Here is a 144,179-nt window from a genome sequence, read left to right as displayed (position 1 = left end):
TTGACTGCTGACGTCATGCTGACGTCAGCAGGCACTATTCTGGATAATGCTGAATTAAATAAATTAAATAAATTCTAAAATGATTTAAAACTTTAGAAAATCATATAAAATAAACCGTAGCTCACATGAAAATACTTTCTACATGAAAGTTGCTCAGAACGACGAGACGAATCCGAATACGCAGTCCGTTCGTCCGCCACGCGTCCCTAGCATAGTGAACCTGCAACATTTCACCTCCGGTTCATCTGTCCGAAAACGCGAAACATCGGGAATACTTCCCGGATGTTCCCCCCTTCGCCGGTACCACCTACGGTCGCGTTAGGACACACCTAGCACTGCTCATTGTCATGTCACGCATCGTCATGCTTATGTTTGCATTGTATTTACTGTTTTCTCCCCCCTCTTCTCTCTGGTAGACTACGAGACCGACGCTGCTGCTGACCAGTTCGACTACGGAGTTGACGACCCCTCCTTACTTGCCAGAGCAACCAGGCAAGCCCCCCCTTGATCACCAGATATCGCCTATTCTTCTCTATACTGCTTGCATTAGAGTAGTGTAGCATGTTACTGCTTTCCGATATCCTATCCTGATGCATAGCCTATCCTTGCTTCTACTGTTGTTACCTTTACCTGCAATCCTACATGCTTAGTATAGGATGCTAGTTTTCCATCAGTGGCCCTACATTCTTGTCCGTCTGCTGTGCTATACTATCGGACCGTGATCACCTGGGCGGTGATCACGGGTATATACTTATATACTATATACATGACACATGTGATGACTAAAGTCGGGTCGGCTCGTAGGAGTACCCGCAAGTGGATCTTTGTGGCGGAGCGACAGGGCAGGTTGAGACCACCTAGGCGAGAGGTGGGCCTGGCCCTGGACGGCGTCCGCGGTTACTTCGACATAACACGCTTAACGAGTTCTTGGTATTTGATCTGAGTCTGGCCATTTGGTCTATACGCACTAACCATCTACGCGGGAGTAGTTATGGGTATCCCGGCGTCGTGGTATCAGCCGAAGCCTTCGTGACGTCAGCGACTGAGTGGCGTGCGCCGGATTGGACTGGAACGCCACTAGGCTAGGTCTGCTTCCGGCCGCGTTTGCAACGTGCGGGTGTGCAATGGGCGATGGGCCCAGACCCCTGCGCGCATAGGATTTAGACCGGCGTGCTGACCTCTCTGTTGTGCTTAGGTGGGGCTGCGACGTGTTGATCTTCCGAGGCCGGGCATAACCCAGAAAAGTGTGTCCGGCCAAATGGGATCGAGCGTGTTGGGTTATGTGGTGCACCCCTGCAGGGAAGTTTATCTATTCAAATAGCCGTGTCCCTCGATAAAAGGACGACCCGGAGTTGTACCTTGACCTTATGACAACTAGAACTGGATACTTAATAAAACACACCCTTCCAAGTGCCAGATATAACTCGGTGATCGCTCTCTAACAGGGCGACGAGGAGGGGATCGCCGGGTAGGATTATGCTATACGATGCTACTTGGAGGACTTCAATCTACTCTCTTCTACATGCTGCAAGATGGAGGCTGACAGAAGCGTAGTCTTCGACAGGATTAGCTATCCCCCTCTTATTCTGGCATTCTGCAGTTCAGTCCACCGATATGACCCTTTACACATATACCCATGCATATGTAGTGTAGCTCCTTGCTTGCGAGTACTTTGGATGAGTACTCAAGGTTGCTTTTCTCCCTCTTTTCCCCTTTCTATACCTGATCGTCGCAACCAGATGCTGGAGTCCAGGAGCTAGAGATCCCGAGGATGATTCTACATGGAGTTCGGCTTCGAGGAGTAGTTAGGAGGTCCCAGGCAGGAGGCCTTGCCTTTTCGATCGTTGCTAATTTTGTGCTAGCCTTCTTAAGGCAAACCTGTTTAACTTATGTCTGTACTCAGATATTGTTGCTTCCGCTGACTCGTCTATGATCGAGCAATTGTATTCGAGCCCTCGAGGCCCCTGGCTTGTATTATGATGCTTGTATGACTTATTTATGCTGTAGAGTTGTGTTGTGATATCTTCCCGTGAGTCCCTGATCTTGATCGTACACATTTGCGTGCATGATTAGTGTACGGTCAAATCGGGGGCGTCACATAAAACTTTTAAAATATAGATTTGTAGTCATCCAACTTGCGTGTTCGTGCAAGTGCAAATATGGTCACTTCGCTCGTATTCAAATGTATCCTTCGCTTATGTGGCACGCCAGTGTGGCTATGGCCTACTGTCATTGACTGAAACAGCTGGTGCAACTCACTCTTTTTTTTTGCTTAAGCACAGCTAACTCTGTCTTTAATTAAAAATAGAGAAATGAGATTTTTTTTGAGACATAATAGAGAAATGAGAATAAAAAGGGGTCGTGCGGGATTCGAACTCCGGACCACATATACAGCAAGCGCACTAGCAAGCACTCCATCGACTAAGTCTTTTATAATGGAAGTAGGTCCTTTTTTTATTCTTTTTTCCCGGGTTTTGGAAAAATCTTAGCTTTTTTCACCAATTTTTTTCAAATGAATTCAAATGAAAAACAAGCTTTGAAATATATAATGCTTAACCCACAACGTACAAAACTTTTTCACAAGCGAGATCTTTTTTCTATTCCTTTTTTCGGATGGGGCTGGAAAAATCTGGGTTTCATAATATCTCAGAAATTCTAGTTTTTTTTGCCTAAAATTTCAAAATCAATTTTGAATTCAAATAATTTTAACGTGTAACAAAAAGTAAGTTATCAAAAATTTGGTCCAGGAGAAAAAAATCAATACGAGTAGTTGTCGTGGCCAAAATATAAAATTCAGTATTTCTCTTTATATGCACTAATAGGTACTTGATCGTAGTGGTTAGCTTCTGCGCTTCCACGTGAGGTCTACAGATTGATTTTGTCGCTCCCCTTTTATTCTGCAAAATTATCCATGCGCTCGGGTTACTAACTTCTGCTTGACCCACTGACAGATGGACCCCGCGTAATTTAGCTAATTACCTGGTTAGCCTAACACATTGTTAGTATCCTACTGACTAGTGGGCCCACCCTTAAATTACCCATGAGACAGTATGAGCCTCTTTATCTGATTGATGGACACAAACTTGACAGGCTGTTTCGGCTAATTAAATAAAGTTTAGGTGTGCATGTTTACTGTCCACCGGCGTTGGTCGGATGGACATGCGTCTTAGTGTTTTATTAACCCGTCCTAGGTTCAAACCTCATCCGCCTCATCTTTCTTAATTGTATTTGAGGCCTTTTGCAGGTAATAAAATAAATTGCAAGGGAGTTCTTTGAAAAAACGACATGCTAGGGTCACAAAGCTTGTGCACTCCTAGCCACTGACATGTGGGACTCCGGCAGGCTAGCGTGCCATGTGAGCAGGCCATATGGCTGGATACGAGAGGAAACACCGTATTTGCATGAGAACGCAAGTTGAATGACCACAAATCCGTATTTTTAAAGTTTTAGCACCAAACTGAATATCGAACGCAAGTTCTGTGACTCCCGGTGATATTACATCATTTTTAATGTTGGCATCTCAACGACCATGGTTCACTCAGCTATTCAATCAATCAAACCCACTCTGCATCGGAAGAGCCACCTAAGATCAATTCTAGAAGAATCGTGGTATGTCTACTTCTTATATAATAACACTAGTATAAAGATTAGACCAATAGAAATGTACTCTAGCAGATTTATCATCGCTTCCTATATCTCGATAATTTTGGAGGGAATTCTCGTCTCCAATTCAGGCAAAGAGGAGGTTTCTTGTCTGCTTGAGATCACGAAAAGGTTTGGTGTGGCCACGGGCATGAAGATAAACCCTACCAAGTATACTGTGGCACCTATCTAATGTCAGGATGTAGATTTGGACCAAATGTTGCCGGGTTTTGCTGGGCGGTGAGTGGGTTTCCTGATCATGTACCTTGTCTTACCAATTTCCCTGGGAAGACTAAGGAAACTCCACATCCAATTCATTTTTGACCAGAACAAGGCTAAACTTGCAGCTGGAAGGGTAAACTGATGAATAGTGCTGGATGACGTGCCCTAGTCCGACCGGTGCTCTCTGCAAAACCCATATCTTCCCTGATGGCTATTCTTGCTGCACCCGGAACTCTCAAGGACATTGACAAGATTTGTACAAAATTCCTATGGGCTCATGACGAAAACTTGACGGGAGGAAAGTGCAAAGTTAACTGGCGATATATTTGTTTGCTTGCGGACCTGGGAGGGCTCGACATCCATGGTACATAGAAATTTGCAAGGGCACTTCGGCTTCGATGACTTTGGCTTTCTTGGACTGACGCGGGTAGACCGTGTGATGTAGGGTGGAACCCTAATGGCCGATCTTTCACGATTTGGAGGGGAATTCCCGAAGAACACGATGAACACACAAGAGGAAAACACTCAAATCAACAAGATCTAATGACACATGTGCTAAATCCACATACACAAAGGGGGACACAAGATCCAAAGTCAACAAGGGAGGATACACGGTAGCTAGTTCATCCCAATCCGTGAGGAAAGAGGTCTTGAATCCACTTGTGGGATCTTCTCCGTGAGGAGGTCTTGAATCCACTTGGGGGATCTTCTCCTTGAGGAGGTCTTGAATCCACTTGGGGGATCTTCTCCTTGAGGAGGCCTCCATTTCCAAAGGAGTAGGGGATAAGTGGATGAGAAATGCTCTATCTCAAATGAGCTATCACATTGCTAACCCTAGATGGAGAGGGGAGAGGTATATTTATATTCTTAGTACAAGTTGGGGCGAATGGATGGGTACATGGGCCGGTGGCCCGTTACACTGCGCGTAGGGGGCGCCGAATGTCCGGGCGTCGGGCCGGATGTCTGGGCCTTCAGGACAGGCCGTATGTCCAGGCTGAGGAGGCCGCATGTCCGGGGCTGGCTTCGGATGGCGTCGGTTGCGCTCTGTGAAGGAGGGGCCGGATTTCCGAGCTGGCGCCGGATGTCCGGGCCCTGTAGCACTTCGTCTGCTAGGCTGTTGCTATTGTTGATATCTTAAGGGGCCGAGGCCAGATGTCCAAGGCCTGGGAGCTTTCTCTGGTTTCTTTCGTCGTGCTCCCTTGTCCATGTACTTGGAGACTTGTTCATCTTCATGAGCATCTCCGAGAGGGTCTTCTCCATACCTAATCACACATAGCATTCCGGCTTTAGGTAGTAGCCATGCCTCACGTGGGTCATACGGAATATCACAAAGGAGAGATGTCACCTCGGTTTCGAGAGCACTTGCACAGGATCGTGTTATTAGTCCACTAGGCACTTGGGGAGACGTAAGTAGGTTCATGGTGATGACCGTAGGATGCTCCGCATCATCTCCCCCCCTATTGGGAAAGATCCGACCTCGGATCGAAAACCTCACCACCATGGTAGGGAGAGAGATCCTTGATGCTGAAGATATCGCTCAGGTTGTACTTGTCGCGTGGTATGTCAATCTTGTATGCATTGTTGTTGTAGTGTGCGATCACCTTGAAGGGTCCGTCGGCTCGAGGTAGTAGCTTGGACTTGCGTTCGTTGGTGAAGCGGTCCTTGTGAAGGTGTAGCCACACAAGATCTCCAATGTTGAATATCATGGGTTGCTTGTTGATGTTGTGCTTGGTCACGAGGCGCTGTACTTGGTGCTTGATTGCTTGTCTTGTATCTTCACGCACCTTCTTGAGATAGCTAGCTCATGCACTCGCGTCCATGTTGATGCGCTCTTGTATGGGTACCAGTACAATGTCCAACGGGGACAATGGATTGAATCCATAGACGATTTCGAAGGGGGACTTGCCGGTAGTTCAATGTCTTGCTCGATTGTAGGCGTACTCGTGATGGGTAAACATTCCTCCCACTCCTTGATATTCTTTTTGATCAACACACGGAGGAGAGTTGATAGTGTCCGGTAGGTGACCTCCGTTTGGCCATCGGTTTGTGGATGGTATGCGAAAGAGAAGAGTAGCTTGATTCCGAGCTTGGTGCATAAGGTCTTCCAAAATTAGCTAAGGAACTTGACATCACGGTCCGACACAATAGTCTTGGGCACTCCATGTAGACGCAAGATTTCCCTACAAAGGAGATTTGCAACATGTGAATCATCGTCTATCTTGTTGCATGGAATAAAGTGTGCCATCTTAGAGAAATGGCCCACAACAACAAATATTGAATCATTTCCATTTTGAGTTCTAGGCAAACCAAGCACAAAGTCCATACTAATATCTTCCCATGGGTGATATGAAATAGGAAGTGGCATATAGATACCATGGGATTGAGCTTTAGACTTACCTTTGCAACAAGAGCATCGTTGGTAGCGGGAGACGTCACGAAACATCTTGGGCCAAAAGTAGTTCTTGGAGAGCGTAGCGAATGTCTTGTCGCGTCCAAAGCGACCCATAAGCCCTCCACCGTGAGCCTCTTGCAAAAGTAACAAATGAAGAGAAGACTCGGGGATGCAAGGCTTGTTAGCTCTCATTAGATAATCATCCTTGATATAATATCGCTCCCAAGTGTGATGCGTTAGACATGTTGCATAAGGAATGGAAAATGAAACATCATGCGCATACAAGTCTTTTATGTGCTCAAATCCTATGACTTTAATTCAAGTTGACTTACAAACATGCATTTGCGGGAAAGAGCGTTCACCACAACATTTTCCTTACCTTTGATATACTTGATAACATAAGGAAATGACTCAATGAACTCACTCCATTTGGCATGTAGCTTATTCAATTTTGTTTGACCTTTAAGGTATTTAAGTGTCTCATGATCCGTTTGGATGACAAATTTACGAGGACGAAGATAATGCTCGCACACATGCAAGACTCTCACTAAAGCATATCATTCTTTGTCATAAATGGGGTAATTAAGTTGCGCTTCTGAAAGTTTCTCGCAAAAGTATGCGATTGGGCGCTTCTCTTGAATCAGCACACCTCCCATGCCATTACCACTAGCGTTCCAATGCACCCCGAAAGTTTTATCAAAATTGGACAATGCAAGCAATGGAGCATGTGTAAGAAAATTCTTAAGCTCATGAAATGCGCTATCTTGGGATGGTACCCAAACAAATGATGCATTCTTCTTACTCAATGCATGCAATAGTGATGCAATAGTGCTAAAGTCCTTAACGAATCTACGCATGAAAGTGTTAGGTGCTTCGAATAAGCCCGTAGGCATGACTAACCACTCATATAAGCCAAACTTGGTTTTGAAAGCAGTTTTCCATTCATCATCCTATTGAATGCGAATTTGGTAATAGCCACTTTTAAGATCAATTTTTGAGAAAACTGTGGCTCCGCTAAGCTCATCTAGCATATCGTCAAGGCGTGGAATGAGATGCCTATAGCGAACGATGATAGCATTTATGGGACGACAATCGGAACATATGCAAAAAGTACCATCTCTCTTAGGCACAAGAACAATTGGAACGACACAAGGACTTAGGCTCTCACGTACATGCCCATTGTCAATGAGGTGTTAGATTTGCCTTTGTATTTCCTTGGTATCTTCGGGGTTGACGCGGTATGGTGCCTTGTTTGATAGAGGCGCGCCGAGATGAGGTCGATGTGGTGTTCAATGCCACGAAGGGGAGGTAGTCCAGGTGGTAGCTCATTGGGAAACACATCCACGAACTCATGCAATAGATTAGACAACACTAGAGGTAGATGGTGAGAGGTTTTAGTTCTTGCCGCTTCATCTTTGCACACTAGGACATAGTGTAGAACACTCGATGGGTGCTCGCACACATCTCTCATATCTCTTTTGGTGGCTAAAAGCACTAAGTTTTTCTTCTCGCTCATCGTGGAGGCACTCGATTTTGGCTTGCTTGTCGGCGATCACTTGAGTTGGCGACATGGGTCGTAGCACGTACTCCTTTCCCTTCATCTTGAAGCTATAATGATTGGTTCGCTCATTGTGGATGACACCGCGGTCAAATTGCCAAGGTCGTCCAAGTAGGAGGTGGCAAACGGACATGGGAACCACATCACACTCCAATGTGTCTTCGTATGCACCGGTCTTGAAAGAGACTTGAACGGTGTGCTCCACTTGAATGGTGCTGGTGTCACTAAGCCAACCTTGTATGGACGAGGATGCTTCATCTTAAAAAATTGTAGATTGGTACATAGCTCTTCACTTGCCAAATTGTAGCAACTTATTCCGCCGATGATGACCTTCACGGAACGACCATTGATGCCTGCTTTGGTGTGGAAGATATGGCAACGTTGGTCTTCGTCTTGTTGGTGTTGAAGCGTCAAGACCTTGGAGACAACAAGAGCGGGGCTTGAATCATTGTCACAAAAGACTTGGTCATCTTCGTCTTCATTCACTCGCCTGTGCATTGCCACGGTCTCAAGTGCTTCCATTTCTTCCTCACTCCCAGGTGTTGTCGTCGTTGGCGATCATGGTGCGCCGAGTGGGGCACTCAAATGTCTTGTGGCCTCAGCATTGACATGTGAAGCATTTGATGGAACTCATCTTGACAGTCTCATCCGTTGGAGTCGGTGAGGACGAAGCTCTCATCTTGAGGTTGCTTGTAGTAGGAGGATGAATTGAAGATATCGAAGTTTTCTTGTAACTTGACTTGTCGTCGTTGCTTGGTGTAACACCCCCAAGGTCATGCTATAATAACCTCACACTAATGATGCCATGTCACCATGATATCTAAGCTTAATTGCCCCTTGATTGAAAAATAATTCAAATCCAAAATTCAAATGCAAGTCAATTTATTAAAATTTCAAATAGTAAAATAAAAATGTAGGTTTGGTTGCAAATATTCACTAACTAATTGTCATGGAGGAACCAACATTTTATGACGTGGTTAAATGCCCTAAAACAATTAAAATAGGGCAAAACGGTAATTTAACATGCTTTTTTTTCTTTCTAAATTGTGAAAATACAAATTATTTTGAATAAATCCCTAACCTTTTGTGGCAGTGTCCAAAATTGCACTTCAGTTATTGGACTAAGTTCCATATTTTATGAAAGACATTAGCTTTGGAAATAAAAAAAGAAACAAAAAGAAAAAGGAAAATACCTAAACTACTGTGCACTTAGCCTCACCCCCAGCTACAGGCTGGCCCGGCCCAACCTGGCCGGCCTTCCCCTACCTCCCGATGCGCCAGTAGAAGTACGCGTGCTCCATGGCCACCGCGCCCGGCCTCCTCGCGCTGAAGTGCTACAGGAGGGGATAAGAGCAGCCCCTGCTCCCCCAGCACTCTCCCCTCTCCTCGCAGCGCCCCCTAGATCCCGTTTTCTCTGATCCTCTCCCTCTCTGCCATGTACCCGAGCGCTACTGCCGCCGCGCCGTCACCGTGCATGTGGCCACCGGCCACCATTCCTCGCTCCACTTTGTCCGGGAGCATTGCCGACGACGGCTACATCGACCACGCACATCGTGTCGGGTAGGAACGTCGCCGAGCAGCCATCTTCATCCATCTACTTCAACGTTGGCTGCCGCAACCCCCCATTCGATCTGCACCCTCCTAGAAACACACGGCTTCCCCGAGCGCCTCATCTGCCTCACTGCGAGATCCGCAGAAAAGCCTCTCCTTCCCGTGCATTTCGGCCGCCCTAGCTAGCTCTCCATCGCAGTCGAGCTCCTGTCGCCATCATTGAGCTCGACCTCATCGCCGTCGTCTATTCCAGAGACGACCTGATGTCTACTACACAACTTGTTCTTGTAGACTCGTGTTGGGCATCCAAGCGCAGAGTTTTGAAGGACAGTAGCAAATTTCCCTCAAGTGGATGACCTAAAGTTTATCAATCCGTGGGAGGGTAGGATAAAGATGGTGTCTATCAAACAACCCTGCAACCAAATAATAAAGAGTCTCTTGTGTCCCCAACACACCAAATACAATATGGTAAATTGTATAGGTGCACGGTTAACAATGCAATGGCAAGGGAGAGTATACGAAGGTGTCGTCGAGGTTACCACCCTTGCTTACAGTTGATGGTGTCATGAAGGTGAAGTGGTCGTTGTCGATGACGAATTCGAGGTGAAGATAAGTGGAGGTGATGTTGGTGTCTAACCTCCCCTAAGTAGCCGAAACAAGTTAGGAAACGGAAACCGCAACTCAAGTTCTCAAAACAAAGTGTGTGCAAATTGTTGGAGGTGCGAGCGGATAAGAGAATGGTGGTTGCGGAAAGCGGTGGTGGTATGCGGAAGTAATGGTGGAAACTCCAGTCAAAATTGGCGAATTCGGGGAAAAATGGTGGTGGTGGAGACGTATGCTGCTGCCAGGCACATGATATCCGGGCGTCGGCCCGGATGTCTAGGGGCCACGGGCTGGATGTCCGGGGTGCCAAATCCGTGGAAGAACTCGATGAACTAGGTGGGAAGAAGAAAATCTGGGGAAAAATTCATGGAATTTTGTGGATGGAAATTGGGGAAAAGTGGAGGGAATCTAGATCCACTAGTAACACAACAAATCCATGGATCAAATCCAACAAAACATCATCAAACCAACAAATCACAAAAAAAAATTGGGAGGGCTATTTTGTGGGGATTTTCGAAATTGGGACAAAACAAAGCAAAATTAGCCTAGAAAGCGGGGGTAGGGACTCCAAATTCGTGATCGACCATGGCTGATGATACCAAGATGATGTAGGTTGGAACCCTAATGGCCGATCTTTCACGATTTGGAGGGGAATTCCCAAAGAACACGATGAACACACAAGAGGAAAACACTCAAATCAATGAGATCCAATCACACATGTGCTAAATCCACATAGACAAAGGGGAACACAAGATCCATAGTCAACAAGGGAGGATACACGGTAGCTAGTTCATCCCAATCCATGAGAAAAGAGGTCTTGAATCCACTTGGGGGATCTTCTCCGTGAGGAGGTCTTGAATCCACTTGGGGGATCTTCTCCTTGAGGAGGCCTCGGTCTACAAAGGAGTAGGGGATAAGTGGATGAGAAAAGCTCTATCTCAAATGAGCTATCACATTGCTAACCCTAGATTGAGAGGGGAGAGGCCTATTTATGGTCTTAGTACAAGTTGGGGCGAATGGCTGGGTACATGGGCCGATGGCCCGTTACACTGTGCATAGGGGGCGCGAGATGTCCAGGCGTCGGGCTGGATGTCCTGGTCTTCAGGACAGGTTGGATGTCCAGGCTGAGGAGGCCAGATGTCCGGGGTTGGCTTCGGTTGCGTTCTGTTAAGGTGGGGCCGGATTTATGGGCTGGCGCCGGATGTCCAGGGCCGGGCCGGATGTCCGGGCCCTGTAGCACTTCGGCTACTGGGCTGCTGCTGTTCTTGACATCTTCAGGGGCCGAATGTGTGGGGCCTGGGAGCTTTCTCTATTTCCTTTTGTCATGCTCCCTCGTCCATTTACTTGGGGACTTGTCCATCTTCATGAGCGTCTCTGAGAGGGCCTTCTCCATACCTAATCATACATAGCATTCCGGCTTTAGGTAGTAACCATGTCTCGCGTGGGTCATAGGGAATATCACAAAGGAGAGATGTCACCTCGGGTTCGAGAGGTCTTGCACATGCTCATGTCATTGGTCCACCAGGCACTTGGGGAGACGTAGGTAGGTCCATGGGGATGACCGTAGGATGCTCCACATCACCATGGGTTGGCTCCTCTCTTCCTTGCGACGAGTGGGATCATGACCTGTGCTGCAACCAAGGTGAAAATTGGTGATGGTGCATCAAGCCTTTTCTGGGAATCCTCCTGGTTGGGTTCTGTGTCCTTGCGCATAGTTGCATCGTATCTGTTCTTGCGCTCTAGATTCAAGAACATATCGGTCAAGGAGGCCTTATAGGACAACAAGTGCAACCAGGACATTAGACGACCACCACTTTCGGACACTCGCATGCTGTATTCCTTTGCCTATGGAACATGTTAAGTGCAGGTGATCTCAAACTCAACCCAGACTTGCCAGACAGTATCATTTGGAAAACTTCGAGCGCAAGATGATATTGTGCTGCAACAGCCTACAAGATTCAATTTGCTGGAAGAACAAGCTCATATTTCACAAACCCTTTTTGGTGTGCAAAGTCTCCTCCATGCTGAAAGTTCTTTATCTTGTTACTGCTGCTAGCTAGGCTTTGGTGCGCCGACAGACTCAAGCGACGGGGGTGGCCGAACGACTATTTCTGCCCACTATGTGTTCGCAATGTCGTGACTTCAACACATGTTCTTTGGCAATGCCCTGAAGCACGAAAAGTTTGGAGCATGGCAGCTGCCTGGACTGGTTGTGCTTCCCTTGATCATCCGGCATGGCCTAACGGAAGCCGGTCCGAGGACTACTGGAATGCTATCGTGGGGACAACTCCAAACGGGAATTCAAAAGGGACCAAGTCTATCATGATCCTCATTGCTTGGGAGATCTGGTTAGAGAGGAACAACAAAGTGTTCGAGAAGAACATTGCCACACCGGCAGCTACAATGCCAGCCATCAGGTCATCCATCAAATCATGGAGATTGGCAGGTGCCAAGTGTATGCATCCTCCTTTTGGGGATCCAATGTGAAACATAGTGATTGGTAGTGACCCACATTTTCATTTTCTCTTAATTTCCTCCCTATAGTCACGACAACAGCTAAGTAATTAATGATACCTGCCTTTGATAATACACAAGCCAACACACGCTGGATTTTTCAAATAAATAATAATTTTGGAGGGTGCTTCGAACTATTAGTATTCCCTTCATATTTAGTGGTTGTAAAGGCCTATTTTAGAGCATCTCCAATAGATGCCCAACAACTTGGTGCCCTAAAATTGGTTTTAGGTGAGGAGAATGAAGGTTTTTGAGTACCATAAAAGCTTTTACTTTGAAAAATGCTCTAAAATTAATTTGAGACAAATAAAAAATAAATATTACTTAATTGTTACAAAGTTCATCAAACCACAACCTCAATTTAAACACAAATATTCATCAAAAAGAACACAAAAGGTCATCACACACGACATTCTAGTGGTCTTTTTGCCCATTCCACGGAGATCTCAATGAAGATATTCCTGAGTATCCGCTTCTAGAATTTAATGATGAACTCTGAGAAAGAGTCAGATGCAGTCTTCCCTTCTAATGGGATGCACCATACTTCCCATGAAATCGTAGTAGGAGTAATCCAAACGTTAGACATGCTCAAACTCAGTGATCACGTTGTGCAAGATCACGATGTCAATCATGAAGTACAAAGCATCTCTTGTTCCCAAAACCTAGCCGGTCTTCACACAATAGCAAATCGGCCTTGCAAAATTCTAGACACCCTCTCCACATCCTTATTAGTAGTAGCTTGAGCATTGTACAATTGAACTTGTTTCTCACGTTGGGGTCTTGGAATTGGCTTCAGAAAGGTTGCCCACTACGGATATATCCCATCCACTAGATAGCAACCCATGTTGTATGCACAACCATTTGCTAGAAACTCCATCGGTGGTGATTCCCCATTGGCTAACCGTGAAAGAGTGGTGACCAGTGGAGCACATTGATGTCATTGCAAGATCCAGACATTCCAAAATAGGCATGCCAAAACCTTGTTTCCTGATCTGCCATGGCTTCAAGAGTGATGGTGGCATCCTTCACATAACCTTTGTGTTGGGAAACATAGTAGAAAACAAAAAAATCCTATGATAAACCAGGAACACCATGAAGATGCAATAACAGTTTGGATCGGATCATTACCAACTCTGAGTTGAAGTGGAAGAAGACGAGTTGGTGTAGATCATACTTTAAGTCCCTCAAACGATCTATATATGAATGATCCCTTGAATGTAAGGCTGAAGTCACAACCTCTCCACAGATTGCAAGGGTACGCTCTTCACGATCTAGCAACGCTTCGCTATCCAGAGCTAATCGTCGCCGGAGAATTAGAGGGAGGAGATTAGAACCACACTAGGATTCTAATTATGAAGATTAGTTGATCTAGTTCTAGCTCTAATTGATTAATTAGGACCAACTAGAACTAGAACTAGAGAACTAGAGGAGGCTCCAAACTTGTGTGTTCAAAAGTGCCCAAAACCTCTAGTATATATGGGTTGGAGTAGGAGCAGGGGACGCCATAAGGGGGAAGTTTCCCCCCTTTGGCCAGCCAAGAGGAGGGGTCCCCCCCCCAATTCGTCCTCCCCTCTCTCCTTTCCATGGGGAGAGGGGCGCCACCTATATTGGGCCCTTGTGGCCCAATATGCTTTCCACCACTTGTCCTTTTAAGGCCCATTGATAATAAAAAAATATAAAAGCCTCCTAACTATTATTAGAGCCTTTTATTATATTAATTTAACATCACCAAAAGTATTTTCCACCTATATATTATTTATTGGAAATACCTAGTATTGCCCTATAAACTCTAAAACCCTTCTGGTGACCCTGAAACGCTTGCGGTTCCTCTTGAAACTATTTAGAATATTAGTAAAGCTATGTCACAAATATATTCTCATTATTCACATCCTACTAACACTCAGCAAATCATGATTACCTTAAACTTTTGATCCTACACCATGTTAAGCTAGTACTTGTCGTTGCACCAGGAGCTGTTACGCCAGGCACATAGGTTCGGTAAAACATAAACATGAACAGAACTCCTTTCTTTCAATGACCGGTAGTGGAACACTGGACGACCATACTGATCCCTATGAGTACATGAATGACATTCGACTGAACTTTTGGTTATCATGTGTTATTCCCTTTGCTTCACGGTACTTTACAAAGCTTGAGGTGCGATGTATCAGTATCCTCTTGAGTCATTCTCATTCTGACTATACATGTCTTCTTGTTACTGATTTTGTTCTTCTTTCTCGTTGATATGTTCCAGCATCCTCATGACCTAGTCACCTATGTCTGGCCAGATGATGATGAATACCATCACACCGAGAGGGCCCTAAGAATATATCTCCGTCGTTAGCGGAGCAAATTAATCTCTCGAGCTATCTAGTGCCTTGTCAAACTTTCTGATGAACTTATAAGTTGTCTTTATGATCATCGTGTTACAGATGACATTTGAGAAACCCCAAAGTTCATCGTACGGTAAGAAGTGACTATGATACTCTCATGGTCTAAGGAATTAAATCACATGTTAACACTTAGTGTTATAACAATTGACTTCGGATGATATTATCTCAAAGTATAACAAACAAGTTTGGGTCGATTCCATATGATCATTCTTCTAATGTCATACTCTTAACATTGTTTTAGGACTATCGTTACACGTAACGATATCAAAAGATCCGGAAAACATGATCACCAACAACACTTGAGCTAGTCTTAGAGGCGAGACTAGGAATCTTATTTTACCGTTTATCATTCCACACATGCATATGAGTTGTTCACTGAATCGCGTATTCCAGGATCATATAGCATAGAATATAAACTCTTAGTTATGAACATATAAATATAATAATACGATATTATTGCCTCGAGGGGATATTTCCAACAGACTCCCACTTGCTCTAGAGTCAATAATCTAGTTAACACCTTTTTCTTTTTTAGAACAATGGCAATCTGGTGTTTGTTCATGCTTTGCTTGTGCTATAGCCTTCGTCCTATCAGATCTTGACAACTTTAGATCTGCGTGTATCATGTGCATTTCTATGTATCTATAATGCTTTCACAATAATTCATAATTTATGTGAAACTGGCTTTGTATATATTGAACCACTGGTAGGACCTTTGATTCCATAGGCTGAACTATGGAACCACTATTTGAGAACAGTGTTCTATTGACGCAATCATCTAGAAACTATACCAAGCTCATAAATGAACTTTTGATTCACCACCCTCTATTGTTGCATCTAAAGCGACAATAAACTCAGCCTTTCTGTTATAGATTTAACCACAGTAACTTTCTTGGACCAATTCAAACTTACTGTGTCACCATAAATCTTTAATTGAAATCAAAATTCGCTACGAGCACTGATGACGATTTTTGTCGATGTACTACTTACAATGAGTATGTATTGATATAACTCCTTACAACAATCTCTTCTTTTTCTTCGTATGCAAGAAACATGTCGTTAGTACTTAATGACATTTCCACGGTTGTCCTATGATCAACAATTTGATCATTCTGGTAACTTTACTCACAACTTACTTGGAGTATTGGATATATTTGTTTGTTTACATACCATGTAATATAGTTAACACAAGTATAATTGAAATCATGTATTTCGCTCATCAATATTTCAGGATACGATTCTTGCTTAAAAATATTTCCATTTGACTTCGACAACAAACTCTTCTTGTTGTTTTTCATACAAAACTGTTTTAGTATCTTGTCAATACGTATGGCTAAGCCCAATTAGACACTATTATCTTCATAGATTATGCCTAATTCCAAGACTATATTGCCTAAGTACTTTACTGAAAAACTAGTTTCAATAAAGTCTTAATTTGTGTCAAAAAATTATATAATTTCCAATCAACAATGTGTCATGCACACATAGTGTTTCGAAATATTATCATGCTCGCACTTACTTTCTTGTAAATACAAGCATCTTTGCTTTGCTCAGTGAAATCAAATTATTTGACCATTTCATCATAACAAAGATTCCAACTCCATTATGCTTGCTTCAGTCCATTATAGGATCTCTTGAATTTTGCACACTTACTAGCATTCTCTAGATTGACAAAATTACCTTGGACCGTATCACATATACAACCTTGGTTCTATTTCCATCTCATGGAAATCATTTTAACATCCATCTATTACATCTCATAATTGAAATAATTAATAATTGCTAGTTTAACCCCAACCAACTTTAAGTATTGCTATGATAAGACAATCTCGTCATAGTTAATTCCTTAATCTTGTCATAAAATGTTTATAACGAGTCAAATATTATAAAAATATTTTTATCTTTGTAAGTTTATAGATCCATTATCATATTCTAGACTTTAAGTCTTCTAGAGGGTCCATCAAGTTCTAAACTTCAATTATGTGTATAGACTCTATATTGGATTGTTTTGGCACATAGCCAATTCCGGAGTTAGGGCCCATCAACGCTTCTCTATGTATTATAGGTTCATTATTTGTTCAACAACATCTCGTATGCACACGATGAAGGTTTGCACGAGTTTTCCCAACCTATATAGTTCAGTTGCAAGTTCGACCGAAGTCTCTACATCTTACTTAGAGGCTTCTGTATCAGTCACGGTAGGAAATTCTAGAACCAATTCTAGCATTTCTTTTCTTTGATATGATTACGAAGATCTGTAATCTCGTCGAGTTACACTGCCCTCCTACTCACTATTTGTAGAAAACATTTTCTTCAAAATTTACCGTACTTTGTGGCAAAACACTTTGCCTCAGCACAGTGATAGAGGAAGACTCAACTATTTGGGATGACCTAAAAAGTAGCAATTCATCTGACTTGGGACATAAACGCGTAAACACTTTTACTTATGTCTTATATTCCCAGTTAAGAAAAGACCAAATGGTTTGGCATATCTTATATGGCATCATTTCAACAGATTTGATGACACTCTTTTCAGTGTAAAATCCATAGTGTCGAAAGCATCACATTAAAAACATAATGGCGAATAGTTTTAGTGTCATCTTTGATCTCACCATGTCATACATAGTTTGATTACATCTACCCAACACATTCTACTCTTAGAGATTTTCTGCAAAGTGCAAGCTATAATTTTTTTCACAACTCATTAGATATTCGCTAAACTTGTAACTCAAATATTCCTTTCTGCAATCCAATTGTAGAAACATAATTTTCTTGTCAAAATAATTTCTACTTCATTCTGAAAAACCTTTCGAAACATTTCAAAGGATCCAAATTTATGTCTCAATAAGTAAATAGATATATCTACTTGAGTCATCTTTGAAGATAGATAAATCCACTGCTTGCAACAACACTTATTGGACTACACACATCAATATGCATATTTCCAATTATTTTGTTGCTCGTCTTTATGGCCCGTGAACAGTATTTTAGTTTACTTCACTATTTGGACGAACAATTTCAAGTGTCAGGTGATTCATAACGAGATGAGTTCAAAAATCCATCACTATGGAATTTCTCCATGCAGGTTTCTCCAATGTCACTAAATGCAGTGCCACACTTACATGGTATTCTTTTTGCCTAGCGACATTTAGCGTCAGTGTTATGGATGCTCAATTTTATCACCAACATTCATAGCTTACATCCTATTGACAATAGGAGTATGGCCTTTTGTTCATTACATCGAACAACTATTGTTTTCTCATGAACAACCTCCTTGAATTTGGAGTGAAGGGAGTGGCCATCTTTCCCCAAGAAGGAGTGACCACCTTCAATTTGGTAATGGTGGGCAGAAGCTTGGTGAAGAAGAGGGATCGACAAACTCAACACTGCCCTTCATTTCTGTATTTAACGAAGGAGGCGGGTGAATCTTAACCATGAGGACATCGACGCTCTAAGCATCGGCGTGGGCTGGCCCACTGATTCTTGGGCCACCCGTCGAGCGAAGCTGGGTCGTAACGACCCAAGGGCAATCTCGCCTTGGGAAAGGAGAAGGCAATCGTGCTACCATATGGAACAGAAGGGAGCTCGACCTACCGGAGACTAGGAAGGCCGGACATACAAGAAAAGGAGCCCGATGGAGGCCTCAGAGCCCGGACACCTGTGACCTCCGCTACGCTCGGGGGCTACTGACGGGGTCATGTTGTTGGGGAACGTAGTATTTCAAAAATTTCCTACGATCATGCAAGATCTATCTAGGATAAGCATAGCAACAAGCGAGGAGAGTGTGTCCACGTACCCTCGTAGACCGAAAGCGGAAGCGTTTAGTAACGCGGTTGATGTAGTCAAACGTCTTCGCGATCCAACCGATCCAAGCACCGAACGTACGGCACCTCCACGTTTAGCACACGTTCAGCTCGGTGACATCGCTCGAACTCTTGATCTAGTTGAAGCCGCGGGAGAGTTCCGTCAGCACGACGGCATGGTGACGATGATGATGAAGTTACCGGCGCAGGGCTTCGCCTAAGCACTTCGATGATATGACCGAGGTGTGTAACTGTGGAGGGGGGCACCGCACACGGCTAAGAGATTGTCTGTTCTGTGTCTATGGGGTGCCCCACTCCCCCGTATGTAAAGGAGGGGAGGAGGAGGAGGGCCAGCCACAAGTGGCGTGCCCAAGGGGGGATTCCTACTCCTAGTAGGAGTAGGTTTCTCCCTTTCCTAGTCCAAGTAGGAGAAGAAGGAAGGAGAGGAAGAAAAGAAGGAAAGGGGGCCCGGCCCCCCTAGCCCTAGTCCAATTCGGCTTGGTCTAGGGGGGCGCGTGCCACACCTTGGCCTGCCTCCTCTCTTCCACCACTAGGTCCATGAGGCCCAATAACTTCCTGGGGGGGGGGGTCCCGGTAACCCCCGGTAGTCTGAAACTTATCCGAAACGACCCGTACCATTCTGGTGTCCGAATGTAGCCTTCCAATATATGAATCTCTATGTCTCGACCATTTCGAGACTCCTCGTCATGTCCGTGATCTCATCTGGGACTCTGAACAACCTTCGGTACATCAAATCACATAGCTCATAATACAAATCGTCATCGAACGTTAAGCGTGTGGACCCTACGGGTTCGAGAACTATGTAGACATGACCGAGACACATCTCTGGTCAATAACCAATAGCGGAACCTGGATGCTCATATTGGCTCCTACATATTCTACGAAGATCTTTATCGGTCAAACCGGATAACAACATACGTTGTTCCCTTTGTCATTGGTATGTTACTTGCCCGAGATTCGATCGTCGGTATCATCATACCTAGTTCAATCTCGTTACCGGCAAGTCTCTTTACTCGTTCCGTAATGCAACATCCCACAACTAACTCATTAGTCACATTGCTTGCAAGACCTATAGTGATGTGCATTACCAAGAGGTCCCAGAGATACCTCTCCGACAACCAGGGTGACAAATCCTAATCTTGATCTATGCCAACTCAACAAACACCATCGGAGACACATATAGAGCATCTTTATAATCACCCAGCTACGTTGTGACATTTGATAGCACATTAAGTGTTCCTCCGGTATTCATGAGTTGCATAATCTCATAGTCATAGGAACATGTATAAGTCATGAAGAAAGCAATATCAATAAACTAAATGATCATAGTGCTAAGCTAACGGATGGGTCTAGTCCATCACATCATTCTCTAATGATTTGATCCCATTCATCAAATGACAACACATGTCAATGGCTAGGAAACTTAACCATCTTTGATAAACGAGCTAGTCTAGTAGAGGCATACTAGGGACACTCTGTTTGTCTATGTACTCACACATGTACTAAATTTCTGGTTAATACAATTCTAGCATGATTAATAAACATTTATCATGATATAAGGAAATATAAATAACAACTTTATTATTGCCTCTAGGGCATATTTCCTTCAGTCTCCCACTTGCACTAGAGTCAATAATCTAGTTCACATCGCCATGTGATTTAACACCAATAGTTCACATCACCATGTGATTAGTTCACATCTCCATGTGACTAATACCCAAAGGGTTTTACTAGAGTCAATAATCTAGTTCACATCGTAATGATTCTAACACACATGGAGTCTTGGTGCTGATCATGTTTTGCTCGTGAGAGAGGCTTAGTCAACGGGTCCGCAACATTTAGATCTGTATGTATCTTGCAAGTCTCTATGTCTACAATGCTCTGTATGGAGCTACTCTAGCTAATTGCTCCCACTTTCAATATGTATCCAGATTGAGACTCAGAGTCTTCCGGGTCGGTGTAAAAGCTTGCATCAGCGTAACTCTTTACGACGAATTCTTTATCATCTCCAAAACTGAGAAATATCTCCTTAGTCTTCTAAGGATAATTTTGACCGCTGTCAAGTGATCCACTCCTGGATCAATATCATACCCCCTTGCCAAACTCATGGCAAGGTACACAATAGGTATGGTACACAACATAGCATACTTTATAGAACCTATGGTTGAGGCATAGGGAATGACTTTCATTCTCTTTCTATTTTCTGCCGTGGTCAGGTTTTGAGTCTTTACTCAATTTTGCACCTTGCAACACAGGCAAGAACTCCTTCTTTGATTGTTCCATTTTTAACTACTTCAAAATCATGTCAAGGTATGTACTCATTGAAAAAACTTATCAAGCATTTTGATCTATCTCTATAGATCTTGATGCTCAATATGTAAGCAGGTTCACTGAGGTCTTTCTTTGAAAAACTCCTTTCAAACACTCCTTTATGCTTTCCAGAAAATTCTACATCATTTCCTATCAACAATATGTCTTTCACATAACTTATTAGAAAGGCTGTAGTGTTCCCACTCACTTTCTTGTAAATACAGGCTTCACCGCAAGTCTGTATAAAACTATATGCTTTGATCAACTCATCAAAACGTATATTCCAACTCCGAGATGCTTGCACCAGCCCATAGATAGATCGCTGGAGCTTGCACACTTTGTTAGCACCTTTAGGATTGACAAAACCGTCTTGTTGTATCATATACAACTCTTCTTTAAGAAATCCATTAAGGAATGCAGTTTTGACATCCATTTGCCAGATTTCATAAAATGTGGCAATTGCTAACATGATTCGGACAGACTTAAGCATTGCTACGAGTGAGAAAATCTCATCGTAGTCAACACCTTGAACTTGTCGAAAACTTTTTGCGACAATTCGAGCTTTGTAGATAGTAACACTACTATCAGCGTCTGTCTTCCTCTTGAAGATCCATTTATTCTCAATGGCTTGCCGATCATCGGGCAAGTCAACCAAAGTCCATACTTTGTTCTTATACATGGATCCCATCTCAGATTTCATGGCCTCAAGCCATTTTGCGGAATCTGGGCTCATCATCGCTTCCTCAGAGTTCGTAGGTTCGTCATGGTCTAGTAACATGTCTTCCAGAAAGGATTACTGTACCACTCTGGTGTGAACCATAATCTGGTTAACCTACGAGGTTCAGTAGTAACTTGATCTAAAGTTTCATGATCATCATCATTAGCTTCCTCACTGACTGGTGTAGGAATCACTGGAACTGATTTCTGTGATGTACTACTTTCCAATTCGGGAGAAGGTACAATTACCTCATCAAGTTCTACTTTCCTCCCATTAACTTCTTTCGAGAGAAGCTCCTTCTCTAGAAAGGATCCATTCTTAGCAACGAATATCTTGCCTTTGGATCTGTGATAGAAGGTGTACCCAACAGTCTCTTTTGGCTATCCTATGAAGACATATTTCTCCGATTTGGGTTCGAGCTTATCAGGTTGAAGCTTTTTCACATAAGCATCACAGCCCCAAACTTTAAGAAATGACAACTTAGGTTTCTTGCCAAACGGTGTCGTCTCAACGGATTTAGATGGTGCCCTATTTAACATGAATGCAGCTGTTTCTAATGCATAACCCCAAAACAATAGTGGTAAATCGGTAAGAGACATCATAGATCGCACCATATCTAATAAAGTACGGTTACGACGTTCGGACACACCATTACGCTGTGGTGTTCCAGGTGGCATGAGTTGCGAAACTATTCCACATTGTTTTAAATGAAGGCCAAACTCGTAACTCAAATATTCGCCTCTACGATCAGATCGTAGAAACTTTATTTTCTTGTTACGATGATTCTCAACTTCACTTTGAAATTCTTTGAACTTTTCAAATGTTTCAGACTTGTGTTTCATTAAGTAGATATACCCATATCTACTCAAATCATCTGTGAAGGTCAGAAAATAACGATACCCGTCGCGAGCCTCAACACTCATCGGACCGCATACATCGGTATGTATTATTTCCAATAAGTCAGTGGCTCACTCCATTGTTCCGGAGACCGGAGTCTTAGTCATCTTGCCCATGAGGTATGATTCGCAAGCATCAAGTGATTCCAAAAGCCCACCAGCATGGAGTTTCTTCATGCGCTTTACACCAATATGACCTAAACGGCAGTGCCACAAATAAGTTGCACTATCATTATTAAACTTATATCTTTTGGCATCAATATTATGTGTATCACTGTGATCGAGATTCAGTAAACCATTTACATTGGATGTAAGACCATAGAAGGTTTTATTCATGTAAACAGAACAACAATTATTCTCTGACTTAAATGAATAACCGTATCGCAATAAACATGATCCAATCATATTTATGCTCAACGCAAACACCAAATAACATTTATTTAGTTCCAATACTAATCCCGAAAGAAAAAGGGAGTGTGCGATGGTGATCTTATCAACCTTGGAATCACTTCCAACACACATCATCACCTTGCCCTTAACTAGTCTTTGTTTATTTTGCAACTCCCGTTTCTAGTTACTACTCTTAGCAACTGAACCAGTATCAAATACCGAGGGGCTGCTATAAACACTAGTAAAGTACACATCAATAACATGTATATCAAATATACCTTTGTTCACTTTGCCATCCTTCTTATCCACCAAGTATCTAGGGCAGTTCCACTTCCAGTGACCATTTCCTTTGCAGTAGAAGCACTCAGTTTCAGGCTTGGGTCTAGCTTTGGGCTTCTTCATGGGAGTGGCAACTTGCTTGACATTCTTCTTGAAGTTCCCTTTCTTTCCCTTGCCCTTTTACCTGAAACTAGTGGTCTTGTCAACCATCAACACTTGACGCTTTTCTTGATTTCTACGTTCGTCAATTTCAGCATCGCGAAGAGCTCAGGGAATCATTTTCGTCATCCCTTGCATATTATAGTTCATCACGAAGTTCCAGTGACTTGGTGATAGTGACTAGAGAACTCTGTCAATCACTATCTTATCTGGAAGATTAAGTCCCACTTGACTCAAGCGATTGTAGTACTCAGACATTCTGAGAACATGCTCACTGGTTGAGCTATTCTCCTCCATCTTGTAGGCAAAATACTTGTCAAAGGTCTCATACCTCTCGACTCGGGCATGAGTCTGAAATACCAATTTCAGTTCTTGGAACATCTTATATGCTCTGTGGCGTTCAAAACGTTTTTGAAGTCCCGATTCTAATCCGTAAAGCATGGCGCACTAAACTATCAAGTAGTTGTCATACAGAGCTTACCAAACGTTCATAACGTCTGTATCTGCTCCTGCAATAGGTTCGTCACCTAGCGGTGCATCAAGGACATAATTCTTCTGTGCAACAATGAGGATAATCCTCAGATCACGGACCTAGTCCGCATCATTGCTACTATCATATTTGAACATAGTTTTTCTCTAGGAACATATCAAAAATAAATGGGGAGCTACATCGCGAGCTATTGATCTACAACATAGTTATGCAAATACTATCAGGACTAAGTTCTTGATAAATTAAAGTGCAATTAATCATATTACTTAAGAACTCCCACTTATATAGACATCCCTCTAATCATCTAAGTGATCACGTGATCCATATCAACTAAACCATGTCCGATCATCACGTGAGATGGAGTAATTTTCAATGGTGAACATCACTATGTTGATCATATCTACTATATGATTCACGCTCGACCTTTCGGTCTTAGTGTTTCGAGGCCATATCTGCATATGCTAGGCTCGTCAAGTTTAACCCGAGTATTCTACATGTGCAAAACTGGCTTGCACCCGTTGTATGTGAATGTAGAGCTTATCACACCCGATCATCATGCGGTGTCTCGGCATGACGAACTGTCGCAACAGTGCATACTCAGGGAGAACACTTGTACCTTGAAATTTAGTGAGAGATCATCTTATAATGCTACCGCCGTACTAAGCAAAATAAGATGCATAAAGGATAAACATCACATGCAATCAATATAAGTGATATGATATGGCCATCATCATCTTGTGCCTTTGATCTCCATCTCCAAAGCACCGTTATGATCACCATCGTCACCGGCTTGACACCTTGATCTCCATCGAAGCATCGTTGTCGTCTCGCCAACTATTGCTTCTACGACTATCGCTACCGCTTAGTAATAAAGTAAAGCAATTACATGGAGATTGCATTTCATACAATAAAGCAACAACCATATGGCTCCTGCCAGTTGCCGATAACTGTTAAAAAACATGATCATCTCATACAACAATTTATATATCATCACGTCTTGACCATATCACATCACAGCAAGCCCTGCAAAAACAAGTTAGACGTCCTCTACTTTGTTGTTGCAAATTTTACGTGGCTGCTACGGTCTTAGCAAGAACCGTTCTTACCTACGCATCAAAAACCACAACGATTTTTCATCCAGTGTGCTGTTTTAACCTTCAACATGGACCGGGCATAGTCACACTCGATTCAACTAAAGCTGGAGAAACATACACCCACTAGCCACCTATGTGCGAAGCATGGTGGTAGAACCAGTCTCATGAACGCGGTCATGTAATGTCGGTCTGGGCCGCTTCATCCAACAATACCGCCGAATCAAAGTAAGACATGCTGGTAAGCAATATGACTATTATCGCCCAACTCATTGTGTTCTACTCATGCATATAACATCTACGCATAGACCTGGCTCGGATGCCACTGTTGGGGAATGTAGTATTTCAAAAATTTCCTACGATCACGCAAGATCTATCTAGGAGAAGCATAGCAACGAGCGGGGAGAGTGTGTCCACGTACCCTCGTAGACCAAAAGCGGAAGCGTTTAGCAACGCGGTTGATGTAGTCAAACGTCTTCGCGATCCAACCGATCCAAGCACCGAACGTACGGCACCTCCGCGTTCAGCACACGTTCAGATCAGTGACATCCCTCAAACTCTTGATCCAGTTGAGGCCGAGGGAGAGTTCGGTCAGCACGATGGCATGGTGACGGTGATGATGAAGTTACCGGTGCAAGGCTTTGCCTAAGCACTATGACGATATGACCGAGGTGTGTAACTGTGGAGGGGGGCACCGCACACGGCTAAGAGATTGTCTGTTGTGTGTCTATTGGGTGCCCCCTCCCCCGCATATAAAGGAGGGGAGGAGGAGGAGGAGGGCCGGCCAGAAGGGGCGCGCCCAAGGGGGATTCCTACTCCTAGTAGGAGTAGGTTTCCCCCTTTCCTAGTCCAAGTAGGAGAAGAAGGAAGGAGAGGAAGAAAAGAAGGAAAGGGGGCCCGGCCCCCCTAGCCCTAGTCCAATTCGGTTTGGGCTAGGGGGGCGCGCGCCACACCTTGGCATGTCTCCTCTCTTCCACCCCTAGGCCCATGAGGCCCTATAACTTCCCGGGGGGGGGGGGGGTTCCGGTAACCCCCGGTACTTCAAAACTTATCTGAAATGACCCGAACCATTCCGGTGTTCGAGTGTAGCCTTGCAATATATGAATCTTTATGTCTCGACCATTTCGAGACTCCTCGTCATGTCCGTGATCTCATCCGGGGCTCCGAACAACCTTCAGTACATCAAATCACACAAACTCATAATACAAATCGTCATCGAATGTTAAGCGTGCGAACCCTACGGTTCGAGAACTATGTAGACATAACCGAGACATATCTCTGGCCAATAACCAATAGCGGAACCTGGATGCTCATATTGGCTCCTACATATTCTACGAAGATCTTTATCGGTCAAACCGCATAACAACATACGTTGTTCCTTTGTCATCGGTATGTTACTTGCCCGAGATTCGATCGTCGGTATCATCATACCTAGTTCAATCTCGTTACCGGCAAGTCTCTTTACTCGTTCCGTAATGCAACATCCCGCAACTAACTCATTAGTCACATTGCTTGCAAGGCTTATAGTGATGTGCATTACCGAGAGGGCCCAGAGATACCTCTCCGACAATCGGAGTGACAAATCCTAATCTCGATCTATGCCAACTCAACAAACACCATCGGAGACACCTGTAGAGCATATTTATAATCACCCAGTTACGTTGTGACGTTTGATAGCACACTAGGCGTTCCTCCGGTATTCGCGAGTTGCATAATCTCATAGTCATAGGAACATGTATAAGTCATGAAGAAAGCAATAGCAATAAACTAAATGATCATAGTGCTAAGCTAACGGATGGATCTAGTCCATCACATCATTCTCTAATGATGTGATCCCGTTCATCAAATGACAACACATGTCAATGGCTAGGAAACTTAACAATCTTTGATAAACGAGCTAGTCTAGTAGAGGCATACTAGGGACACTGTGTTTGTCTATGTATTCACACATGTACTAAGTTTCCGGTTAGTACAATTCTAGCATGAATAATAAACATTCATCATGATATAAGGAAATATAAATAACAACTTTATTATTGCCTCTAGGGCATATTTCCTTCACCTGTAGCCGGGATACCTAATATAAGGGAGCCCAACCTCGCCAGGTACACGGGGCCCACTAGGCCCAAGACTAGAAGGAAGCCCTAAGGAGGAGGAGGTGATCTTCGTGCTCTCCAAGACTAAGGGCAGCGGCGTGGCCGATCTCATCTACCTCCCCCCCCCCCGAGTAAACCCTAGACCTTCACCTATCTATATAAAGGAAGGTCTAGTTCCTCATTATATCAACCAATCTTAGATCAAACTCTCGGTAGTAATCCCGTACACCATTGTAACCCTCTGTATGAGGTATCCCCTCACCATGAATAACAAGAAGAAGTAGGACGTAGGGTATTACTCTTCAGAGACCCGAACTTGGAAAAATTGTGTATGCAGATTCCGTCCTGGTACTTCCGATCTCGTCATGAACCCTACCGAGGGATTTGATGGTATTTCTTTCTGTCATCCACCACCTATTGGACAAGCACTAATACTCGGTATAGGTACAAAGGGTGTGTGGTCCGTGGTGGCGATACATAATCATCCAGTTAAATTGGTGTTAGGGCATGTCTCTCTCTAAGTAGTTTTGGTGATGATGACAATGCTTTTGCAGACTAATCGTGTGCATTGAGTATTTCAGAGATTCATTCATTGGCACGAGACGATTCTTTCCCCTCGGAGCTTTAAGTAAAGACAGTGTAGTCTCTTTCATTTCAGTTTTGGTGGACTTGAGTCATAGTAGACACCGTACTATCAAGAGGGGGTCCGCATTGGAAAGGCTAGGGTGGAATCAACACGTACACTTTATTTTTGCACCTCGAGCTCCTTTCCTCTCCTTGGAGTTTTCCGTTTCGACAGAAGTGGGGATTGTAGGTGCTAGTGGTAGTACCGCCACCCTAGCGGTAGTGCCGCATATGGTCCTCAAGCGGCAGTATCGCTGTCCAACAATGGTAGTTCCGCTCGGGTGCGTCGGCGGCAGTACCGTCCTTGTTCAGCACTGCTACTGCCTCGATTCGAGGGCGTCTCTGTCGTGTCGGGTTGTGCGGGAGTAGTAGCAACAGTAGCAGCGGTAGTACCGCTCGTGAGCGGTAGTACCACGTCTACCACTGCCACTAGTGCCGCCCCAGCCCTCTCTCCCTCTTCTGTTCCCCCTCGGTTGCCACTACTCCCAGTCTCCGCGGTAGTACCGCTGGGGTCGCGGTAGTACCACTGCCACCAGCAGTAGTACCGCTCCGTGCGGGTTGAAAGGGGGGGGGGTAACGGTTGGATAAGTTCCCCCCTATAAAAGGTCTTCTTTTCCAAAGAGACCTACCTCTTCCCTCCCCAAAAACTCCATTGTTGCTGAAAGCTCCATTTTCGTCCGATCTCTCTCCCTAGCCAATCAAACTTGTTGATTTTCTAGGGATTGGTTCAGAAGGCCCCGATCTATAGTTCCACCAAGAGAAATTTTATTCCCCCCCACTAATCCCTTGCGGATCTTGCTACTCTTGGGTGTTTGAGCACCCTATACGGTTGAGGTCACCGCAGAGCCATATTCCATTGTGGTGAAGCTTCATGGTGTCGTTGGGAGCCTCTGGTTAAGTTGTGGAGATAGCCCCAACCTTGTTTGTAAAGGTTCAGTTGCCGCCTCCAAGGGCACCAACAGTGGAATCACGACATCTCGCATTGTGTGAGGGCGTGAGGAGAATATGGTGGCCCTAGTCGCTTCTTGGGAAGCATTGTGCCTCCACACCGCTCCAACGGAGACGTACTTCCTCTCAAAGGGAAGGAACTTCGGTAACATATCCTCGTCTTCACTGGCTCCACTCTTGGTCATCTCTTACCTTTACTTGTGCAAGCTTATATTGTGTTGTATCCCTTGCTTGCTTGTGTGCTTGTTGTTGTTGCATCATATAGGTTGCTCACCTAGTTGCATATCTAGACAACCTACTTTGATGTTAAGTTTAATTTGGTAAAGAAAAGCTAAAAAAATTTAGTTGCCTATTCACCCCCCTCTAGTCAACCATATCAATCCTTTCAATTGGTATCAGAGCCTCGTCTCTTTATTAAGGACTTTGCCATCCGAAGAGTATGGTTGACATCACAGACGAGGTGGAGGAACACCCCGGTGTGAGTCCCACTTTGTTTGCGGCCGATGGGGGATCGTCGGTCTCTCGTGAGGAGTTTAATGTGGCCTTGGACACATTGAAAACCTCCATGAAGACCGAGGTCAAAGACATGCTTAAGAATTTTCTTGATGGTCTTAAATTGTCCACCGCGCTGTTGGAAGTGGTCGATCCCACTAACAAGGTGACAGATGCTAACTCCAACAAGGGGGAAGCTACTAGTGATCAAGTTCCTTTGACTAGTAGTAGAAGTGGGAATGGCATCTTTGCCCATGTTGAACCTCCAATTACTTATGGAAGACTGGTTCCCTCCACGCATATGAATCATGTTGGTCCTCCTCCTAAGCTTGTGAAAAATGAGGATTTTGCCTCTTGGGTCCATCGCTTTAAACGTCATTTAAATCATAGTTCTACTAATCTTTGGAGAACTATTGAGCAAGGTTTCTACCCGCACGACCCAAGCAACTTCACTCCTAGAGAAGCCGCGGATCATCAATTCAATGAGTTCGCTCTCTTCATTCTCCAAGAAGCAATTCCACCCGAAGATATTGCGCACCTCCGACCTTTCACCATGGCCAAGGAAGCATGTCAACATGTTGTTTCTGTTTACAAGGGAAGCACAAGCATTCAACACTCAAACTTTGAAGTGGTGCAAGATGAAGCCGATGAGTTTGCAATGATTGAAGATGAAGACCTCGAGAGCTTTACCGAAGATTAACCACTCTCGCGGCCTCACTTCGAGATCATGGGAGCAAGGATACGGATGACAATTGGATCAAGCGCAAGTTTCTCAAGGCCATGATGTCGTACCATCAGGCCATGTCCTCCGTCATCTGTCAAAGGCCGGACTTTCACGCCTTGTCCTCAAGTGAAGTGTTGGACGAGTTTGTTGCAATGAGGATCTTGGACAAGACTGCCGACAATGCGGTGTTGCATTCTCAACAAGCAAAGAAGCCCAACCTTGCTTTGAAGGCCAAGGCTAGTGTGGAAGAAGAGGGTGAAGAGGAAGAAGAGGAGTGTTTCCCCGAAGATACTAAATATGCTTACCATGAGCACATGGCTCTCGCTTCACGGCAATTTTGGAGCAAGAAGAACCCAAGGCCCAACTGCAACAAGAACAACTCAAGTGGCACCAAGGGCAAACAACGTGTGAGGACATGCTATAATTGTGGCAATGTGAGTCACTTTGTTGTGGATTGCCCGTACGAGAAGAGGGAAGACAATGGTGGCAAGCTTATCCAAAAAGACAAGGCCAAGTCCTTCCCCAACAAGAACAACTTCACCAATAAGACTCCTCCCAAGGGGTTGGTGGCACAAGAAGAGTACAATGAGGAGGATGATGATGATGAAGACGGTGAGACGGTTGCCATGGCCTCCGTTGCCATTGCAACAACTCCACGTGTATCCCTCTTTGATTCACCCAACGAGAACATCACCGCCAAGTGCCTCATGGCTAAAGCCACCAACAAGGTAACCCCCAACATCAAAACTACCATCACTACTAATCCTTCCTTGACAGATTGCATTGATGAAAGTGAGAGGACGAAGGAGGAAGAAAATGAATTTGAGTCTTTTATGAGTAAGCTCAAGGGTAAATCCAAGAAGCACTTTGTTGCTCTTTGGAACAACTTGGTGAAGCCAATGACATGATCGAGGCTCACGAAGAAACCATCTCTAAGATGGAATAGCATAGTCGTGACTATGTCGATGAGATATCGGATCTCTCTAATGCACTTGAGGAAGAGCGTGGTCATCGTTTGGCTCTTGAGGAGTCACACAACGATGATCATGCTAAATTAAAGAAAGATCTTGATCATGCTCTTGTTGTATCTCGTGTGCTCAACTCTGAGAAGGCCAAACTTGGGGTTGACCATGCTAGACTCAAGGAGGAGTTTGATATACTTGACAAGGCTCACAAGGCCTTGAAGGGTGCTCATGCTAGCCTCAAAGAGTCTCATGATCAACTCCAAGTGAAGCTAACCAAGGAGAAAGCCACATTTCCTCATATGGTTTTAATTGATAATGCAAATGCTACTAACCCATGTTGTGAGCATGTGCATCTTGTGGAGGAGAATGCCAAGTTGAAGGAGCAACTTGAGAAAGGCCTTGTGTCTTGCATACAAGGTGAGAAGAACCTTAACAACCTTTTGAGCAATCAAAAGAAAGTTGTGGGCAAGGAGGGAATTGGGTTTGCACCCAAGTCCAAGAATAAGAAGAAGAATGACAAGGCCAAACGACTCCTCCTCTCAAGCAAACTTTTGTGAAGGAGGGAGAGGGTGCTTCTAAGGAGAAGAAGAACAATGTGAAGGGTGGTGGTGTCAAGAAGGGCAATGCCACCCCTTCCAACAAAGCTGGCAACTTTAACCCTTCTTATGTGTTATGCCGTGCTAGTGATGGGCATGTTTATGCCAAATTTGTTGGTTCTTCTAATGAGTACATTGAATGGTCTATTTGGGTTCCCAAGACCCTTGTTACTAACATCAAAGGACCCATTACAAAATTGGTACCTAAAGCCAAGCATTGATCTCTTGTAGGTGTTTGCTTCTAGTGGGGGATCATGGTTGCTCGACAGTGGAGCCACAAATCATATGACCGGAAGCAAGGACTTGGTGGTAGACGTGCACAAAGTTTCATCTATGCCCACCAATGTTGAATGGGGTGATGCTTCATCTTCTAAGGTATTGAGTCTTGGCAAGGTTGTCATTTCTCATGATCTCATGATCGAGAAAGTCATGCTTGTTGAGTCCCTTGCATACAACTTACTTTCCGTTCGTCAACTTGCACTCATGGGCTTTGCCACTTTCTTTGATATTGATACCGTGGCCCTCTTGGGGACCATGTCCGTGGACTAAAAAATGTGAGTTTTGCCAAAGATTGTGCTTGCAGTGCTTGTATCAAAGGAAAGCTACATGAGAAGGCTCACCCTCCCACGACTATCATCTACTCGAAGAGGCCCTTGGAGCTCCTCCACTTTGATCCATTTTGGCCTCCATCGTTTGATAGTCTTGGGGGTAGAAAGTATTGATTGGTGATTGTGGATGATTATTCAAGATACACTTGGGTATATTTCTTCAAGAGGAAGAGTGAGACCCAACAAACCATCATCGACTTTGCAAATGAAGCTCAATGTCAACACAATGCAAAGATCTTGACAATAAGAAGTGACAATGGCACCGAGTTCAAGAACTACACCTTGGATGAGTTTCTTAGTGATGAGGGGATCAAGCATCAATATTCCGCACCTTACACCCCTCAACAAAATGGTGCAGCGGAGAGGAAGAATCGGACTTTGATGGAAGCGACAAGAACCATGATGGCGGAGTTCAAGCACTACAAAAAAATACACTTCCGTGATGATACGTGTTTGTCACAGTAGGTCACGTTTTCTGTCATGCATGTACATCCATGACGATTTTATGACAGAATCAAGATAGTCATACCTGTGCTGTCGTAGAAATGTTCCATGACATTACCAAAATTATCATCACGGAAGTGTCCACTTCCATGACGAAAAATCGCGCGTCACAGAAGTGCTTTCGTCAAGGGTGACAGACACGTGGCATCCAGCATAACGAAACGCCGTGTGACGCCCCCGGTTTGACCATACACTAATCATGCACGCAAATGTGTATGATCAAGATCAGGGACTCACGGGAAGATATCACAACACAACTCTAAAACATAAATAAGTCATACAAGCATCATAATACAAGCCAGGGGCCTCGAGGGCTCGAATACAAGTGCTCGATCACAGACGAGTCAGCAGAAGCAATAATATTTGAGTACAGACATAAGTTAAACAAGTTTGCCTTAAGAAGGCTAGCACAAACTGGGATACAGATCGAACGAGGCGCAGGCCTCCTGCCTGGGATCCTCCTAACTACTCCTGGTCGTCGTCAGCGGGCTGCACATAGTAGTAGGCTCCTCCAGTGCCATAGGAGTCGTCGTCGACGGTGGCGTCTGGCTCCTGGACTCCAACATCTGGTTGCGACAACCAGGTAGAAAGGAAAGGGGGAAAAGAGGGAGAGAAGCAACCGTGAGTACTCATCCAAAGTACTCGCAAGCAAGGAGCTACACTACATATGCATGGGTATATGTGTAAAGGGGCATATCAGTGGACTGAACTGCAGAATGCCAGAATAAGAGGGGGATAGCTAGTCCTGTCGAAGACTACGCTTCTGGCCATCTCCATCTTGCAGCATGTAGAAGAGAGTAGATTGAAGTCCTCCAAGTAGCATCGCATAATCCTACCCGGCGATCCCCTCCTCGTCGCCCTGTTAGAGAGCGATCACCGGGTTGCATCTGGCACTTGGAAGGGTGTATTTTATTAAGTATCCGGTTCTAGTTGTCATAAGGTCAAGGTACAACTCCGGGTCGTCCTTTTACCGAGGGACGCGGCTATTCAAATAGATAAACTTCCCTGCAGGGGTGCACCACATAACCCAACACGCTCGATCCCATTTGGTCGGACACACTTTTCTGGGTCATGCCCGGCCTCGGAAGATCAACACGTCGCAGCCCCACCTAGGCTCAACAGAGAGGTCAACACGCCGGTCTAAGTCCTATGCGCGCAGGGGTCTGGGCCCATCGCCCATTGCACACCTGCACGTTGCGAGGGCGGCTGGAAACGGACCTAGCCTAGTGGCGTTCCAGTCCAATCCGGCGCGCGCCGCTCCGTCGCTGATGTCAAAAAGAGCTTCGGCCGATACCACGACGTCGAGTGCCCATACCTGTTCCCGCGTAGCTGGTTAGTGCGTATAGACCAAATGGCCAGACTCAGATCAAATACCAAGAACTCGTTAAGCGTGTTATGTCGAAGTAACCGCGAACGCCGTCCAGGGCCAGGCCCACGTCTCGCCTAGGTGGTCTCAACCTGCCCTGTCGCTCCGCCACAGAGATCCACTTGCGGGTACTCCTACGAGCCGACCCGACTTTAGTCACCACAGGTTTCATGTATATAATATATAAGTATATACCCGTGATCACCGCCCAAGTGATCACGGCCCGATAGTATAGCACAGCAGACGGACAAGAATGTAGGGCCACTGATGGAAAACTAGCATCCTATACTAAGCATGTAGGATTGCAGGTAAAGGTAACAACAGTAGAAACAAGGACAGGCTATGCATCAGGATAGGATTAACGGAAAGCAGTAACATGCTACACTACTCTAATGCAAGCAGTATAGAGAAGAATAGGCGATATCTGGTGATCCAGGGGGGGGGCTTGCCTGGTTGCTCTGGCAAGTAGGAGGGGTCGTCAACTCCGTAGTCGAACTGGGCAGCAGCAGCGTCGGTCTCGTAGTCTACCGGAGAGAAGAGGGGGGAAGAAACAGTAAATACAATGCAAACATAAGCATGACGATGCGTGACATGACAATGAGCGGTGCTAGGTGTGCCCTAACGCGGCAGTAGGTGGTACCGGCGAAGGGGGGGAACATCCGGGAAAGTATTCCCGATGTTTCGTGTTTTCGGACAGATGAATTGGAGGGGGAAAGTTGCGAGTTCGATAGGTTAGGGATGTGTGGTGGACGAACGGGCTGCGTATCCGGATTCGTCTCGTCGTTCTGAGCAACTTTCATGTACAAAGTATTTCCATCCGAGTTAAGGATTAAAAGATATGATTTTCAAACGAATTTATTAATTTCTGGAATTTAATTAATTATTTAATTTAATTCAAAATTTGGATTTATGACATCAGCATGATGACTGCTGACGTCAGCAGTCATCTGACACATGGGTCCCACATGTCATAGACTGATTAGGGTAATTAGGGTTAACTAATTAATTAAACTAATTAATTAAATTAGATTAATCTAAAGAGGGTTAATTAACTAATTAATTAACTAATTAATTAATTATTTTTATTTTATTTTTCTTTCTTTATTTATTTATTTATATATTATTATTCTTTTTAATTCCTTTTTTTATTATGTTCTGGGCGCGGGGCCCACCTGTCTGTGGCCCATAGGGGGTTCGGGCCCAGGGGCAGTGGCTCAGGGGCGCGGGGCCCCACCTGGCAGTGGCCCAGTGGCCACAGGCGGGCGCGGGCGCGACGCGCGTGTGCGGCGCGGGCGCGGGCGTGGGCGACGGGCGCCCGTAGCCTGCCCGGGGCAGGGCGGGGCCGTGGCCATGGCGGGGGTTGCCGCAGCGGGGCAAGAGGGCCAGGCGGGCGGAGGCGGGGGGGGGGGGGGGGGGTGGCGCCGTTGCGGGCGCAGGACGCGGCCCGAGCGGGCGCACGCCTAGGTGCGGGCGGACCCGGCAAGGCGCCGGAGCAGGGGGCGGTGGCCACGGCGAGGCCATGGCCGGAGCGGGGCGCGCTGGCCGTGGTCGGTGGAGAGGCGCCCGCGGGGAGGAGCGCTGGGCAAGGGGCCGCAGCGGGCGGACGGGGCGTGTGGTCTGGCGGACCCGGCGACGAGCGCCGCGGGCGGGGTCAAGCCCGAGCGGCGACCAGCACGCGGGGGCGGCACGGCGGAGCGTGGGGCGGTGCAGGGGGCGAGGTGAGCGCAGGGAGGAGGGGCGCCCGTGCGTGCGGGTGGCCGCGGCGAGTGGAGCGGCAGAGCGAGGCGAGGCTCGGGCGCGCGCGCGGGGGCAGGGCGCGGGGTGCGACCCCGAGCGGCAAGCAGGGGAGGGGACGAGCACGGGGCGAGGGAGAGAGAGGAGGGGCGCGGCTCATGATGGCCGTAGGGTCAGGGGCAGCGGGGGTCGGGGTGGTGGTCGAGGACGATGGCGACGAGGAGAAGCAGGCCGGCGGGGAGGAGGAGGCAGGCCGGCGAGGGCGAGGCGGCGTCGGGTGGTCCGGTCGGCGGCGGACGAGGGCGGCGGCGTCGAGCCCGATCCGATCTGGATCGGGGGAGGGAGGGGGAGAGTGGGGGCGCGAGTGGGGGAGTGGGTTAGGGTTTGCGGGGGGGGGGGGGGGGAGTGGATAAGGGGAGAGTGGGGGTGGGCCGGCCGTCTGGGCCTTTGCCCAATTGGGCTGGCCAGCTGGGCCACAGTTGGCCCAGTGGGGTGGGGGCTTCTCTTTTCTTTTTTTTTTCTTTTTTCTGTTTTGCATTTCTTTTATTTATTTCTCTTTTCTGTTTTATTAGTTTACTATTATATTTTCTATATAATTTTGTTTTATAAAATATACAAATAGTACCTAAATTATTGTTCCAAAATACCCCAATGCCGCAAAAAGTTTGGTGAGTAAATAAAATAGTTTAGTAATTTATTAATTGTAAAAGGCATTTAATTAATTGTTTTTGCTACTGTTTTAATTATTTTAGGGCCTTTAAACATTATATAAAAGTGTGGCTCCTCCACCATAAATACCTATGCATTATTTGGCACAACCCAAACATTTTAGTTTTTATGTTTGAAAACATTTACTGTTTGCATATATTTTAAATTTGAATTTGAATCGTTTTGAACTAACAGTTGATTAGCAACAGTAATAGAGATGACATGGCATCATCAGGAGAGTTTTACTTTAGCCTAATTATCCGGGCGTTACACGCCGTTAAGCTATCGGGTCCGGTTTTGGATCCGATAACCCATTAACAGCCCGAACCAATGGCGATTTTCCACGTGTAAAATCATCATTGGCTGGAGGAAACACGTGTCAGCTCCCCGTTGGCACAGGTGTCACTCATCCAATGGGCGAGATGCACTTATGAAATGTTGACACGTGGACCGGCCCAAAAGTGGCCCATAAAGTTTAAATGGGCTGGCCCAACTAAAGGCCCACAAGATTTTGCGGTCCATAATGGGCCGGCCCAGCAAAAGGCCCACGAGATTTTGTGGACCATAATGGGCCGGCCCAGCTAAAGGCCCACAAGATTTTGCGGGCCATAATGGGCCGGCCCAGCTAAAGGCCCGCAAGATTTTGCGGACCATAATGGGCCGGCCCAGCTAAAGGCCCACAAGATTTTGCAGACCATAATGGGTCGGCCCAGCTAAAGGCCCACGAGATTTCGCCGACCATAATGGGCCGGCCCAGCTGAAGGCCCAAAAGATTTTGATGACACTAATAGGCCGACCCATTAACAGGCTGCCATGTTTTGGGCCAAATGCCGGCCCATATTTGATCCGGTCCATTAACAGTCTGCCACGTTCCGGGCCTAATAAAGGCCCATACGAGATCCGACCCGTTAAAAGCCTACCATGTTCCGGGCCAAATTACGGCCCAGATCAGGTCCGACCCTTTGAGAGGCTTTGGGCTAAATTATGGCCCATATCAGATTCGGCCCGTCAACAAGACGCTATGCTTTTGGGCCCACTTGATAAAGGCCCGTTTAGTAATTCGGCCTGATATTAGTTTCGGCCTGTTAAAGGCCCGTTTAACATTTTGGCCCTATATATATTTCGGCCTGTTAAAAGCCCGTCATATAGTTGGGCCTAACTACGGCCCCATTTGCATCCGGCCTACTCACAGACGATAATCTGATTGGGCCAAACATGGACCCAGACAATTTTGGCCTGTTATAAGCCCATGATTTGATTGGCACAATCATGGGCCGGGGTCTATTTCGGCCTGCTGCCGGCCCGTGAGCTGTTCGGCACGTTTCAGGCCCAACCTACTTTTCAGCCTCCTAAAAGCCCATTGAGTTTTCTTGGGAAAATAGGGCCGGCGGTTTACTCGGCCTATTAAAGGCCCGAATCTACTAGTGGGCCATTTTACATTTAGGCCTGTTAACGGACCAAGATGACGGGGCCCATGATGTGGATCATACATAGTGATTTGCATGACGGCTCGATTATGTACCGTAATTTTACGGTTTGGCCGGTTTACTGCGAAGACGGGATATATATACAGTAAAATAACTGCAACATCGTGAATAAGAAAAAACCTAGACTATACAATAAAGAAATTACGGCATTACATCCACTGGGCATCAAAGTTCGCCACTATGATAATAAAGCACAAGCACACAGCAGATTACATACACTGGGCATCAAAGATCGCCACCAGTGCAATTAAACACGCCGACAAAATAATATACAAAACCGACAGCACTTCAATAGAGTTCAAGAAAGGTTAGCCCTGCTCGGGAGCTGCAGCGCAAGAAGCTGAGCAAGCTGATGAGACTACACTTGTTTGACACTTATATCCTCCTCACTCTGACCAGACCTCAAATGGCCTGTGCTGCTGTGCACCAGTGTCATCCCTGGATCAGTAATGCTGACACGCACAGTACAAATGGAGGATTTATAACAGAGTAGCAATCACACACTTATTACATCGGATATCTCCATAGAGACTAAGTATAATAAACATGGCTTAAGGCCATCTAATAACGATAACAGCGGAAGACTTGGAAGATAAGTGAGTCCATCAACTCCAGCGGCATCACTGAGTATAAGACCACGACCTAAGGCACCTTACTCGTCGTCTGAAAAGTCTGCAACATGAAACGTTGCAGCCCGAAAACGGGTCAGCACATAGAATATGCTGGCAATGTAACACATAGAGAGCAATGAACAATAATAATGCTATACTACATGCATATGTGGCTGGTGGAAAGCTCTATGGTTACATTTTTGCGAAAAGCAAATTTTATCCTACTTCAAAGGAATAAATTTTATTTAACTATCATGATGGTTGTGAAACATTGAGATGGTTGACAGCATCTCAATCCCAATTAAAAAGTCATCAATAACCCAACAAAATTAATTAAAAGTAACATAGTGTTGAGATTCACATGATAATCCAAGTACTAGATACTCAAGTTGTCCATAACCGGGGACACGGCTAATCATGATCAGTTTGTACACTCTGCAGAGGTTTGTGCACTTTTCCCACAAGACTTGATCTCCTCCGTTGGATTACTCGCACTACATGGTGTTTGAGTAACGGATGACCAAGACACAGTCTTTCAGAAGTGTTTGCACCTTACGTATGGGTAGACCGTTACACCTACTTTCCCCTACATCTGCTAGTCTACCACTTTAAGAGTTCACACAACTTAATCAACTATGCTAGAGCCCATAATAGCTTGCGGCTGCACACGGAACTTTCTAGCATGAAAAATCTCATGATCCCTTTGAACCTGGGTGGCGGTCCAAAAGAAAAACAGGCAATCCTGGAATACCCAGGTACCTCAATCCACCCAGATGTGAGTTTAAGTTGCCACCTTAAGTAAACCATTAATTAACAATCTCACATCTGTCATGAATTTCACTCAAACCCAATCCACGTCTACGAGCATAGCATGGCAATAATAAAAGCAACGTAGAAGTAACTCCCAAGGGTTTGATAGAAAAACAGGTAATAGGTACTACCTCAACTACTTCCCAATACCCACAGTTTATTAGATCCTAATCATGCAATGTGTTTGAAGGAATAGATCTAATGCAATAAAACTGGGTATGAACGGGGTATGATCAAAGTGTTACTTGCCTTGCTGATGATCCGCAAAACCTAGCGATTCGAAGTAACAAGCGGCACACTCCGGGTACTCTATCGCAAACAAACAAGCATACAATTAGTACTCAACTAATGCACAGGTAAAACTCGAATGAAAGATCCAACCAGAAAGTTCAACTTAAGAACTCCGGTTTGCAAAAAGAATGAACTCGAAAGAAGCAACAAAAGTCAAACGGCGGAAGAAAGAAACTTCGTTTGCTAATCTGGATCTAGGTCAAATTTTACTGTAGCAAAAACTTTTTTGAGTAGGTTAAACGGAAAGAGAATTTCGAGACGAAACTCTAGGCGCTTGAATCACCTGATTCCGATAAACGAGCGAGAAGTTAAACAGAAACGAAGATTCGATCAGAAATCGAATCTGAGAAAATAACGAGAAAAATCCGCCGAAAAGGAAAAACGGACGAACGGTTAAAGAACGGACGTTTGTTAACAGAGAAAAACCGACGAACGCGTTCGTCGAAACGAACGGTTCGGTGAACGCTCGTAAAATAAGAAAACCGAAAAAAAACCGATCTAGGGTTTTTTTTAAAACGAAGGGTTTTTTTTTTAAAAACCGGTCAACGGGGCGAGGTCTACCTCGTCGGGGTAGAGCTCCGGCGGGGCTCCGGCTAGGGGCGGCGAGGGCGGCGGGGCTCGGGCTCGGGGGCGGCGGCGGCGGCGCAAGGCGGCGGCGGCGCGGGGCTCAGCGAGCGGCGGCGGCGGGTGCGGGGCGGCGGCGGCGGGTGAGAGAGAGGAGGCGAGGGGGGGGTATATATGAGGGGGGGTGCTTGGAGGAGGGGCCAAGCCGGGCGGCGGCGTAGCCGGGGCGGACACCGGCGGCGATCCCGTCTCCGGGACGGAGACGACGGGCGGCGGGGTTGGGCCGTCGGCTGGGCCTTTGGCCCAGTCGGCGCGCGGGCGTTCTTTTTTTTTAAAAAATAAGTCCCGCGAGAAAAATGCGTAGAAAAATAAATAAAAATCAGAAAAATATGCAATAAATTTTCCCCGTCTAGTTAGAAAATCTAGAATAGGGTGAACATTTTTAAAATCAAAAATAAATATTTTGAAAACATGCATATTTTTAAATGCAATAAAAATTACAAATAAAATCCAAATAATGATCTTAACATTTTTCCTCCAGTATTTCAATTGTTTTGAAGAAGTCATATTTTCTCCTCTCGTTTATTTTAAGAATGAAATAGTTTTCCGGAGAGAAAAATAATTAAAATCCCAATCCTCGTTTGAAAAATCAAATATGAAAATTCGAGAAAATCCCCAACTCTCTCCGAGGGTCCTTGAGTTGCTTAGGATTTATCGAGGATTTGTCAAAATGCAATAAAACATGATATGCAATGATGATCTATGTATAACATACCAAATTAGAAATTTGGGATGTTACAACAGCCAATATAAGTGGGGTGCTGTCTGTTTTCTCCGGCACAACCACGTTTTTCAAGGACTTTGCTGGTGCTCCTTCAGGTTCGGCAATCACCCTCTTCCTTTTTGATGTCTGATGCATAAGAACAACATTTGAGTGGGAAAACATGGTATGATGACAGATGGAATATGTATTGATAATGGATGGGCATGGCATCTTGACATATATGATGAGTAAACTAAGCAGATGGCGGTGCAACAAAGTAGAAGAAATGCAAGACAACATATGCAAGATATGCGCAATCAATAAAACCTTGCCAAATTAGAACAGACACCTTGATAGGTGAACAGGACAGGCCATCTGCCTTTGACTCCTCGAGGTTAGAATAGTCATTAGGATCATATTCTGAACAAGAATCAACAGGTGGGGAGCGTATGAGTTTCATTGCATCCAGAATGGCACTCAATGCCTTGGTGCCAATTTTGTAAGTCATTGCAGTGTTTAGCTTCAAGAGTGGACTGCTGCTAGTGCAACACAAAGCAGCTACATAGATCATAGTGTAGATATAACGGGGAAAACTGTAAGCATCAGAGTAAAATCAGCAAAGTGGAACTTGCTGGAATATATGTCCTAGTATTGACGATACGGCTAGAAAGGCTTCGGATACCAGCTCTCTTCAACTGAAGGTGCGGTACTGTTAATATCAGTGTAACTCTCAAAGGCGACACAGCTCCCCACATTTCCTTGCTATTCTTATAGGATTCAAGTGAGCAGGCCACTACAAATCCTATTCCCATGTTTACAAAATCCTACAAATCAAAGAGGCCCGAAGAGTTCAAAGTGTCCATCACAACCGACCGTATAGACCTCTACACTGCAAATGTCCCTGCTCATCTTCACTACAAGGAACATACTGTACTACTATCATACTCCCTCCGTTCCAAAATATAAGTCTTGGTAGAGATTTCCACTATGGATCACATACAGATGTATCCATATACATTTTAGAGTGTAGATTCACTCATTTTGCTCCATATGTAGTCAATGGTGGATCTATACAAAGACTTGTATTTAGGAACGGAGAGAGTACTTATTAAAGAAGAATGGAAGAGGAACATGCTAAAGAAGAGCAAGCAGATTTTGGATAATAAAATGTTCGTTGCGCACTGCCCACACATGATGAACCAGAGCGCATTAAGAAAGCAACTCCCTGCTGTCTCTCTATATGTGGTGCACGTGCTTTTCGAAAGTAAAGTAGGAACATTAGCTGACCAATTAAATGTTATCTATTTTAGTAATATCAGCATCATATCAGATTCGTACTTGAGCAACAAGTTTGGAATTATGAGTGGCACATTGTTTACCTTGATGGATTCAGGAGCAGTGCTAAGTAGGTATGGTGATGGTACTGAATATAAAGGCATGTCTGCATGCAAGTCGCATGACTTTTTTCATTTGGGTTAGTCGACCATTTCAGGCGGTTGGATGAAGATCCTACGTCTCCTAACGCTTCTTCTTCCTCGTCTCTGATTCTTCCCATACAGAACACCGCACGGGCCGCCGGCCGGACCACCGGCCCCCACCGCCTGTGTTCCTCCGCCACCTCCGCCCCCACCCGCGTCGAGTTTTCTTCGTTCGGCGAGGCCCCACCACCGCCCCCACAACCACCGTCCCCACCCGAGCCCCTTCGTTCGCACCGGCGAACTCCGGCGAGCTCTGAAAAATCAACTGGTCCAATTTTGAAATTTAGTCTACTGTGATTTAACTAGTGTGGAATATAAAAGCGGAAAACCATAAGCATTGGGAGTATAGTGTTGAGCATGCCATGGTGGATCTGAAGCTGCAAACCGGACAAAGGCAACTTCGCAACCAATGTTTGTTTCAACTAGCAAGTAAGTGATGGACAAGAAATCAGAGTAAAGCAATGGCGATCTATTTTCTTACTGCGATAAATAAGTTGAGCAGATACAAAAGAGTACCGCCTCTGGTGCGGCGCCGTGTATGCATCTGCTGAGAATTTGACGGTGCTGCAATAGCGATGGCTGTCGGCGGCGTGGAAGCAGATCTAGGAGGGTAGACGGTGGCGGCGGGGCGCGGTGGACGAGACGGTCGTAGGAGCGGCGCCGACAAGGTGGACGGCGGCGGGGATGAAGCGAGAGGACGGGATACAAGGATCCCGGTCCGAAGCTGTGGATGAGAGAGGTCGATCTCTTGTAATGGATGGCGGCGTCGGGGTATCAGCTCCGACATGGTGGAGGAGGACGGCGGTGGATGGGGTGGCGGACGGAGGAGGCTAGGGTGGAGAGGGTGTTTTGGCGCCCACGGAGTACGAATGGGGAAATGGAGGTAGAGAGGAAGGGGGGAACCATGTCTTCAGGGTGCGCTTGTCTCAAATGCGAGGAAATTTACAAACTTAGCCCCCGTTTCAAATTTCCTACATCACAACAATATTAGTCGGTTGGGGATAGGACGGTAATCTCGCATACACCGAATATTTGCCGACGAGAGTTTGTTTTTGGCGCCCACCGTGTATGAATCGGTGAGGGAGTCGATTTCGGCCGAGGACACACCGTGTTTGGCGCCCACCGTGTATGAATCCGATTGAGAGGCGGTTATGTCACGTTTGAGTGAAATTACAAACCTACCCCTATCGAAACCTATAGAAATCGAGCAGATAGGCTTTGCGTGGCAGGGATAGGCAGTAGTAATTTCCATCTCGCAGATTTTGGTTTCGGGTGGTTACTGCAACTTTCCCCGCTTCGTTCAAATTTTGCAGAGTGCACGTTTACCGTGCCAACTCAATTCGAATCCCGTTTGTATTCTATTTTTTGTCGGGCGGGATCCATTTTCGATTGGAATAAAATTCTATATACATCATTTTTTATATATACTTTCAAAATCACAACACCCTTTATACATAAATATGGTTTACAAATGGCGTGATCTCAGATTCATAAGGTTGTATCCATCAATTTGGATTTTCAAATATTTGAAACCACTTTATGTTGAAATCCAATGTATGCATTCCTCGCTAACTGTCTCCAATTAATGTGTGTTTCATGCGGTTTTTTTACTTCTCAAACATGTATAATGTGTTTCACACACGCAACATATAGTGTAATCCCGTTTAGACATTAATTGCATATAAACCATGCATTGTTTCTAATTAAAGAATCTATGGATCACCAATATTGATAAACTATATAACATTACACGTGTCCCCAAATTCAAATGAATATGCATGTTTGATACACCAATTTGCGTTATGATATTATCGATGTCGTGATCTCCAGTTTAAATATTTGAATCCCATTTAATCCAGATATTCGTCTCATATAACTATCACTCATGCTTATATAGGACTATCTCTCTAGACATATACGCGTTCATCACCTCTCGGGTATCTCTCGTGCTACCTGTATGTCGACAATGATCTTTTATCTTCGTAACACACTGACGGTACTCTCTCCCTTGACCTTCATCACTCTATCTCTCTCTAAGTATATCTCGCTCCCTGCTATGTGTCTCTAACTATGATTCTCCATGTGGAATCTCTTTCTCTCACACAAACACAAAACTTTGTCTCTCGGGGTCTCATTTCTCTCTACTATTCCCCGGTGTGCCACTCGCACACCCCTCATACAGAGATGTCTTTCGCTCCTTAGGTATGAGAACCTACGACTCTTCCTCTTAAATATCTCTTTCGCACACACAAACACAAACTCTGTCTCCCAGGGTCTCATATTTCTCCACTGTTCTCTTGTATGTCGCTCACACACACTCTCTCTCCCTAGAGATATCTTGCGTTCCCTCATATGTCTCTCTAGCTATCACTCTTGTTGTGAAATATCTTTCTCTCTTGCAGACACAAAACTCCGTCTCTCGGGATCTCATTTCTCTCCATTATTTGTTTGTATGTGAGTAACATGCACCCTTTCTTCATCTCTCTCACACCCACACACATAACTCAGCCTTCTGATCCACTCGACTCCTATCTCTAACGCACACTAGCTAGCATCTTTATCTTTCTATTTATCTGTTTCTCCATCAACCTTCTTTCATTTATAGGTTGATCTCTTTTGCACAATCGTTGTGCCTCACTCCCTCTGCTCGCCATAGATGCATGCTCCAGCCCACGCCACTATCTCTTAAAGACAAAAACACATGCTCAATTGTCGGGCCTTCTTCCCTGCATTCTCACATGCATGCATATTGTCATACCTATCCGTCTCTCCCATGTCGTTGATCTTATGACTTATGTCTTCTTTCTTTTATCTCAATCATGCGTGCGCGTGCACACACACACACACATCCCACGTATACATGTATACCTCTCACACATGCACGTTCAAGGTCTCTATGTCTCCATACGTAGTTAATTACCCTCAACCCTAACGCCACATCGAATCGTTCTCCTTTTGTGTGCACATAACTTCCGCCTGGATGGGTAAAACACACACTCACACTTAACAATCTCCTTCTAGCTACCCCCGCCCTCTAACTCTTCCCCTATATCCCCGAAACCAATAAGACCATCCCTTTGTTTAATTCCCGCCTACATGCACCATCGATACATAGTAGTCTTCCTCGGTGTCTCTCGAACAAACATGTTCTCTGGATGTCGACTCCTCTCACGCGCACACACCTTCTCTTCCCTCTCTACGGGCATTTTCTCTCTCGGACCCCATCGTTGGTGGCCTCTGCCATACACATCACCTCTCTATGATGAAGCCATGCACACTTAAATTACATCCGCCACCGAGGACCCCGCGACACACACACACACACCCACACACACACACACACAAACACACACACACACACGCACGCACGCACCCACCCACACACACACACACTAAGACTCCATCACACACACACACACACTAAGACTCCTTCTCTCTCTCTCTCACACACACACACACACTAAGACTCCATCTCACACACACATGCTCTCGGCGGAGCATTTGTTCCTACCACCCTTCATCCAACCTTACTCGTATGATAAACAATCACCTTAATTTACTTGTATAACATGGACAAATTCCACTTTACTTTAGTAGTTAGCAAACTTATCATCTGTACCCTTATAAAAAACCGAGTTGGCGATGATGGTGTGCCTACCATCTTGTAATATAGACCGTCTGATCTATATCTGACGGATAGAAAGCAAACTATGATAATTTTACAAACGATACCCGCACCTCTCTCCACATCCTTATCTCCCACAACCTCATTGCTGAGCAATTAAAAAAGAAAGTCTCCGGAACAATCTAGCATGGTCGCCGCTGCCGCCTGCCGGCGCCGTCCATCCCCATGCCTCCGCCCATTCCAACCACCAGTCACCACCATGCTCCACTCCTCCTCACCTTATCTCTCATCTTTCATTTGTTCGATGACATTCTCGAGATACCAGTTTTTCCGATAAAATTCTCGAAATATCATTAGTTTTTACACATGGGATTACTCCTGCATGGGTAAATCACAACAGGTGTTTTGTAAAAAAATGCATATTGATGTTTCGTGCAATGCACGAGCATCTTGCTTGTAATTATATAACGCAAATCACGAGCAGGAAGTGACATTTTTTTACACAACCACGTTAACATGGCCACGTAAATCACTAGCTAAAGTAAATACCATTATACTTATATCCCGATGCAAAAGGTTGAGTACATGTCCGAAGAGTAGAGTCGCACACACGCACTCTGTCTTTCAGAATCTCACACACACACACACACACACAAGTTACGTGACACCCACTTAGGCAGACACGTATGTACAATTTGTGCACCCGCGGGTACACGTGATGCTGCGCATTTATTTAAGCCGGACGGCGAACCCAAATAGTAGCTGCATTCATTCCCCTCCCGCCGCCTCTTCTCTGGTCGCCGTTGCCCGGTAGCCATGGCCCGGCCGAAGGTAACAACATACACCATACTCCCGCCGGAGCGGCGCTTTAATCTGGAAATTTTAGTGGTCATGCATGCATCTTTTTGTGCTAGCACTCCTATATAAGGGTTGACCGGTCGCTTCCCGCGAACGTGCGCGGGCGGTGGAAGAGGAAGGAGAAGGGAAGCAGGCTGTGGAGTGACATTTTTACCACAATTTCTTAGGAAACTGAGTGCAATAATTGAGTAGTTTTGCAAACTACTAGTACTACACCTGAAACGGTTCAAAACCTATACTCCCTTGCCAGCGTGCGCTTCCCGCGTGAAACGGTCAGCGTCGCCCTGGAGCGTCAGTGCCGCATTAATGCCCGGCCAGAGCGGAGGCGACCTCTCACTGGTGCCGGCTTTGAAGCGGCGCGACGGCCGAGAGAGCGCCGCTTCCTGGTGCACGCGACTGCTCCACGTCGAGGCTGGCCATAGGCCCTGTTTGGATCCATGGGTTAGAGTTAGTTTGAGGTAGTTGGGGCTCAAATATCCCTAAAGTATCCAAGCATGAGGGTTTAAATTGGAGCAAGTTGCACCGAACCCACCAAAAAAACCTATCCCACCCAAGAGGTGCGAACTGGAGATAGTTCTTATTGGGACCACTGAAAAATCACTTCTCTCTCTCCATCAAGTGCATTTATTGTCAATCTAACCCTGTCGCCCAAACACCTCTTTGGCTATAGTTAGTTCAGGGTTAGTCTAACCTCTAGCTAAGTTAGAGTATCCAAACAGGAGCAGTATAGGACATGCAAGTTGCTCAAAGCATACAGTCAAATTCGTACGTGAAAGGATTTTTTTTCTTTTTGAAAACGGAATGTGAAAGGATTTTTTTTAGAATGCTCTTGGCATGTCGCTAACATGTGATGAGTTAACCAACCTCAATAGACGGCAAAAACGCCAGCCCGCCGCACTTTGAGAGAGACGAGGAGGGAGAAGCGATACGGGCTGCTGGATTACTAGAGATATGTGTCGCACGGAAGCCAAGAAATATGGTGATAGCGTGGGTTAGCCATGTACTAGTATGATGTAACTACACTGGGCTGCCGTGTTTCGTACTCTTCCAGTCCACTGTGGAGATGATTGGTTGATTTTATATCGCTGAATAATATAAAATATCATGAGTGCAGCCGCTCCACCACGAGGTTCCTTGCTCCTTCTCGGTCATCGGGAATCTATGTTCTTCCACTCTATTTTTTTACGTGAGCTTTGTTCATCCTTTTGCCAACACGCGAGACATCTAGCATCAAGGTGCACGTGTCATGCAAGGATCGTTCCATCTATATGAATAACACGTGGGACTGGAACTACGAGACAGACATGTACCCACCAGTGGACGTGCAAACCTGTGTAATGTAGTGCAGTAAGTGAAGTAGAAAGGCACAAATAGTATGAACATGCGTGGCATATAGGCATTTGTCTCTTACTACCACTAAATGTTGTACGTGCAATGCCCGGTGATGTTATGGAGTACGTGACTAAGTACTCTACTACTACTATATTAATTGGAGGCACATATTAGGTTTTATATTTGTTTATGTATGCCCCGAGACCTTCCAACTAGACGTGTCTTTCTCTCCGGGTCGCACTTTGTATCGTTCATACCACTAGTACAGTAGTACTACTACGTGTGGTCTCCGACCCAGAAGTGGAGACGCTCTACCACGCTATTCATGTCCCACTCCTTTCGCTGACGTGTGGGACATCCAGCACGTGCCGTGTGTTTGGCACTCCTTCGTTGTATGAGTTGAAACGCTAGCATTCATCAGAAATAAAAAATAAATATAAATCACCAGTGATACTATACCACACGGTTTCCTTGCTCCTCGATATCGGAAAGAATACTTCCGCTCGCTGACATGTGGGACGTCGACCATCCTGGTCCACTTGCCATGCCCGCAGAACTCCAAGGGAGAGTCACCCCGGTCGTCGCGCCGCAGTAATTAATAATGAGCCGTCAAATCACAGGCCCAACCTTACACACTGTGAAGTTGCTCGGACGAAGGAACCATCATGACTTCGTTGAATTCCGTTTCTTGAAGAAAACTATTGTACCAGCAGTACTGCTAGCTACATTAGTTATTCCAGCAGAGGCCTGCTTTGGTTCATAGGATAGGAATTTTATAGGAATATGAAAATCATAGGAAGTGAGATGACATGCATCTCAATTCCTATAGAGAAAGAGATGCCATTTGATGCATAGGATAGGAATTTTTCCATTGAGCCTAGGCTAATGTACTGGTAATTTGCTCTAAAAACTACAGTAGTGACTAGTAGAACCGGTACATGCTCGTAATTAATTAAACAAACGTACGGGCGACACAGACACACACACACTAACTACTAGTACTACTACTTCTCACATGCTGGCCAGACGCCGTCATTCTCGTTCCCGGCTTTGTCGGTGACACCCCACCGTGCTTGGATCTTCGACGACCTCTCCGCAGCAGCGCGTCCGTCCTCTTCTTTCTTGCGGTGGCGGGCCTCTCTTTTCTTGAGTGCTTTCTGACTTTTCCGCTCCCTCTGTGCGGCTTTGGCGGCCTCTTGCTCTACCGCCCATTCGGCCTTGGCAGCTTCAAATTCCGCCCACATAGGTGTGAGGTCGCGAGCGGCGATGAACTCGGCACGGCGGGATGCCACCACTTCCCTACCATTCTGTGTGTGGTCGTGGGCGGCAAGGAACTCGGCGTGGCGGGATGCCATCGCTTCCTTACCGGTTAGTGTGCGGCGCGGTGGCATGAATGACGCTTGGTGACAACTCTGGGGTGGAGTGGCCGGACAACCGTAAAGTGCATTGGTTTGTCAAGAGCTCAAGGACAGAAGATGAAGGAAATTTGGATTCCCCTTCAATCCTGGTCATTTATTACTAAGTAAAATGCATTGGTGGTCATTGAACTTGTCTTGATAGATCACTTTGATCATTGTATACGAGATATGGTGATTATACGGTCACTGGCTCATCGTATAGCTTCGTATTTGTCTGGTTGACCAGTCAAACAGTCCGCATGCGCCTCATCAGCTCGTGTTCTTTATCTATCTATCTATGCAGGCCTACCTGTCAGTGGAGAAAGAAATAAAAACCAAAATTATGCATATGTGACATTACTGTTTAGACGTTTGCTGGAGGCCTCCGCGAACACCGAGCATGTATTCACCTGGCTCAACACCAACGGTCATACTCATGACTCGGCGCCTTGCTCATGTATATCATCCATCACAACGACAATCTATAAAACATCCTAGCTAGAGAGGGTACTATGGTGCGGAGTATGTACTATCGTGAGCAACCGATCATAGTACCACTACACACGAGTGTGTGTCTGATCGATTCGTCCATTATTCGTAAGTTATGCATGGTTGTGTGGTGTCTAATGGTGGTCGTCGAAGGCTAGCTAGCGACAAGAGCGGTTGCATGGACGCCTGGTTGCCAATACGTGTCGCATACGCTTCAAAGGCTCGTCATCCATGAGTTCACATTTTACCACCACGCCAGCGTCTGACCGCCCTGGCCTACCGAAACCCCTTCCATCGCTAGCGCGCGCTTCCCGCCTGAAACGATCACCGTCGCTCCAGAACGTCAATGCCGCATTCACCGGCCTTAACTACAGGTGCAGTTGGTGTGTCACTGACATGCGGGCCAGATGCCCGTTGGGCCCACATGTCAGTGATACAACACACCTGCGGTTAAGTCAGTGAAGCAGCGTCCGCATTCACGCCCGACGCGACCTCTCACTGGCGCCGGCATTGCAGCAGCACGACGGCCGAGAGAGCGCCACCCGCGCGGCATCCCGGTGCAAGCGTCTGTTCCGCGTTAACGACACCACGGCTATCCTTCCATCCGTCGCCCACATTAATGACACGCGGCTGCCGACGAACCTACTCCGGCGCCAGCCGTCCATCCGTCTACCGTGGCTCATTGGCATTCGCCTGCTATATTAACTTGAGCCCCAGCTCCCAGCCATAGCCAAAGACCCACACTCATTCTCCTCCGGTCCCTTCCTTCTGTCAGCACCACTCCAACCATGGCCTCCTGGCGCTCCAAAGCTCTCATGGACGTACTGTCACAGGAGCAGACGAAGGACATCGGCGGCCCCGCTCCGGGCACGCTCCAAAGCTCTCTTGGACATACTGTCGCAGGAGCAGACGAAGGAGATCGCTGGCTCCCCCCCGGCTGCCCTCCGCCGCCACGACCACGAAGCCGGCGCGCGTGTGCGGGTGCAGCCGGCAGCGAGGAAGAGTAGTACACGGTAGGTCGCCGCCGCTCTGTTCCAAGGAAGGCCACCGCTCCTCCACTCAGTCGACACCAAGCTTGGTAGGATAAACATCGGCGGCCGATTAGCCGCTTGACGGTGACATGGAGGCGGAAATCCTTGTGCTCCGGAGGAGGAGGTTATCGAGGCGGATGAGGATGAGGCAAAGGCAATAGCCAGCTTTCTCAGGTTCATGGCCGGACATGGTGGTCGGGCACCGGTGATCGCTTAGATTAGGTTTACAGTAGGTTTTAATATGGTTTGTGCGAAAGATGTAATGAATTTCGTCCAGTTTATAGGAAAAGTTTTCAAAATGTAATGAATTTCATCCGGTTAATTTGAAATTTGCTTTGTTTGCATGAATTTCGTCCGGTTAGTTCATATAGTTGTCGAAAGGTATGCGGGCAGCATTGGATGGCATCCATCAGTGTCCTTGGACAGATGCCGGTGTAAATTTGAGGGCCAGCGCTGGAGATGCCCTAAGTATCATGCTATAATCGCTAACAGTGCTCCATTATTTCGCAGGGAACAGTTTTCCCTCGATCAAAATCAGAATCAGACTCTTGCTTACATAAAAATGGAGCAAGTGGACGGCACTGTAGCACGTCATATCACTCAAACTAGCCCGCCTAACACGCGGGAGAGCACCGCCCTCGTCATTTTGTTCTGGATTTCTATGATCGATCGCACGAAAATGTTACCCTTTGCAAGTTCAAAAGGAAAAGGCGGCACACTTACGACTCGTACGCGTCGCACCCCCGACATTCCGGCTCGCACGCCGCTCACCAGAGGGGACACGCGTTGTCTCGCATTTTCACTAACATGTGGGACTGCAATTGAATAAACCGTCGATAGCCGAAATCTAATCGCTCGGCGGGCGTCGGCTGAGAAGAGAGAGACATGGCAGGGAGAAGAGATCGCCCGCCCGCCACGCACGAAGTCCAAGAAATATATATGGTGATAATGTGAGGTGGGCCATGGGGGAGTCCGGAGTAAGTGAAGTAGAAAGGCACAAATGGTATGAACATGTGTGGCATATAGGGTGTGTTTGGTTGCGTTCTTGTCTCAGCATAGTTGTTCCCTCTTCATGCATGCTCAACTCAACACCCCTCTTCATGCATGCTCTCTTCATGCATGCTTCTAGTGTATTTGTGCTAAACTAGTGTGGACTCGTGCACCCTCCATACACTCTACCAAACACCCAAAAGTGGGTCGAGAAGGGAACTCTTGGGCGGCATTTGTCTCTTACTACGTACTCCCTCTGTTCCAAACGAGTAATTTGGAACGGAGGGAGTACCACTAAATGTTGTACGTGCAATGCACGGTGATGTTATATTTGTTTACGTGTATGCCCCGAGACCTTCCAACTAGACGTGTCTTTCTCTCCAGGTCGCACTTTGTATCATTCATACCACTAGTACTAGTACGTATGGTCTCCGACCTAGAAGTGGAAGAAGTGGAGACGCTCTACCACGCTGGGTTTTTTTTGCGCTGGGCTCTACCATGCTGTTCATGTCCCACTCCTTTCGCTGACGTGTGGGACATCCAGCACGTGCCGTGTTTGGCACTCTTCATCGTAAGAGTTGAAACGCTAGCATTCATCAAAAATAAAAAACAAATATAAATCAGCAGTGATACTATTTTTTTTGAAAAAATTATCCTGGTTTACCCCGGTCGTATCGCAGGCCCAACCTTTCCCACTGTAAGTTGGTCGGACGAAGGAACCATCATGACTTCGTTGAATTCTGCTTCTTCAAGAAAACTTACTGTACCCGCAATACTGCTACCACACGCGAAGACTGGACGGCACTGTACCACGTCATATCACTGAAACCCACTAGGTCATCCTAAAAAAACCACTAGGCCAAACTAGCCCGCCTATAGGTCATCTATTTTGGAATGGAGAGAGTACGTCTCTGTACTGCTATGATTTTCTGTTGTACGTCTCTGTACTTTTGCTATGATTTTCCTACCCTATCAACCAAATGAGGCCTGAATGTATCCGTGTCGACTAAGCCTAAAATTTTAGGAGCTTGGGCTATTGGCCGATCGACGACGGATAAGTATAAGCGTACCACGAGCTCATCAGCCCCAACGTTTCTCTTCTGTGAGTGTTTTGCAAGTACTATAGCTCGCACAGTAGCTAGCCTACTAACACCAAGAATCGTCAAACAAGCCCTGCTGATATGATAAACAGTTCAAACTTACATCTAATCATGCCATATATTACATCAAAAGCTGGGGAGGATACATCTGTTTCCATAACTCGGAGAGGGTTCACATGATTCACTATCAAACAAAAGTAGCAAGTACCACCCACACAAGACAGTGCACTAGCCCTAAGATGGTTTGATAACATGCATCGTTCTGGTAATTAAACACAGGGCAATGCAAACTACCCTGAAGGATTAGTGCGGCCAACTATTTCTTGTCATCGATCTCTCGGGCAATGACCACAACACGTACAACGGCATGGGAATCGATCTCTGGGGCGATGTCCATAGGACTGACCGCGACATCGGAATCGATCTCTGGGGTGATATCCACAGGATGGACAGCGGCGTCGGAATCGATCTCCGGGGCGATGCCAACAGGACGGACCGCGACATCGAAAACGATCTCTGGGGCGTTGTCCATAGGACGGGCCGCGACATCGGAATCATCAAGGACGTCCACCGGCACCTGCACAACCCTAACATAATAGCAAGCCCATTGCAAATAATCAAAAACCACAACTATGGTAATAAGCCATTATTTTTTACCTTGTGTAGCTCACCGGGGGATCCCATCCCTCCGGGGCCATCTCCTCGTCCTCGATGGGGGCCATCACCTTTCCAGGGGAATACTGCTTCTCACCGGCGACTATCTCCTCAAACTCGGCCTTGAGCCTCGCACAGGTGGCCATCAGAGTTTCTGGGGTAGGCACGGTGGGGCCCTTGCTGTTCTTCCAACTTTCTTTGAGGAGTTCGTCCGCCAACGTCGTCAACTCTTTGGCCAGTGCTTGTTTCTTGGAGTTCTTCGTCTCCATGGGTTGGCCCGCCAACATGGTCAACTCATTGGTCGATGCTCACTTCCTGGAGATCGCTGTCTCCAGTGGGTTGTCCGCCAGCAACTCTTTGCCTAGTGCTCTAGGATCCATCAATGAACTGTCAAACAAAAAGCAATCGAAAGGAAACCACAATCGCAATGAAAACGGGAAAAGAATAGGCTGTGAGAATCGGTCGGTGCTTCGCCAAAAGAAGATTCTTGGAATGAAAATATAGCAGCATCACTGATTCGCCCACCTTTCCTTCGTCGGTACAAAAGAAAAATGGCAGAAGTGAGTAGCCTGGAGTGAGGTTTTCTTCAAGAAAGGGGAGAAAGGGCTTCAACGAGCGTTCCAGTGAAATGATGGTTGCTTCGTCCAGTCCAACTTCGAGGCCACTTTACCACTGCTGGTAAAGGTGTGGGTTTTGTGATATGACGGGTCATGATGGCCACACCGGGGTGACAGGTGAGTCTCGACTGTAGCACCTCGCTATGATTTGGTGGATGGCACGCGGTCCCGGATGCTTTGAAATGTCCCGCATGTAGATAGAGCGGCTAGTCATATAGGAGTGCTCAATATTGTGCACCGCGACCAAGGCGGAGAGGAAAACGAGAGAACTACGTAATTAATGCATGAGTTTAATCAGGGTAGTTTTGTAAATTATGAGATACATTCTTCCAATCGCAAAATGCCTTGGTTGATGAGATTTGACCCCTATAAACCGGAACGGAGGGAGTACTGCACGCGGTGTAGTCTAGTCACTTGTTGAAATCTCTAGAAATGCAAATACTCCTTTCCAGTTTACAGGGCTATACTAGTAAGTACTAGTACTACAATAGTGGGATCAAATAGCAATTTTGTCTCATGCAAGAGCCTGGCTATATGCGTGCTCCAAGGCACCGCACCACGCGAGCGTTCGCAACTGCCACGTTCGGGTTGCGCTTGGCTCTTTGCCTCTTCGAGAAGACGAACAATGATGTTACTCCTACTTCTACAGTATCGAATCCACTGCTGCATGTCCATCCACCTCGTGCGGGAGGGATAGTGTGTAGCGAAAGCTCCTACTAGTGCTGCCAGCCACCACGCTCATGCGCGAGGGAGGGACGCAACTTCATTGACTTACTGCTCCTGCCTTTGCGTCTATGACAGGTGGGCCCAATAGGTGGTTGGCCCACCTATCATGCAGCCAAAGGCAGGTGCAGTTAAGGCACCAGAGCTCAGTCCGCGAGGGAGAGGGCGTTGTAGTAATCAAACTTCTCAGTCTTGTACGAGTTGACGCGACACATCAAAGCACTGCACTCGATATAAGTCTTTTTACACATTTCAAATGGACTACAACGTACGGATGTATGTAGACATATTTTGCTTCGTATGTAGTCACTTGTTGCAATCTTTTAAAAGACTTATATTTGGAAACGGAGGGAGTACAACGCATGCATGCATGCCGTGACTTCCCTTTTGATACTTGCATGTGTTGATTTGATGCACCTTGCCAAATTTTGACTATAAATTTAACTAACCAAATTTTCATGCATGTCACAAAAAATTACGGGGCTGTTTGGATTGTGACTATGTTTGTCTTATGTTGCCACATTATTTTTCCCACACTTCCCTAACTTGAGTTGCTCAAATTGTTAGACACACTTTGGCTTGCCTAAGGGAATCTTGCCACACTTTTTTTGTCTATGACATGTGGGGTTCACTGCTAATAAAAAAAATCTTGTCTTAGGTGTGGCTAATAAAAAAGACTTATATTTAGGAACGGAGGGAGTAGAAAATATAAATAATAATGCATGTTGGGGCAACCCACTTTTCCGATAATTTTAGCCGTGGGCTTGTTCACAATTTTTACGAGGGGGTGGTTGTTCATTTAATGGAGGGACTTGTACCAGACTTGAACGATACAAAGTGCAACCTGGCACACCATAACACCACTTGGAACAAGCAGGTACCTATCTCAAAAAACAATCAACAACTAAAAAAATGGCGACCTGGCACGTAGTACACAATTTTAAACGATTGTTTTGATGGAGTGAAAAAGGAAAACTACCCCACTGCGTATATATAGGTCGGAGCCTCCATGCTTGCTTGCTCGGGTTGCTCTATTCACACACTCTCATCCTCTCCAGATCTAAACAAGATAGGGGTGGTAACACTGTATTTCTCCCTTCAAAAAACACTGTCTTTCTAGACTCACCGCTGGTTATAGATCTGGACGTATCCCCCTCCGCCGGTGAAGGGGAGGAGGGACAACGTTTAGGCCGTCGTCGACAGCGAGGGAGGAGACCCACTGCCGGCCACACCGTTATCTCTGGGCGAGCGCCGGCGCGGGAGGTCCTCTGATCCCTTCATCGTTGCCCTAGTGTGGGCGGATCCGGCCTCCCGCCGCCCACCTATCCACATCCCGACGACCTTCAGGTATATCTTCCTTCAAAACCGCCTTAGCTCTACTTCCCCAGCTTGCTACGTCGCTGCATGTGCATCATTTTCTACCTCTCAGCCCCTCTCGATCGGATGGTCCAACGTCACCTATTTTCTTCTTCTATTGTTAGAGGTAAAGCTACTTCATGGAGTCGAATCTTGTACTTGGTTCAAACAAGAAATAAAGTGGGGGTGGGGGAATTTAGTATGTACATCGGACTTGGTACAAACAGGAAGGAAAGGGGGTGAAAGTAGTACAGACTGGTCATCCAACCGGTCTCTTTGTCGAAAAGGGAAATATAGGGGTAACACTGTACACAGTGGTATGACCAGGACTAGATTTGCTATCCACACATAGGAGTAGGTGGCTAGAGTGAACAAAAATGGGACCAACCCAGATATGTTTCTTGGATGTTTGTTTCTCGGGGCAACAAACTATGAATCACCACTTTAAGCCCCTGTTTAGGTACATGGTGCTGGACTGCTGGTGCACCCACTGTCCCATGCCCTTATACCAAATATTTAGTTGTTCTTAATCTAATGCCCCTAGTAAAAAAGAAGCCATGCCACTGTTATAAGCCATGACAAGTTTAGCCAAATGTTTTTGCCTGTAATTGTTTGAGACTCTGACTGTTTCCTCTGTAGCTTTTTGTGCAAACAGAGATATCCATTTCACCTGGTTGCTGTTGTGACCTTTTGGTGCACTGCACAAAACTCTTCTTAAAACAAGTGACTTTTGTGTTGTTTAACTGGAATGTGAGAATGGAACAGTTGGTTCATTTTGGTGGAACTGCACAAAGGGAGATCTGTGTTCCAATCCTCATCATCCATATTGGCACCATAACCTTCCTTTAGGTAAGAATGATATTTAATGCATGTGTTCATATCTATTTTGTGACTACCATGAGAAAATAATGCTATTTTTTACTAGTACACTTGTACTCCCTCACTAACAAAACCAATTCTGAAATAGAAAGCCAATCATGTACTTGGTTTCACCAACTGGTGAGGAGAATGAGAAACAGAGCATGAAGAGGAAGAAAAAGAAGAATAAACAGTGCCAAGGCGATCTTGCTGAAGCCAGAGGCCTCAGTCGAGGCCATTCAAGGGCTCCGGCAATGACTACCTTACATGTGAGACGATCCTCCAGGGAGCCCTTCCACTTCTGATGTCTCACTTAATTCATTAGGAGTACTTAAGTACCACTAATTTATTGCTGCCTAATTTTCCTGTCGGAGTTAAAAAAAATCTTTAGTAGCACCCTATGCTGAATCATGTACGTGTGTATGTTTGTCTATGGAGGTGAATCATGTGGTGGAGCAGGGAGGGAATTTTATTAGTGTCATGACATAATAGTGCTATTGTTTTGCATGTCAATTTATTGCCATTGGTTCAATGAGGCAATGTTTTGCGTATTGTCCATCATGAATTTGATGCTACTGTTAGAGTAATATGCTAATGTCTTTCTATCCTTTCTCACTAAGCTAATGAAGGTTTCACCTTGCTCCTACTTGCGCAAATAGGGATCATGTTGTGCCAATCATACATTTTAGTGGAACTACACAAGACAATACAATTAACTGTATCCCAGCCAGTGCTTTAACTCTGCTGGAAGTTCTTGATAATCTTTCGATATAATCTCAGCACTGGTAAACAAGAGTGATTTGAACCATACATTTGAAGTGCACAAAAATATATACTATTGAGTGATTCCAGTGAGTGCTTTATCATCTCTTATGGGACTACATGAATAAGCTTTTTTCCTCAGGTTGGTACGGGCCTAAGGCTTTCATCCATATTAGTTTTCTGTCATCTCTATTTGTATCGTGCTACTGCCATGAGAAACTCCTTTATCTTTGCATGTTAAATTTTTGCAACCTATGATACATGGCAATGCTTTGAGTGTTGAGCTAATTGGCACTGATTAAATAAACTAATACCTCTCTTTAAGCAAGACTACTATGTTGCTAACTTTACCCATTAAGATAATGAGGGTGCTTCTATTTATTAGTGTATGTTTCATCAACTAGTCCCACAATTACAGTAATCTCAGTCTCTGAATATATGTGCCAACAGGGATGCTCGATTTTGGTGGAACTGCACAAAAACTTTGGGTGCTTCATTGCCTCGACAACTTCCGTCCTTTCCTGTCAGTCGCTAATCTAGGCCTGCTTTCTTCCTTTGCTGTCAGTCGCTTCGCTTATCTCGGCTTCCAGTCAAAGGAAATAGTAATTGATATGCTACCTCACACAGGTTGGTACTAGTCTTTATCCTGATTATTGTGCTTGTCATGTATTGGTAATTTGGTATTGTGCTACTGTTTGCCGATTTTATAAAGGAGTAACTTGGAGCCTGAACTCGCAGGCAAATCATGCAAATCATTGCATTGGGTGATTTCAGTAGAACTGCACAAAAAGATCAGATGGACAGATACTTATGCTGCTGCTATGTACTCCAAAGTTCACTCAGACAAGCATCGATGCTGACAAGAAGTTCCTATATTCATTCGAGTATCAACCGGCGTCAAATAGTTGTCAAACTCCAAGTATTAGGAGCGTGAACGCTAAAGATATTGCTTGGCGCATAGCCCAGAAAAACACAGTCCAGTCTTTGGTCCCAACTTGTGCCTTTTGGTTATCGGCAGATATGGTAGCGAACTATATGGCATGGAGTCTAAATATTCCAGACAAGTTGGTTGATGCGTATATTCATCTGACACTTAATCAGTCTGCACACCTGGGATGCTCCATTTCACTTGAACTTCACAAAAAATTTGGGTGGTTCATTTTCTCAACCGCCTCCTTTCTCGTCTGCAATGTAGAATTTTGGCGAGCTACAGGACCAAGATGAGCCAGTAAACTAGTTGGATGAAAGTAGTGTCCAAGTTGCTCAAACCTCCCTCGACACGAGGCCACTATTTGAGGATAAACCTAGAAGCAAAGTTCAGATTGTCTGTGCTGCCTCTTATGTACTCGAAAGTTTACTCGTACAAGCATTAATTTTAGCAAGAAGTACCTCTGACTGATCACACTTTACCAGTCTGTACCCTAGGTAATTAAAGTTTGTCCACGGATCATATTGGTTGTGATCTCAATCATTTGGATGCATAAACATACTGAACATGTGTATATCTGAATCTTTTTGTGAACTATCTATGAATATTGTTGTGTGATCTATCAATCATTTGGATCCATAGACATGCTGAACTTGTGTATATATGAATCTTTTGAGTTGTTGATAGTGAATGTTGGCTATGAATATGAACGTGTCCTGTGAACCTAAGTTTGATATGAATGTTTACATTTTCTGTTGTAATTGTGTGTGAACTTGTTAGTATGCCTACTGTGGGGTATGTGACGTGTGGGTGTCAACGACACACCTTCTTCCCGAGAAGAATTGCACCTGCTTTGTTAGGGTAGCAACGACGCATCAGCTCTTTTTAATCTTTTTGCTCTGTCTTGCCCCCTCCCCCACTCAACCCCTGCCGTAATGTTTTCGGCCTCAAAACAAACATAGTACTGCGTTGTTTTTGGGGCTTGATGAAAAATCGAGTGCTGGTTTCTGTAGGTTGGCCCGCCCAGCAAATGGGCTGCTGGTCCACCACGGACTGGGAGGCTAAAAATACAAGTTTTATGGTGCAGAGGCAAGTAAAAAACCGCCATCGAGAGCCATCCACTGAGGAAAATAAAATCGCTCCTGATGTGCTTCTTCAGTCGTGCCGCCGACCCCCTCTTTAATCCAGTTCGCTCGGGGATCTGGTATCTTTTTTCCACAGGGCGAACAAGTATCAGCTAGGCCTAGGTTTTGTATTTTAACATGCGTAGCCCACGACATACGGTCACAGTGGTTTCAACTTATTTTTTGAGGTCCATACCGGCCTATGGGCTTTTCTTAAAGATCGGCAGCCCAATGTATTTTTTTAACCACATTATATATATTTATATTATTACTATTATCGTATATTTTATAGAGACTTGTATATACATTATAAAAACATCCCACGTGTTATTAACTTATAAAAGTAAATGTTTAACAGAAGTTGGCAAGGAAAATCCTGGTTGTTTTTGACTCACAGGCAACGAAAATCCTGGTGATTGCATACAAAAGCTTGCGAAGATTTTAAGGACCAATGTAATAATAACGCGCTCATTTTTATTTTGAGCAATAACTCGCTAATTTGTTAATTATGTATATAAAAAATGTGCCTCTCCGGTTTATTTTTTGATATTAATTGCTCCTTCTAACATAACATTATATATATAACGAGCCCAGCTAATTCGTGTATTTGAAGGAAGTGCAAATGGGCTGGGATTCTTAGAAAATATAAATTGGCCGCATTGACGCGAAATTATTTGTTCACCCAGCCCAGCAAATGGACTGTACATTCTAGAAAACATAGGTTAAATATATGCCACATTTTTGCAGGCTGACATGTGGGCCAATAGGTCGAAGCCTACGCAGTGCATTGTCAACTTGGTCAACAAATGATTATGACATCCACAACCATTGGATTTATATGCAATGGCCGGCATGCGCCTTCAATCTCTCTCTTCTTCCTCCAGCGTCACCGGAACTGCCTGGTCCGGCCTCCGGTGGCTAGCGGCTTTGCTTAGCATGCATCGCTGCGAAGCGCTACCCCACCGCCGGCCAGGCTATCCCTCCACCCCTCCACACCTCCTGTTATTCTCCACCGACTGCAGCCCCACGCCGCACCAGAACCAGTTATAACCCTTCTCCTCCTCTCAATCTGCGACTCCACTGCCACGTCTTCCCATCTTCGAGACGTTCCCGTCCGGGGCCTCGCCGTCGTCCACCACCTCGCTGCGCTCGGTGCGGCGTGGTCAACAAACGAGAGTGATCGGAAGAGGACTGTACGTGGAGAGCTTGACGGCTGGGACCCACGAGGTCCATGGTCGCACGCAAGGAAAGTTCCTCTCTATAAGCTAAAAAAAGTTTCCTCCACTTGACAGCTGGGACCCACCGGCTGTATCTTCGCACGGAAGGAAGTGCCTCCTTGTTATGTGAAAAAAATTATTCCTCCCGTTGACAGCTAGGACCCGTCAGATTTGGTGGCTGACTTGTGGGCCTACTAAGCAGACGTGTACGCAGGGCTTTGTCAAGTTAATCAACAAATGATTCTAGTAGCTGGACCGTTGGATGTTAATCCAACAGCCGTGCTCCTTCTTCAACCTCTGTTTTTCTTGCTCCTGTCTCCCGTGGGCGGCACCGCGGCTGTGCTGCCGCACACCCCGAACCAGTCAAGTTTCCCACTCCTCTCCATCTGCGACTCCACTGCCCCGTCTTCCCCATCTCCGGGTCGTTCCAGTCTGGGGCCTCGTCGTTGTCCACCGGCCTTGGTGCGCTCGGCACGGTGTGGTCAACGTGGTCAACAACCAAGAGTCATTGGAAGATGACTCTACGTGAGAGGCTGATAGTGGGGACGCACCACGCCCATGGACGCATGCATGCAACGGAACGCGGCGTGGTCAACGTGGTCAAGGAACGACTTCCATCGGATGTGTACTATACGTGGAGAGGCTGACAGCTGGGTCCACGGCCGCAACAAGGAAGTGCCTCCTTATTACGTGGAAAATAATGATTCCTCCACCTGACAACAGGGACCCACCGAACGGGCCACCCTATTTTGCGAAAAAAAGTTTCCCCCCTGACTGTCGGGACCCACCGGACGAGCCACCGTATCTTGCGAAAAAAACGTTCCCCTGCTATTAGCTCGGACCCACCAGAAGTGCCTCCTTATTACGCAGAAAAAAATGAATACTCCCCCTGCTAGCTGGGTGGGAGGCTGACTTGTGGGCCTACTAAGTTGACGGGGACGGAGGGCTTTGTCAACTTAGTCAATATGAACGATTCTTGCTCCAGTGACCGTACGATGTCCATCCAACGGCCGTAGTGCTTCTTCAACCTCTGGTCTCCTTGCTCCAGCCGCCCAAACCAGCGCCGGTCGTGCCACGTGCTACTGCCTCCCGTGGCCGGCTGTGATGCCGTGGAGGCCTCACCGCCCCCTACTACTCCCACCGTTGGCCAGGCCATCCCTCTACTCACCCACACCCCCTGTTATTCTGCGGCAACGATAGCCTCACACCGCAGCCGAACCAGTGAACCCTCATACTCCTCTACGCGTGGGCATCCACTGCCGTGTCTTCCCCGGCTCCGCGTCGTCCCCTTCCTAGGCCTTGCTGTCGTCCACCGCCCTGGTGCTCTCGGCGCGGCGTGGTCAACGTGGTCGAGGAACGACTTCCGTTGGAAGAGTACTGTACGTTGATAGGCTGACAGCTGGGTCCATGGCAGCCATAAGGAGTTGGCTCCTTATTACGCGCAAAATAATTATTCCTCCACCTGACAGCAGGGACCCACCGGACGGGCCACCGTATTTGGCGAAAAAAACGTTTCCCCCCTGACTGCTGGGACCCACCGGATGGGCCACCGTATTTCGTGAAAAAACGTTCCCCCCGCTGTCAGCTCGGACCCACCGGAAGTGTTGGGGAACGTAGTAATTTCAAAAAAATTCCTACGCACACGCAAGATCATGGTGATGCATAGCAACGAGAGGGAAGAGTGTTGTCCACGTACCCTCGTAGACCAAAAGCGGAAGCGTTAGCACAACGCGGTTGTCGTACGTCTTCACGATCCGACCGATCAAGTACCGAACGCACGACATCTCCGAGTTCAGCACACGTTCAGCCCGATGACGTCCCTTGAAGTCCAATCCAGCCGAGTGTTGAGGGAGAGTTTCGTCAGCACGACGGTGTGGTGACGATGATGATGTTCTACCGACGCAGGGCTTCGCCTAAGCACCGCTACAGTATTATCGAGGTGGACTATGGTGGAGGGGGGCACCGCACACGGCTAAAAGATCAAACGATCAATTGTTGTGTCTATAGGGTGCCCCCCTGCCCCCTTATATAAAGGAGCAAGGGGGAGAGGTGCAGCCGGCCAGGAGGGGCGCGCCAGGAGGAGTCCTACTCCCATCGGGAGTAGGACTCCCTCCCTTTTCCTTGTTGGACTAGGAGTGGAGGGGGAAAGAGGAGGGAGAGAGGAAGGAAAGGGGGGGCGCCACCCCCCTCTCCTTGTCCTATTCGGACTAGGGGGGGAGGGGCGCGCGGCCCTGCCCTGGCCGCCTCTCCTCTCTTCCACTAAGGCCCACTGTGGCCCATTAAGCCCCCGGGGGGTTCCGGTAACCTCCCGGTACTCCGACCGATTTCACCCGGAACACTTCTGATATCCAAACATAGGCTTCCAATATATCAATCTTCATGTCTCGACCATTTCGAGACTCCTCGTCATGTCCGTGATCACATCCGGGACTCTGAACAACCTTCGGTACATCAAAACATATAAACTCATAATATAACTGTCATCGAAACTTTAAGCGTGCGGACCCTACAGGTTCGAGAACTATGTAGACATGACCGAGACACGTCTCCGGTCAATAACCAATAGCGGAACCTGGATGCTCATATTGGCTCCCACATATTCTACGAAGATCTTTATCGGTCAGACCGCATAACAACATACGTTGTGCCCTTTGTCATCGGTATGTTACTTGCCCGAGATTCGATCGCTGGTATCTCAATACCTAGTTCAATCTCGTTACCGGTAAGTCTCTTTACTCGTTCCGTAATACATCATCCCACAACTAACTCATTAGTTGTAATGCTTGCAAGGCTTAAGTGATGTGCATTACCGAGAGGGCCCAGAGATACCTCTCTGACAATCGGAGTGACAAATCCTAATCTCGAAATACGCCAACCCAACAAGTACCTTCGGAGACACCTATAGAGCACCTTTATAATCACCCACTTACGTTGTGATGTTTGGTAGCACACAAAGTGTTCCTCCGGTAAACGGGAGTTGCATAATCTCATAGTCATAGGAACATGTATAAGTCATGAAGAAAGCAATAGCAACATACTAAACGATCGAGTGCTAAGCTAACGGAATGGGTCAAGTCAATCACATCATTCTCCTAATGATGTGATCCCATTAATAAAATTAAAACTCATGTATATGGCTAGGAAACATAACCATCTTTGATCAACGAGCTAGTCAAGTAGAGGCATACTAGTGACACTCTGTTTGTCTATGTATTCACACATGTATTATGTTTCTGATTAATACAATTCTAGCATGAATAATAAACATTTATCATGATATAAGGAAATAAATAATAACTTTATTATTGCCTCTAGGGCATATTTCCTTCAGTCTCCCACTTGCGCTAGAGTCAATAATCTAGATAACACAGTAATGATTCTAACACCCATGGAGCCTTGGTGCTGATCATGTTTTGCTCGTGGAAGAGGCTTAGTCAACGGGTCTGCAACATTCAGATCCGTATGTATCTTGCAAATTTCTATGTCTCCCACCTAGACTAAATCCTGGATGGAATTCAAGCGTCTCTTGATGTGCTTGGTTCTCTTGTGAAATCTGGATTCCTTCGCCAAGGCAATTGCACCAGTATTGTCACAAAAGATTTTCATTGGACCCGATGCACTAGGTATGAGACCTAGATCGGATATGAACTCCTTCATCCAGACTCCTTCATTTGCTGCTTCTGAAGCAGCTATGTATTCCGCTTCACACGTAGATCCCGCCACGACGCTTTGTTTAGAACTGCACCAACTAACAGCTCCACCGTTCAATGTAAACACGTATCCGGTTTGCGATTTAGAATCGTCCGGATCAGTTTCAAAGCTTGCATCAACGTAACCATTTACGATGATCTCTTTGTCACCTCCATAAACGAGAAACATATCCTTAGTCATTTTCAGGTATTTCAGGATGTTCTTGACCGCTGTCTAGTGATCCACTCCTGGATTACTTTGGTACCTCCCGGTTAGACTTATAGCAAGGCACACATCAGGTCTGGTACACAGCATTGCATACATGATAGAGCCTATGGCTGAAGCATAGGGAACATCTTTCATCTTCTCTCTATCTTCTGAAGTGGTCGGGCATTGAGTCTTACTCAACTTCACACCTTGTAACATAGGCAAGAACCCTTTCTTTGCTTGATCCATTTTGAACTTCTTCAAAACTTTGTCAAGGTATGTGCTTTGTGAAAGTCCAATTAAGCATCTTGATCTATCTCTATAGATCTTGATGCCCAATATATACGCAGCTTCACCGAGGTCTTTCATTGAAAAACTCTTATTCAAGTATCCCTTTATGCAATCCAGAAATTCTATATCATTTCCAATCAGCAATATGTCATCCGCATATAATGTCAGAAATGCTACAGAGCTCCCACTCACTTTCTTGTAAATACAGGCTTCTCCAAAAGTCTGTACAAAACAAAATGCTTTGATCACACTATCAAAGCGTTTATTCCAACTCTGAGAGGCTTGCACTAGTCCATAAATGGATCACTGGAGCTTGCACACTTTGTTAGCTCCCTTTGGATCGACAAAACCTTCCGGTTGCATCATATACAACTCTTCTTCCAGAAATCCATTCAGGAATGCAGTTTTGACATCCATTTGCCAAATTTCATAATCATAAAATGCGGCAATTGCTAACATGATTCGGACAGACTTAAGCATCGCTACGGGTGAGAAGGTCTCATCGTAGGAAATCCCTTTGTAGCGACCAGACCTCAAATAGTCTGATCTACCGTGCACCAGTGTCATCCCTGGATCAGTAATGCTGACACGCACAGTACAAATGGAGGATTTATAACAGAGTAGCAATCACACACTTATTACAACGAGTATCTCAAGAGAGAAATAAGTATGACAAATATGGCTTAAGGCCATCTAATACGATAACAGCGGAAGACTTGGAAGATAAGTGAGTCCATCAACTCCAACGGCATCACTGAGTATAAGACCACGACTTAAGGCACCTTACTCGTCGTCTGAAAAGTCTGCAACATGAAACTTTGCAGCCCGAAAACGGGTCAGCACATGGAATATGCTGGCAATGTAACACATAGAGAGTAATGAACATAATAATGCTATACTACATGCATATATGGCTGGTAGAAGGCTCTATGGTTACAGTTTTGCAAAAAAGCCAATTTTTCCCTACTACAAAGGAATAAATTTTATTTAACTATCATGGTGGTTGTTAAACATTGAGAATGGTTGACAGCATCCTCAATCCCAATTAAGTATCATCATTCACCCAACAAAATTAATTAAAGTAACATGATGAGATTCACATGATAATCCAAGTACTAGATACTCAAGATGTCCATAACCGGGGACACGGCTAACCATGATTAGTTTATACACTCTGCAGAGGTTTGTGCACTTTTCCCCACAAGACTCGATCTCCTCCGTTGGGATTCTCGCACTTCATGGTGTTTGAGAAACGGATGACCGAGACACAGTCTTTCAGAAGCGTTAACTCTCTACTCCGTGTAGACAGTACCACCTACATCCCCTACATCTGCTAGTCTACCTCTTCAAGAGCTCACACAACCTACTCAACTATGCTAGAGCCCATAATAGCTTGCGGCTGCACACGGAAGTTTCTAGCATGAATAATCTCATGATCCCTTTGAACCTGGGTGGCGGTCCAAAAGAAAACAGGCAATCCTGGAATACCCAGGTACCTCAATCCACCCAGATGTGAGTTTTAGTTGCCACCTTAAGGTTAACAATAATTAACAATCTCACATCTGTCATGGTAACACTCAAACCCAATCCACGTCTACTAGCATAGCATAGCAATATGAGCAAACGTAGAAGTAACTCCCAAAGTTTGATAATAAACAGGGCAATAGGTACTACCTCATCTACTTCCCAATACCCACAATTTAATTAGATCCTAATCATGCAATGTTTGAGGATTGGTCTGATGCAATAAAACTGGGTAGTAAAAGAGGTATGATCAAAGTGTTACTTGCCTTGCTGATGATCCGTGAAACTTAGAGATTCGAAGTAGCAAGCGGCGCACTCCGGGTACTCTATCGCAAACAAACAAGCAAACAATAAGCACTCATCTAATGCACAGGTAAAACTCAAATAAAGATCTAACCAGAAAGTTCAACTTAAGAACTCCGGTTCTCAAAAAGAATCGAATCAAACGAAGCAACGAAAGTCAAACGGCGAAAGAAACAAGCTCCATTTACTAATCTGGATCTAAGTCAAATTTTACAGTAGCAAAAACTTGTTTGAATATGTTAAACGGAAACAGAATTTCGAGACGAAACTCTAGGCGCTTGAATCTCCTGATTCCGATAAACGAGCTAAAAGATAGACCAGAACAAAAATCTGATAAAAAATCGCGATCTGGAATAATCGCAGAAAATCCGACGAAAAAGAAAACTGACGAACAGTTAAATGAACGGACATTCGTTAACTGCGACTAACCGGCAAACACGTTCGTTAAAACGAACGGATCGGTGAACGTTCACTAACTAACTAAACAAAAAAAATAAACTGATCTATTAAAAAAATCTAGGGTTTCGAAAAAAATAAACTGAACGGTTTAAAAAAAACTGGCACGGCGGCGGCGGCTCAGCTACCTCGGTCTGGCGGAACTCCGGCGGGGTCGGGACGGGGCTCCGGCGGGTTCGGGAGAGGGCGGCGGGGCTCGGGCGTCGTCGGGGCGGCGAGGGGCGACGAGGGCGGCGGCGTACGGGGCTTCCCGAGGCGGCGGCGTCGGCCTCCTGCTCCGGCGGGTTCTCTCGGCGGCGGGGCGGCTTCGGGTCGGGGCGGGGTGAGGAGAGGGGCGGCGAGGGGGAGTATTTAAGGAGGGGGGTGCTGCCTTGGGGAAGGGGCAAGGGGCGGCGGTGACGAGCGAGACTCGGGGCGGCAGCGTACTCCGTCTCGGTCTCCAGGAGGGAGACGAGGCGCGGGGCTGGGCTGGGCCATCGGCTGGGTTTTGGCCCAGTCGGCGCGCTTCGCGAGTTTTTTTAAATAGTTTCGCCGAACCTAAAAAAATCGTAGAAAAAATAAATAAAAATCCAAAAATGCCAAAACAAATTTTAACAGTCTAATTAAAATAATTAGAATGAGATGAACATTTTCTTGGCCCAAAAATGCAGTTTTGAAAACGTGCAATTTTTCTAATGCAATTAAAATTGCAAATAAAATCCGAATAAAATCAAATATTTGATTTTAATATTTTTCCTCCAATATTTCAATTATTTTGGAGAAGTCATATTTTATCCTCTCATTTATTTTAATATGAAATATTTTTTGGAGAGAAAAATAAATTAAACCAAAAATCCTCGTTTCATTATTTGATAAAAATCAAATATGAAAACCGCGAAGAATCCCCAACTCTCTCCGAGGGTCCTTGAGTTGCTTAGGATTTTCGAGGGTTTGCCAAAATGCAATAAAATATGCTATGCAATGATGATCTAATGTATAACATTCCAAATTGAAAATTTGGGATGTTACAAACCTACCCCCTTAAGATGAATCTCGCCCTCGAGATTCGGGCTGGCTAGAAAATAGGTGAGAATGGTTCTTCCGTAGATCTTCCTCTCGCTCCCAGGTTGCTTCGTCCTCGGTATGGTGACTCCACTGAACTTTGCAAAACTTGATAACCTTGCTGCGGGTGACTCGGCTGGCATACTAAAGAATCTTGACTGGTTTCTCTTCATAGGTCAAGTCACTATCCAGCTGAATCGATTCCAATGGCACCGTATCTCTCAGCGGTATCTCAGCCATCCCTGCGTGGCACTTCTTCAACTGGGAAACGTGAAATACATCATGAACTCCTGACAATCCTTTAGGCAATTCCAGCTTGTAGGCGACTTCTCCCATACGCTCCAAAACTTTGTATGGTCCTACAAAACGTGGCGCTAACTTTCCTTTAACTCCAAAGCACTTCACTCCTCGAAGTGTTGATACTCGTAGGTAAACTCTGTCTCCGACTTCGTAAACAGTCTCCTTGCGTTTAGAATCCGCATAACTCTTCCACCTAGACTGGGCTACCTTGAGCCTATCGCGAATCAATTTCACCTTTTGTTCTGATTCCTTATTCAAGTCTGGTCCAAACAACTGGCGGTCTCCAACTTCGTCCCATAACAATGGTGTTCTACACCTCCTTCCGTATAAAGCTTCGAAAGGGGCCATCTTCAAACTGGTTTGATAACTGTTGTTGTAAGAGAATTCTGCATACGGCAAATTGTCGTCCCAACTAGATCCATAATCCAGCGCACAAGCTCTCAGCATATCTTCCAAAATCTGATTGACTCTCTCGGTCTGTCCGTCTGTCTGTGGGTGAAAGGCTGTACTGAACTCTAGCCTGGTACCCAAAGTTTCATGTAACTGATTCCAAAACTTCAAAGTAAACTGGGTTCCTCTATCTGATACAATGGTCCTCAGAACTCCATGCAGACATACGATCCTAGTCATGTATATCTTTGCCAACTTAGCACTGGTGTAAGTGGTCTTCACTGGGATGAAATGAGCTACCTTCGTCAAACGATCGACTACAACCCATATCGAGTCATAGCCTGAACGAGTCCTGGGCAATCCCGTGATAAAATCCATGCCTAGTTTATCCCATTTCCATTCGGGTATCGGCAATGGCTGTAGCAATCTTGCTAGCTTCTGATGCTCTGCCTTCACTCTCTGACATACATCACAAACTGCTACATACTCCGCAATATCCATCTTCATTCCGGTCCACCAGAAAGTATCCTTCAAATCCAAATACATCTTGGTATTTCCTGGGTGAATCGAATATGGCGAATCATGGGCCTCTTGCAAGATCAACTTCCTGATCTCCGAATCATTGGGCACATAAACGCGGTCCTCAAACCATAAGGTATCGTGCTCATCCTCACCAAATCCCTTGGCTTTTCCTTTACTCATCCTTTTCTTTATTTCTGCAATCTCCTTGTCTGTCTTATGAGCTTCTCTGATCTTTTCCATCAGGGTAGACTGAATCTCCAACGTTGCTAAATAGCCTCTTGGAACTATCTCCAAACATAGCTCGCGAAGATCCTCGGCTAATAATTTCGGTAACTCTCCGGTCATGAGGGTGTTAACATGGCTCTTGCGGCTCAACGCATCAGCTACTACGTTAGCCTTCCCGGGGTGATAATGCAATCTCATATCATAATCCTTAATGAGCTCCAACCATCTCCTTTGCCTGAGATTCAACTCCTTCTGCGTGAAAATGTACTTCAAACTCTTGTGATCCGTGTACACCTCACAGTGGTTTCCGATGAGAAAATGTCTCCATGTCTTCAACGCATGTACTACGGCTGCTAACTCCAAATCATGGGTGGCATAATTCTTCTCATGGGGTTTAAGTTGTCGTGAAGCATATGAAACAACTCTTCCCTCCTGCATTAGCACTGCTCCAAGTCCTCGACGTGAAGCATCGCAATATACTTCATAATCCTTGCGTTGATCTGGCAGAATCAGCACTGGTGATGTAACCAAACGTTTCTTCAACGCTTGGAAACTAGCTTCACATTCCTCAGTCCAATTGAACTTGGTGTCCTTCTTTAACAGCTCTGTCATGGGCTTAGCAATCCTCGAGAAATTCTCAATGAACCTCCGGTAGTATCCTGCAAGTCCAAGAAAACTCCGGATCTCTGCAACTGATGTGGATGATTCCCAGTTTGTCACAGTGTCGACTTTGGCGGGGTCTACTGCTATTCCTTCTCCGGATATAACATGTCCAAGGAATCCAACTTCCTTCAACCAAAACTCACATTTGCTGAACTTGGCGTATAACATATGTTCTCTGAGCTTCTCAAGTACCAAACGCAAATGTTCCTTATGCTCCTCTTCATTCTTGGAATAAACCAAAATGTCATCAATGAACACTACGATGAACTTATCCAAAATCTCCATAAACACTTTGTTCATCAGGTTCATGAAATAGGCAGGTGCGTTAGTCAGACCAAATGACATAATGGTATACTCGTACAGCCCATACCTGGTGGTAAAAGCCATCTTGGGTATATCCTACTCTCGAATCTTCAACTGATGGTATCCTGATCATAGATCGATCTTGGAAAATACCTTAGCTCCTTGTAATCGGTCAAACAGATCATTGATCATCGGCAGTGGGTACTTATTTTTGATGGTCACTTCATTCAATCCACGATAATCAACAACCATCCTCAACGATCCATCTTTCTTCTCCACTAGAAGTACGGGTGATCCCCAAGGTGACGAACTTGGGCGAATATAGCCATTATCCAGTAACTCCTTAATCTGCTTCTTAATTTCCTCCAAATCTTTTGCGAGCATTCTGTACGGTCTCTTAGATATTGGCCCTGTGCCTGGCAAAAGCTCAATCAAAAACTCAATGTATCTATCCGGTGGCATGCCTGGCAACTCTTCTGGAAATACATCCGGGTAATCCTTCACCACTGGTACTTCTTCCAGTACAACTCCTGATAAGGAATTTACTTGAGTCCTCTTCGGCACATGCCGGGATACATACTTAATCCTTCTCCCTTCTGGGGTGGTAAGCAAAATCGACTTACTGGCGCACTCAATGTTCCCTCCATACTTCGATAACCAATCCATGCCTAATATCACATCCAATCCTTGCGATTCCAGTACTATTAGGTCCGAGGGAAACACGTAGTTACCAATCCTTAATGGTAACCGATCACACCATAAACTAGCCATATACTCTGCTCCTGGCGAGGTTACTAACATGGGTGACCTAAGGGCTTGGGTTGGCAGTTTATACTTATCCACAAATCCCCTAGATATGTATGAATGCGATGCACTAGTATCAAAAAGAACGAGTGCAGTAAATGACTTAACCAAAAACTTACCTATTACTGCATCTGGCTGAGCTTCAACCTCCTCCACGCTAACGTGGTTCACATGTCCTTTGTTGAAAGGGTTCGGCTTCTTCCCAGAGCTTCCATTGCCATTTCCATTCTGGGCTTCAGGACATTCATTGGCATAATGTCCAGTCTTCTGGCACTTAAAGCAAGTGACTTGGCTCAGGTCTCTCTTAGCTGGGGTTGAAGGGTTGGTACGGTTCTGGCCATTGCTTCCTCCATTCCCATTACCATTCTTGGGGCCATTATGGTTGTGCGAACTACCTCCTCCATGGGTATGCTGAAACTGTCCTCCCGATTTCGGGGTAAAACGTGGCTTCTGCTGAGCTCCAGAATTGTACTTCCCTTGTCCATACTTCCTTTTACGGTTTTCAATCTGCTGCTGCTTCCCTTCAATCATGAGAGCTCTATCTACCAACTCCTAGTAGTTGTTGAAGGTTGCTACCATCAACTGCGTGCTCAGCTCATCATTTAGACCTTCCAGAAACTTCTCCTGCTTGGCTGCATCTGTAGCAACGTCATCTGGAGCATAACGTGCTAACTTACTAAAGTCCTCCACATACTGGCCTACGGTGCGTCCTCCTTGGCGTAGGTTGCGAAACTCACGCTTCTTCATAGCCATAGCTCCTGCTGAAACATGGGCAGTACGGAAAGCTTGCTGAAACTGGTCCCATGTGACAGTGTCAATAGGGTGTGTGGCTGTGTAATTCTCCCACCATGATGTTGCGGGTCCATCAAGCTGATGTGCGGCAAATCGCACTCTCTCCGCATCTGTGCATCCTGCAGTGGTCAACTCCCTTCCAACTTTGCGGAGCCAATCATCTGCAACAATCGGCTCGGTGCTGCTGGAAAACACCGACAGATTTAGCCTCAAGAAACGGGATAAGTGATCAACATGTGGTGGTGGTGGGTTGTTGTTGTTTTGCCTTGGTTCTGTACTAACACTTGCATCAGGGCATTCTGCTGCTGAATCAACTGAGTGATCTCCGGTGGGAAAACAAATCCGGTGTCGCGTCTCGGAGGCATCTGATAGGTTTAGAAAAGATGAGAATTTAGAATAGAATGAGGTCTAGAGAGAAAACACTACCCATATGCACATGAGACAACACAATCAATATCACTCAATCAATTCAAACAAGGCATACAATCGATCTAACTATCGTTACAAAGTGCTCGGACTATAATAAATACATGGGGAAATACTACTACTGATTATGGTGGTCTACTAGAAATTTTGATCGGTCGAAGACTCCATGATATCTGCTCTAGCTTCATCAACAAAGTCATCTTCACTGGGGTCTGAGTCGGTGTCGTTGATGATGATGTAGTTATCCAGGCAAGTAGAATCGTCATCTTCTCCTCCTGGAGCTGGGTCTCCCATGAATACTTTGATCTTCTTTATCAGGTCGTCATTCTTCTCCAACAACGTGGCGATCTCCTTCTCTGGTAGTGTGGCTTTGTAGGTCCCGGTGAAGCTTGGTATTCCGATGTTCAGGTACTTAGTGACTTCCTTCAAGGGTCGTCCAAAGGTGTATCTTCATCCGGTTGCATGAACTTGTTCCTTGCATCCGCCATTCCTAAAAGAGTAGAAAGTGGAGAGGAGTTAGAAATGAGAAGAGAGTAGGGTTCTAGGGTTTAAGCTTAGTGGTTGTGTCCTACAGTCAGCATGTGCTCTCATACCACCTTTGTAGCGACCAGACCTCAAATAGTCTGATCTACCGTGCACCAGTGTCATCCCTGGATCAGTAATGCTGACACGCACAGTACAAATGGAGGATTTATAACAGAGTAGCAATCACACACTTATTACAACGAGTATCTCAAGAGAGAAATAAGTATGACAAATATGGCTTAAGGCCATCTAATACGATAACAGCGGAAGACTTGGAAGATAAGTGAGTCCATCAACTCCAACGGCATCACTGAGTATAAGACCACGACTTAAGGCACCTTACTCGTCGTCTGAAAAGTCTGCAACATGAAACGTTGCAGCCCGAAAACGGGTCAGCACATGGAATATGCTGGCAATGTAACACATAGAGAGTAATGAACATAATAATGCTATACTACATGCATATATGGCTGGTAGAAGGCTCTATGGTTACAGTTTTGCAAAAAAGCCAATTTTTCCCTACTACAAAGGAATAAATTTTATTTAACTATTATGGTGGTTGTTAAACATTGAGAATGGTTGACAGCATCCTCAATCCCAATTAAGTATCATCATTCACCCAACAAAATTAATTAAAGTAACATGATGAGATTCACATGATAATCCAAGTACTAGATACTCAAGATGTCCATAACCGGGGACACGGCTAACCATGATTAGTTTATACACTCTGCAGAGGTTTGTGCACTTTTCCCCACAAGACTCGATCTCCTCCGTTGGGATTCTCGCACTTCATGGTGTTTGAGAAACGGATGACCGAGACACAGTCTTTCAGAAGCGTTAACTCTCTACTTCGGGTAGACAGTACCACCTACATCCCCTACATCTGCTAGTCTACCTCTTCAAGAGCTCACACAACCTACTCAACTATGCTAGAGCCCATAATAGCTTGCGGCTGCACACGGAAGTTTCTAGCATGAATAATCTCATGATCCCTTTGAACCTGGGTGGCGGTCCAAAAGAAAACAGGCAATCCTGGAATACCCAGGTACCTCAATCCACCCAGATGTGAGTTTTAGTTGCCACCTTAAGGTTAACCATTAACTAACAATCTCACATCTGTCATGGTAACACTCAAACCCAATCCACGTCTACTAGCATAGCATAGCAATATGAGCAAACGTAGAAGTAACTCCCAAAGTTTGATAATAAACAGGGCAATAGGTACTACCTCATCTACTTCCCAATACCCACAATTTAATTAGATCCTAATCATGCAATGTTTGAGGATTGGTCTAATGCAATAAAACTGGGTAGTAAAAGAGGTATGATCAAAGTGTTACTTGCCTTGCTGATGATCCGTGAAACTTAGAGATTCGAAGTAGCAAGCGGCGCACTCCGGGTACTCTATCGCAAACAAACAAGCAAACAATAAGCACTCATCTAATGCACAGGTAAAACTCAAATAAAGATCTAACCAGAAAGTTCAACTTAAGAACTCTGGTTTTCAAAAAGAATCGAATCGAACGAAGCAACAAAAGTCAAATGGCGAAAGAAACAAGCTTCGTTTACTAATCTGGATCTAAGTCAAATTTTATAGTAGCAAAAACTTGTTTGAATAGGTTAAACGGAAAGAGAATTTTGAGATGAAACTCTAGGCGCTTGAATCGCCTGATTCCGATGAACGAGCTAAAAGATAGACCAGAACGAAAATCTGATCAGAAATCGCGATCTGGAATAATCGCGGAAAATCCGACGAAAAAGAAAACTGACGAACAGTTAAATGAACGGACGTTCGTTAACTATGACTAACTGGCGAACACATTCGTTAAAACAAACGGATCGGTGAACGTTCACTAACTAACTAAACCAAAAAAATAAACCGATCTATTAAAAAAATCTAGGGTTTCAAAAAAAAATAAACCGAACGGTTTTAAAAAAAACCGGCACGGCGGCGGCGGCTGGGCTACCTCGGTCCGGCGGAACTCCGGCGGGGTCGGGACGGGGCTCTGGCAGGTTCGGGAGAGGGCGGCAAGGGCGGCGGGGCTCGGGCGTCGTCGGGGGCGGCGAGGGCGGCGGCGTACCGGGCTTGCCGAGGCGGCAACGTCGGGCTCCTGCTCCGGCGGGTTCTCTCGGCGGCGGGGCGGCTTCGGGTCGGGGCGGGGTGAGGAGAGGGGCGGCGGGGGGGGAGTATTTAAGGAGGGGGGTGCTGCCTTGGGGAAGGGGCAAGGGGCGGCGGCGTACTCCGTCTCGGTCTCCAGGAGGGAGACGAGGCGCGGGGCTGGGCTGGGCCGTCGGCTGGGTTTCGGCCCAGTCGGCGCACTTCGCGAGTCTTTTTTAAAAATAATTTCGCCGAACCTAAAAAAATGTAGAAAAAATAAATAAAAATCCAAAAACGCCAAAACAAATTTTCACAGTCTAATTAAAATAATTAGAACGGGGTGAACATTTTCTTGGCCCAAAAATGCAGTTATGAAAACGTGCCATTTTTCTAATGCAATTAAAATTGCAAATAAAATCCGAATAAAATCAAATATTTGATTTTAATATTCTTCCTCCAATATTTCAATTATTTTGGAGAAGTCATATTTTCTCCTCTCATTTATTTTAATATGAAATATTTTTCGGAGAGAAAAATAAATTAAACCAAAAATCCTCGTTTCATTATTGGATAAAAATCAAATATGAAAACCGCGAAAAATCCCCAACTCTCTTCGAGGGTCCTTGAGTTGCTTAGGATTTTCGAGGGTTTGCCAAAATGCAATAAAATATGCTATGCAATGATGATCTAATGTATAACCTTCCAAATTGAAAATTTGGGATGTTACACCCTTGAACTTGTCGAAAACCTTTTGCAACAAGTCGAGCTTTATAGACAGTAACATTACCGTCAGCGTCAGTCTTCTTCTTGAAGATCCATTTATTCTCAATTGCTTGCCGATCATCGGGCAAGTCAACCGAAGTCCACACTTTGTTCTCATACATGGATCCCATCTCAGATTTCATGGCTTCAAGCCATTTTGCGGAATCTGGGCTCACCATCGCTTCTTCATAGTTCGTAGGTTCGTCATGGCCTAGTAACATAATCTCCAGAACAAGATTACCGTACCACTCTAGTGCGGATCTTACTCTGGTTGACCTACGAGGTTCAGTAATAACTTGATCTGAAGTTCCATGATCATCATCATTAACTTCCTCACTAATTGGTATAGGCGTCACAGAAACTGGTTTCTGCGATGAACTACTTTCCAATAAGGGAGCAGGTACAATTACCTCATCAACTTCTACTTTCCTCCCACTCACTTCTTTCGAGAGAAACTCCTTCTCCAGAAAGATTCTGAATTTAGCAACAAAAGTCTTGCCTTCGGATCTGTGATAGAAGGTGTACCCAACAATCTCCTTTGGGTATCCTATGACGACACATTTCTCTGATTTGGGTTCGAGCTTATCAGGTTGAAGCTTTTTCACATAAGCATCGCAGCCCCAAACTTTAAGAAACGACAACTTTGGTTTCTTGCCAAACCACAGTTCATAAGGCGCTGTCTCAACGGATTTTGATGGTGCCCTATTTAACGTGAATGCGGCCGTCTCTAAAGCATAACCCCAAAACGATAGCGGTAAACCAGTAAGAGACATCATAGATCGCACCATGTCTAGTAAAGTACGATTACGACGTTCGGACACACCATTACGCTGTGGTGTTCCGGGTGGCGTGAGTTGCGAAACTATTCCGCGTTGTTTCAAATGAAGACCAAATTCATAACTCAAATATTCTCCACCACGATCAGATCGTAGAAACTTTATTTTCTTGTTACGATGATTTTCAACTTCACTCTGAAATTCTTTGAACTTTTCAAATGTTTCAGACTTATGTTTCATTAAGTAGATATACCCATATCTGCTTAAATCATCTATGAAGGTGAGAAAATAACGATATCCGCCACGAGCCTCAACATTCATCAGACCACATATATCTGTATGTATGATTTCCAACAAATCTGTTGCTCTCTCCATAGTTCCGGAGAACGGCATTTTAGTCATCTTGCCCATGAGGCACGGTTCGCACGTACCAAGTGATTCATAATCAAGTGGTTCCAAAAGTCCATCAGTATGGAGTTTCTTCATGCGCTTTACACTGATATGACCTAAACGGCAGTGCCACAAATAAGTTGCACTATCATTATCAACTCTACATCTTTTGGCTTCAATACTATGAATATGTGTATCACCACTATCGAGATTCAATAAAAATAGACCACTCTTCAAGGCTGCATGACCATAAAAGATATTACTCATATAAATAGAACAACCATTATTCTCTAATTTAAATGAATAACCGTCTCGCATCAAACAAGATCCAGATATAATGTTCATGCTTAACGCTGGCACCAAATAACAATTATTTAGGTCTAAAACTAATCCCGAAGGTAGATGTAGAGGTAGCGTGCCGACCGCGATCACATCGACTTTGGAACCATTTCCCACACGCATCGTCACCTCGTCCTTAGCCAATCTTCGCTTAATCCGTAGCCCCTGTTTCGAGTTGCAAATATTAGCAATAGAACCAGTATCAAATACCCAGGTGCTACTGCGAGCATTAGTAAGGTACACATCAATAACATGTATATCACATATACCTTTGTTCACCTTGCCATCCTTCTTATCCGCCAAATACTTGGGGCAGTTCCGCTTCTAGTGACCAGTCTGCTTGCAGTAGAATCACTCAGTCTCAGGCTTAGGTCCAGACTTGGGTTTCTTCTCCTGAACAGCAACTTGCTTGTTGTTCTTCTTGAAGTTCCCCTTCTTCTTCCCTTTGCCCTTTTTCTTGAAACTGGTAGTCTTATTGACCATCAACACTTGATGCTCCTTTTTGATTTCTACCTCCGCAGCCTTTAGCATTGCGAAGAGCTCGGGAATCTTCTTATCCATCCCTTGCATGTTATAGTTCATCACGAAGCTCTTGTAGCTTGGTGGCAGTGATTGAAGAATTCTGTCAATGACGCTATCATCCGGAAGATTAACTCCCAGTTGAATCAAGTGATTGTTATACCCAGACATTTTGAGTATATGCTCACTGACAGAACTATTCTCTTCCATCTTGCAGCTGTAGAACTTATTGGAGACTTCATATCTCTCAATCCAGGCATTTGCTTGAAATATTAACTTCAACTCCTGGAACATCTCATATGCTCCATGACGTTCAAAATGTCGTTGGAGACCCGGTTCTAAGCCGTAAAGCTTGGCACACTGAACTATCGAGTAGTCATCAGCTTTGCTCTGCCCGACGTTCATAACATTTGGTGTTGCTCCTGCAGCAGGTCTGCCACCCAGCGGTGCTTCCAGGACGTAATTCTTCTGTGCAGCAATGAGGATAACCCTCAAGTTACGGACCCAGTCCATGTAATTGCTACCATCATCTTTCAACTTTGCTTTCTCAAGGAACGCATTAAAATTCAACGGAACAACAACACGGGCCATCTATCTACAATCAACATAGACAAGCAAGATACTATCAGGTACTAAGTTCATGATAAATTTAAGTTCAATTAATCATATTACTTAAGAACTCCCACTTAGATAGACATCCCTCTAATCCTCTAAGTGATCACGTGATCCATATCAACTAAACCATGTCCGATCATCACGTGAGATGGAGTAGTTTCAACGGTGAACATCACTATGTTTATCATATCCACTATATGATTCACGCTCGATCTTTCGGTCTCCGTGTTCCGAGGCCATATCTGTTATATGCTAGGCTCGTCAAGCTTAACCTGAGTATTCCGCGTGTGCAACAATTTTCACCCGTTGTATTTGAACGTAGAGCCTATCACACCCGATCATCACGTGGTGTCTCAGCACAAAGAACTTTCGCAACGGTGCATACTCAGGGAGAACACTTATACTTTGATAATTTAGTGAGGGATCATCTTATAATGCTACCGTCAATCAAAGCAAGATAAGATGCACAAAAGATAAACATCACATGCAATCAATATAAGTGATATGATATGGCCATCATCATCTTGTGCTTGTGATCTCCATCTCCGAAGCACCGTCATGATCACCATTGTCACCGGCGCGACACCTTGATCTCCATCATAGCATCGTTGTCGTCTCGCCAATCTTATGCTTCTACGACTATCGCTAATGCTTAGTGATAAAGTAAAGCATTACAGGGCGATTGCATTTCATACAATAAAGCGACAAGCATATGGCTCCTGCTAGTTGCCGATAACTCAGTTACAAAACATGATCATCTCATACAATAAAATTTAGCATCATGTCTTGACCATATCTCATCACATCATGCCCTGCAAAAACAAGTTAGACGTCCTCTACTTTGTTGTTGCAAATTTTACGTGGCTGCTACAGGCTTAGCAAGAACCGTTCTTACCTACGCATCAAAACCATAACGATAGTTTGTCAAGTTGGTGATGTTTTAACCTTTGCAAGGACCGGGCGTCGCCACACTCGGTTCAACTAAAGTTGGAGAAACAGACACCCGCCAGCCACCTGTGTGCAAAGCACATCGGTAGAACCAGTCTCGCATAAGCGTACGCGTAATGTCCGTCCGGGCCGCTTCATCCAACAATACTGCCGAACCAAAGTATGACATGCTGGTAAGCAGTATGACTTATATCGCCCACAACTCACTTGTGTTCTACTCATGCATATAACATCAACGCATAAAACCAGGCTCGGATGCCACTGTTGGGGAACGTAGTAATTTCAAAAAAATTCCTACGCACACGCAAGATCATGGTGATGCATAGCAACGAGAGGGAAGAGTCTTGTCCACGTACCCTCGTAGACCGAAAGCGGAAGCATTAGCACAACGCGGTTGATGTAGTCGTACGTCTTCATGATTCGACCGATCAAGTACCGAACGCACGGCACCTCCGAGTTGAGCACACGTTCAGCCCGATGACGTCCCTCGAACTCTGATCCAGCCGAGTGTTGAGGGAGAGTTTTGTTAGCATGACGGCGTGGTGACGATGATGATATTCTACCGACGCAGGGCTTCGCCTAAGCACCGCTACAGTATTATCGAGGTAGACTATGGTGGAGGGGGGCACCGCACACGGCTAAAAGATCAAACGATCAATTGTTGTGTCTCTAGGGTGCCCTCCTGCCCCCGTATATAAAGGAGCAATGGGGAGAGGTGCGGCCGGCCAGGAGGGCGCGCCAGGAGGAGTCCTACTCCCACCGGGAGTAGGACTCCCTCCCTTTTCCTTGTTGGACTAGGAGTGGAGGGGGAAAGAGGAGGGAGAGAGGAAGGAAAGGGGGGCGCCGCCCCCCTCTCCTTGTCCTATTCGGACTAGGGGGAGGGGCGCGCGGCCCTGCCCTGGCCGCCTCTCCTCTCTTCCACTAAGGCCCACTATGGTCCATTAAGCCCCCGGGGGGTTCCGGTAACCTCCCGGTACTGCGGTAAAATTCCGATTTCACCCAGAACACTTCCGATATCCAAACATAGGCTTCCAATATATCAATCTTCATGTCTCGACCATTTCGAGACTCCTCGTCATGTCCATGATCATATCCGGGACTCCGAACAACCTTCGGTACATCAAAACATATAAACTCATAATATAACTATTATCGAAACTTTAAGCGTGCGGACCCTACGGGTTCGAGAACTATGTAGACATGACCGAGACACGTCTACGGTCAATAACCAATAGCGGAACCTAGATGCTCATATTGGCTCCCACATATTCTACGAAGATATTTATCGGTCAGACCGCATAACAACATACGTTGTTCCCTTTGTCATCGGTATGTTACTTGCCCGAGATTCGATCGTCGGTATCTCAATACCTAGTTCAATCTCGTTACCGGCAAGCACTACAAAAAAATACACTTCCGTGATGATACGTGTTTGTCACAGTAGGTCTCGTTTTTTATCATGCATGTACATCCATGATGATTTTATGACAGAATCAAGATAGTCATACCTGTGCTGTCGTAGAAGTGTTCCATGACATTACCAAAATTATCATCACAAAAGTGTCCACTTCCATGACGATAAATCGCGCGTCACAGAAGTGCTTTCGTCAAGGGTGACCGACACGTGGCACCCACCGTAACGGAACGCCGTTAAGCTATCGGGTCGGGTTTTGGATCCGATAACCCGTTAACAGCCCCGACCAATGGGAAATTTCCACGTGTAAAATTCTTATTGGCCGGACGAAACACGTGTCAGCTCGTTAGTGGGTCAGATAGGCGCCTATGATATGTCGACACGTGCCACGGCCCACCACTGGCCCATTTAGCTTACAAAGCCGGCCCGTTTGACTTGGTCAAAAGTTAACGGGCTGGCCCATGAAAAGCCTGTTAACGGTCTCTTCGCAAATAGCCTATTTTACGGCCCGTTAACTCACGGCCCGTTAGGCCCTAAAGGAAATCGGCCCAACAACGTCATGTGGGCCTTCGAATATAACACCAGCCCATTTCACTTTCGGCCCATGTATGGCCCACGATGTCTTTCGGCCCATATGAGGCCTTCGTATCTTTCGGCCCTTTACAGGCCCACGGTGACTCTAGCCCATAATGAACAGTAATTTTCTTTATACCCATTAACGGCCCGTGATTTACATGGGCCGTTTCCAGCCCGTGTTAGCTTTCGGCCTATTGACGGCCCATACGTTCTTGGGCTCCTTTTCGGCCCTCGATTACTTCCGGCCCATTACTGGCCTGTTCTCCTAATGGGCCAAATTCGGCCCATGGCAAGAGTCGGCCCGTTACTGGCCTGTTCCCCTAATGGGCCAAATTCGGCCCATGGCAAGAGTCGGCCCGTTACTGGCCTGTTACCCTAATGGGCCAAATTCAGCCCATGGCAAGAGTCGGCCCGTTTCTGGCCAATTAACCCGTTGCGCCGTTTCCAGCCCGTCCTATATTCTGGCCCATTAACGACTCGTTATGCCTGTGACAGAATTAAGCCTTTGCTGTCCTACGGCCTGTTAACGGCCTATTACCGTGCTGGGCCGATACCAATTACGCCCGATTACGGCCCATGTAGACCCATTTATCCGACGGCCCGAGGCCCACCGATTACAGGCCCATTTATCGACGGCCCGTAGGAGACCCATGGATCCTACGGCTCGTATATGGCCCATGGTAGTTGCGGCCACTAGCAAACCAGGGAAAAAGAAGACTAGGAAATAAATAAGGCCAAAACTAACGCTAGGCTATTAAGGCGATTGCACAGATTACATCCACTCGGCATCAAAGATTGCCACCAGTGCAAATATAGGGAACACCCTACACTATACAAAAATGGCTTGCTATTTTCTTCAGCCGGTGGCTGCACGTTAAGAATAAATTTTGTATCGCACAAAAACAAATTACAACTACATAACAAAAGGAAGGTTGGCATAAAACTTAACAGTCTAGCAGATAAATGCACCACCAGAAGTTCAGAAGCTCAGTTCATTTGACCTGACTGTTATGTTTTCATGCTGTATTGTCCGATGGAGCACTGTAACCCTCGCCTTCATTTCCCCTAGGCTCCTGAACAACATAGCAAATGTCTGATAGTCTGGTTTCAAAACCATGCATATCTTGACGGCATTGAGCAATGTTTCTCCTTGTTTCACAAAGGGTCTCTGTTAGGGAATGGACTTGTGTCTGGAGCGCAGATACAACATTGCTTTGAGCTTGCATATCTTGATCATGAGGCAGTTTGGACGATATTGCCTTAACAACCAACCCAGTATTACGCAGGAACGTGCTTTTGGCACTGTTAGTGGACAGGTACTAACCCACTGCAGCAAGAGCTGACCTTGCGGTTATAGTTGCCTCGCCACCTTCAGAAGGTGGCGGTTCCACCATTTTTTCCATAGCTTGCTGAAAAGTTGAGGTTTTACATTAGTAGTACCAGAGCAGAAGATATTAGGGAGGCAACAAAACCAAACAAAATAGCTTTGGTCTATATACATAACTTATTCTGGTGAACCCATGTAAAATATTAGTTGTATTTTATTGCAAAGTACATAATAAAACCAGGTTCCAAACATATGACCATGTACCATCCCTAATGTATTGTCTATTTCTTCACATTGTATTGAGGGCTAAGGATAAAGAGACGAAGTTTATAATACGGTAAGCATAGTAAGACATCATTCATATCACAAAACAACTGAGAACAGACAAACAGGCAATTGTAACGTTGTGTGGGCAAGTCCAGCACGGAACTAGATTACGGGTCAAGATCAAAGGAACATCACTCCTCTCTTTTAAACCTTGTAAGGTGCAATGATACGCTAAGACAATTGTGTATAAAATGAAAAGAGTAATAGACATTGGCTGCAAACCATGCAGTTCAAGGCATAAGTCAGAGTAAGTAGTAGTTAAAAGGCATGAGGATTAAGGACTTACAACAGCGGCTTTGAATGGTGTAGTCATGCCCTTCTTCTTGCTGGTGTGACAGTCCTTGAAGATTTCCACAGCATTTGGTTCAGGTACTTTTTGGTCCTTGCGGGCTTTCCTCTGCATTTCGAACAAGTCAATATAGATCTGATAATATGGTACAGCGAAAAGAGTGAAACAACAGCTAATTACAAGAGCCTCGCAGTGTGCAATATAGCTACGAGATCCTGTCGTCTGTTGGAATTTCACTTTCGTACGGTTGGCCTTGTTCTTTGAACAGTTCACCTACAAGAAGATAGATTTGTGTGGCACATGCGTAAATAGGACTTCAACATGTGATCTGATCACATATATATAATGTACCTGATACTTCGGATCAGACCAGTGTTTAACAAGGCCCCTCCAGTCTTCATCTGATACATTTTCCACTGGAGATGTTTGGGAAAGTTCACTGTTAGCCTTGCCTTCAAAGTGAGTTTTCCTCAAGTTATACCGATACTGTCGCAGAGCAGACTTGAAAACATGGGTGCAAGCTTGTCTGGTTGCATCATCTTGGCTATCCAACTTGAACCTCATCTGTTGAAAATTATGGGAGTCTCATTATCAGCAACCGAGAAAGTATGGGACAGAGCAAGACGATATTACTAGTTTCCATACATAACCATACTTACAGATAAATGGTCGAGGAAGGTGTTGAACTGGGTTTCGTCTTTGTCATTCCTGTACTGAATCCATGTTGGGAGGATACATACATGACACCTAACGGCAACCGCTACCTCTGATACTAACTTGGCTGACTCTGTAGCATCACGTGGACTTTTTAAACCTGCCTCAAAACGGATCTCCATTCTTCCTCCTCTAGATTTAGTTAACCTATCGAGCATTATCCTTGATGTTTGTTTCCTCTTGCGCCTAGGTGCTAGTCCAACAACAAACATAGGAAGTGTTAGTGTACATCAAACTGTGAGACTACATATAAAGAAGCATGCAACTGTAACTTGACTCCAACAACTACCTTCTTGCTGTTGAAGCTCACAAGGTTCATCTGATATTGCCAACTTGTCTTGTGTCAAGAGTGCTTGGGAAGTAGTGTCAGGTGGCAAGGGAGCTTGGGAACGTGCTGCTAGCTCAGTTGACGCACGAGTAAGTCGTGCAGCTGGTAGTACTGTGGTAGGTGTTGCAAGAACTAGGGCTGTCTCTGCTTGTTTGGTGGCAGCTATTTGTTTCTGTTTGGCTTTTTTTGCAACTCGTGTAGCATGGGATGCCGTATTTGTAGAATTTTTCGCTGGACTTTGACCTTCTATTGCACCATCAGTACCAGCAGAATCTGCAGGATTCATCCGCTTCTCATTCCTTGCCATTCTGTGTTTCTTCCTCTTTCTCTGTGCCATGTTAAGTCAAGCCGACAAGAAAAATGAATAACAATTTAGTTCTTCAGAACAAATTGATGCGTGATGCAGACGAACTGAACTTTGATGTTAGACAACCACATGATAGGAGGATGTAATATGTATGAAAAACAGGACGGAAGAGATAACCAGAACTATGATGTGTAAACTAAGAAGAAGACATTTCACCAAATTAGAAGCAATGCAATGGAAGCTAGACACCATATGAAAGATGCTTCAAATATTGCTCTGCCAAGTTAACAGTGTCTCATCATAAATGGCGTTTAAACAAATGTGAAGCAGTACAAGAAATAAATCATATGCAAGATGCAAACAACATCACACTACCATGTTAGAGGTCTCTCGTCATTAGTGCCATTGCATATTCACAACATTGCATATTCATAGCTTATGATGTGTAAACTAAGGAGAAGGCATTTCAACAAATTAGAAGCAATGAAAGCTAGACACCATATGAAAGATGCAACGAATATCACTCTACCAAGTTAAAACTGTCTCGTCATAAGTGCCATTTCAACAAATTAGTAGTACAAGCTAGAAAAGAATGTGAGATGTAACCTATATCACACTCCGAAGTCAAACGTGTCTTATGATAAGTGATTGTTGCAGGTTACACAACAGTAGTAATTTGATGTAAGAACATGGTGTGATAGACAGATATTGTATGTTCTAGAAACAGGAACACGTGTCTTATTCAAGTATAATGTGTAAAGTAAGTAGATGGAATTCAACAAAATTAGAAGCAATACAAGCTAGACATCACACATAATATGCAACCACATATAACAGTGCCAAGTTAGAGGGAGCACCGGTGATGCTGCACTAGGGGAGACGTGCTCATCATAAACACAGCTTTGTTGAGTGTCTATGCATGTGTTGTCTTGGAAATCATCTTGGGGGTGTGGAGGAGTAGAAACTGTAGAGGCCCTCTGTTTGGAAGGAGCACCTTTATCCGCTGCCTTGCTAACTTCCTTCCGCTTTATTGATTTTGAATTGTCAAGTAAAACCGACAAGAAAAAGCAATAAAATTCTCTCTTCAGAACTCATTCATGCATGATACTGACAATCACTACTTTGATGTAAGGCAAACACATGATACCAGGATCGAATATGTACGAAAAATAGGACGACATGGCATGTTCACAACTGTTTGTGTAAACTAAGCAGAAACCATTCCAGCAAATAAGAAGCAATGCAAGCTAGACACCACATGAAAGATGCAACCAATATGACTCTGCCAAGTTAAAAGCGTCCCATCATAAATGGAATTTCAACAAATTAGAAGCAGCGCATGCTATAAATAATATGAAAGATGCAACTAATATCGCACTGCATGTACTAAAGGTGTCTCGTCATGTTGATTGATGCGGGATACAAAAAAAACAATAGTCTTATGTAAGGACATGCTTAATAGACAGATGTACTATGTACTAAATATAGAAAGGCATGTCACATTAACAGGTATAATGTATAAGCTAAGCAGACTAGCACATGCAGTTTAACCAGATTGGAAGAATTACAATCTAGACACCATATGCAACATGCAACCACATATCACGCTGCCAAGTTAGAGCAAGCACCTGCGATGCTAGTGTAGGGGAAATGATGTAATCAACTACAGAGCTACGTTCACTATCTTCATCTAGCATCTCTGTTTCTTGAGAATCATGTCGGGAGGCTGACGCTGCATTCTTTAAATGAGGAGTAGTCCCCTTGCCTGCCTGCCTCGTCATAAGTGATTGATGAGGGATACACAAGAACATTAGTTTGATGTAAGAACATGGTTAATACACAGATGTACTAGTATGTACCAAAAACAGAAAGGCATGTCATATTCAAAGGTATAATGTGTAAGCTAAGCAGATGCAATTTAACCAAATTGGAAGCAATACAAGCTAGACATCCGGCTGGAGTGGTGAGCATGATCATCTAGGACCTGAGAGCCTGGTGGGAGGCGGGCTGCTTCGCCACCATCGCAGCTTTTTAGTTGGCTTCCAGGTGATGCCTATCTTTGCTGGGCTTGTCACTGGCTCGGCCAGTGCCCTGACTAGCTATTTGTCTTCTGGTGCTCACGGGATGGTGGTTCATGTAAAAAATATATCTTTCCTTATCTTACCGACTTCGGCCTTTCGAATACAAGCTAGACACCATATGGAACATGCAACCACATATGACACCGCGAAGTTAAAGCAAGCACCTAGGATGGTGGTTCATTGCGAGCGAGGTCATCAACTCCAGAGCTACGTTTACCGTCTCCATCTGCTGACACTGCACCCTTTATAGCGCTGTAACGTGTCTTGCCTAACCGCACACGAAGCTGGAGCGACTTCTCTCTTTTCTTTTTGGCTTCTCTCATGGCAGCAGAGTCTGAAATACCCTTGCATAAAAACACAATAGTGAGAGTAAGGGTGAAGTGTGTGCAGAACTAGTGCACTGTAAAAGTAGCAGATAGCAGGTGGCTGAAAAATAAATGACAGGAGACATATGATACCTCTACAACATTGCATGGCAAACAAAATTAGATTCTACTCCATATGATTTTGTAATATATGAGCACAGGAAATGCAGGTACTCCTCCAGCACACCACCACATGTGGTCATATCTAAGATAACAGTCGACTGAAAATAAAAAGGTCAGTCGATTTTTTTAATGAACCGTCCGATCTATAAGGAACGGGCAGATGGCCTTCGTCTACCTCCCGCCAGTCACTGTTGATGATATTTCTCCAACCGCCAGCGACCACCGGCCTAGACCCCTGCCTCCGCCGCCCCGCCCTCCCATCGACCTCACACCACCGCCGTGCTTGGCAGCGCCCCCAGGCCATCCCTTTAATCCCGGCCGACCTCCAGATCGGGCGCCAGTAGCTCTAGGCCGCACACGCCCCTAAGATAAACACCAAGGCGCTGCTTCCCCGGCGTAATAGGCGTACTAGCGCCTGTTACGCCGGGGAATGCTTCCGTTAATTGGGAATCAGCTGGCTAGAAATTGAAATTCAGGGGGGCGACGGACCTCTAGCTAAGGTGAAATAGTATATGAGGAGAAACCTTGTGCATAGCGAGTTACTAGGAACATCTAGTATCAAGAAGAAGCGGTCAACTAGTGTCTTCTGTGGGATGAATACCGTGCAAGCAGAGACGTAAGATTTGCACGAATAAGGGAAGAGGAGTACCTTTTTCGGTTGCCGGTGTGGTCACATCCACATGTTGCGCCGATCTTCTTCTTTTTACCGGGGAAACCGATGTTCTGGAGGGTGCAGGCTTGGACGAACCCATGGCCAAATTGTTGACTGTGTTGCCGTGGCCGTATGTCGGCGGAGGGGTAGCAGATCCGAGGCGGCGAATGACGGCGTAGCAGGAACAGCTCCGGTGCGGTGGAGGGTGGCGAAGTTGGAGCGGCAGCGGTGAGGCGCAGGACGGTGTGGTTGAACTGGCTCGGGTACGGACGGCTCGGCCTCGGCTTCAACTACTAGCCGCGGAGGGCGTTGCGGTTGAGGTTGCGGTGGACGACGACGTCGGGGTATCGGCTCCGGCGTGATGGAGGAGGGTGGCGGTTGATGGGTGGGATGGGGTGGCGGACGGAGGACGCCCGGGTTTCGCGGCTGGTGGAGAGGTAGTTTTGGCGCCCACGGAGTACGAATGGGGAATCGGATGGGTGGGGGGGGCCATGTTTCGGTCTGGGACGCGCTTGTTTTTGGCTTTTTTGAACAGAAGATGGGACGCGCTTCTTTGAAATTTGGGGAAAGTACAAACTTTGCCCCCTCTTAAATTTCGGACCTACTGCGGGTCGGGGGTAGGATGGTAATCCCAGGTGTCCAAATAATGGCGGGAGCGATTTCGGCCGCGCGCATGTGTGCTTAGGCGGCCATTGTGTATGAATGTTTTTCGGATGCGGTTGCGTGGCGTCTAGATGAAGCTACAAACCTACCCCGGTTTAGACCTTTGGACGTCGGGCCGGTAGGTTTCACGGGTCGGAGTTATTAGAAAAGTAATTTCCTTGTACTACCAAACATTGGTCTCACGCGGTTTCGGGTGAGTAAAGGCTCTTTTGGCGCTTCGTTCAAAATTTTGAAACACAAGCATTCACGTTTAGAGTACTCTTGAACTATGAGGATTGACCTAAATAGACAACGTTATATTTGACCTTGTATGTTTGAAAACCTCATTAAATTATCCGTTTCTTTTCGAAATTTTGACACTTGAAAATCCTATAACTACGATTATTTTGGAATGGAGGAGCTAAATTTGAATCTATTTTGTACACGACTACATATGCTATTATGTACAAAATCAGAGCAAAGATTGGTGCCCCCATAATTTAGGTATGGTTTACAAATGCCATGATATCAAATTCAAATAATTGAATGGACTTCATGTTGAATTCGATTTTTTAACCACCTTAAGTTGAATTCAAATGTATGCTAGTTCATAGGTAGCTATTTATAATGTCCATTGTGTAACTTTCATATGTATAATGTGCTTTACACACACAACATGAACTATACTCACGTTTATATTCGATTGCTAAAGCGATGCATTGTCTGGAGTTCAAAATACTAACTATGTGGATCAATTGTGTCGAATAATAACATAGAGATGCTCAAATTCGATAGAATCTAGATGTATGATGGATCAATGACCGCTCCTTACGCGAATTGCAAATATCATGATCCCATCCTAATATTTGGATACAATTTATATCTTTAATCAATGTGTAGAGCAGTCTTTTACGTGCAGTTTCACTCTCCATCGGTGGTCTCTCACACATGCTCACACACTCTCTCCCGAGGTGTCTTTCTCGCACACATGCTCTAGATATAACCCTCCCTCCCTCTTGTATCCATTTACAACTGTTTTCACTAACCTTTATCACAAGCACTCTTCCTCTCGCAAACATACACACGCACAATCCTCATCGACCCTTTCTATATACATGGACCTGCCTACGTGTCTCATGTACGCACATTATCTTTACACCTGTCTCTCACGCATTGTCTCACACCTCTCTTCCTAATCGACGAGTATGATTCTAGCAGAGCATTCTGTAGGATGCCCCTTAAAGTTAGGTTGGATGAATAGTAATATCAGAGATAAAGGGGTTACCTTAGTTCAAGAACCTAGGGTTACAAATCCTAGCCGGCTTTGTCAGTGGACATAGAGTCCTTCACAATTCTGCTATCTTTGTCTTGTACGACTAGTCATCCATGGGTCTTCCTAAATTCGTCACGGGCCGACCAATGTGGCGCAGGTCGGAACCGAACGAAGGGCCTCACCTCGACCCACCGGACCTCACGCGGCGACACACCCTCTGCCCCCACGTCTCATTATCTTCTCACACCCACACATACCAACACAAACACCACACACACCGAAAATTTCTCCTGGTGCCTCTATTCCCTCCCCCCTTGCATATACACACTCAAGGGAATGGAATCTCTTGTCGTGACGTCATATTCGTCTCTCTCTCTCTAGACCACTCTCATTTCTCGTGCTATCTCTCCCACGCCCCCCCCCCGTCGGCCCCTCTATCCATGCCTCTCTCGAATACGTAATACACACACATACCTCTCTAGGCCTCGCCAAATGCATCAACTACACATTCACACATGTTACATCACGTACCCCATTGATCTAAAAAGCCCTCTCTTCACGTTTATTTCGCATACAACATTCCTTTTGAATAAAGTCTGGCCAAAAAATTATTTTAGAGTTTCTACATATATACAACATTACAAAGTTATATGGAGGAGTACGAACGCTAATTTGCATTGCATGGTGCCCACAATGATATTTATTCCGCACTGTGAATTTGTATATTTTTATACTATATACAAAGTTAGTCATAATAAAGAGAAAGGAAGAGCATCTCTCTCTCCATCGCATACCCCCCTGTACGCTCCTTTCACGTATGCACACAAAACTATCTCCAGGTCCTCTAAAAGTAAGCCCCCAGAAAATTCACGCATGTTTCATCTTTCTCTCGCGATATATGCAATGACGATCATTGTATTTGAAGCAAAAGCACGATACATACATTGGACTTCAGAATCCACTCATTACGGTCACCATTTACGTTTAGTGGTTATTATACAGTCATGGGCTCACCGTACAACTCTGTATTTGCTCATGACATGACTAGTTGACCAGTTAAACGCTCCACATGGCACCTCTAGTGTTGCATCACATTATCTCACTACCATCGTGCCCACCTGTCGACTTGTATCTACTCTACATCTACACTCTTATAAAATACATAAAATACACTCTTATAAAAAACAGAGTTGGTGATGATGGTGTGCCTGCCATCCTGCAATATAGGCCGTCCGATTTATATCTGACGGATAGGAAAGAAACTATGGCAATTTTGCCAAAAGGTACCCGCACACCTCTCCACATTTGCAAATAAGGCCTTCCCTCGTTCATCCTTTTCTCTCACAAGATCAACAAGTCATACAAATGCATCTTGATGTTACGTGCAACGCACGGGCATCTTGCTAGTAAGAATGAAAACAAACGACAAAAAATATTTGGACGGTGGTTCGAAGTCATGACCGCGGGCACAGCGTACTAGGTGGCCTTGTATTGGTATGCTGAGCCGTCTGTTTTAACACACAGGAGCTGGTGTGGTGATTATACACACACGCACGCATGCACACGAACTGCATCCACGCAACACTCACACAAACACATGCACCCACGCACGCACGCAACACTCACACGTACACACGCAGCCACACACGCACGCAACACTCACGCGCACGCACGCAACACACACACACACACGCACGCATGCATGCACACACCAGTACACCACACGACCAACACACACTCTCACGCTCAAGTGCTCAACCTACACGTGCATGCGCACACATCAGGCCCTGACAGACACATACACAACCAGGTGATCCCCGCGCACGGATTGGAGCCTTGTCGTGCCTGCGTAAATTTGTGTTTATCTGACCTTTTGCCTATGCGAACTGACAGGTGGGACCCACAAGGAACGTGGTCAATTTAACTAGTCAACATGGCGCCACGCAGACTATTTGGCCGGTCAACAGAGTGCAATCCGAAGCTGAACTGTGAGCAAGTGACCGTATAATCACCGCAAAACGTATAGAGTGACCGTAATCAGCTTATTCTGAAGTTCGGTGACTGTATTACGCTTTTCTCTCTGTAGGCCCTCCAAAACTACATCTCTACACGTTCTCGCATGTTACATCTAACAAATATGCAATACAGCACTACTACTACACTCTAACACAATAAATCATATGTGTTTTTAGTTTTACTAGATATCATATTGTTACTTATAATTATTCAGTTTGCATACATTAAAATTGCCTTTGAAATGTATGGCCACTATCATCTACCGCGCGGGAAAAATCCCGCCCTTTCCTGTTTAATCGGGTTTGTATCGATGGATCGTGCGAAACAGCAAAACTATAGTACTATACAGTACTACAAGTGACAGTTCACTGGGCCGTCGTGTCGTCTACTCCTCCGTCGTAAGAGTGGAGCGCTCACTTTCATAAATCTTCTAGTCCCTTTCGCCGACATGTGGGATATCAAGCTACCGGGTCCATGTGCCATACCAGAATACAGTGCAGAGTAGCCGGGGTGAAGCACCCCAGTCATGGCGCCGGCGTAGTAATGAGCAATGAGGCGTCAAATCACAAGCTGCACCTTTCCCGTAGTTAAGTTGGAGGGACGAAGCAACCATCATTTCACTCATTGCTGAATCCGCTTCTCCCTCATCTTCTTCAACTTAACCACGTGTTGCTTCTACCGTTGTTCTGCCTCATGTGGGACGCGGATCGGCTTGGTAAAGCACTGACACGTGGGACCGCATGTTAGCAAACCGCCAGGACAACGTGCTCCGAAAATAAGAAGCCTAATCCTAGACTTACAAAGGGCTACGTAGCTGCTACATATACTTTCCATCTAATCTATATATGCCCCCCTGATTTTCAGGTGGGGTGGGCCTAATCCTCTCCTTTAATCCAATCAAATAGTCCCACATCACATCAGTTCGTAACTTTACGTAAACCATTACGTGGATGTAGCATTGCTCAAATAAGAAACCTCCCCCGCCATCCGCGCGGCAAAATCACCTCCTTTTTACTAATCTTGATTCTATAATTTTTTAGATCAATATAATTGAGATTTGTATAGATAGCACACAGGAGCAAAACCAAGTGGTACGGTTAAGGGAATCCACAATGTGTAGCTAAATCTGAAAATAGCTTTTGGCATCGTGGGAACCATTGTGGACGGTGTTGCCAAAGCCAAAAAGATGGAACCGAAGCTCCCTGATTGATTGATTGAAGGAATAGAAAAATGCAACATCTCTCCTCTTTCTCCCATGCTTGGACGCATGTAGTACATTATAGAGCACAGAGTCTACTCCCTTGTCCCTTCTATCACAAATCACAAAGCAGCGAGGCGTCAAATCGCAAAAGCACGGATGAAGCAACCATCATTTCACTCTTCGCTGCCTCCGCTTCTCCATCGTCTTCTTCGAGAAACCATCTCACCGCACTAGTACTCCTAGTAGTACTAGTAAAGGACTTCCTGGATGCAAATAAGGCGGTTGTCTCGGCTTGCAGGCGACACTTGCGAACGACTTACCGTGGTCTCCCTCAATGGTGTTCTCCGTCGAACGCACTTCGCCAAACCACAAAAAAAAAAGATATCGTCGACGTCACCGCAATGGGGAAGGAAGTCAAATATAGTTACTACCTCCATTTTTTTGTACACAAGGCCAGTATATCAAAATTACAATTTGCAAAGGGCCACTAACACTAATCGAGGCAAAATTGATGGGGTTAGCAACCAAGGACATTAATATCCCCTGCATGCATGCGGAAGTGAGAAGGTTGGTTTGCATGGCGCTGCATTAATCAAGCGATGAGGAGTGAGATGGTTAGCTCTTTGGTCTTTGGAGAAAAAAATATGCATTAATTGACACGTGAAACGAGGATTTGTATCGATTAAATCTCGCGAAGGAAAACCTCGCCTTTCTTTTTTAACACTAGTACTCCTAGTACTTACGTACTTATCCTGTTTGGGTCTAGGCCTTGCATTCCCAAACTTCGCCACACATTTTTGCCAAGCTTGCCTAAAGTTTTCAAAATGAGAAGGAGGTACACTTGCGCACGGCTGTCGCGGTCGCACCGCACCCTCACACGGTCGCTCCTGCACGCCGCGGTCGCACCGCACCCTCGCACAGTCGCTCCTGCACGCCGCAAACCCAACCAAGGGAACGCACCCTCACTGACACATGTTGTCGCATGTGAACAAACCAAACTCAGCCATCCTATCGCTGACACATAATTTTCGTTCATAGAGTATGTTTATCCAACCGCATGTTGGGGAGTATCCGTACGGCCCGTGCGGTGGTCTGTTGGGGAAGAAGAAGAGGTGAGGAAGAAGGAAAGAAGGGTTAGGAGACGTAGGATATTCATCCAACCGCCTGAAATGGTAGACTGACCCAAGTCAGGCGACTTGCATAACAAATATATGTTTTTACACAGCAAAAGATCCATAAAAACAACAACATAAAGAAAAACTATGACTGCTCGCGGAAAGAGACGACCTCGTCGTCTTTGGCTGCCGGCGCGAACCAGCCGTCGCTGCCGACGTGTGTCTCCGCACCGTGGTTGTCCTCGGCCTCCAGCTACTCGTTCAAGCGGAGCGTGCGGGCGCTCTGCACGGACGAGAGCACAGCTCGGTTCAAGTTAAGGACGTCTGGTTCCGCCTGCAGGAGGGCCTCGATGGCAGCGGCATCCGCGCGCTCCGCGTCGAGTCGAGCCTCCGCCGCCCGGTTCAAGTCCAGGACGTCCGGTACCCCCTGTAGGAGGGCGTCGATGAGAGCGGCATCCGCGCGCTCTGCATCGAGTCGAGCCTCTGCTGCCCGGTTCAAGTCCAGGACGTCCGGTTTCGCCTGCAGGAAGGCCTCGATGGCAGCGGCATCCGCGCGCTCCGCCTCAAGTTGAGCCTCCGCCGCCCGGTTCACATCCACGACATCCGGTTCCGCCTGCAGGACAGCCTCGATGGCAGCGGCATGCACGCGCTCCGCGTCGAGTTGAGCCTGTGCCTCCCGGTCCTCCTTTAGTATTGCCATGTTGAACCGCTGGTCCGCCTGCACCATGGGGGACTCGGACGCCGGCACAAAGTCGACATCCATCGTCTCATACCCATCGGGGGCCTTCTGCGCCGCGACCTCCGCCATGAACATTGGATCGGCTTCCTCCTCCTCGTAGCTTGGCTCCAGAGAACTCGGGGATTGGCCCACCGCAAAGCGAGCTTGGGAACGGAGGTCTGTGGCGCCGACCGCCGCCGCGATTTCTGCGCGGCGCTCCGGCGTCAGCATCTTGTAGTAAGTGATCTTGCGGCGCACCATGGCTTTCCGGCGAACTAGGGGACGCTTGATGCGGGCTAGGGGATCGAAAGGTGGGGGAATGGGCTGGAGATTTGGTGTGGTTTCAGGGCAGTGGCTGGCGTAGGCCGAGCAGCGAAGGTTCTGGTGTGAATAGTGGTTCCGGTGACGACCGGTCAATCGGTTTTGACTGTACATCGCTCTTGTCGCGTTCGCGTTGCAGCCCGGCACGCTGGACCCTCCACGTCGCTCACCGAATGGAACGTGCTTCGTCTTGCGTTTTCGCTCGCTTGTGGGACCGCAGTTGAGAGCAAACCGACGTCCCTCCCCTCCCCCGCCCACGTCATTTATTATACCACCACTCCCTCCGTTTTATGCGGAGTAAATAAAAACAGAGGGAGTATACTACGGATGAGGATCCCCTGACGTGGCCGAACCCATTGAGTAACTGACATGCGGGGCCTAGCAAGCATGGGGTCCGCCAGTAAGTGACCGAAAGGGAGGGTAAGGCAGGGATACCTACGTCGGAGGATCCACTTCCACTATACTACTTTGACCAAATGTTAGAGTAATAATATATGACATGCAACTTACACAAATGTTAGAGTAATAATATATGACATGCAACTTACACAAAGCATACAGGGTCTAATGCGTTTTTCGAGGCTAACTTTGACCAAATGTTAGAGTAATAATATATGACATGCAACTTACACAAAGCATACGGTCAAATTCGTATGTGAAAGGAGTTTCCAATGATATAATTTTCACATTATACATCTCATGTACTATTAATCTTGTCAATCAAATTGGAAACCATCTCGAGTACAAATCTAGGAGTACGTACGAATCTAACAATATTGATTGGGCGTTGTTGAATGTTGATACCTTTTAGATAAGTAGAGATACTTTGACTACACATAAAACTTATATGTAAACTAGAAAGGATAGGGGCAGTATATTGTACGTTCAAAAACGAAACGAACATTGAATACCCTTTATATATGATTTGCGGATGCTATGATCACCGGTTCAAAATTTTGAATCCGCCTTAGGTATCACGTGCCCCCACTCGTTCCCTCTCGATTTCATCTCGGGGTCCGGAGATCTATTGAAAGAGGACTAGGCTGGGTACATGCGAATGATACTCGGCGGAATGTTCAAATGAGGCATGTGGGAGGATGGACTCGACTGGAGGGCGACATGATCGATGGAGAAGAGGGTTGGAGAGGAATGAGAAATAAGCAAACGCCACATGATTATACTTGAATGGCTCAAATAAACAATAAGTTGTCTCGCTTGGCCTACATAGTGAAAGGCCTAATGCGCAACGCGGAGCACTGACGCTCGAATATGGCCGGGAAAACAGGGAAACCGACATGTGGGGCACACCCGTCGGGACGATGTAGCGCAGACTAGTCCAATGGAGGAGTTGGCCCACGACCTCCTCGCCACCGACAACCGTTCATGTGGGTCGTTGGGGCCAACAACGGGGCGCAGCTCCAGCACCGCCTCTGGACACGGCGACCGCGGTGAGCGACACACTCATATCGTCGCTAGACACGGTCGGTTTCAGTGTGCCGAGGGTGGCGTTAGTGTTGTGGCACGACCAACGGTATGTTTGGTTTGTACCCAAGGTTGCCCCATCAAAGCATTGGGTAGCCAAAATTTTGGTTGAGGTATTGGTTGCCCATGATTTGGCCGACATTGGCAAGAAAAATGAACTAGAGTTGGCTAGAGTTCATTGGCATGCCAAAGAAATGGCAACCATCCAAACAAAGACCAATCTTTGGGTCATGACCAAAATTTTGGTTGAGGTATTGGTTGCCCATGATTTGGCCGACATTGGCAAGAAAAATGAACTAGAGTTGGCTTGAGTTCATTGGCATGCCAAAAAATGGCAACCATCCAAACAAAGACCAATCTTTGGGCCATGACCAAAATTTTGGTAAGGTGCACTTTGGCCACAATCCAAACACACCCCAACACCCGGCTCATCGAGGATGCACGGGGCACCGCGACGCGTCCGCGGAGTGGTGTAGCGCGGCCAACTGCATCCTCTGGACCTGAGACCACGCCGGGTCGTCTTGCTTTTTCAATGACATGCGGGGATCGCATGTGAGCAAAGGGCATCTCCAACGTTGCCACGACCGCAGCTGACTACCCTGGCACACCAAAACCCTCGTCCCTCGCGCCATTGTGCGGTGCTTTCCCAGCCGGCGCCAGCTGGCTGCATTCATGTCGTCCGTTCGTATGTCGTCGTTAAGAGGCTCGGTGCCCGAGGAACCAACTCCGGCGACTTAATGACGCACCCAGACGCTTGGCCTCACCGGAATGCGCTACTTAAAGCGGCAACGCCCAGCTAACCTCCACACCATAGCACATCGTCCTCCTACCTGGCACCACATCCGCCATGACCGCAAGTGCGAACGCTTTGCGGGAGAGCTTGTCTTCGGGGATGAAGCTCGAGGTCGCCGCCCTCGCTCAAGTCGCCTCTCGCGACGCAATAGCGGCGTAGCCGGACGCGGACGCGACCGCACAAGCGGTGGCCACGCTGGCGGCCGACGACGGGAGCACCGTCAGCCAAGCGTCCTACTTGCCGCCATCCAACGTCCAGCACCGCCGAGGTCGGGGACTCCTCCGAGGATGAGTAGGGCATGGGAGGCGGCAGGGCATGGTGTGCCAACTGGCCGGTCCGTATCCCGTGTTCTACTCTTCCTCGCCGGAGACCGCACCTTCACTTCACGGGTCTTGAACCCCGTCCCCGTACATAGAGATCGCAGATGGAGGACGTCGGTCACCGCCGTATAATAGGTTTAGGGTCGGGTTTCTTTTATTTTTCTGTCCTATAAAAGTTCGAAATGTAATGAAAATCTGCCGTGTTTGCATTAATCTTGGCCAGTGTATATGAACTTTCACAATAATATACATATTGTAGGAGTACTAGCAAGATGCCCGTGCGTTGCACGGAAGATCAAGATCTTGTGGGAGAAAAGGATGAACGAGGGAAAGCCTTATCTGCAAATGTGGAGAGGAGTGCGGGTAAATTGTCATAGTTTCCTTCCTATCCGTTAGATATAGATTGGACGGCCTATATTGCAGGATGACAGGCACACCATCATCACCAACTCTGCTTTTTATTGATCCGAGACAAATCTAACATGCGAAGTAAAATAAACACATAGGGTCTATACATACACAAATTATCTTAGGCACTCCAATAGTACGTCCACTACACATTCACGCATTTCACATCTTTCTACATCTACGGGAACCTAGGAAAGGGTTAACGTAAATTGCCTCTCTCTCTCCTCCCCTGATTTTCATGGTGGTGGGCCCCTCCCTCCCCCAATCTACAATCAACAGCTCACACGTTTCACATTATGTTAATTACGTAACTGGGATTACGTAGGTGTAGCACTACTCGTCCTAAAAAACCCAACTAAGCCAACCTCCCAGCATATCGCGCGGGAAAAGACCCGCCCGCGCCGTTTTAGTCGGGATTACCGGATTACTAGTAGTAGTATCGATGGATCGCGCGAAGCAACAATTTTTTTTGAGGGGGCGAAGCACCTAGTTTAAAAGGAAAAAAGGCGGTACACTCACAGCACTCCTGTCACGGTCGCATTGCACCCCACACACGTTCGGTCCTGCACACGGCTCACGCAAACGGAACGCGCTTCGGCTTGCCTCTTCACTGACACGTGGGACTGCACTTGGAGAAACCGACCATGCGCCAAACTCCCCCCGCGCACCGCGCGAAAATCCTCCCCCCCCACACCCAAAAATTCCCCCCAAATCCGATTCAACCGCCCTTCTGCCAACTAGCCAATAATATTCCCCAAACCCCCCTCCCCCTGTCTCCTCCACTCCATTCGCTCCGCCAAAGCCGCCCTCCCCGCCGTGCTGATACGTCGGCGCCGCGGTTCGGCGATCCTCTCGCTCCCACAGTACGCTCTCATAGACTGCCGTCCTCTAGCCGCGCCACCACCTCTGGCTACGTTCTTGTGGAGGCGCACGAAGGTCAGCGCCGCCACCGCTGGCGACGTTCGTGTGGAGACGCATGGCGGTTAGCTTCTCCCACGGTACGCGCATTCTAGACTGAGGCCCCGTTCATGTCGGTGTAGCGCTGAATGTTAGCTGATAGACGCTGTTAATCTCACTGTTTGCCGAAGTAGTTTACTTTCAATATGCTCTGCTTAAGAAGCTTCCTTGCCCTGTTCTGCACTCAATCTGCTTAGCTGAGATGGCATGCCAAGGCCGATTAGTTGCTGAAATATACTGCCATATATTTATTGTGACGTAGATTGCCATGGTCTAGTAGCCAATCTGTTAGGTGAAATAGCTCTACACCATTTTATACTCGATCTTTGTTGCTGCGATGGCCTTCGATAGTTCGATGGCTGTGTGCTCGGCCTCATTGACTGCTGAAACAGCCTGCCATAATTTGGCACTCAAATCTGTTTGCTGAATTAGCTTTACATATATTTCGTTACTTAGATCTGCTCGTCCAAATATCTTGCCATAGCTTTAGACATCGACCTAGGTATTTTTTTTCTGGACTTCATAAAAAAGCATATATGTTTTTCCTGTAATGTATGTCTAACAGATGGACATGACTTGGATAACTTCTGCTTGAAGATTCTCCGCTGCATATGTCGAGGGGGTTGAAAACTTCATGAACTTTATCAGAGCTGAGTACGGTGGTCCGAAATCAGATGTGCTCTGCCCGTGTAGCAGTTGTATGAATTTAGTTACAAGACCCCAGTCAACTGTGCAAAATCATCTACACTCGTATGGGATGTCGGTCACATATACTAGGTGGGTTCATCATGGTGAAGCTGTGAACGTCAATGTTATTGACTATGTGGAAGCAGCAGATCACCATCTTGATCTGCCTGATGCTCAGGTGGAAGAGGAGGAGGAGGTGGTGGTGGCGGAGCCAGTGAGTTTGACCAACATTGAAACAATGCTACGAAATGCTCGTGCATTCCATGAACTTTCACCTGGAGAAGAAAAACGGTGGGCCCGCATGTTGGAACAATGCAATGTTGTTGTCACCCCAGGAAATAAGCTGTCAGTATTCTCAGCTATGGTCACCTTTCTTCAGGTGAAGACATCTGAGAGGATGACCAACAAATCATTCGATGCGATGTTGGCTGCTTTCCGCGAATCTTTCCCAGATGCGTACACACCTACAGTAAAATGAAGAATTTCCTTCGTGTAGTTGGAATTGGATATGATATGATCCATGTTTGTAAGAATAATTGTGTTCTGATCCGGAAGGATTATGCCAACTTAAGTGAATGCCCGAAATGCAAATCATCAAGATGGAAAGATGGCGATGCTGTGAAGAGGATTCCTCATAATGTTCTGAGACATTTTCCAATTATACCAAGATTGCAGAGGTTGTTTCATGATGCTGAAACAAGAGAGGATGTACTGTGGCATTCTAGGAACCAGGAGTACAGAGATCAGAATGTAATGAGCCATCCATCTCATGGTAGTGAGTGGAAAAGCTTCAATGATAAACACAAAGAGTTTGCTGCTGACCCAAGACACATTAGACTTGGCTTAGCTTCAGATGGATTTAACCCATTTGGCCACCAGAGCGCCACATATAGCATGTGGCGAGTGCTTGTTATCCCTTACAACATGCCTCCAAATGTCTGCACCAAAGAATCAAACTACATGATGGCCTTGCTCATTCCAGGTCCAAAAAGTCCTGGAAAGGATTTTGATTTGTTCATGGAGCCTCTTGTGGAGGAACTTCAACAGCTATGGAAGGGTGTTCTCACTCGAGACCTATATAGCAGCCCACCAGCTGATTTCTTTCCGCGTGCTGTTATAATTTGGTGCATCCATGATTAACCGGCTTTGGGCACTATGTCAGGGTGAACGACACATGGTTACAATGCATGTGTTCGCTGTGACAGGAATCCGCTGTCATACGCAATACTTAGCAACATCTGTTACATTGGACACCGCCGTTTCCTTGCCAAGGACAAGCCGCATCCTAGAAAATATCGAAGACATGTGTTCAATGCAAAGCATGAAAACCGTGATGCGCCAAAGAGGCTCACCGCCGATGAGTTGCAAGTGGAATTAGAGAAGGTCAGGCATATTACACCAGGAAACCATCCTGGTAATGGTAGCGGGAAAAGGAAGTGTGGCAGGGTAGAAGAGAGATTATTGTTTACCCACAGGTCCACTTTGTGGGACTTGGAGTATTGGAAAGATTTGGATCTGCGGCATAATCTTGATGTGATGCACATCGAGAAAAATATATGTGACAGCATTATCGGCACACTTCTTAATATTGAAGGCAAGACGAAAGATACCTTAAAATGTAGGATTGATTTGACACACCTGGGTATCAGAAAGGATTTGCAGGTGCAAGATGAAGGTAAACCACGGGATATGGCACCAGCTGTGTACGTCTTGGACAAGGTAAAAAGAAAAGAATTCTGCGAGGTCCTGTCACATGTGAGATTCCCACATGGATTTGCTTCCAACCCTGAAAGGAGAGTCAGTGCAGATAGAAACAAGGTACAAGGGTTGAAAACTCATGACTGCCATGTCCTACTTCAAAGGGTTTTACCTGTTATCCTTAGAGGATTGGGCCGCCCTGACTTATATAGAGCAGTTGCAGAGTTGGGACAATTCTTCAGGGAACTCTGCAATAGGAATATCAGGATAGATGCTTTGGAGCATCTTAGAGACAAGATACCAACTATCCTATGCGACCTTGAGAAGATATATCCTCCAGCCTTCTTTGATGTGATGGTGCATTTGGCTGTTCATCTACCTGATGAGGCACTACTTAGAGGTCCAGTACAGTATGGATGGATGTACCCTATTGAAAGGCGGCTAGGAACTTTCAAGGGCTATGTTAGGAACAGAGCTAGACCCGAGGGTTCCATTGCAGAGACCTACATTGCTACAGAAGCGTTGACATTCTGCTCAAAATACATTGAAACAGCTGATCAGCTTAGCAAAGAGGTGGGCGAAGACAATCCCGGGCTCAATGTTTTCGATTATTCTGTTCGAGTTACAGGGAAGAGTCGACAAGAGGACAAACCTAAAGATTTGGACAAAATGGTTTGGTATGTGTTGAATAACTATCCTGAGATACTACCTTATATCAAGTAAGTGCAGTACTGCAGCTTATACATCGTAATCTACTAAACTTGCAGCACATTCTTATATATTTAGATGTTTGACGCGATCACTATGTTGTGCAGCATCTACAAAGAGGAGTTACTGCCACAAAATCCAAGAAACATTGACAAACTGGTTATGGCAGGATTTGCGAAATGGTTCAAGAACCATGTAAGCTTTTGAAGTGCACTGCCAGTTTTTTTAATATATTGAGTACATAAGATGATCAGCTTGTCTATTTTCTAACCATAGGTTAAGAAGATGCGGGAGGATGGGCAGGCAGTTGATGATGCCCTTTACTCACTAGCAATGGGTCCTGATACTCGGGTAAGACATTATGAATCTTGCGTTGTTGGAGATGTGCGCTACAACACCCTTGCACGAGACGAAAGCAGGAAGACACAAAACAGTGCCATCATGAGCACGGATACGTATGACAAAGAGACAACTGAAATGTATGCTAACATAACAGACATTGTTCAGTTGCAGTATATCTCTAGTTTCGAGGATCATCGGTGTGTGGTTCTGTTGTGCTGTCGTTGGTATAACCTGTTTTCCAGGATCGCAAAACCCAGAGCTGATGATTATTTCAAATCCATCAATGTCAAGGCGGCGTACCAGACCAACGAGCCTTTTATTTTGGCAAATCAAGCAACACAGATATTTTTCTTGGAAGACACATTTGCGCGTAGCGATGACTGGAGAGTATTGCAAAGGTTTGAGCAGAGGAATTTGTTTTCTGAAGTTGCACAACAAGATGACGCTTACACTGCTCCTGATGTACAAGATAACACAGATGTTCCTAATATCTTTGAGAACCATCACGTCAATGACGCCGGCGAAAAGATTGCCTGTCGTGCTGTGGACATACAAGAGTTGATCAAGAAGAAGCCAACGTTCGAGGACGTTGAGGACGAAGAAGAAGATGACACCATGGGGAATTACGATTCAGACTGATACACATGGTGAAGATGTTGACGCTGCTGCTGCGGGTGATGATTACATTGCTTTTGTCGTATTTGCCTGTCAGAAGACGTTTTTTTATCTACTATGTGAAATTGTGTTTGCTATGACAACTGAAACCTGATGAACATGTTGTTTAGTATTTTGCTGTGAGAACATCACTTGTTATGTATGCTGATTTGTGTTTGGAGATTGTATGACAACTAAAACATGATGACATTGTTGTTTAGTTGTACTCATATTTGGCTGTGAAACTTGAATTTGATGACATAGTTTGCTGTTGGACTGCAATTTGCTCGACGTCTTCGAATGAGAACAAAGCTGACCCGACAGGGCCTTTGCTATTTATTTATTTATATCAGCAAAAGGGGATACCCCTGATTTCCGTTAATAGAAATCATTAGATGTTCACAACACTACGCCCAGCCTTCTACACAGGTTTCATTCATTACTAGTTTCAGCAAAGTGCTCATGTCGTAGCCACTGAATACATCACGAGTGCTACATACAGTGCAACTAAAGAGACAATCATCCTATAGAGCACATCGATTTTTCCCATTATCTTCACAAGCTCTTTCATCTTCTCATTGCTGTCAAGGCCGTTCAGCAGCTGTTGCTTGGCCATGATAAGAGGAACTGCATCTTTAACCTTCTGCTCTGCATCTTCCTGTTCTGTCGTTCCTTCAGTTACTTGTCCAACACCCCAACCTGCTGGTATTGGGATTCCTCGGCTAACCAAATAATCAGCGTAGTTGCATTCCCCCACATCAGCAACTTCCCAGAAATACAAATCACACGAATCTTCCCTTTTCTGCACGAATCAAATTGGAAGATCATCAACCAAACTATTAAAAAATCAGCAACTGAAAGCAACAGAACAACACTTAAACATATTATTACCCCATGATTCGGGCATTTGTAGAAGACTCGGCGAGGGTTGCGGATTGTGGTTGATACGCGACAGTCTGCGTGATTTGCAGCAACGGCAGCGGGTTGCGATGAGCAATCGGCTGCGGTGCGCGTGCCGGCGGGGGTGTGACGAGACCCACAGGCGATGATACGGGTGGCGACTTGGCGCATATCTGGTTGTTGCCTGCTGAAGAGCAGGTGGACGAGCAGCCAGCGGACATGGTTGCTGCGGCCAGAGCTTCTGATGCTAGGCAGAGTAAGTAGAGAAGAGGAGAAGCGAATGTTGGAGATGTCAGTTTCATTAGTTGCAGAGTAGCATAGCACCATATATAGTCATAGTCTAGGTTTGGATTCGAACCAGCTACAGGAGGGACCTCCTTGTTTTGCGAAAAAAATTATTTCTCCACCTGACAGCTGGGACCCACCGGCTGTATCTTCGCACGGAAGGAAGTGCCTCCTTGTTTTGTGAAAAAAATATTCATCCCGTTGACAGCTGGGACCCGTCAGATTTGGTGACTGACTTGTGGGCCTACTAAGCGGACGTGTACGCATGGCTTTGTCAACTTAATCAACAAATGATTCTAGCAGCTGGACTGTTGGATGTTAACCCAACAGCCGTGCTCCTTCTTCAACCTCTGTTCTTGCTCCTGTCTCCCGTGGGCGGCACCGCGGCTGTGCTGCCGCGCACCCGAACCAGTGAAGTTTCCCACTCCTCTCCATCTGCGACTCCACTGCCCCGTCTTCCCCATCTCCGGGTCGTTCCAGTCTGGGTGCGCTCGGCACGGTGTGGTCAACGTGGTCAACAACCGAGACTCATCGGAAGATGACTGTACGTGGGAGGCTGACAGTGGGGACGCACCACGCCCATGGACGCATGCATGCAACGCAACGCGGCGAGGTCAACGTGGTCAAGGAACGACTTCCATCGGAAGTATACTGTACGTGGAGAATCTCAGCTGGGTCCACGGCCGCAGCAAGTAAGTGCCTCCTTATTACGCGGAAAATAATGATTCCTCCAACTGACAGCAGGGACCCATTGGACGGGCCACCGTATTTTGCGAAAAAACGTTTGCCCCCTGACTGCTGGGACCCACCTGACGGGCCACCATATGTCGCGAAAAAAACGTTCCCCCCGCTGTCAGCTCGGACCCACCGGAAGTGCCTCCTTATTACGCACAAAAAAATGAATACTCCCCCGGCTAGCTAGGACCCACCTTGGTGGGAGGCTGACTTGTGGGCCTACTAAGTTGACGGGGACGAAGGGCTTTGTCAACTTACTCAATATGAACGATTCTAGCTCCAGCGACCGTACGATGTCCATCCAACGGCCGTAGTGCTTCTTCAACCTCTGGTCTTCTTGCTCCAGCCGCCCAAAGTAGCGCCGGTCGTGCCGCATGCTCCTGCCTCCCGTGGCCGGCTGTGCTGCCGCGGAGGCCTCACCGCCCCCTACTATTCCCACCGCTGGCCAGGCCCTGCGGCGACAGCAGCCTCACACCGCAGCCGAACCAGTGAACCCTCGTACTCCTCTCCGCGCAGGCTTCCACTGCCGCGTCTTCCCCGGCTCCGCGTCGTCCCCTTCCTAGGCCTCGCCGTCGTCCACCGCCGTGGTGCTCTCCGCGCGGCGTGGTCAACGTGGTCAAGGAACGACTTCCATCGGGAGAGTACTGTACGTGGAGAGGCTGACAACTGGGTCCACGACCACAGCCCCTTTTTTGTGATTTGCCAAGTAAGTCGCTTTGTCAGGCCTGTTGGGCTGCAAATCTTTCAAGACGAGGAGAGCTTTCATTCGGCTGGCCGAGAAAATGGCCCATCAGTAATGAGAAATGGGCTGTACATTTTTAAAACACATCAAACCGGCAATTAGTTTCAAATATCTTTTTTTTCATTTCGAGATTTTAAATTACATTAATTTTTATGCGTGGAGAATTTGTTGGATTTTATATTGATATACATTTATTTTTAAAATCAGTTTGAATGTGAGTCAAAATTTCGGGATTAAAAACAGTTCGGACCGCACCGAAATATGCAAAATTTCGTATAATTTTTTAACCGTGGCTACAATATGGGCTGTAATGCTAACAAAAAGAATATGGGCTCTAAAAAACCTTAATAATTAGCAAATGGGCTGTAAATTATTAGAAATAATGGCAGATGGGTTGTATGCTGTTTTCCACAGATTTGAGGCTTTCCTAAAAAAGGTTGACACACAAGCAGTGACTGTTGGATGGCCATCCAACGGTCGTCGTGCTTCTTCAATCTCTGCTCTTCCTGCTCCAGCCGCTCAAACAAGCGCCGGCGGGACTGCCTGCTCCCTCCTCCCCGCGGCCGGCTCTGCTGCCGCGCAGGCCTCACCGCCCCATCGTACTCCCATCGCTGGCCTAGCCATCCCTCTACTCACCCACACCTGATGTTATTCTCCGGCGACGGCAGACGAACCAGTAAACCCTCGTACAGTCGTACTCCCCTCCGCGTGGGAAACAACTGCCGAGTCTTCCCTGCCTCCGTGTCGTTCCCTTCCTAAGCCTCGCCGTCATCCACCGCCCTGGTGCTCTCGGCGCGGCCTGGTCAACGACCGACATGCATCTGAAGTGGACTGTACGTGAAGAGGCCGACAGCTGGGTCCACGGCCGCACGCAAGGAAATGCCTCCTTATTACGCGCAAAATAATGATTCCTCCACCTGACATCAGGGATCCACCGAAAGGGCCTCTGTATTTCATGAAAAATACGTTACCGCCGCTGACAGCTCGGACCCACCAGCTATATCTTCGCACGCAGGGAAGTGCCTCCTTATTACGCACACAAAAAATGAATACTCCCCCTGTTAGCTGGGACCCAGTATAGTGGCAGGCTGACTTGTGGGCCTACTAAGTTGACGGGGACGATGGGCTTTGTCAACTTAGTCAATATGCACAATTCTAGCTCCAGTGACCGTACGATGTCCATCCAACGACCGTAGTGCTTCTTCAACCTCTGGTCTTCTAGCTCCAGCCGCCCAAACTACCGCCGGTCCTGCCTCGTGCTCCTGCCTCCCGTGGCCGGCTGCGATGCGGCGGAGGCCTCACCGCCCCCTACTACTCCCACCGCTGGCCAGGCCATCCCTCGACTCACCCACACCCCCTGTTATTCTGCGGCGACGGCAGCCTCACACCACAGCGAACCAGTGAACCATCGTACTCCTCTACGTGTGGGCATCCACTGCCGCATCTTTCCCGGCTCCGCGTCGTCCCCTTCCTAGGCCTCGCCGTCGTCCACCGCCCTGGTGCTCTCGGCGCGGTGTGGTCAACGTGGTCAAGGAACGGCTTCCATCGGACGTGGACTGTACGTGGAGAGGCTGACAGCTGGGTCCACGGCCGCAACAAGGAAGTGCCTCCTTATTACGTGCAAAATAATTATTCCTCCACCTGACAGCGGGGACCCACCGGACGGGCCACCGTATTTCGCGGAAAAAACGTTTGCCCCTGACTGCTGGGACCCACCAGCTACATCTTCGGACGCATGGAAGTGCGTCCGGGCAAAAAAAACGATTCGCCCCCCTGACTGCTGGGACCCACCAGCTACACCTTCGCATGCAAAGAAGTGCCTGACAGTCGGGACCCACCTGGTCGAAGCGTACGTAGCGTTGTCATTCTGGTCGCGAACGTGTACGTACATATACACTGGTGGATGTAGAGGCGCGCACGTGTCGTAGTAGAGGCGCGTACGTGTCGTAGTAGAGGCGCGCACGTAGCATGTACACGTACGTACAGCGGCCAGGCTGCAAGAAAGAAAATACGGCCATGTATGTGTACATACGGGCGGGGTCTCGAACGCCTACTCGCGCATACGTACGGCCAGGGCTCGTGTACATGGCTGGGTCGGAACGGAGAAACAGCATCATCGTCGTGTTCATGGGGAGGCAACGGAATGCGTCATGTTCATGGGGAGGCAACGGAATGCGTCGTGTTCATGGGGAGGGGTGTGGCGTACCGCAAAACGGAGGAAACGGACCTCCTACGGTCGAAACGGGGGTCCTGTTGATCGGGAGGAGTGTGGCGTACCGCAAAGCGGAGGAAACGGACCTCCTACGGTCGAAACGGGGGTCCTGTTGATGGGGAGGGGTGTGGCATACCGCAAAACGGAGGAAACGGACCTCCTACGGTCGAAACGGGGGTCCTGTTGATCGGGAGGGGTGTGGCGTACCGCAAAACGGACAAAACGGACCTCCTACGGTCGAAACGGGGGTCCTGTTGATTGGGAGGGGTGTGGTGTACCGCAAAACGGACGAAACGGACCTCCTACGGTCGAAACGGGGGTCCTGTTCATCGGGAGGGGTGTGGAGTACCGCAAAACGGGACTCCACGGGATACTGTTCATCTCCACCGTCGACCTCCTCCAGCCTCCACGGGCTCCTGTTCATCCAGCCTCCACCGCGTGCTACTCCATCGGCTACTGTTCAACCACCCCTCCACGGGCACCCCTCCACCGTCTACTATTCATCCAGCCCTCCACACCACGGGGTCCTGTTCAACCACCCCTCCACGGGCACCCCTCTACCGTCTACTGTTCATCCAGCCCTCCACCACACCACGGGGTCCTGTTCATCCAGAGGCAACGCCACCGCTCACTGTTCATCCAACCCCCCCCCCCCCGCAACGCTCACTGTTCATCCCAGAGGCAGCATCGATCGGCTTCAGTTAGCAGCAGTAGCGAAGGAATCGCTCGATCGGGTTCAGTTAAGAGCCATCGATCGATCGCTCGGGTTCAGTAACGCGTAGCCTGCAGTGCAATCGCTCGGGTCCAGTTAGAGCCCAACGCCTCGCTCGGGTTCAGTTAGAGCCAACGCCTCGCACACACGCGCGTACGTGTATGAGAGAAATGCGCATCGCTCGGCCCCCGACCTCCCACCGTAACCGGGAACTCCCTGAAATTTTCCTCGCCCTCGCTTCTACCACAGTTTTTTCCGTCATGGACGGCCCAAAGAATGTCATGCAGCTGCGTCTCCAGCCCGCCCAGGACGAAAAGCCCATTTTCTGTCATGATTTTTGTCATAGAAGTAGGAGCCCACCACATCTATGATGATACCGGGTTTTGTCACAATTATCGTCATAGAAGTGTCATATGTATGACAATTTTTTTTTTCGTTCGGCCCAAAATGTCACGGATGTGTCTTTTTTTTGTAGTGAAGTCTCTTTACTCGTTCCGTAATACATCATCCCACAACTAACTCATTAGTTACAATGCTTGCAAGGCTTAAGTGATGTGCATTACCGAGAGGGCCTAGAGATACCTCTCCGACAATCGGAGTGACAAATCCTAATATCGAAATACGCCAACCCAACAAGTACCTTCGGAGACACCTGTAGAGCACCTTTATAATCACCCAGTTACGTTGTGACGTTTGGTAGCACACAAAGTGTTCCTCCGGTAAACGGGAGTTGCATAATCTCATAGTCATAGGAACAAGGATAAGTCATGAAGAAAGCAATAGCAACATACTAAACGATCGAGTGCTAAGCTAACGGAATGGGTCAAGTCAATCACATCATTCTCCTAATGATGTGACCCCGTTAATCAAATGACAACTCATGTCTATGGCTAGGAAACATAACCATCTTTGATCAATGAGCTAGTCAAGTAGAGGCACACTAGTGACACTTTGTTTGTCTATGTATCCACACATGTATTATATTTCCGGTTAATACAATTCTAGCATGAATAATAAACATTTATCATGATATAAGGAAATAAATAATAACTTTATTATTGCCTCTAGGGCATATTTCCTTCAGGAAGTGCCTCCTTATTACACACAAAAAAAATGAATACTCCCCCTCCTAGTTGGGACCCACCTTGGTGGGAGGCTAACTTGTGGGCCTACTAAGTTGACGGGGACGGAGTGCTTTGTCAACTTAGTCAATATGAACGATTCTAGCTCCAGTGACCGTACGAGTGCATCCAACGGCCGTAGTGCTTCTTCAACCTCTGGTCTTCTTGCTCCAGCCGCCCAAAGCAGCGCCGGTCGTGCCGCATGCTCCTGCGTCCCATGGCCGGCTGTGCTGCCGCAGAGGCCTCACCGCCTCCTACTATTCCCACTGCTGGCCAGGCCCTGCGGCGATGGCAGCCTCACACAGTAGCCAAACCAGTGAACCCTCATACTCCTCTCCGCGCGGGCTTCCACTGCCGCGTCTTCCCCGGCTCCGCGTCGTCCCCTTCCTAGGCCTCGCCGCCGTCCACCGCCCAGGTGCTCTCGGCGCGACGTGGTCAACGTGGTCAAGGAACGACTTCCATGGGAAGAGTACTGTACGTGGAGAGGCTGACTGTTGGGTCCACGGCGGCCGTAAGGAAGTGTCTCCTTATTACGCGCAAAATAATTATTCCTCCACCTGACAGCAGGGACCACCGGACGGGCTACCGTATTTCGTGAAAAAAAAATTCCCCCTGACTGCTGGGACCCACCAGCTACATCTTCGCATGCAAGGAAGTGCGTCCGGGCAAAAAAAACGATTCGCCCCCCTGACTGCTGGGACCCACTAGCTACATCTTTGCATGGAAGGAAGTGCCTAACAGTCGGGACCCACCTGGTCGAAGCGTACGAAGCGTTGTCATTCTGGTTGCGAACGTGTACGTACATACTGGTCGATGTAGAGGCGTGCACGTAGCATGTACAAGTACGTACAGCGGCCAGTGTGCAATAAAGAAAATACGGCCACATACGTACATACGGGCGGGGTCTCGAACGCCTACTCGCGCATACATACGGCCAGGGCTCGTGTACATGGCTAGGTCGGAACAGAGAAACAGCGTCGTTGTCGTGTTCATGGGGAGCCAACCAGCTGGGTCAGAATGGAATGCGTCGTCGTGTTCATCGGGAGGGCTTGGACGGAACAGCCGATGGAAACGAGGCCTGGCGTACCGCACAACGGAGGAAACAACCTTGTGTTCGACCGGCCACGTTCGAAATGGAATCCTGTTCATGGGAGGGTTCTGGCGTACCGCAAAACGGAGGAAACGGACTTGTGTTGGACCTCCTACGGTCGAAATGGGGTCCTGTTGATCGGGAGGGGTGTGGCGTACCGCAAAACAAAGGAAACGGACTTGTGTTGGAGCGCTATGGTCGAAACGGGGGTCCTTTTCATCGGGAGGGGTGTGGCGTACCGTAAAACGGGACTCGTCGACCCCCTCCAGCCTCCACGGGTTACTGTTCATCCACCGTCGACCTCCTCCAGCCTCCACCTGCGACTGTTCATCCACGGGCTCCTGTTCATCCAGCCTCCACCGCGCGCTACTCCACCGGCTACTGTTCAACCAGCCCTCTCCATGGGCTCCTGTTCAACCACCCCTCCACCGTCTACTGTTCATCCAGCCCTCCACCATCTACTGTTCATCCAACCCTCCACGGGGTCGTCCTATTCATCCAGCCCTCCACGGGGTCCTGTTCATCCAGCCCCAACCGGCTCGATCCATCGAGGGTCCTGTTCATCCGGAGGCAACACCATGGGGTCCTCTTCATCCACCCCCACCGGGAACTGTTCATCCAAACCCCCCCAGCAACGCTCACTGTTCATCCAGAGGCAGCATCGATCGGCTTCAGTTAGCAGCAGTAGCGAAGAAATCGCTCAATTGGGTTCAGTTAACAGCCATCGATCGATCGCTCGGGTTCCGTAATGCGTAGCCTGCAGTGCAATCGCTCGGGTTCAGTAGGCAAACGCCTCGCTCGGGTTGAGTTAGAGCCCAACGCCTCGCACCCACGCGCATGCGTGTATGAGAGAAATGCGCAAACCTCCGTGCATCGCTCAGCCCCGACCACCCACCATAACTAGGAACACCCCGATATTTTCCTTGCCCTCACTACTACCACGGTTTTTCCGTCGTGGACGGCCCAAAGAATGTCATTGAAAGTGCAACTATCCCTGGTTGGTTTTGGTAATTCCTAACAACATATAGCTCATTTAGCTAATGCTATTCCAAGATAAATATTTCAGGAAAGCTCAATGTTTGGCATGGCATGGATTAGAAAGTGGACCCTTCAAAATTCTAAGGACAAAGGATTGGATCAAGCTCAAAGCACAAGACTCTACATTTTCTATTTTAGTGATCCAAGATCACATTGAGTCTATAGGAAAAGCCAATACTATTAAGAAGGGATGAGGTGTTGCTTAATGAGGATCTTGCTCAAAATGCTTAGTGATATGCTCCAAAACCCTCCACTACTTTCTCATATCCACATATGTCCTAAACCAAAAAGTCCAACTCGGCCCCACCGATTCTTTCCATCCGGAGCCACCGAGTTCAGTTGACATAGCCACTACCAGAAACCCTAATCAATTTGGTCTTACCGATAGGGATCTCGGTCAAACCGAGATGAGCGATCGGTCCCACCGAGATTGCAATGCAAACTCTCTATTTCCTTTTCGTAACGTTTCGGTCCAACCGAGATGAGCGAATCGGTCCCACCGAGTTTGCCTGACCAACTCTCTATTTGACTATTACCAAAATCGGTCTCGCCGAGTTTGTGTAATCGGTCTCGCCGATATTACGTTATGCCCTAACCCTAATGACATCGTTCCCACCGAGTTGACATGTCGGTCCCACCGAGAATCCTAACGTTCACATTTTGAACTAAATCGGTCCGACCGAGTTTAATGATTCGGTCCCACCGAGTTTGGTGATTTGTGTGCAAGGGTTAGATTTTGTGTGGAGGCTATATATACCCCTCCACCCACTCTTCATTCGTGGAAAGAGCCATCAGAACATGTCTACACTTCCAATACATATTTTCTTAGAGAGAACCACCTACACTTGTGTTGAGGTCAAGATATTCCATTCCAACCACATAAATCTTGATCTCTAGCCTTCCCCAAGTTGCTTTCCACTCAAATCTTCTTTCTACCAAATCCAATCCTATGAGAGAGAGTTGAGTGTTGGGAAGACTATCATTTGAAGCACAAGAGCAAGGAGTTCATCATCAACACACCATTTGTTACTTCTTGGAGAGTGGTGTCTCCTAGATTGGCTAGGTGTCACTTGGGAGCCTCCGACAAGATTGTGGAGTTGAACCAAGGAGTTTGTAAGGGCAAGGAGATCGCCTACTTCGCGAAGATCTACCCTAGTGAGGCAAGTCCTTCGTGGGCGACGGCCATGGTGGGATAGACAAGGTTGCTTCTTCGTGGACCCTTTGTGGGTGGAGCCCTCCGTGGACTCGCGCAACTGTTACCCTTCGTGGGTTGAAGTCTCCATCAACGTGGATGTACGATTGCACCACCTATCGGAACCACGGATAAAAATCTCTGTGTCAACATTGCGTTTGCTCTCTCAAACTCATCCCTTTACCTTCATATGCAATTGTTTTACATTCCGCTGCTATACTCTTAGAATTGCATGTGTAGGTTGATTGCTTGACTTGTGCTAAGTTGCTAAAATCTGCCAAGAACTAAAATTGGGAAAGGCTAGATTTTTATTTGGTCAAGTATGTCTAATCAACACCTACATGAAGTCATCGTCGACAAAACCCAAGGTTAGTTCATTCCCTTTAGGGGGGATATCACATCTAGGGGGAGCTTTACTCAAATCAATGAGCTAAAGCAACTCTAATGGTGTGAAAATAATAGTGCTTTATGTAAAAGTGGTAACCCCACTTGTGCTTAAACGATGAGTATGACCTATGATCAAGTGTTCTCATTTGACTCCTAAGTCAATATACTCATATATAGATGACGTAGTCATCGCCAAATTGCTTGATAGATGTTAGAGTGTTTGTGCATGCTTTCTCACATATTTCATTTGCCATTTTAATTGTGGGAGCAAGTTGGATGCATATTTTACTCATTCGAGGACATCCATTTGTTGCTATGATTGTTTGGCTCTTTCTCTTTTGCCAAATGGATGGACAAGAATGCCTAAGAACACCCTCTAGCTATCTATGCTTTTCTCGTCTCAAACTCTATTCATGCTACATCACAAAGTTTGCTCAAGTCAGATTCGAACCACTCTTTGTAAGGAGCACTCGGAGATCCCGATTCGTCATAGACTTAAACCTCCAAAACCTCTTCGTGCATCTCGGTCTGACCGATTCATCCTTTTCGGTCCTACCGAGTCACCAAGTTGATCTAGGGTTTTCAATCTTGGTGCAACCGACTATAACTTTTCGGTCACACCGAGTTGCAGTAACTGCCTGCAGTTTTGCATCTCGGTGCCACTGAGTCGTTCCACTCGGTCACACCGACAGGGTCAGGTTATATATACCGCTGGGTCAAAATTTGGAAATTTCTCCGAACCCCTTCGCCCGCGCGTAACCTACTCTGCCTCCTCTGGTCTCCGGATCGTCCTCTCGTTGCCAGCGACCTCCCGCCGCTGGTCTCCGCCGCCGTCAACGGAAATCTTCTCCGCCGTTGCCACGGTAGCAAGTTCGTCGCTGCACTAGGGTACGGACTTGATCATTGTGCTAATCTTTAACTCCGATTCTTAGCACATTGCTTTGCCATGTTTCTTGCCATAATTGAAATCATCCTGTCCAGCGAAAACGTCCCGTAGATTAGGTTTGATTTGAAAATTTAGGGTTAGGTCTCCGCTGAATTCATCTCGAACCGACCGAGTTGTAGAAATTGGTCTCACCGATTTTGGCTTAGGCCAAAGCACACGCATTTTCGGTCTAGCCAAAAATTGCAAATCGGTGTGACCGAGTTCGATTCTCTGTGAAACCCTAGCAGTCTCGGTACCACCAAATTGTGACTCGGTCTGACAGAGTTCACTAGTTTAGGTTCCAAAAGCTGCTTCGGTATCACCGAGTTTACAAATTGGTAGATCCGAAATGCTTTCTGTGAAGAACTGAAACTAAGTTTTTAAGTCATATGTTTTGCAAAAACTCATGTACTTTGTGATGCTCATCTACTCTACCTCATCTATAACCTATTCACAGGGTCTACTACAGTTTGCCTGCAAGATGTCTGACCAAAATGACGGCCAGAACAAGTCAGAGGAACAAATTCAGTTGAGTGAGGGCACTAGTCCCTCTAGCAGCTATGATGATGGCAGCAGGAGCACTCCCTTCAATCTGCCAAAGGCTGCCACAAGGACAAGCAAGAAGAGGAATTCTGACTCTTAGGATGAAGATTATGTGGCTGTTAAAGATGAAGCCACTTCAAAGAAGAAAGTGCTGAAGAAAGAGTATGGCTCAGCTGCTGCAACTAAGCCAGGTCTGAAAACTAAGATGCCAGCAAGAAGACAGCCCATGTCTAAGCCAAGAAAAGTTGCCACAGGTGAAACCATGAAGTTCACCATTGAATCTGAAGAAGAAGCAGCTGGTGAGGATAAGAAGAAGAAGAGGGCCAGAACCACTACTGCCAGAGTTCTTGGGAAGCCCTCAATGAGGAAAGATTCTGAAGAAGAGGAAGAGGATGCAGCACCAGCACCCAAAGCTCAAAAGCTCATGGGAGATGCAATGAAGGCAGGGGCTGCTCCATCTAAGCCCAAAACTGCTCCTAAGATTGCTGCTCCAGCTCCAAAGCCAAAACCCAAGAGGAGCACCAGGAACATCCCTGCTGAGGAGAAGAACAAGGCCCCAGTGCCTCAAGCTGCTAAAGAAGAAGAGGAAGATGATTATGTTGTTTTAAGGAAGCTGAAGCCCAAGATCCCTGATCATAATGATGCACACCCAGTTGCGGAGAATATGAAAATTAGGAAGGATTCAAGATTGAGGCTATGGAGAGAGTCTGATCCGTATGCCACCAGGAGAAGGACTGCTGTGGACTACAGATCCACACTAAGGAACAGCAGGACTTCTATGAGACTGTTTTACTTGACAAGAAGCCCATAGTGTGTGACATGAGATGGGTTGATTGGGAATTCATTAAGGAAAATGAGGATCACTTACCTGGTGTATATGACAGCTTCAAGGCATGTGGAGTTGATGAGTTTGTGGCTCAGAAGTTCACCAAGTGGAATGATGAGCTCATTATGCAATTTTACTCCACTGCACACTTCTATCCAGATGGAAGGATTGTGTGGATGTCTGAGGGTACTAGGTACCAGTCTACTATTGAAGAATGGGCAAAACTCATAAATGCTCCTGAGGAACATGAGGATGACTTGGATGTCTATGCCAAGAAGAAGAAAGACCACAACTCTATGGCCAATATGTACAAAGAGATCCCTGATGCTGCTTTGGACACACATAAGTTTGGATTTGTACACTATTTGTTGTCTGGTCTGCCAACAATCAATTGGATTCTGAGGCACACACTTCTACCCAAGTCAGGTGATCATAAGATGATCAGAGGACATGCTATCAACTTGCTGCACATATTTGATGTCCCACAAAAGTTCAAGGTTATGAGCCTGATTGTGGAAACAATCAAGAGGACCGCAGCTGATCAGAAGAGAAGTTGTGGATATGCCCCACACATCCAGGAGCTCATCAACTCAAAGATGGGCAAAGGCAAGTACATCTTGGACAAGGAGCATCTACCCATCTATCCTGAATTTGAGGACAACACAGTTGTCATGACTGAGAATGAACCATCATCTGTGCAAGCACAAGAGAAGAAAGCCAAAGCTAAAGCTAAGAAGGCTGCAAAGATGCCAACTGTGGAAGAGGCATCTCAGGTCTTCTTGAAGAGCAAGCAAGACCAGCTTGGATATCTGATCCAATCCACTCTGAGGATTGAGCAGGGCCTAGCCACCCTGACCAAGAACCAGGAGAGCTTGGAAAGGATTGTTGAGACAAAATTCTATGACCTTAATGTCAAGATCACAGAGATCCAAACTGCAGTTGAGCAACTTCAGGAGGAAGCAGAGGAGAAGAAGGGCAAGTCTACCACAGATGCATTTGCTAGAGTGCCCAGAGGACAGAGATCTGCTGCAGTGCCAGTGACAGACACTAGAGCTACAGCATCAGCACCAGCAACTACAGCTCCAGTTCCAACTCCAGTAGCTACTCCACCAGCTCCAGCCACTTCATCAGAAGCTTTCGTCCTTGGCATTCTCTCAACACCACCTCCCAAAGATCAGGCATGAGAGTCGTTTAGCACTATGCATTTTCAAACTTTTTGGTAACTTGTTGCCAAAGGGGGAGAAAAATGTATAGATCATAGGCTTCGAGAGAGAGAGTGTGTGTGTTGGTTTTTTATCTCTCTTTGCACTCTTTTTGGTTGGTTTGAAACTTTACTGCGTGCTTGTGTGATACTACTTTGTGTCCTTGTGAGATACTTATTTGGTCAAGTGTTTGATCATATGCTACCCTTAATGCTTGTTGGATAATGCTATCTTTCATATCCTATTATGATCATTCACTTTGCTTGGTGATGAGTGCATGCTTTTAATCTCTATCATTTTGAGCGCTCCACCAAGATGTATGTGACATGGAAGAGTAACCCATGATCCTAATCGATTGTGCATTTGCATTCAAAAGCAAATCTTAAATAATGCACAAATTTAGGGGGAGCTCTTGCTTATCACATACTTCTCAAAGCGACGATGTTTTTCAATCTTTTTTATCATTTGTCGAAGCTTTGATCTATATGTTGTCATCAAACCAAAAGGGGGAGATTGAAAGTGCAACTATCCCTGGGTGGTTTTGGACAACATATAGCTCATTGAGCTAATGCTATTCCAAGATAAATATTTCAGGAAAGCTCAATGTTTGGCATGGCATGGATTAGAAAGTGGACCCTTCAAAATGCTAAGGACAAAGGATTGGCTCAAGCTCAAAGCACAAGACTCTACATTTTCTATTTTAGTGATCCAAGATCACATTGAGTCTATAGGAAAAGCCAATACTATTAAGAAGGGATCAGGTGTTGCTTAATGAGGATCTTGCTCAAAATGCTTAGTGATATGCTCCAAAACCCTCCACTACTTTCTCATATCCACATATGTCCTAAACCAAAAAGTCCAACTCGGCCCCACCGATTCTTTCCATCCAGAGCCACCGAGTTCAGTTGGCATAGCCACTGCTAGAAAGCCTAATCAATTCAGTCTTACCGATAGGGATCTCGGTCTCACCGAGATGGGATTGCAAACTCTCTGTTTCCCTTCGTAACGTTTCGGTCAAACCGAGATGAGCGATCGGTCCCACCGAGATTGCAATGCAAAATCTCTGTTTCCCTTTTGTAACGTTTCGGTCCAACCAAGATGAGCGAATCAGTCCCACCGAGTTTGCCTGACCAACTCTCTGTTTGACTATTACCAAAATCGGTCCCACCGAGTTTGTGTACTCGGTCTTACCGAGATTACGTTATGCCCTAACCCTAATGATATCGGTCCCACCGAGTTGACATGTCGGTCCCACCGAAACACCTAACGGTCACATTATGAACCAAATTGGTCTGACCGAGTTCTCTGAATCAGTCCCACCGAGTTTGGTGATTTGTGTGTAACGGTTAGATTCTGTGTGGAGGCTATATATACCCCTCCACCCACTCTTCATTCGTGGAGAGAGCCATCAGAACATGCCTACACTTCCAATACATATTTTCTGAGAGAGAACCACCTACACTTGTGTTGAGGTCAAGATATTCCATTCCAACCACATAAATCTTGATCTCTAGCCTTCCCCAAGTTGCTTTCCACTCAAATCTTCTTTCTAGCAAATCCAAACCTATGAGAGAGAGTTGAGTGTTGGGGAGACTATCATTTGAAGCACAAGAGCAAGGAGTTCATCATCAACACACCATTTGTTACTTCTTGGAGAGTGGTGTCTCCTAGATTGGCTAGGTGTCACTTGGGAGCCTCCGACAAGATTGTGGAGTTGAACCAAGGAGTTTGTAAGGGCAAGGAGATCGCCTACTTCGTGAAGATCTACCCTAGTGAGGCAAGTCCTTCGTGGGCGACGACCATGGTGGGATAGACAAGGTTGCTTCTTCGTGGACCCTTTGTGGGTGGAGCCCTCCGTGGACACGCGCAACCGTTACCCTTCGTGTGAAGTCTCCATCAACGTGGATGTACGATAGCACCACCTATCGGAACCACGGATAAAAATCTCCGTGTCAACATTGCGTTTGCTCTCTCAAACACATCCCTTTACCTTCATATGCAATTGTTTTACATTCCGCTGCTATACTCTTAGAATTGCATCTGTAGGTTGATTGCTTGACTTGTGCTAAGTTGCTAAAATCTGTCAAGAACTAAAATTGGGAAAAGGCTAGATTTTTATTTGGTCAAGTAGTCTAATCACCCCCCCTCTAGACAAAGTTCCGATCCTACAGTCATGCAGCTACGTCTCCGGCCCTGATGTCTACTACGCAACCTTGTTCTTGTAGACGTTATTGGTCCTCCAAGTGCAGAGGTTTGTAGGACAGTAGCAAATTTCCCTCAAGTGGATGACCTAAGGTTTATCAATCCGTGGGAGGTGTAGGATGAAGATGGTCTCTCTCAAGCAACCCTGCAACCAAATAACAAAGAGTCTCTTGTGTCCCCAACACACCCAATACAATGGTAAATTTTATAGGTACACTAGTTCGGCGAAGAGAAGGTGATACAAGTGCAATATGGATGGTAGATATAGGTTTTTTGTAATCTGTAAATATAAAAACAGCAAGGTAGCAAGTGATAAAAGTGAGCGTAAATGGTATTGCAATGCTAGGAAACAAGGCCTAGGGTTCATACTTTCACTAGTGCAAGTTCTCTCAACAATAATAACATAATTGGATCATATAACTATCCCTCAACATGCAACAAAGAGTCACTCCAAAGTCACTAATAGCGGAGAACAAACGAAGAGATTATGGTAGGGTACGAAACCACCTCAAAGTTATTCTTTCTGATCAATCTATTCAAGAGTCCGTAGTAAAATAACACGAAGCTATTCTTTCCATTCGATCTATCATAGAGTTCGTACTAGGATAACACCTTAAGACACAAATCAACCAAACCCCTAATGTCACCTAGATACTCCAATGTCACCTCGAGTATCCATGGGTATGATTATATGATATGCATCACACAATCTCAGATTCATCTATTCAAACCAACACAAAGTACTTCAAAGAGTGCCCTAAAGTTTCTACCGGAGAATCAAGACGAAAACGTGTGCCACCCCTATGCATAAGTTCAGGAGGTCACGGAACCCGCAAGTTGATCACCAAAACATACATCAAGTAGATCACGTGATATCCCATTGTCTCCACAGATAAGCACATGCAAGACATACATCAAGTGTTCTAAAATACTTAAAGACTCGATCCGATGAGATAACTTCAAAGGGAAAACTAAATCCATTACAAGAGAGTAGAGGGGGAGAAACAATCCAACTATAATAGCAAAGCTCGCGATACATCAAGATCGTACCACCTCAAGAACACGAGAGAGAGAGAGAGAGAGCGGGATCAAACACATAGCTACTGGTACATACCCTCAGCCCCGAGGATGAACTACTCCTTCCTCGTCATGGAGAGCATCGGGATGATGAAGATGGCCACCGATGAGGGATCCCCCCTCTGGCAGGGTGCCGGAACAGGGCCCCGATTGGTTTTTGGTGGCTACAGAGGCTTGCGGCGGCGGAACTCCCGATCTATTCCGCTCCCCGATGTTTTTAGGGTATATGGACATATATAGGCGAAAGAACTCGGCCAGGGGAGCCACGAGGGGCCCACGAGGGTGGGGGTGCGCCCAGGGGGTAGGGCGCGCCTCCCTGCCTCGTGGCTTCCTCGAAGCTTCCCTGACGTCTACTCCAAGTCTCCTGGATTGCTTCCATTCCAAAAATAACTCTCCCGAAGGTTTCATTCCGTTTGGACTCCGTTTGATATTCCTTTTCTTTGAAACACTGAAATAGGCAAGAAAACGACAATTTGGGTTGGGCCTCCGGTTAATAGGTTAGTCCCAAAAATAATATAAAAGTGTATAATAAAGCCCATAAACATCCAAAACAGGTAATATAATAGCATGAATACTTCATAAACTATAGATACGTTGGAGACGTATCAGCATCCCCAAGCTTAATTCCTGCTCATCCTCGAGTAGGTAAATGATAAAAGAAATAATTTATGAAGTGTGAATGCTAGCAGGTGCACAAGTTTGATCAATGATAATTTCAATCACCTTTTCTAGCATCATCATATGTCATAACAGTACTTCATCTCATAAAACTTTTCATGATCAAGTAACAAGCTATTCACATGTTAAAGCATAGACCATAAACTTTCTTGAAAACTAACAAACTATGTTCTCTGTCATCAAAGAATTGCAATTCATCTTATTTTCAGGAAGGGTCTATGTAAGAGCTTTGATTTAGCAAATCCCACATACTCAACTATCATATAGTCTTCCTTGATTGCTTCCACTCAAAGCATATTTTTAGAACGAATAGTATTCATCGTACACAGAGAAAGATAGGGGCTTAATGTTTCGCCTCCCAACCTTTTACCTCAAGGGTAATGTCAACAATAATAATTCATCCTCAAATATATTTGAATGGCCATATATGCTTAGATCTTTCTCCACCACATGATGCTTGCTAACTAAAAAGTAGGTTGGAATGAGAAGGAATACTACTGACTCTTGCATAAAAGTAAAATATAGGCCCTTCGCAGAGGGAAGGAGGGATTTGCAGAGGTGCCAGAGCTCAAAGCTAAAACAGAGATGAAAATAATTTTGAGAGGTATGCTGTCATTGTCAACATAACGACCAAGAGTTCCCAATATCTTCCATACTAGATACATTATAGGCAGTTCCCAAACAGAAAGGTAAAGATTTTACTCCCCCTCCACCAACAATCACACTCCACGGCTTGTCCGAAACAACGGGTGCCGTCCAACTATCAACAATCCTGGGGGAGTTTTGTTTAAATTATTTGTGATTTTTTTGATCTTTTGATCATAGGACTGGGCATCCCAGTTACCAGCCATTTTCTCGTGAATGATGAGTGGAGTCCACTCATCGTGAGAATAACCCACCTAGCATGGAAGATACTGACAGCCCCTAGTCGCTACATGAGCGATTCAGGCATACAAAACAGATTATTATTTGAAGGTTTAGAGTTTGGCACATGCAAATTTACTTGGAACGGCAGGTAAATACCGCATATAGGTAGATATGGTGGACACTCATGGAAGAAACTTGGTTCAAGGAATTTGGATGCACAAGCAGTATTCCCGCTTAGTACAGATATTTTGGCTAGCAAAGGATTCTAAATAGCAAGCACCACATGTTAGAGGATCCATAACAATATAACTTATACACATATACCCAAGAATAACTCATTAAGTTGTCTTCCTTGTCCAACTTCAACTAATTTGATCAAGTTTGAAAATAATTAATGGGGATCACAATCATAGAAGATGTCCAAGATAGTATATTTATATGTGAAATCTCTCTTCCTTCAATATTCTTTCATGAATTGTTCAAGTGACCAATACAATGTTTGCTAACCTTCAAAAAATTTACCACCTCTACTTCTTATATGTGAAGTCATTACTCCCCATGGGATAAGCATATGAAACATATATAATAGCAGATTTATGATATTCAAATTATTCAACTATTTACTCATAGGATATAAGTGAAGCACACGATTAAATGACAAACTACTCCAAAAAGATATAAGTGAAGATCAATGAGTAGTTAAATAATTATGTAGCTATGTGAAGACTCTCTCTCATTTAAGAATTTCAGATCTTGGGATATTATTCAAACAGCAAACAAAACAAAATAAAACGACATTTCAAGGATAGCACTCATCATGTGAAGAATCAAAAACTTAGGCTCAACCGATACTAACCGATAATTGTTGAAGAAGAAAGGTGGGATGCCTACCGGGGCATCCCCAAGCTTAGATGCTTGAGACTTCTTGAAATATTATCTTGGGGTGCCGTGGGCATCCCCAAGCTTGAGTTTTTGTGTCTCCTTAATTCCTCTCATATCACGGTTTCCTAAATCTCGAAAGCTTCATCCACACAAAACTCAATAAGAACTCGTGAGATAAGTTAGTATAAACCAATGCAAAAACCTTATCATTTTCAACTGTAACAAATCACTAAAATTATTATTCCACATTGCATACTAAATGCCTCTGCATATTTAATACTCCTATCCTCAAATAGAATCATTAAACAAGCAAACATATGCAAACAATGCAAACATAACAGCAATCTGCCAAAATAGTACAGTCTGTAAAGAATGCAAGATTCATCATACTTCCCTAACTCCGAACATTATGAAATCCTACCACACTGTAGAAAATTTATCAGAGCTCAATATGCAAAAAGTTTCGACATTTTATCATATTCTGACTTTTCTAGGGATTTTTTGCAACAGCGGTAAACTTTCTGTTTTGAAACAGCAACATGTATACTTGCAAAATAAGCATGGTAAAGGCTATCCTTGAGATTTTTATTGAAAATAGAGATTCAAAACATTATTCTAAATAACAGCAAGCAAATACTAACAAAATAAAATGACGCTCCAAGCAAAACACATATCATGTGGTGAATAAAAATATGGCTCCAAGTAAAGTTACCGATGAACGAAGACGAAAGAGGGGATGCCATCCGGGGCATCCCCAAGCTTAGGCTCTTGGTTGTCCTTGAATATTACCTTGGGGTTCCTTGGGCATCCCCAAGATTAGGCTCCTGCCACTCCTTATTCCATAGTCCATCGAATCTTTACCCAAAACTTAAAAACTTCACAACACAATACTCAACAGAAAACTCGTAAGCTCCGTTAGTATAAGAAAACAAACCACCACTTAAAGGTACTGTAATGAACTCATTATTTATTTATATTGGTGTTAAACCTACTGTATTCCAACATCTCTATGGTTCATACCCTCCGATACTACTCATAGATTCATCAAAATAAGCAAACAACACACGAATAACAGAATCTGTCAAAAAGAGAACAGTCTGTAGTAATCTGTATCAAACGTATACTTCTGGAACTCCAAAAATTCTGCCAAAATAGGAAGACCTAGATAATTTTATTATTGATCTACTGCAATTGGAATCAGTATTTTATCACTTTCTGGTGATTTTTAACAATTGTTTTCGAGAGCAGAAAGTTTCTGTCTTTTTCAGCAAGATCAAATAATTATCATCCAAGAAGATCCTATAGGTCCTACTTGGCACAAACACTAATTAAAACATAAAACGGGCTAGATAGATCATTTATTACTAAACAGGAGTAAAAGGCAAAGAACAAAATAAAATTGGGTTGCCTCCCAACAAGCGCTTACGTTTAACGCCCATAGCTAGGCATGATGGTTTCAATGATGCTCACATAAAAGATAAGATGTGACGCCTGCGATTCAATCGTACACTAATCATACACGCAAACATGTATGATCAAGATCAGGGACTCACGGGAAGATATCACAACACAAATCTAAAAATAAAATAAGTCATACAGGCATCATAATACAAGCCAGGGGCCTCGAGGGCTCGAACACAAGTGCTCGATCATAGACGAGTTAGCGGAAGCAACAATATCTGAGTACAGACATGAGTTAAACAAGTTTGCCTTAAGAAGGCTAGCATAAACTGGGATACAGATCGAAAGAGGCGCAGGCCTCCTGCCTGGGATCCTCCTAACTACTCCTGGTCGTCGTCAGCGGGCTGCACGTAGTAGTAGGCACCTCCGGTGTAGTAGGAGTCATCGTCGACGGTGGCGCCTGGCTCCTGGGCTCCAGCATCTGGTTGCGACAACGAGGTAGAAAGGAAAGGGGGAAAAGAGGGAGAAAAGCAACCGTGAGTACTCATCCAAAGTACTCGCAAGCAAGGAGCTAGACTACATATGCATGGGTATATGTGTAAAGGGCCATATCGGTGGACTGAACTGCAGAATGCCAGAATAAGAGGGGGATAGCTAAACCTATCGAAGACTACGCTTCTGGCCACCTCCATCTTGCAGCATGTAGGAGAGAGTAGATGGTAAGTTCACCAAGTAGCATCGTATAGCATAATCCTACCCGGCGATCCCCTCCCCGTCGCCCTGTTAGAGAGCAATCACCGGGTTGTATCTGGCACTTGGAAGGGTGTGTTTTATTAAGTATCATGTTCTAGTTGTCATAAGGTCAAGGTACAACTCCAAGTCGTCCTGTTACCGAAGATCACGGCTATTCGAATAGATAAACTTCCCTGCAGGGGTGCACCACATAACCCAACACGCTCGATCCCATTTGGCCGGACACACTTTTCTCGGTCATGCCCAGCCGCGGAAGATCAACACGTCGCAGCCCCACCTAGGCACAACAGAGAGGTCAGCACGCCGGTCTAAATCCTATGCGCGCAGGGGTCTGGGCCCATCGCCCATTGCACACCTGCACGTTGCGTACGTGGCCGGAGAGCAGACCTAGCAACCTCCATTTCAAAGGAAGTTGCATTATGCGGTCCAACCCGGCGCGCGCCGCTCAGTCGCTGACGTCACGAAGGCTTCGGCTAATACCACGACGTCGAGTGCCCATAACTGTTCCCGCGTAGTAGGTTAGTGTGTATAGACCAAATGGCCAGACTCAGATCAAATACCAAGATCTCGTTAAGCGTGTTAATTGATGTAACCACGGACACCGACCAGGGCCAGGCCCACCTCTCACCTAGGCGGTCTCAACCTGCCCTGTCGCTTCGCCACAAAGATCCACCCAGAGGGTCGTCGGGACAAAGGTCCTTTCAGCCCCCAATCCGTGAATCACTCGCGGGTGCTCCACGAGCCGACCCGACTTTAGTCACCACATGTATCATGTATAAAGTATATAGTATATACCCATGATCACCTCCCGAGTGATCACAGCCCGATAGTATAGCACAGCAGACGGACAAGAATGTAGGGCCACAGATGGAAGACTAGCATCTGTACTAAGCATGTAGGATTGCAGGTAAAGGTAACAACAGTAGTGGCAAAGACAGGCTATGCAGCAGAATAGGTTTAACGGAAAGCAGTAACATGCTACACTACTCTAATGCAAGCAGTATAGAGAAGAATAGGCGATATCTGGTGATCAAGGGGGGGCTTGCCTGGTTGCTCTGGCAAGAAGGAGGGTCGTCAACAGCGTAGTCGAACGGGGCACCAGGAGCGGCGTCGGTCTCGCAGTCTACCGGAGAGAAGAGGGGGGAAGATACAGTAAATACGGAGCAAACAAAGCATCACAAAACATAATGAGGTAATACGCGGTGCTAGGTATGCCCTAACGCGGTATTAGGTGATACCGGTGAAGGGGGGAAACATCCGGGAAAGTATTCCCGGTGTTTCGCGTTTTCGGGCAGATGGACCGGAGGGGGAAAGTTGCGTGTTCATTATGCTAGGGGACGTGTGGCAGACAAACGGACTGCGTATTCGGATTCGTCTCGTCGTTCTGAGCAACTTTCATGTACAAAGTATTTTTATCTGAGCTACGGTTTATTTTATATTAATTTTAAAAGGAATTTATCATTTTCTAGAATTAACAGAATTAATTTAATTCTAAAATGCATTTATGACGTCAGCATGAGGTCAGCGTGATGTCATCAGTCAACTAGTCAGTTGACTTAGGCAAACTGACATGCAGGTCCCAGTGTCATTGTCTAGGTTAACTAAACATGTTTAATTAGAATAATTAGGTGGTTAGGTTAATTAAACAGTGTTAACTAAGTTAATTAATTAATTAATATATTATTTACTTTTTACATTTTTATTTCCATTCTAAACAGTATAGGGGCGTGGGCCCTACTCGTCATAAATACAGGGGGCAGGGCCAAACCGTCAGTGGCCAATCTGGCCATTAGCGGGCGCGGGCGTCGGCAGCCCGAACGGGTCCTGACCCTGGGGGTGCACCCGACTGGGCGCGGGCGTCGACGTGGAGCCGCGGCAGCAGGTGAGGGACGGCGCCGGCGCGGCTGAGCCAGAGCTCGAGGCTGGGGCGTGGGGTTGCGGTCGGGTGGCTCACTGGAGCGCAGCCACGGCGAGCCGATCATGGACGGCGAGCAGCGGGGCCGCGCGAGGCCGCAGTAGAGAAAGCGGCAGATGGCCGCAGCAGGCGGGGCCGGCGAGGCTGCGTGCGGGTTAGGCGCGGCGTCGGCGAGTGCATTGGTTGGCCAAGACGGCAGGGGCGCAAGCGGGGTGCCGGTCCAGTCACGGCGCGGGGAGGAGGCCGTGGCCGTGAGCACGTGCATGTGCGCATAGCGGGTCGCTGCGGTGGCGAAGAAGCAAGGGGCCGGTGGCCGTCAGGGACGACAGCAGGGCCACGGCGTGAATGACGGGTGCCGTCAGATCCGGCGACGGGAACAGAGGGGGAGAGGAGAGGGGCATGCTCACGGGCGGTGCAGGGGATCGGGCTGCGAGGCGTGATGAAGCGAGTCGGGGAGGAGGCGAGGACGAGCAGTCCGGCGAGGAGGAGGATGGGGACGACGTGGTCCAGGCGGAGATGCTCCGGCGAGGTGGCTCCGGCAGGCGGCGTCGGACGGCGTCGAGGTCGTGCGGCGATCCAGTTCTGGATCGGGAAGGGGCGAGGACGGGGAGGCGAGCGACGGGGTCGAGGCGGCGATGGCGGGGCGGCGCCTGAGACGACGAGCAGCATCGGGGAACACCGACGGCGAGGTGGGCAGCGGGGCAGGGGTCGGAGCCCGATCTGGATTGAGGGGGAGAGGGAGGAGAGGGGATCGTGCGGGGAGGAGTGGTGGTCGTGGGCTAGGGTTTGCCATGGGATGGAGTTAAGGAGGGGGTATGGGGGCCAGCTGGGCCGGCCTGATTGGCCAAAAGGCCAGCTGGGCCGGGGCCCAGCGGGGGAGGGGGGTTTCTCTTTTAATTTTGTTTGCTTTTCTTTTATATTTTGTTTATTTTCTTTTACTGTTTTCTTTTATTTCTTTGGACTAATTTAGTTTTATTACCACAAAGTGAATTCCTAATTTAGTGTCTCATGGTCACCCACTACCACAAAAAGTTTTCCTTTTAAACAAATAGATTAGTATTTTGTAAAATATCAAAAGCAATTATTTAATTGTTTCAACTACTGTTTTAACCATTTTAGAGTATTTAAGCATTTTATAAAAGTGTGGTTTCTCCACCATAATTACCTATGCATTATTTGGCACAACCCGAACATTTTAGTTTTAATGTTTGAAAACTTTTACCGTTTCACTTGATTTTGGATTTGAATTTGAATCGGTTTTGAACTAACGCGATATTAGCAACAGTAATCGTGGTGACGTGGCATCATTAACAGATGTTTACTGTAGCTTAATTATCCGGGCGTCACATAAGAGTTGAAACATAAAGAGAGCATCATGAAGAATATTACTAGCACATTTAAGTCTAACCCACTTCCTATGCATAGGGATTTTGTGAGCAAACAACTTATGGGAACAATAATCAACTAGCATAGGAAGGCAAATCAAGCATAACTTCAAAACTTTAAGCACATAGAGAGGAAACTTGATATTATTGCAATTCCTACAAGCATATATTCCTCCCTCATAATAATTTTCAGTACATCATGAATGAATTCAACAATATAACCAGCACCTAAAGCATTCTTTTCATGATCTATTTGCATAAAAAATTTACTACTCTCCACATAAGAAAATTTATTCTCATCAATAGTAGTGGGAGCAAACTCAACAAAATAACTATCATGTGATTGAAAATTAAGATCAAGATGACAAGTTTCATGGTTATCATTATTCTTTATAGCATACGTGTCATCACAATAATCATCATAGATAGGAGGCATGCTTTCATCATAATAAATTTGCTCATCAAAACTTAGGGGACAAAAAATATCATCTTCATCAAAGATAGCTTCCCCAAGCTTGTGGCTTTGCATATCATTAGCATCATGGGTATTCAAAGAATTCATACTAACAACATTGCAATCATGCTCATCATTCACATATTTTATGCCAAGCATTCTATGTAATTCTTCTTCTAGTACTTGAGCACAATTTTCCTTCCCATCATTTTCAAGAAAGACAATTAAAAGATGAAGCATAGGAGGCAACCTTAATTCCATTTTTTTGTAGTTTTCTTTTATAATCTAAACTAGTGATAAACCAAGAAACTAAAAGATTCGATTGCAATATCTAAAGATATACCTTCAAGCACTCACCTCCCTGGCAACGACGCCAGAAAAGAGCTAGATGTCTACTACGGAACCTTCTTCTTGTAGACGTTGTTGGGCCTCCAAGTGCAGAGGTTTGTAGGACAGTAGCAAATTTCCGTCAAGTGGATGACCTAAGGTTTATCAATCCGTGGGAGGTGTAGGATGAAGATAGTCTCTCTCAAGCAACCCTGCAACCAAATAACAAAGAGTCTCTTGTGTCCCCAACACACCCAATACAATGGTAAATTGTATAGGTGCATTAGTTCGGTGAAGAGAAGGTGATACAAGTGCAATATGGATGGTAGATATAGGTTTTTGTAATCTGGAAATATAAAAACAGTAAGGTAGCAAGTGATAAAAGTGAGCGTAAATGGTATTGAAATGCTAGGAAACAAGGCCTAGGGTTCATACTTTCACTAGTGCAAGTTCTCTCAACAATAATAACATAACTGGATCATATAACTATCCCTCAACATGCAACAAAGAGTCACTCCAAAGTCACTAATAGCGGAGAACAAACGAAGAGATTATGGTAGTGTACGAAACCACCTCAAAGTTATTCTTTCTGATCAATCTATTCAAGAGTCCGTAGTAAAATAACACGAAGCTATTCTTTCCGTTCGATCTATTATAGAGTTCGTACTAGGATAACACCTTAAGACACAAATCAACCAAAACCCTAATGTCACCTAGATACTCCAATGTCACCTCAAGTATCCATGGGTATGATTATACGATATGCATCACACAATCTCAGATTCATCTATTCAAACCAACACAAAGTACTTCAAAGAGTGCCCCAAAGTTTCTACCGGAGAATCAAGACGAAAACGTGTGCCACCCCTATGCATAAGTTCACGAGGTCACGGAACCCGCAAGTTGATCACCAAAACATACATCAAGTAGATCACGTGATATCCCATTGTCACCACAGATAAGCACATGCAAGACATACATCAAGTGTTCTCAAATCCTTAAAGACTCAATCCGATAAGATAACTTCAAAGGGAAAACTCAATCCATTACAAGAGAGTAGAGGGGGAGAAACAATCCAACTATAATAGCAAAGCTCGCGATACATCAAGATCGTACCACCTCAAGAACACGAGAGAGAGAGAGAGAGAGAGAGATCAAACACATAGCTACTGGTACATACCCTCAGCACCGAGGGTGAACTACTCCCTCCTCGTCATGGAGAGCGCCGGGATGATGAAGATGGCCACCGGTGAGGTATCCCCCCTCTGGCAGGGTGCCGGAACAGGGCCCCGATTGGTTTTTGGGGGCTACACAGGCTTGCGGCGGCGGAACTCCCGATCTATTCTGCTCCCCGATGTTTTTAGGCTATATGGACATATATAGGCGAAAGAAGCCGGTCAGGGGAGCCACGAGGGCCCACGAGGGTGGGGGCGCGCCTCCCTGCCTCGTGGCTTCCTCGAAGCTTCCCTGACGTCTACTCCAAGTATCCTGGATTGCTTCCGTTCGAAAAATAACTCTCCCGAAGGTTTCATTCTGTTTGGACTCCGTTTGATATTCCTTTTCTTTGAAGCACTGAAATAGGCAAGAAAATAACAATTTGGGCTGGGCCTCCGGTTAATAGGTTAGTCCCAAAAATAATATAAAAGTGTATAATAAAGCCCGTAAACATCCAAAACGGGTAATATAATAGCATGAATACTTCATAAATTATAGATATGTTGGAGACGTATCAGCATCCCCAAGCTTAATTCATGCTCATCCTCGAGTAGGTAAATGATAAAAGAAATAATTTATGAAGTGTGAATGCTAGCAGGTGCACAAGTTTGATCAATGATAATTTCAATCACCTTTTCTAGCATCATCATATGTCATAACGGTACTTCATATCATAAAACTTTTCATGATCAAGTAACAAGCTATTCACATGTTAAAGCATAGACCATAAACTTTCTTGAAAACTAACAAACTATGTTCTCAGTCATCAAAGAATTGCAATTCATCTTATTTTCAGGAAGGGTCTATGTAAGAGCTTTGATTTAGCAAATCCCACATACTCAACTATCATATAGTCTTCCATGATTGCTACCACTCAAAGCATATTTTTAGAACAAATAGTATTCATCGAACACAGAGAAAGATAGGGGCTTAATGTTTCGCCTCCCAACCTTTTACCTCAAGGGTAATGTCAACAATAATAATTCATGCTCAAATATATTTGAATGGCCATATATGATTAGATCTTTCTCCACTACATGATGCTTGCCAACTAAAAAGTAGGTTGGAATGAGAAGGAATACTACTGACTCTTGCATAAAAGTAAAAGATAGGCCCTTCGCAGAGGGAAGCAGGGATTTGCAGAGGTGCCAGAGCTCAAAGCTAAAACAGAGATGAAAATAATTTTGAGAGGTATGCTTTCATTGTCAACATAACGACCAAGAGTTCCCAATATCTTCCATACTAGATACATTATAGGCAGTTCCCAAACAGAAAGGTAAAGATTTTACTCCCCCTCCACCAACAATCACACTCCACGGCTTGTCCGAAACAACGGGTGTCGTCCAACTATCAACAATCCTGGGGGAGTTTTGTTTAAATTATTTGCGATTTTTTTGATCTTTTGATCATAGGACTGGGCATCCCAGTTACCAGCCATTTTCTCGTGAATGATGAGCGGAGTCCACTCATCGTGAGAATAACCCACCTAGCATGGAAGATACTGACAGCCCCTAGTCGCTACATGAGCGATTCAGGCATACAAAACAGATTATTATTTGAAGGTTTAGAGTTTGGCACATGCAAATATACTTGGAACGGCAGGTAAATACCGCATATAGGTAGATATGGTGGACACTCATGGAAGAAACTTGGTTCAAGGAATTTGGATGCACAAGCAGTATTCCCGCTTAGTACAGATATTTTGGCTAGCAAAGGATTCTAAATAGCAAGCACCACATGTTAGAGGATCCATAACAATATAACTTATAAAAATATTGTTATGGATAACTCATTAAGTTGTCTTCCTTGTCCAACTTCAACTAATTTGAGTTTGAAAATAATTAATGGGGATCACAATCATAGAAGATGTCCAAGATAGTATATTTATATGTGAAATCTCTCTTCCTTCAATATTCTTTCATGAATTGTTCAAGTGACCAATACAATGTTTGCTAACCTTCAAAAAATTTACCACCTCTAGTTCTTATATGTGAAGTCATTACTCCCCATGGGATAAGCATATGAAACATATATAATTGCAGATTTATGATATTCAAATCATTCAACCATTTACTAATAGGATATAAGTGAAGCACACGAGTAAATGACAAACTACTCCAAAAAGATATAAGTGAAGATCAATGAGTAGTTAAATAATTATGTAGCTATGTGAAGACTCTCTCTCATTTAAGAATTTCAGATCTTGGGATATTATTCAAACAGCAAACGAAACAAAATAAAACGACATTTCAAGGATAGCACTCATCATGTGAAGAAGCAAAAACTTAGGCTCAACCGATACTAACCGATAATTGTTGAAGAAGAAAGGTGGGATGCCTACCGGGGCATCCCCGAGCTTAGATGCTTGAGACTTCTTGAAATATTATCTTGGGGTGCCTTGGGCATCCCCAAGCTTGAGTTTTTGTGTCTCCTTAATTCCTCTCATATCACGATTTCCTAAATCTCGAAAGCTTCATCCCACCAAACTCAACAAGAACTCGTGAGATAAGTTAGTATAAACCAATGCAAAAACCCTATCATTTTTACTGTAACAAATCACTAAAATTATTATTCAACATTGCATACTAAATGCCTCTGCATATTTAATACTCCTATCCTCAAATAGAATCATTAAACAAGCAAACATATGCAAACAATGCAAACATAACAGCAATCTGCCAAAATAGTACAGTCTGTAAAGAATGCAAGATTCATCATACTTCCCTAACTCCGAACATTATGAAATCCTACCACACTGTAGAAAATTTATCATAGCTCAATATGCAAAAAAAATCGACATTTTATCATATTCTGACTTTTCTAGGGAATTTTTGCAACAGCGGTAAACTTTCTGTTTTGAAACAGCAACATGTATACTTGCAAAATAAGCATGGTAAAGGCTATCCTTGAGATTTTTATTGAAAATAGAGATTCAAAACATTATTCTAAATAACAGCAAGCAAATACTAACAAAATAAAATGACGCTCCAAGCAAAACACATATCATGTGGTGAATAAAAATATAGCTCCAAGTAAAGTTACCGATGAACGAAGACGAAAGAGGGGATGCCATCCGGGGCATCCCCAAGCTTAGGCTCTTGGTTGTCCTTGAATATTACCTTGGGGTGCCTTGGGCATCCCCAAGATTAGGCTCCTGCCACTCCTTATTCCATAGTCCATCGAATCTTTACCCAAAACTTAAAAACTTCACAACACAATACTCAACAGAAAACTCGTAAGCTCCGTTAGTATAAGAAAACAAACCACCACTTAAAGGTACTGTAATGAACTCATTATTTATTTATATTGGTGTTAAACCTACTGTATTCCAACTTCTCTATGGTTCATACCCTCCGATACTACTCATAGATTCATCAAAATAAGCAAACAACACACGAATAACAGAATCTGTCAAAAACAGAACAGTCTGTAGTAATCTGTATCAAACGTATACTTCTGGAACTCCAAAAATTCTGCCAAAATAGGACGACCTAGATAATTTTATTGTTGATCTACTGCAATTGGAATCAGTATTTTATCACTTTATGGTGTTTTTTAACAATTGTTTTCGAGAGCAGAAAGTTTCTGTCATTTTCAGCATGATCAAATAATTATCATCCAAGAAGATCCTATAGGTCTTACTTGGCACAAACACTAATTAAAACATAAAACCACATCTAACCAGAGGCTAGATAGATTATTCATTACTAAACAAGAGTAAAAGGCAAAGAACAAAAATAAAATTGGGTTGCCTCCCAACAAGCGCTTACGTTTAACGCCCCTAGCTTGGCATGATGATTTCAATGATGCTCACATAAAAGATAAAAGTTGAAACATAAAGAGAGCATCATGAAGAATATTACTAGCACATTTAAGTATAACCCACTTCCTATGCATAGGGATTTTGTGAGCAAACAACTTATGGGAACAATAATAAACTCGCATAGGAAGGCAAATCAAGCATAACTTCAAAACTTTAAGCACATAGAGAGGAAACTTGATATTATTGCAATTCCTACAAGCATATATTCCTCCCTCATAATAATTTTCAGTAGCATCATGAATGAATACAACAATAGAACCAGCACCTAAAGCATTCTTTTCATGATCTATTTGCATAAAAAAATTACTACTCTCCACATAAGAAAATTTATTTCATCAATAGTAGTGGGAGCAAACTCAACAAAATAACTATCATGTGATTGAAAATTAAGATCAACATGACAAGTTTCATGGTTATCATTATTCTTTATAGCATACCTGTCATCACAATAATCATCATAGATAGGAGGCATGCTTTCATCATAATAAATTTGCTCATCAAAACTTAGGGGACAAAAAATATCATCTTCATCAAAGATAGCTTCCCCAAGCTTGTGGCTTTGCATATCATTAGCATCATGGGTATTCAAAGAATTCATACTAACAACATTGCAATCATGCTAATCATTCACATATTTTATACCAAGCATTCTATGTAATTCTTCTTCTAGTACTTGAGCACAATTTTCCTTCCCATCATTTTCACGAAAGACATTAAAAAGATGAAGCATAGGAGGCAACCTTAATTCCATTTTTTGTAGTTTTCTTTTATAATCTAAACTAGTGATAAACCAAGAAACTAAAAGATTCAATTGCAAGATCTAAAGATATACCTTCAAGCACTCACGTCCCCGGCAACGACGCCAGAAAAAAGCTTGAAGTCTACTACGGAACCTTCTTCTTGTAGACGTTGTTGGGCCTCCAAGTGCAGAGGTTTGTAGGACAGTAGCAAATTTCCCTCAAGTGGATGACCTAATGTTTATCAATCCGTGGGAGGTGTAGGATGAAGATGGTCTCTCTCAAGCAACCCTGCAACCAAATAACAAAGAGTCTCTTGTGTCCCCAACACACCCAATACAATGGTAAATTGTATAGGTGCACTAGTTAGGCGAAGAGAAGGTGATACAAGTGCAATATGGATGGTAGATATAGGTTTTTGTAATCTGGAAATATAAAAACAGCAAGGTAGCAAGTGATAAAAGTGAGCGTAAATGGTATTGCAATGCTAGGAAACAAGGCCTAGGGTTCATACTTTCAGTAGTGCAAGTTCTCTCAACAATAGTAACATAATTGGATCATATAACTATCCCTCAACATGCAACAAAGAGTCACTCCAAAGTCACTAATAGCGGAGAACAAACGAAGAGATTATGGTAGGGTACGAAACCACCTCAATGTTATTCTTTCCCTTCAATCTATTCAAGAGTCCGTAGTAAAATAACACGAAGCTATTCTTTCCGTTCGATCTATCATAGAGTTCGTACTAGGATAACACCTTAAGACACAAATCAACCAAAACCCTAATGTCACCTAGATACTCCAATGTCACCTGAAGTATCCATGGGTATGATTATACGATATGCATCACACAATCTTAGATTCATCTATTCAAACCAAAACAAAGTACTTCAAAGAGTGCCCCAAAGTTTCTACCGGAGAATCAAGACGAAAACGTGTGCTACCCCTATGCATAAGTTCGCGAGGTCACGGAACCTGCAAGTTGATCACCAAAACATACATCAAGTAGATCACGTGATATCCCATTGTCACCACAGATAAGCACACGCAAGACATACATCAAGTGTTCTCAAATCCTTAAAGACTCAATCCGATAGGATAACTTCACAGGGAAACCTCAATCCATTACAAGAGAGTAGAGGGGGAGAAACAATCCAACTATAATAGCAAAGCTCGCGATACATCAAGATCGTACCACCTCAAGAATACGAGAGAGAGAGAGAGAGATCAAACACATAGCTACTGGTACATACCCTCAGCCCTGAGGGTGAACTACTCCCTCCTCGTCATGGAGAGCGCCGGGATGATGAAGATGGCCACCGGTGAGGGATCCCCCCTCTGGCAGGGTGCCGGAAAAGGTCCCGATTGGTTTTTGGTGGCTACACAGGCTTGCGGCGGCGGAACTCCCGATCTATTCCACTCCCTGATGTTTTTAGGGTATATGGACATATATAGGCGAAAGAAGTCGGTCAAGGGAGCCACGAGGGGCCCACGAGCTTGGGGGCGCGCCTCCCTGCCTCGTGGCTTCCTCGAAGCTTCCCTGACGTCTACTCCAAGTCTCCTGGATTGCTTCCGTTCCAAAAATAACTCTCCCGAAGGTTTCATTCCCTTTGGACTCCGTTTGATATTCCTTTTCTTTGAAACACTAAAATAGGCAAGAAAATAACAATTTGGGCTGGGCCTCCAGTTAATAGGTTAGTCCCAAAAATATTATAAAAGTGTATAATAAAGCCCATAAACATCCAAAACGGGTAATATAATAGCATGAATAATTCATAAGTTATAGATACATTGGAGACGTATCAGCATCCCCAAGCTTAATTCCTGCTCATCCTCGAGTAGGTAAATGATAAAAGAAATAATTTATGAAGTGTGAATGCTAGCAGGTGCACAAGTTTGATCAATGATAATTTCAATCACCTTTTCTAGCATCATCATATGTCATAACAGTACTTCATCTCATAAAACTTTTCATGATCAAGTAACAAGCTATTCACATGTTAAAGCATAGACCATAAACTTTCTTGAAAACTAACAAACTATGTTCTCAGTCATCAAACAATTGCAATTCATCTTATTTTCAGGAAGGGTCTATGTAAGAGCTTTGATTTAGCAAATCCCACATACTCAACTATCATATAGTCTTCCTTGATTGCTACCACTCAAAGCATATTTTTAGAACGAATAGTATTCATCGAATACAGAGAAAGATAGGGGCTTAATGTTTCGCCTCCCAACCTTTTACCTCAAGGGTAATGTCAACAATAATAATTCATCCTCAAATATATTTGAATGGCCATATATGCTTAGATCTTTCTCCACCACATGATGCTTGCCAACTAAAAAGTAGGTTGGAATGAGAAGGAATACTACTGACTCTTGCATAAAAGTAAAAGATAGGCCCTTCGCAGAGGGAAGGAGGGATTTGCAGAGGTGCCAGAGCTCAAAGCTAAAACAGAGATGAAAATAATTTTGAGAGGTATGCTGTCATTGTCAACATAACGACCAAGAGTTCCCAATATCTTCCATACTAGATACATTATAGGCAGTTCCCAAACAGAAAGGTAAAGATTTTACTCCCCCTCCACCAACAATCGCACTCCACGGCTTGTCCGAAACAACGGGTGCCGTCCAACTATAAACAATCCTGGGGGAGTTTTGTTAAAATTATTTGCGATTTTTTTGATATTTTGATCATAGGACCGGGCATCCCAGTTACCAGCCATTTTCTCGTGAATGATGAGCGGAGTCCACTCATCGTGAGAATAACCCACCTAGCATGGAAGATACTGACAGCCCCTAGTCGCTACATGAGCGATTCAGGAATACAAAATAGATTATTATTTGAAGGTTTAGAGTTTGGCACATGCAAATTTACTTGGAACGGCAGGTAAATACCGCATATAGGTAGATATGGTGGACACTCATGGAAGAAACTTGGTTCAAGGAATTTGGATGCACAAGCAGTATTCCCGCTTAGTACAGATATTTTGGCTAGCAAAGGATTCTAAATAGCAAGCACCACATGTTAAGAGGATCCATAACAATATAACTTATACAAATATACCCAAGAATAACTCATTAAGTTGTCTTCCTTGTCCAACTTCAACTAATTTGATCAAGTTTGAAAATAATTAATGGGGATCACAATCATAGAAGATGTCCAAGATAGGATATTTATATGTGAAATCTCTCTTCCTTCAATATTCTTTCATGAATTGTTCAAGTGACCAATACAATGTTTGCTAACCTTCAAAAAAATTACCACCTCTACTTTTTATATGTGAAGTCATTACTCCCCATGGGATAAGCATATGAAACATATATAATTGCAGATTTATGATATTCAAATCATTCAACCATTTACTCATAGGATATAAGTGAAGCACACGAGTAAATGACAAACTACTCCAAAAGGATATAATTGAAGATCAATGAGTAGTTAAATAATTATGTAGCTATGTGAAGACTCTCTCTCATTTAAGAATTCCAGATCTTGGGATATTATTCAAACAGCAAGCAAAACAAAATAAAAAGACATTTCAAGGATAGCACTCATCATGTGAAGAAGCAAAAACTTAGGCTCAACCGATACTAACCGATAATTGTTGAAGAAGAAAGGTGGGATGCCTACTGGGGCATCCCCAAGCTTAGATGCTTGAGACTTCTTGAAATATTATCTTGGGGTGCCTAGGGCATCCCCAAGCTTGAGTTTTTGTGTCTCCTTAATTGATCTCATATCACGGTTTCCTAAATCTCGAAAGCTTCATCTACACCAAACTCAACAAGAACTCGTGAGATAAGTTAGTATAAACCAATGCAAAAACCTTATCATTTTCTACTGTAACAAATCACTAAAATTATTATTCAACATTGCATACTAAATGCCTCTGCATATTTAATACTGCTATCCTCAAATAGAATCATTAAACAAGCAAACATATGCAAACAACGCAAACATAATAGCAATCTGCCAAAACAGTACAGTCTGTAAAGAATGCAAGATTCATCATACTTCCCTAACTCCAAACATTATGAAATTCTACCACACTGTAGAAAATTTATCAGAGCTCAATATGCAAAAAGTTTCAACATTTTATCATATTCTGACTTTTCTAGGGAATTTTTGCAACAGCGGTAAACTTTCTGTTTTGAAACAGCAACATGTATACTGGCAAAATAAGCATGGTAAAGGCTATCCTTGACATTTTTATTGAAAATAGAGATGCAAAACATTATTCTAAATAACATCAAGCAAATACTAAGAAAATAAAATGACGCTCCAAGCAAAACACATATCATGTGGTGAGTAAAAATATAGCTCCAAGTAAAGTTACCGATGAACGAAGACGAAAGAGGGGATGCCATCCGGGGCATCCCCAAGCTTAGGCTCTTGGTTGTCCTTGAATATTACCTTGGGGTTCCTTGAGCATCCCCAAGCTTAGGCTCTTGCCACTCCTTATTCCATAGTCCATCGAATCTTTGCCCAAAACTTGAAAACTTCACAACACAATACCCAACAGAAAACTCGTAAGCTCCGTTAGTATAAGACAACAAACCACCACTTAAAGGTACTGTAATGAACTCATTGTTTATTTATATTGGTGTTAAACCTACTGTATTCCAACTTCTCTATGGTTTATACCCTCCGATACTACTCATAGATTCATCAAAATAAGCAAACAACACACGAAAACAGAATCTGTCAAAAACAGAACAGTCTGTAGTAATTTGTATCAAACGTATACTTCTGGAACTCCAAAACTTCTGCCAAAATAGGAAGACCTAGATAATTTGATTATTGATCTACTGCAATTTGAATCAGTATTTTATCACTTTCTAGTGATTTTTAACAATTGTTTTCGAGAGCAGAAAGTTTCTGTCTTTTTCAGCAAGATCAAATAATTATCATCCAAGAAGATCCTATAGGTCTTACTTGGCACAAACACTAATTAAAACATAAAACCATATCTAACCAGAGGCTAGATAATTATTTATTACTAAACAGGAGTAAAAGGCAAATAACAAAAATAAAATTGGGATGCCTCCCAACAAGCGCTTACGTTTAACGCCCCTAGCTAGGCATGATGATTTCAATGATGCTCACATAAAAGATAAGAGTTGAAACATAAAGAGAGCATCATGAAGAATATTACTAGCGCATTTAAGTCTAACCCAGTTCCTATGCATAGGGATTTTGTGAGAAAACAACTTATGGGAACAATAATCAACTAGCATAGGAAGGCAAATCAAGCATAACTTCAAAACTTTAAGCACATAGAGAGGAAACTTGATATTATTGCAATTCCTATAAGCATCTATTCCTCCCTCATAATAATTTTCAGTAGCATCATGAATGAATTCAACAATATAACCAGCACCTAAAGCATTCTTTTCATGATCTATTTGCATAAAAAATTTACTACTCTCCACATAAGAAAATTTATTCTCATAAATAGTAGTGGGAGCAAACTCAACAAAATAACTATCATGTGATTGCAAATTAAGATCAAGATGACAAGTTTCATGGTTATCATTATTCTTTATAGCATATGTGTCATCACAATAATCATCATAGATAGGAGGCATGCTTTCATCATAATAAATTTGCTCATCAAAACTTAGGGGACAAAAAATATCATCTTCATCAAACATAGCTTCCCCAAGCTTGTGGCTTTGCATATCATTAGCATCATGGGTATTCAAAGAATTCATACTAACAACATTGCAATCATGCTCATCATTCACATATTTTATGCCAAGCATTCTATGTAATTCTTCCTCTAGTACTTGAGCACAATTTTCCTTCCCATCATTTTCACGAAAGACATTAGAAAGATGAAGCATATGAGGCAACCTTAATTCCAATTTTTTGTAGTTTTATTTTATAATCTAAACTAGTGATAAAACAAGAAACTAAAAGATTCGATTGCAAGATCTAAAGATATACCTTCAAGCACTCACCTCACTGGCAATGACGCCAGAAAAGAGCTTGATGTCTACTACGGAACCTTCTTCTTGTAGACGTTGTTGGGCCTCTAAGTGCAGAGGTTTGTAGGACTGTAGCAAATTTCCCTCAAGTGGATGACCTAAGGTTTATCAATCCGTGGGAGGTGTAGGATGAAGATGGTCTCTCTCAAGCAACCCTGCAACCAAATAACAAAGAGTCTCTTGTGTCCCCAACACACCCAATACAATGGTAAATTGTATAGGTGCACTAGTTCGGCGAAGAGAAGGTGATACAAGTGCAATATGGATGGTAGATATATGTTTTTGTAATCTGGAAATATAAAAACAGCAAGGTAGCAAGTGATAAAAGTGAGCATAAACGGTATTGCAATGCTAGGAAACAAGGCCTAGGGTTCATACTTTCAGTAGTGCAAGTTCTCTCAACAATAATAACATAATTGGATCATATAACTATCCCTCAACTTGCAACAAAGAGTCACTCCAAAGTCACTAATAGCGGAGAACAAACGAAGAGATTATGGTAGGGTACGAAACCACCTCAAAGTTATTCTTTCTCTTCAATCTATTCAAGAGTCCGTAGTAAAATAACACGAAGCTATTCTTTCCGTTCGATCTATCATAGAGTTCGTACTAGGATAACACCTTAAGACACAAATCAACCAAAACCCTAATGTCACCTAGATACTCCAATGCCACCTTAAGTATCCATGGGTATGATTATACGATATGCATCACACAATCTCATATTCATCTATTCAAACCAACACAAAGTACTTCAAAGAGTGCCCCAAAGTTTCTACCGGAGAATCAAGACGAAAACGTGTACCAACCCCTATGCATAAGTTCACGAGGTCACGGAACCCGCAAGTCGATCATTAAAACATACATCAAGTAAATCACGTGATATCCCATTGTCACCACAGATAAGCACATGCAAGACATACATCAGGTGTTCTCAAATCCTTAAAGACTCAATCCGATAAGATAACTTCAAAGGGAAAAATTCAATCCATTACAAGAGAGTAGAGGGGGAGAAACATCATAAGATCCAACTATAATCGCAAAGCTCGTGATACATCAAGATCGTACCACCTCAAGAACGAGAGAGAGAGAGATCAAACATATAGCTACTGGTACATACCCTCAGACCCGAGGGTTAACTACTCCCTCCTCTTCATGGGGAGCGTCGGGATGATGAAGATGGCCATCGGTGAGGCATCCCCCCTCCGACAGGGTGCCGAAACAGGGCCCCGATTGGTTTTTGGTGGCTACGGAGGCTTGCGGCGGCGGAACTCCAGATCTATTCTGCTCCTCGATGTTTTTAGGGTATATGGACATATATAGGCGAAAGAAGTCGGTCAGGGGAGCCACGAGGGGCCCACGAGGGTGGGGGGCGCCCAGGGGGTAGGGCGCACCTCCCTGCCTCGTGGCTTCCTCGAAGGTTCCCTGACATCTACTCCATTTCTCCTGGATTGATTCCAGTCCAAAAAATAACTCTCCCGAAGGTTTCATTCCGTTTGGACTCCGTTTGATATTCCTTTTCTTCAAAACACTGAAATAGGCAAGAAAACAACAATTTGGGTTGGGCCTCCGGTTAATAGGTTAGTCCCAAAAATAATATAAAAGTGTATAATAAAGCCCATAAACATCCAAAATGTGTAATATAATAGCATGAATACTCCATAAATTATAGATATGTTGGAGACGTATCAGGCCCGCCCAGGACGAAAAGCCCATTTTCTGTCATGATTTTTTGTCATAGAAGTAGGAGCCCACCACATCTATTGATGATACCGGGTTTTGTCACAGTTATCGTCATAGAAGTGTCATAAGTATGACAAAAAAAATTTCGTTCGGCCCAAAATGTCACGGATGTATCTTTTTTTTTGTAGTGAAAGCTCCTTACAACTTTTTGGCCGAAGCCATCAACACCGCTTGTCATGCATCCAATCGGCTCTATCTCCGCAAAGGCTTGAACAAGATTCCATATGAGATACTCACCGGCAACAAGCCCAACCTCAAGTACTTCCGAGTGTTCGGGTGTAAGTGTTTCATTCTCAAGAAAGGTGTTTGTTTGTCTAAATTTGAGGCTAGAGCTCATGAGGGCATATTTGTTGGTTATGCTACAAACTCTCATGCTTACCGTGTCCTCAACAAGTCCACCAGACTCATTGAGGAGATGTGTAACGTGAAGTTTGATGAGAATAACGGCTCCCAAGTGGAGCAAAGTGGTACTTGTGATGTAGGTGATGAAATTCCTCCACAAGCCATGAGAAGAATGGGTGTTCGCTATATCCTACCCATTGAGGAACCCCTTGTGGATGAAGGAGAGGACAATGTTCTACTCAAGTGGAACCATGACAAACCCAAG

Source organism: Aegilops tauschii, chromosome 1 (assembly GCF_002575655.3).
Source record: "Aegilops tauschii subsp. strangulata cultivar AL8/78 chromosome 1, Aet v6.0, whole genome shotgun sequence".
Taxonomy (NCBI): domain Eukaryota; kingdom Viridiplantae; phylum Streptophyta; class Magnoliopsida; order Poales; family Poaceae; genus Aegilops; species Aegilops tauschii.
The sequence above is the reverse complement of the archived record's forward strand: the minus strand, read 5'-3'. Positions refer to the sequence as shown.